Here is a 143,153-nt window from a genome sequence, read left to right as displayed (position 1 = left end):
GAATCATGATTCCTATATCATATAACCACGAGTTACGCTGGTCATGATACATAAAGCCTCATGAAAACGTCAACATCCGACTCACCCATGAGCAGAGACTCAATGCCCAGAGAATTAACGTTTTTCGGAAGACTCGAATCCCCACTATCTGAGAACGAGAAATGATTCTGAGTTTCATCCACATGCATGAGATACACAACTGATCATGTCTATTTTAGGTCGTGACTCGTTTTACTTGAGCCGCGTGAGTGATTCTAACAAGTTACATTCATTTGCGATCTTCTTGCTTGTCACTATTAATAAGCAAGAAATTGATGCTTAAACCCGTTCTCCTGGTCGCTTCACTTTAGAAAGAGAACACAAAAGCACTGTTGAATCATGTGTACAACATTTACTAGCTAAGCCCCACAACCAAACAAATGCGGGATTATTAGTTCAATCCAGTATACAATATCATAGAAAGTAAGAGGGTGTTTTTTTTTTGCTGACTCGGGTATGAATCTGACTCGGGACCTTACTCGGCTCGAGTTAGATGTCACATCATTTTTTTTTTTATTATTTTGAGTCAGATCTGATTCGCGATCTGACTCGGACCTAAATCCTGTCTCGGACCCATTTGAGTTAGGGAATAAAATTAATGTCCCTGATTCATGGGACCAGGTCACTGACTCAGATATATTTGAGTCAGTTGAGTCATATGTAAATCAAAAAAGAAATGTATCGAGTTAGATCTAGATGAGTCAGGTGATATTACTTAGATCCGGACGAATCAGATTCAGACGATTCAAATAAGTCAGTAAAAAACAAACAAGATGCAACGGAGGGAGCCCATTGTTCGACTTCCTTGCAAATCAATAACTGCCTCACAAAATTAAAATATAATTTTATTGGTAAATTTAATGATCCAAGATCCATCGGCCATGGTGGATAATAAAGATGACTATCTTTACAACTTATAATACTCAATTCACCCTCCCGCTCTCAATTTCTGCTCACCCAACAGACGTCACTTAGTGATAGTACTAGCGGATGTTACACTAATCCTAAAATAAAGACTCTGGCACTAACACCAATACAAAGTTTATCTGACAGGAAATATGATAATAATTAGCTAAGGGATGACCTTTACTACCTACCACTAACCACTTACGCATATAACAACATATCCTATTATGAACAGTTACCATTATAACCAAGACCCCCGTAGTAAAAACCATAATCATTTGTATGTTTCTTTTCAACTTTCAAATCATAACAATTTGGATTTGATACGTAAGTCTTGACATCTTCAAAGTCTTTGGCTTCATTATTTTCATTAATTACTTGAACATGACTAAAATAACTCGACTTTCCAATGCGAAGGACCGAAAAATTATGCCTAGCGAGCTTCAGCGTGCATGCCATAATTTCCCCTATGCGTCATGATGATGCTACTCACTGGGCCTTAAAGCTACGCAAATGCACATTTTCTTGCCCCTACAAGTATGCTTGTGGACCATGATGCATCTGACTTAACTTCCACATCGTTCCAACTTATCCTTGTTCTGTGAAGGGTTTAAAGCCATTGAGGCTATGGCCGATGCACCTTACATACATCACTGGATCTCGAGTTCTTTCTTAAGTATAGTACATTCCTTGAACTTGCGCTTATGCCATTGCAGAACTAATACCCCTCTTCACTTAGCTTAGGAATTGCTGAGAGAATACACTTGTCTTGCTCGTGCCAAGGGTGCATCAATCAGGATCATTCCATACTTTCCTTATGCTTATCCCAGCTCCGCTAACTTGCATATCGATGTAGCTTACTTTCGATATGACGGATCGAAAAATTACGCCTGGCGTGCCAGGGACGCAGGCCGTAACTCCCGTAATGCACCATGATGAAGCTACGATCCGGGTCTTAAAGCTAGGAAAATGCACGTCCATTTTCCCTTTCAAGCATGTACGTGGAGCATGACGCAGCTAATTTAGCTTCCACGATGTTCCAACTTACCATAGGACAAGGGTATAAAGCCTTGCCTCAATGTAGGAAATCTAGTTGAGTAACTGTTATACTGTCTCTTACCGTAGCTTAGGAATTGATGAGAGCATGCACTTGTCTTGCTTGTGCAAAGGGTTTATTTCCGTCTTTGGCCCATAGGCCACTCTAATTTCCAGCAGTGATGGATGTATATTTCCAAGGCCAGTCTTCTCTGGCCTGTTGCGACATTGGTCATAAGCTGATAACTTATGTAATACGTCATTGTGGCACTAATTTGTTCTAGGACATCTACCCAATTGGCCTAATGAATCCTTTGATGCGAGATTGGCCTTTGGCCAATATATCTTACAGCTTACACCCTCGTGGTTCCATATTGGGCTTGACCAATATATATGTCCACGCACTATGCCATTTTGGCAGCGTATTGGCCTAGGCGAATGTTCCTTTTACTACGCAGCGGAAACTTTGGATGAAGCCTCATCTCAGGTCATGCCGCACCTCTGAGCTTGTGCCATGCTAAAAAAATGAGGTGTTACATTCGAGGCCATGCCCAATGCGCCATTGGTACATGCCTAAGTTGAACGCCTTGATAGGAACTATGAGCATCTATTGAATGGAATGAAACTCGCCTCATCAAGTTTGGCCACAATAATCTCTTGTGTCGAGATACCGAGCCAGATGATACGAGAGGCCAGTATGCCGCGATCATCTCGCAATTAGATAATATGAGCGACAAAGTGATAGACCGGCAATGTTGCAACTCATTGCCACTGCCTTTGTACCCTTGCCTACTCTATAGCGATCAAGCACAGAGCATAGTTCATCCTCAAAGGGACAAAAACTCAAGTCAACTCGTTTGCAAGGCCGTGACATAGCAATAATGGTAATGGGCTAGTCCGTATAGGTCGTTCCATCAAAATTCACAAAGATTGTGCATTATCGAGTGAGAGACATGCATAGTGATTCCTACGCATCAAATGCCCTAGGCCCGCAGTCCCGAATATATTATTTTTCTTTATACTAATATTATTGTATTGTGTATTTTTCTTTATACTAATATCCTGTCATTTTTTTAACAATTTTTATGCAGTACGTTTTAAAAAATAAAACGTTTTTACTCCTATAAAATTTTCCATCAAATTAAATTTTTTGAATCTTACGCGACTATATATATGATATAATATTAACAGTTCTGCATATATAACATGCCGTGGGTTATTCTAAATATTATATGTGATAAATGTGATACATGTGATACATGTTTTAAATTTTATTTACATTTATTACATAATATATTTTTTTGTTATTACTGTTAGATACTACCATCAAATGATATCTATTTGAACAAATCGGCTTATTTGTTATCAAATTTGAAATACTAGCTTTTACAAAAAGATAATACCTTAATAGAAACAAATCGATACAAAAACCATTGCTTTAACCTATGTTTTCTTTTTTATCTATTAGAACAAATATCTTCTAATATATTTTTACATGTGTTAAGTTTTTCAATGCAATAATAGAAGAATAAATTTTCAACGAACTTTACTTCGCTACCGAGGTAGATACCAATTTACACACTCATAATTTTTGTGTTTTATTTATAAAGAGTTAAAGAGTTTTATGAAACAGGGTATTGCAAGGAATTTGACACTACATGCACAACTAGAACTAATAACAACGAGAAACTGCCATAGTAAGAGCATTTCCAATGGTTATTTGCATAGAGTTAAAGAGTTTTATGTAACAGGGTATTACAAGGAATTGGACATTGCATGTACGACTACAACTAATTAGAAACGGAAACTGCCAATAAAAACAAAGAGGAAGTTGTTTTATATTTATAGAGAGTTGAAAGGTTATACGAAATAGGGTAATTACAAGGAACTGGACATTGCCTGTACAACTAGAACTAACCAGAAAAGGAAACTGCCATAGAAAGTTCTATCCGGTAGTAGTAAGTAAAAGTATGTGTTTGAAATTTTGAATGTAAAAGTAAAAAGTACGTGTTTGAACTACGTTAAAACCGCTTTCGCCCAGTTTTAGAAAAAGTGATACTTTCACCATTTTAATAAAAAGTGATACTTCCCCGTTTCAAAAAAAAGTGATACTTTCGCCATGTTTCAGAAAAAGTGATATTTTTCCCTTGTTTCAGAAAAAATGATACTTTCCCCCATTTCAGAAATAGTGATATTTTCGCACAGTTTCAGGAAAAGTGATACTTTCGCTCCATAAGATAATGAAGGAAATGGTTTCCAAGTATAGCGGCATTTTCGGATTTTCAAGTGCATACCAAAGAGGAGTGACTACAAAAAAAAATCCAATCTTTTTGTGGAGATATTGAAATATATTTAGAGACTTGAAATATCTCTTCTTAGTCAATAAAGTGTTCTTCAAAATCTCAAACAATCTCTGTTATTGGATCGTGACTTTCTAAAAGTATTCAGAATTTCTTGTTATTGGATTTGGAATTCGAAATCAATGACTTATAGTTTTGAGAGACTTGTAGAGACTTTTATTACAAAACATACCATAATGACTAAAAAAAAATCTCTCCTAAGTAGGTGATATTTTGAGAGACTTTGTTCTTTCTCTGTTATTTAAAGATTAAATATCAAAATACTATTAAAAACAATAACCAAATAAGCTACAATTAAATTCGTAAAAAATGAAAAAAAAATTGTTGTCTTCTAAAACCTATTAAGTTTACTAGAGATTCAAATCCCTTTTATTCATTTCGTTTTGATTTTATTGGCAAAATGGTTACAACTTATGTTAGCCATGCATGGATTAATACATTTTCATTGAAATATTCATATATTCATTTTGTAAAATAAATAAATATAATGTTTGTCTCATGTGTATAAGCTGAAATTCATATATGTTTTATTGTCTCAATGAATCACCATAATTCCTTGAAAATCATTCAGAGAGTCTCTCAAAATCTTTAAACTCACGGAGAGTCACCCAAAATCTCTTGCATAAAAAGTCTCTGAATGTCTCTCCTAATCTCAATTGACTAACCCCCTGTTAGATTTTATAAAAAAAAGTGGTCATATAAGGTCCTCGCTCGCTTCGCTCGGTCGGCCTAATTATGGTAACTTAAAGCTAAATTTCACTAAGAGCATCTCCAATAGTGGGTGAATCTTTTTTTTCATGACACGTAGGATTTTAGACCCTAAATTAACATAAATCCATCTTCAATGGTTGGATCCTACAAACTAGGAGGGATGGGAAAATAAATATCATGGTGTTAAAAGAAAATCTTATTTACACCTTCACTTGCACCTCCACGTCATATTTTTAATTATTTTAGTTAAAGTAAAGATAAACGTTTAAGATTTTATCATATACAATATTCTAAGGATTAAACCCTTCACTATTGGAGATAGTTTTTTAATTATGGAGTCCTATATTTACTATATATGTAAAATCTCCTAAATAAAAGTCTTAATTATACTTCCACGTAAGATTTTTTACACCCATTGTTAGAGATGCTCTAATGCCATGGCCTCCGCACACCATTGATAATGATCTAAGGGAGCAGTTTTTAATTAAGAATTTAAAGTATAACTGGAAAGCAAACATATGTACTTCTTTTGCTGGTCGGAGCATATAGACATATGATATACAAGACCAAAATATAAGTTTAGAATCAAAATGACAAGAAAATATAGAAGGCGCAGTTGGGGGATACCTCCATAAATTGAGAGATACTCAAAATCAAATGAGGTTGTATTTTGGTTAAAGAGTCCTTTTCTTTAGGTGTGAAACAACCATATTATCCTTACCCTAATAAAAATTAAAAAGAAAAACTGAAAAAACCTAATTTTTTTTTAGTATTCCCCCTTTTCCATAAAAAAAAATCACACAAATTGAGATGAATGATTTTTGATTTAGGTTATCAAAAAAATCGTTTCGAGTAGCGACGAGCGATGCAAATTATGATAATCAAAATGATTTGAACCAAAACCATCTAGGTTATAAAAAAAAAGTCTAATTAAGCTGTATTTATATAAAAAAAAATCGTATTCGAATTTCAGTAGCAGGTTAATTTTCAGTATTGTTTTGTCGGACGAATACAATACGGAAAGTACTTTCGGTATTATTTTTTCAGATGAATACAATACGGAAAGTACTTTCGGTATTGTGTTTTGAGATGATTACAATACCCAAAGTAGCTCTGTAAATGCAAAATTTGATTTGACTTAGTGTTTGAGTTGGGCTTTGGTTTGGGGTTTTTTTCATAGATGAAAGTTTAATTGTCTAAAAAAGGTTGTAATTAGGAGTCGTTAAAATCAATTTAAGTACCTTCTCATATCTCACAAATCTTCCAAAATTCTTTTTCTTTTTCATCTAACCAAAATCATCTAACCAAAATATATATTATTTGAAGTATCCCCAAACACACTTGGATAAGGGGTACTTCAATTACTTCATAATGTTGTTTTTTTTAGTATCTCCCAATTTGTGGAGATATCCACCATTGTGCCTTCAAAATATCCTTTCTTTTAGTATCCTCCAATTTGTGGAGGCATGATGCAGCGGATATTAGAGAAACTAGAGAAAAGAGAAGTGTTGTTCAGACTTCAAATATTCCTAGGAATATCGACTATGAACGTTGATTAATATCTAGACTTCGGTTTCCCAAAACTTTAGATAAAAATCGATTAAACTTGAACAAAGTTTGATAAAGAAGATATATATTCCAAAAAAAAGTTGCCCTAAACAATTTATGATGGAATCTTTTATAGACTTGGGGAAAAACCCTAACTTGCTAGTCAAGAAAGGATGAAAAAACCCCCTAAACCGACTCAGACCCTAATTTGCTATTTTGGCAAATTTTGGTCGACCTAAAATAATGAAAGTACTCATAAAATAAAAAAATTCGCCTCAAACGGCGGCCCAAACAGACTCCTAACGAAAGAGTTATTAACAAAATAAAAACTTTCCTAAAATAGCAAAAACGTATGTTTGATGCCCTAAACGATGGAATTTGGCTAAATTCTGAAGACCAAGGCAATCGAAGATTCCTTGTCCTGTTCTTTGGCTTGTTTCCCATCGAAATGGACCCCTAAGGATCTAAATTACGACACTTGGATTTTTAGCCTCCAAATAGGCTATGGCCTGCTCATCTGCATCAAGGTATCAACCAATTGTGCCTTCAAAATATATCCGTGAGGCAAACAATTTGTCATTTGTTCTTTCTTGGCTCCGATTTATATAGAAACAGTAGAATTACTTGTTAACAAAAACACAATTCAAAAAATCATTTTCTCTTTCCGTCCATTTCACAATTAGAATCAGATTATATATAGTTTAACACCAATCTCCTCTGCGCAAAGTTGAATGATACATTTGGAGATGTATTTTTTTTTTAAGAAGACTTTATTAATCATCGTCAACAGAAAGAAGTTTACAAGCATTGGATGGAAGCCTGGCAACAAGTTGGGGTCCAGTCCCTTTTTGGATAACAATATCTATCCTATGAAAAAGAAAATCTCCAACAGTAACATTCTCATCATGACTAGACATATAATTCCAGCCTTTTTTTGGCAAAACTCACCGGGTGTTATAGGGCCTACGGTCCATGGGTGTGCGACCCAACTAGAAGCCTAAGAGTTTTTCTTTACATGTATATAAAGAATACTAATCCTATATAATGGGGTTCCTCTCTCTGGTTAATAGAAAGCTATTCTCTTTTTTTTTACTTTTCTCCTAAATTATCACTCCAAAACGTTATCGTGCACGAATTCTACCGTGAAGCTAAAGTTGGAATCGTTGATATTTTTTTTTCTTTACTTTGAACCCGTCATCATCACAAGGATCTTATTACCAACAAATACAATTGGGATCTCCATATTTGTTTGCTTTATTATCCGATCTAGGAAATCAATACATTTCACTACGGGAAAAATCATCATTGACGACACAAGATAAGAGTTGCAGTACCCCTACGACAACTCCATTTCATGCATTGTGGAACGGGGGTATTGTAGAAAGTCCAAGTTTTTCTACAATGGTTGAAAAGTGTTGTAAAGGGTGATGTGATTCATGGTTTGACAATAGTTTGTCAATGTTGTGATTCTCTTTCGATTTTTTTTGATAACCTAACACAACTCTTGCTTGTATTGTAGAACAATCGTGGACAACATAAGTAGCATATCGTAGAAACATATGCAACAACAATTACCAGTATTATGAATAATATTTGCACATCACTTGTATGAATTGTCGAACTATCTTGGACAACACAAACTTATGTTGTAAAGTAACTGTTTCGTAGTCGAAAACTGGAAGACAACATCGATTAGTATTGTGAATACTACTATCATTACACTTCCTAGATTTGTACAACTATACTGAACAACTCCTACTTATGTTGCAAGATTTGTTTTTACAATACCCTTAACAGTTGTAATATTTGAAGTAACAACTTCTGTTTTCTGTAAATGAATGTGTAACTACAACTTTTATTATAAGTTGTGTGCATAAAACTATTTTGAAAAAAAAAATTATAGCTGAAACTGGCGAAAGTATTTCACATTCACATTAACCTGCCAGTGCAATACACTTACATTCATTCAAGTTAACCTACTAGTGTTAACCACATACATTCAAAAAAATGGCAGTGATACAAAAGTTTAGTTTTCTAAACACACTCCAAAAAGATTATGAAGATGTATATGGGAACACTAATCGATCCTTGGGCCATGTAATAAAACTTCCGACAGCATTACTAACATACTTGAACTCTGAAGTTGGCATGTAGACATAAGCATCATACACATGAGCAGTAATCACACACTGTATGCCAGATCATAATGAATCTGGAAACCGCATCCCATTCAAGTTACTATCATTTGTGGGGGAACTGCCATTTCTATTTCGGTAGGAGCCATCATTGAAGGCCTGACGAAGTCTTCTTTAACCTTAGGTTGGTGGATGGTAACATCAGGCAATGGAGTCATTGGACCATTCTTTCCTTTAGGATCCTAATCCAACATGCCCTGCCATTTAAGCTTCATGTAAGCTGCATTATCTATCATCCGTTCCTCATCTCCACCAGTCTTCCTAAAACAAAACAGTAAAGGTCAAACACAGCTTCTTCACCCATACTGAAATAAGCACAACATCATTGCACAAAGCAATACTAGCTCCCTTAGAAGTATCATTGTCCTAGAAGTGGTTATGTAACTAAGTTTCATTGTTGCCGTAACTCTTGAGCATGTAAGATTGGCAGGAAGAATCAACTATAAGTTGAAATTAGTAATCTAAAGAACTAAGAGAAAGAGAGAGACAGAGTGAGTTACCTAAATTCCTTTTTCTTAACTGTCTTTGCCTCGCAATCATGTTTTCATGCGCCACAGCCTGAGAATTGGGAACTATATGTAGCCATGCAAAATCCTCTTATCTTCTCCTAAATTCTCAGATTACACATGATCAGTAACTCTAATTCCAAAACTTTGTACCTAAAAACATTTCCCAACATATCTGGTAAGTACTACGAAAGAGTAACACAAAAATATCAGAACATAACATATTTAATTCAGCTGTCTCACTATACTGAGTTGTAAGCTTCTATACTAGATGAAGGAGACAACTTACATGGTCTACCAAGATGGGAACTGCATCAGTTGGTTCCGAATAAAGCTCCTAAATCAAAGACCATTGGTTGCAGTGAGTAGAGAATACGATTCTCTTTAGCAGGCCCAAACCTGCACATTATAATCTACATTTTCTTGTTCTGCTGTATTTATCTCAATTGTTGATCTACAAAAGACATATCCATAAAACCATTAAAACACAACTATATGGTTCAGTGAAAGCCCAAATTTTTCTACATAACCCCTAATTTCACAACAACAAAGAAAAAATCCCATTGCCTGTTAATAACCAAAGAAAATAATAAATTCTAGCAGTTACATTGAGATACCTGTGCAGGGAATTGAGTTTTCTTGACCACCTTCACTCCATCCATATGGGTGGATATTTATTTCCCCATTGCTTGCAGCTTCATATATTCCATGGATTTTTCGATCAGAGTAATTGAACAAGAATATTGGCAAGCCAGGCTTGACGTAAAAGCATCAGTGGCACTGGTTTTGTCTTCTCTTGCTTATCTCGCAGCTGTAAAAGCATCCATTAATCCCGCGAAAAACTCTTCTAACTCTCGGTCAATATCCACCACTACTGCATCATGCCAATAATCACAGCAACATTCTCCTTTTCAGCTGCACATTATCCAACTTCCATTCTCAGTACCACCATTTCAGCATATAACCAGTACCACTGCCATCAACATTACATTCTTCCATGTCTTCTTGTTCATATCCTGCTGCTATAAACACTACATTACCATCATATTTCACAGCTTTAACCTTAATATCAACCTCTCTAGAGATTCTTGAACATAACCAAGCCCCTACTGCCTATTTCATATCCATCTCATTCTCTGCATCAAGTTAATATCCTGTAACAGCAACATTCCATTCCTGCACATATTTGACCATGGCTATCACTCAGCTCAAGTCCAGCACCAGACTCAGCTAACTCCATTATTTGTTTCAAACAACAACAACATGCCCTCAACATGCTCAAGTCGAACACCAGACTCAGCTAACTCCATTCACTTCTTCATTTCTTCATCACCAGTTCTGTCATTTACATCCTGAATCTCCAAAACTTGTTGTTTTTGTTCTCAACTGATGGCAACAGTTAACACCACCAGTTACATTCATCTATAGCAGCAGCAGTCTTCAAAACTTCAATATCAAACCGAAACCATGAATATCAACATTATACTTCTTCATCTGAACCCTAACAACAAGCACACAACCACACAATTACCACAAAACCCATCTTCTTATGATTGAAATCGAGCTCAGCTTCCCTTTTAATCAATTCAAATCTTCAAATCTATCACAGAATCATATATCCAACACAAACCCTAGCTCTGATTTTATCAATCCTCCAACACAATAGAACCCTAGTTCTTCATAAATCTGCTCATGTCTTCTATCTATCTGAGGGAATCAATCGAACCCATCTCTGTTTTCAGTTGAAGCTCAGAAACCCTCATTTCGATTTCCATCTCCTCCCTGAGTTCTTCATCTGCGTCTATGCTTGAATTAACTTCAAAAACTCTTGTCTTCTCTCAAACAGAACCTCACAGAACAATGGTACCATTTACTGCCAGAATTCATCCAAATCACCCATAGAATTTCACTATTTCGGTTGTCAACTCAGACTCTACCCAGCTAAAACATCAACCATTCAACCACAAACTCATCGTCCCCAATTGAGCTCAGAGATTTTGATTTTGATTTTGAAATCTAGGGTTTGTTTTTTTCATCTCAACATTGAGATTCGGGGGGTTTTTATTTTTGTTTTGAAATCTAGGATTCGGTTATGGGAATTGGGATGAGGTTCTAGATTGAGAAGAAGATTTTGATGAATCGAGAACTTCTAGAGATGGAAGAATTGATTTATGTGATGAAGATTTGAAGGAAACTTGAGTTAGGGCCGCCGTTGATTGTTACCGAGAAGAAATTTGGTTTTGTGTAACTTGAATCAGTGATGGGGTTGATTAGAATTTGGTTCAGATCTGGATTTGATGAGATGCTACTATTGACTGTTGCGGATGAGAGAAAGGGGGAGTTAAAGAGAGAGATTGAGAGAAGATGATGAAGAAGAGGGGTCGAGAGAAGAGCAGCGGTGGTGATGGAGCGCCGCCGTCATCTGTGGAGTAGAGGTGTTCTTCAGCGGTGGTGATTGAGAGAAAAACAGATAGGAATTGGGTTCGAGTGGTTGAAGGAGGGTTATGCTTCGAAAAAAAAAAGAAGAAAAAAGTGAATCCGAATGAAAATGATGGACGGTTGAGATTGTATTTGAGATACTCATACGTATTAAGAAAAGATCTTGACGGTTGAGATTGTATTTAGGATTCTCATGCGGATTGAGAAGTATGTGTTTCATTTTGTGCTAATACGAGCTCATGTATTCGGTTTGATTATCAACCTTCGACACGAAAAAAATCCAAAAAAAATATGAATAAATGTAGCACATTCTTATCGACATTTTGATATAAAAAAATCCAAAAAATGTATAAGAATAAAGTTGAAAAATAAGAAATCAATCCGATAATTGGTGTGTTTCTTTGTGCTTTTGTGCTTTCTCTTTGTGCTTCCGGTTTGAATTTCGACTAGTTACATAGGTCATGAAGTAATTTTGACTAGTCATACATGTCATGAAGTAGCTTTAGTTCACATTAATAGCATGATATATCATCGAAATCGATAAATATGAAGCTCAATGTCGATTCAAACTTCAAATGTGGTATAACGACATACAAACTATGAACCAAGAAGCTCTGAGAGGGTTCTGACTTCAAACTTAGCATGATACATCATCAAAATCGATAAATATAAAGCTCAATGTCGATTCGAACTTCAAACTTGGTATAATGGCCTATAATCTATGAACCACGAAGCTCTGAGAGGGTTCTGACTTCAAAATTAGCATGATACATCATCGAAATTGATGAATATGAAGCTCAGTGTCGATCCAAACTTCAAGTTCGGTATAACGACTTACAAACTATGAACAAGAAGTCTGAAAGTCCACAAAAACGATGAATCCAACCATTTACTGGTAAGATTCCATGGAAATATTCTACGAAACCTTAAACACACACAAAACTTGGTAAGAACGATGAATCCATCCATTTACAGGTAAGATTCCTTCGGAATATTCTACGAAACCTTAAACAAACCCTATTTATGCACATTGGATGCAAACCAGACTCCGAGATCGAAACCTGGCAGCGAGTGGACTACTCTAAGTCAGAAACTTGGTAAGAACGACGAATCCATCGATTTACAGGTAAGATTCCTTCGGAATATCCTAAGAAACCTTAAACAAACCTTATTTCTACATATTGTATGCATACAAGGCTCCAAGATCGAAACCTGGACGTGAGTTGACTACTCTAAGTCAGAAAATTGGTACGAACGACGAATCCATCCATTTACAGGTAAGATTCCTTCGGAATATTCTAAGAAACCTTAAACAAACCCTATTTCTGCATATTGTATGCAAACCAGGCTCCGAGATCAAAACCTGGCTGGGAGTGGACTACTCTGAGTCAGAAACTTGGTAAGAACGACGAATCCATCCATTTACAGGTAAGATTCCTTCGGAATATTCTACGAAACCTTATACAAACCCTATTTCTGCATATTAAATGCAAACCAAGCTCCGAGATCGAAACCTGGCCGCGAGTGGGCTATTCTAAGTCAGAAACTTGGTAAGAACGACGAATTCATCCATTTATAGGTAAGATTCCTTGGGAGTATTCTACGAAACCTTAAAAAAACCTTATTTCTCCATATTGTATGCAAACCAGGCTCTGAGATCGAAATCTGGCCGGGAGTGGACTACTATAAGTCAGAAACTTGGTAAGAACGACGAATCCATCCATTTACAGGTAAGATTCCTTCGGAATATTCTACGAAACCTTAAACAAACCCTATTTATGCATATTGGATGCAAACCAGGCTCCGAGATCGAAACCTGGCCGCGAGTGGGCTACTCTAAGTCAGAAACTTGGTAAGAACGACGAATCCATCCATTTACAGGTAAGATTCCTTGGATATTCTACGAAACCTTAAACAAACCCTATTTCTGCATATTGTATGCACCAGGATCCGAGATCGAAACCTGGCCGGAGTGACTACTATAAGTCAGAAACTTGGTAAGAACGACGAATCCATCCATTTACAGGTAAGATTCCTTCGGAATATTCTACGAAACCTTAAACAAACCTATTTCTGCATATTGTATGCAAACCAGGCTCCGAGATCGAAACCTGGCCGGAGTGACTACTATAAGTCAGAAACTTGGTAAGAACGACGAATCTCATTTACAGGTAATATTCCTTCGGAATATTCTACGAAACCTTAAACAAACCTATTTCTGCATATTGTATGCATACCAGGCTCCGAGATCGAAACCTGGCCGGAGTGGACTACTCTAAGTCAGAAACTTGGTACGAACGACCAATTCATTTACAGGTAATATTCTTCGGAATATTCTACGAAACCTTAAAAAAACCCTATTTATGATATTGCATGCAAACCGGCTCGAGATCGAAACCTGGCTGCGAGTTGACTACTCTAAGTCAGAAACTTGGTAAGAACGACGAATCCATCATTTACAGGTAAGATTCCTTCGGAATATTCTACGAAACCTTAAACAAACCCTATTTCTCCATACTGTATGCAAACCAGGCTCCGAGATCGAAACCTGGCCGTGAGTGGACTACTCTAAGTCGGAAACTTGGTAAGAACGACGAATCCATCCATTTACAAGTAAGATTCCTTCAGAATATTTTGCGGCTTAGTCACCTGAGCATTTTTTTTTTGTACATTGTTTTTTTTCACAACTCTTATAAAGGGTTGTCTTAAAATTAGTATATTGAAGAACCACAAACTTGACAGAACTTGTGATAGTGTAGGAATGGTTAGTGGTGTAGACTTTCATGCAGGAGGCTGAGGATCAAATCCCCCCATCCTCATTTCTGCCAACGTTCTATATTTTTACTTCAACAACACTTATAAGTGTTGTTATGCATTTTTATTAAGAAAAAAAAAACAACCAAAACTTGTGAACGGTAAGGATGGTTGATGAGCTAGACTTCCATGCAGTAGATTCATGTTCGAATCTCCCTTCTAATCTCATTTTTTCCAACATTCTATATTTTTACTTCAACAACACTTATAAGTGTTGTTATACGTTTTTATTAAAAAAAAAAGAAAAAAAAAAAAACTTGTGAACTATAAGGATGGTTGATGAGCCAGACTTCCATGCAGTAGGTTCATGTTCGAATCTCCCCTCTAACACTATTTTTCATCATCATATTTTGGTGTTATTCAACAACTCTTGTGAAAATTGTGATAGGCTTAGTCACTACCTTTATGGAACAGAGTTGTTATAGCTAAATGTCGTCACAACGTTTTTGCTTAAGGAGTTGTCGTTTGTTTTCTTAGCGCAACCCCTTGTTTCCTAAGGGTTGGCAGTGATGATATACGACAACTCTTCCTTTGAAACCAGTTGTAAAACATATGACTTTCTACGATGTTTAGCGAAGAGTTGTAAATCTCCAGTTGTAGATGTATATTTTTCCCGTAGTGAATTTCCTGAACAGAAAAAGCACGAACTGCCGTTAGCAATAATTTTGTTATCATCAAATCGATGTCCAGATACTCCGCCTCTGTCTGTTCTCTCATAAAAGATTGGTAGTACATCCGCAGAAATATCCATTTTTACTTCTATTGATTTATTTTTCACGACACTCAAAAAGCCCGACCAAATCAGGTCCTATCCTGTTCTGGCCCGTTTCAGCTGTGTTCCTATTTTCTGTTCCGGGATGGATGTGTGCGACCAAGGCCGTTCTGGTTCTGTAGGTATGTAACTAAAACGTGGTTTTTTTTACATGACTTGCTAGGCCTATCTATCTGTTTTTAAAATATGCCAAGTTTTGTTTATTTTTTCCTTAAAATAAGTCAATAACATATAAACGGTCAATTTAAATTAGTTTTATTGATCTCAATCATCAAGAATTTTTGTTTTAATGCTATTTGTTCTCTTGAATACGATATTGGCTATAGTTGAATGGTGTATTTTTATTAATTGGTTGTACCAACTCAATTCCAATGTATTTATTTGGGGTTTAGAAGTAATTGAGCACCATTATTGTGTACTTGATATTTTCTTCCCAAATTTGAAATGTTCTGTGGGATGCAATCCACTGGCTCGACTATTAAGAGTCGGTATTTTCAAAAGATACGTTGCAAATAAAATCACATGTGTTCCAAATTTTATGGAAGAACTCACAAAAGATGATATGAGTCATAAAATTTTCTACCTCATCCATGATACTAACGAACCAGTATATGTTGAAATATGACAAAAAGAGAACTATCTTTAGTAATCTACTCAACCTAAAGTAATTGGTTGACATGTGTAGTGAGATTCTCTTGGCTTATTGAGATAGAGAAATTTCTCAAATTAAGCTAAATGTAAAAAAAAAAAAATTAAAATGGAAAGAACCCCGAAGTAATAAGGGTTAGACGTAATGACTCATATAAAGCACGTGAAAACGGACATATATATCATGAGACAAATATTTATTTTTTCCCAGTAGTAATGACACCAAAGTACAGGTATCAGCTGAATATGGGATGAAGCTAAGATGTAATTCTAGCTCCCATCATAAATGAAAGAGTTGGAAATGCACCTGGTTATAGGTGCTGATATATATAATGTAATGTGTGTATCATAGTAGCAACCAATTTTCACTTCAACTTTAATGGAAACAAGAACTTTGCCAGGCCAATTGACTATCTTATTCAGTTGAACTAGATCCAATTTCTGCACTCATGGAATAAAACGTCAGACATAAATTCTCTAAAACAATTGAAATATATTGAGTGGAACGTAATATATATTCTGTCTAAAGTACGTGAGTTGAATCCAACTTTTATTACGTAATAAGCCCACACCACTTATTAAACTCTCAAGACCCAAACGTCTAACTCATAGTTGTTTTTTTCCACCTAGCTTAAGTAATTTAAACTAGTTGTTGAAATATTTCCTTATAATGTGACTACGAGGATTGGGTCATCGAGTACAACGCTGATTATAAAAAAATGTTTTCAAGATAGAACAAAACATCACAAAATCTCTATATGTACCGAGAAATAATCACACCTTGTTTAAATTTCAAAGAAACCCATACAAATGGATTCATGTGAATCCTGACTGTGATGATAATGTAATTGATTGCATCTTTTATAGTCACTAAAGTATTTGGAAGGAAGCATACTTTAGATAGACTAATGAGTCAATTTAGTGAAATGTAAATCACTATATTATTAATTTGGATTATTGAATTCATATTGACTCTGTAGATGATATGTTGGAAATTCACTCATACAGACTTTGACATAACCATAAAGGCACTTTGGTTGTGACATGATGTTTCGTTTTGAAAGGACTCATTTGTACATCACTATGTTTGAGTGGACGAGACAATAGAAAAAGATTGACAGAATGCGAAGTAACGGTATATCTCTCAATAAGTGTTCTCTAAAGTAGTAGATGCACCCCCCCCCCCCCCCCCCCATTATGCTTTTAGGTAAGAAAGCATATCAATCATTTTTACAAAGTCTTCAGTAAAACAGGATCAAGACCATCCTAAGATGCAAATGGTAAAAAACCCATATTCCAAAGAAAACAATGTGAAATTTAAAAAAATATTCATGCAGAATGCGGACCATTAAAGTGACTGATGGATCTGGTGAATGTTTTGACATTTTGGACTAGTTATAATTCCCAAGAAATTTGCGTTTGAAAACTCCTAGCACATATTACACAATGCAAAGTGCAAAGGCTAACCACCCATGTTATTGCTAGAGAATTTACATCAAAAGGACTTGATGAATATTTCATTTTTAATTAGGATCAAGATAGAGCATCTTATACTCAATGGTCTGGCAAAGGCTACCATCAAAGGTTACAGATGGTGTCTAAGGAATAGGTTATGCGTATCAACCTACCTTTTATTGCTTTGGGAACATGCAATATTACACTCATCTTTACTTAATTCGTTTTAGAACCCATTATTAGTCAACCTTTTCTGCGTACCAGTTGGTAACTGAATTTAATCCTGACATTTGTGTTCTTACGCATTTTTGATTGCACTATATATGTGCCATTACGAGTCCACATCGTACTATGATGGGTCACGAAAATGATTACGTAATTTTGTTGGATATTTACTCTCAACAATTATCCGCATTTTAAAACCTTTGGCAGGAGATCTCTTACTGCTAGATGGAGGTTGTCATTTTAGTGAGACATTATTCCCGTCGTTAGGGGAGATAAGAAGACGTATTTTCTAAGGGAACGACAAGAACTGTCGTGGTGTGTTCTCACTGTCTCATATTGATTCTTGTACTCCAAAATTGTAAATGTGAAGTGACAAAGAATAATCGATTTTCAGAATGTACACTGATGTCGCTAAAATGACAAGATCACACATACCAGCTGCAAATATTCCTGCAAGGTTAGAAATCCTCAGCATGGGGTACACCATAGACTAAGGTGTTGCAACTACACTTGTTGGAAGTGTACACTACAAGAAAATGGGTCTTTAGTGACAAATGTTTTCCCATCAAAGTTTTTTTAGTCATGAAACATATTCACTTGTGACGAATATCAAAATTGTTAGTATAAATATTCTTTTTGCGGTAAAAAAATATTTCATCTTTAAAATTGTCACCGAAACTATGAATGACAACAAAATCTTGTCGCGATTTTCTCTGTCGCCGGTAATTTGTTCAGCGAGAATTTTGCCGGTTACGAATTTTACTTATAATGACGATGATAGGTATCCGTTGCAAAAAAAATAATAATTTGTAACCACTATTTTGTTTTCTCGTTAAATATATATAGGGTGGCAATGGCCATCGGTCATTAATAACTTTTAACCGCGACAGGATGAGACTTTGTCGCCATAGTGTTTTGGCGTCTAAAATACTTCGCCACTATATAAATTTTAGGCGAGAAATAAAATATTAATGTTATCGGGATTTTTTTTTGCCGCTAACAAGAATAGTCCCTAGAAACATCATTTACAGTGACCAAATTTTAGACACAACAAAAAAATTCTGGTGTCTAAATAATCTATTGTTAGGATTACTTATACGTTAAAGATAAAAGAATAGTTGTCAGCAAAATATGGATGTACAACTACAAAATTTGGACATCAAAAGAAATATGGCCCAAACAAAAACTGGCCCTCCAGTAATTTGTACTTCGGCTGTCTGTAATTTCAGCCATGTGCATACATAGTCCAGATGTAATTTCATCCATGTGCATACACAAATATTGTCTGTTACTACTGCACATGTTTTATTCCTCCTCCAATGCACTTTTTTTTTATTCCTACTGCTGCCACGGTACGGCCAACCGAAAAAGTTGACAAAAAAATTAAATTTTGTACTTACAGTTTAATTCCTCCGTATAGCACAGAGTCAAATTTGTAAAACGAAATTATAAAGCAAAAAGATTTCCAAAAGGATCACAAATCGAAACACTTTCCACTGGTTCCACAGGAAACCAAAAAGCTCCCAGAGAGTCACTACCAGTTGACTGAATATTCTTCACAGTTTATGGAATATTCCGTCAGTCAGTGCGTCAACGGATGAGAAGTCAGCCGAGTTACCCAGTCTTATTCATTCTTACTGGGTCTTATTTGGTGAAGTGGATCGGTCATCGACTCACCTGACTTGGATCATCGCCGGTACTGAGTTGACTCACCAGAACCAGAGTCCGGACAAGTTTCAGCTGTTTACAGGACATTTCCGGCCATTCTTTCAGGCTTTCCTCAGCTCCATTTCTGCAATAGTTTCTATACATACATCTATGCTATTCAAGCCATTCTTTACTGCAGCAGAACTCACTGTTCTTCAATAGCATCATCTCATACTTGCATGTTCTTTTCAGTCAACAAATTTAGCCAAAACCACCAACAAAGACAAATGCAACTGGAGAATCTCATCCTCCTCAAAACCTAGGCGTGAAGTAGAATTACAAATCAGAAACTCTATACATTAACACGTAGACCTTCAACCAAAGTGACATAATTTTACAGCGTATAATCCATAAAAATAAGAAGGATGACTCACGCATGCTTTAGTTGAAGCCAGGAAGCAAAGGCTTCAAGAACCTACAAGCCAATGTAAATAGATTAACAAAAACGAAACCAGGTAGTCAGCAGGAATTGACAAAATTTGATCTTTGTTAAATCCAAAATATTTCACTACGAGGTAGTATCTGTATGAGAGATGTCTGGAGTTTAAAAAAATTTGCAGCTAAACCTATAGTACTACTGATACATGGTAAATGTACCGAAGAAGTTTGTAAATCAAAAGAATAAGATCGATCTTATAAAAAAACAAAAGAAGGTAAGCGTAATACAGTTTCTTTTATCTTGGAGATACAAATTTACATAAATAGAGAGCGCAAGTGATATATAACTTCAAAGCACTCACACCCACAAGCAGGTCTATATAAAATTCATAAAGATTAATTGGCTATTATGCTATGGAAAGAAACAAAAGAAGAATAGACTCAACCATAAAGTATGAAGATTTAGTTCATTTAGACTCAAACAAGTAGTCAAGACATTAAAAGCAACCTCAGCTGCAGAAATAAGTTCCTTCTCAAACTGATGCCGCCTTTCTGGACGAGCAGCTATCTTGTGGCTTAAAGCTTCCTGGATACAAAAACATTGAACGTGTGATAATCGATAACATGGAAAGTAGTAGAAAAAACAAGTTGAAAACCAACTCCCTTGGAAATCCAAGTTTTATTAAATTCTAAAGATGCAGATTATCTTGCTGATATGGTTTATATAAAATTGTTATCTGAGAAGTAATTTAGAACTAAGTTTCTTTGAACCATCATACCTGTGGTAAGACTGTCAGCAGCTCAAGAAAACTTGGGATGCATTCTGGATGCAAATTCATCTCATCTCTGAGCCAATTCACAATACTATCAACAAAGAAAAGCATAAATATTTTTCATGTTGGGCAATCCAATCATCCAGATCTATGCCGCGTGACCGTCCACGGATATTCCGTTTCCCCAACGCAGATCCTACAATTATAAAAACAACAATGAATATATTTTGAAATGGTTGCTGACATCTCAAAAGAAAAAGAAAGGCATCTCTCTATCAACTGTAATCGTTTGTCGAAACGATAAAAACTGACTTGAGACATACATGCTGACAAAGAAAAAGGGAAACGGATTTTCGAATTAGTAAACTATACCAGCATTATTTGGAGCACCCGAACGTTCCATTATGTCTTAGTAGTTTGTAAACCTAAGATTATTAAGGAGAAAAACAAGATCATAAGGACATATAAAAACATATGTATATATCCAAAGATGAGAATCAAACACAGAGAAACTATCGATGTACAAATTATTGAATCATTCACACTTCCATTAAGCTGTAAGAATTACACCTAACACAATCCTTTGTAACACCACATATTTCCGAAATCACTCCACAATCAGTGAAAGCAAGTACATGAGATCGAATATGAAAAAAAAGATCATTTTGACCAGTTTTTCAATATGCAAGGCCATCAAACAGGATTTAAAGAATGAACCCATTCATTAAACAACACAAAAAGGAGAAATAAAAAGATGCATTCGTTAAAAAAAGAAAAGTTTTCTCATTGAGATAAACAATCAAGCTTTAGAATCTACTAATGAATCGAGAAAAATAAAGAGAATTAAAAAATGTGAACCTTTCTTTGTAAACTCCCTAATTAACCTGACCACGTAAATCTCTCAAGGCAACAATCTTATTTTTTCCAAAACTGCAAGGTTCTTAGCAAAATATGTTCCAATCACTTCAAGGTTACTTGAATCCTGGGCATTCATAGATTTGTAAATTGCAAAATTGATCAGATAAGAGAGAACCATTTCAAAATATACCAATCAGATAAATACACAAACTGTGGAGGTTTTTTGCACTCAATTCCTAGACAAAGGTTCAACCACAGACTAATTCTGAATGCAATCATCTTAAGTAAAATGTGTACAACACAACCCTGATTCCTCAAATACTCAACTATAATAAAAAATGAAAACAATTGAAGAAATTAATATTAATATCATTCCAGTTATACGATTAATCAAAAAAGAGTTTCATAACTGAGTAAAAAGGGACAGTCCCAAGAAATAGGAAATGTAGCTGAGACAAATTAATATCGAGCTTTCAATAATTCCACTTTTGAACTGAATCGGAGATCAGAAATCTCTACTTACACGCAGATTTCGTAGTTCAAAGCAGAACCCCATCTTTTTCACCACGATAACTACTGTTGAGAAAGCAATCCATCACATTCCTTAAGTGAAACATTATCTCAAACAGGTAACACATCAAAATGATGAGTAAGATTAGCCCAAACAAGGGGGGAAAGAAAGGCAAGAAGAAAATTACCCCAAACTGGTGATTATTTCAGATGCTGATGGATACCTAAACATCCAAATCCTTCAAACGAACCAAAACGCATGCCTAATTGCAACAAAATAAAAACCCAACTAGCAAATCAATTTTTTTCTTTAGATCAACACAGGACTCGAATAGATTTCTGAGAAACTAATGAGAATCATAAGAAATTAGAAAAACAAAGATGGGAACCGCTACAAAAGATTCAAAAAATTGAATCCACATAAAACGTATTTAAAGTGAGTAGATAAACATATCGAACTTACTGGAATTCTATAGGTACAATCGGATTAGCTCTGATTTCCTGCATTAGATCGAAAATTGTAAATGATTTGAATCCGGAAACACTTTATGGGTAATTCAGATTACGACACACTGGGCATTAGTCTGAAGTCAGATTCCAAACCGGGTTAAAGATTTGACTGGGAATCAAATTCATTAATGGGTTTCTTTTATGGCTTTTTAATGGGAAGGATTTTGTTGCCATCGTTGTTGTTGATGATGATTTTTTTTGTCGAACAAAAGTCATTAAAGGTTCGAAGATGGGTTTCGGTTAGGGTAGATTAAAAACTAAGAGAGAAGTTTTGGGTTTTTGATTTTGGTGAAAGAAGTTATCTCCTTGTTTGATTATCTTTTGTGGGTGAATGGGAATGAGGTTCTGTATGTGGGAAGAACAAACATTAAAAGGCTAGGGTTCCAGTTCCAGGGGAGGGAAAATAATTTTGGTGAACAATTTGTCGAAATTTTCGCGGGGTTTAGTGCGCCAAAACTTAGTTATTCCCGCCAAATTACATTGCGAAATATCTTGACGAGTGCATACGGATCAATGTGTTGTCATGGTTTGCTGTCGTTAGATTTAGAAGAGGATGGAGCAGATGTAAAAATATGAGGAGGAGATTTGATATTTCGTGAAAAGAATTTAGTGGGAATTTAGAGCACCAGATTTTAGTGGATATCGGGAAAAAAAAAATCGCTTACACATATGATGCAAATAAAAATGTAAGAAAAGGATAAATTAATTTACGTGTATACACATTTCGATTTTATTTGTGTCCCGTGTTTATGGCTTGGTTAAAACAATTGTGTTATTTGTAATCAGTAAAATTCGGTTCCTTATAAAAAATGTAAGGTAGGGTCGTTATGCTACTGGATAAATTAAATGAAGTCGGTGAATATTAGCTAAAATTAATGGATAACAGGAAAAGTCAAAGGAATCTGAGTGAATCTGAGTGAAGTCGAGCAAAGTCGAGCGACATTGGATGAGTTTGATGAATAACCAAATAAATTGATGAAATTTAGGTGGAGTTAGTGAAATTAATCATTAAGATCGATGGACATTTGGTGAAATTGATGGATAGTCGAGGAAATGGATGGAATAGCAATGAAAACAAGTAAGGTCATGTGATACCACGTAAGCTTGATGGATAACATGTCGGTGAAACTGGTGGATAACCGAAGAAACCAATGACATATGAGTGTAATTCCTATGAATGATTCATCGAAGTATTCACCCGACTCAAGGAATTCGTTCGTTCTCATTTGATATATGCTCATAGGTTTTCATAAGTCGATTCCACAAACAAGATTTAATCCAAGGACGAAAATTCGCTAAACTATCCAAAAACGTATATAATTTGGGTTGGAATACTATTGGGTCTAATAGCTTATGAGTCACTATTTTGTCTTTTGAGAGAACCAACTGATGATGCACTCAACATTTTCCATACTTTGTGTCTAAATGATAAACACATTATAATATTCATGCTAGCATAATCACAATCAATTAGAAGATGCTGTAAAATTTTCTCTTGAGAAAGGTAGTGAGGGCAGTTGATTTCTATATGTCTTTTGTAATGACTTAACTTTTTCCTAGTATGGATTATTCCTTTTAAGGATTTTCAAATGAAAAGCTTAACTTTACGAAGAGCTTTTGATCTCCACAGCTGTTTCCAGACTGTTTCTGTTATATGTTGGAATTGATGATTTCTTATAGGGTTATTTTGTTTTTGGTACTCAGATTTTGTCCAACTTTTGAGTTTGGTCTAACATTTGTCCAGCTTGGCGTTTGGTACTTGGAAAAGACATTGACCCACGTTGACTCTTGACTTCCGTTTGGAATTTATTTAAAATTAATATAAAATCTAATAGTTAAACGAATTTACTATTTTGCCCCTAATTTTAAACCAAAAGGGAGTAAAGTTTGGCAACCGTTGAAAAACATGATATTTTTTCTCATGATTGGTCTTGACAGGATGTTTCCTCCACCTCTCTCCATCCCATCACCGCCACCACCACCACTTCTCTCCCTCTCACTATAACTACCGCCATCATCACCATCAAGGTATAATAAAACCCTCTAGCCATTCTGTTTCATGTTTTCATATAATTGATTTCCTGCTTCTATTTCTTCAATTTGCAAATCTTCTGCCAGCCTAGTTTTTAAGAAATTTGAGCACTTGCGGCAGGTCTTTCCAGCACCTGTACCAGATGGGGTGCCACCACATCCACCTCCACCACCACCATCGTCAGGCCAAATTGAGAATCTCCAAGGTCAAATTTCCAGTCTCAGAGAGGAGTTCAACAAATTCAAGACTACGGAGCAAGGCGGCTCAAGTGGTAATTAAATTTAACTTTATATAATTGAATGTTTTTGCTGTCCATAACTCAATACTGCAGTTGACACTGAATTTTAACTAGTTTGGTTACTAAACTTATAACTACTTCTTGTTGCTTAACAAAATTGGAATTGCATCAGCACAAGGTGTGGAAGAGGACCTACAAGCTATGTCCCATCAGTCTCAATTGTTGAAAGACCAAAATTCGAACCTGCTACAACTGAATTCCAGCATGCAAAATGAGATTTCCACCTTGAGGAAAGCGTCAGGGAAATGAAAGCCGAAGAAGAGAAATTTTGCAATCAGTTGCGAAACTTGCAGATTGAAGTAGATTCGTTGAGGAGCCAGAAAGATAATTTGGAACAGCAGTAAGATCCATTGCAACATCAACAAACCATTCTTCCCAACCTTGAGCATCAAACTCTACTGATTTAATCTTTGGCATCACCATCACAGTACTTCTCTTCTCAACGGTATTTGCTGTGTTAATTCAACTCAAACCATCCCCATGTCACATCACAGTCTCAGCTCATTTCACAACCATACAGTAACATATTCAACTTCAGTTCTTCTATAATTCCTCACTGCACCAGGAGTAACAGCATCAGTTCCACTTTCTTCTTCGATTCCAGCTTCAATTCCACAATTGCAACAACATCACAACTATCAATCTTCTTCTAATCTTCAAAGCCATTAACTTCTCGACAGCAAACACCAGTCCCTTGCAACTCAAGAACATTGATTATTGCCAGAAATCATCAGCGACCCCATCGAACATCACTAACAATCCAAACCCATCTCGTCATTTCAATAACAAACACCACCAATTCTCATGCTCTGAACATAATAAAATTCAGTTGCAATCTTTAATAGAACATTATCATCCATCTCATAATCGTTTCAGGAAATCGATTAACATATTCAAGATCCCCAAATCAAAAATCAAAACCTAAAATTTCAACTCCCAAAGCATAAAAATTCTGATTCGAGATCCAAATCAAATGATTTTAGACCAAAATTGAAACCCAATGAAACCCCTATTGCATAAATCCTGTCATGAACCAAAATTGAAACCCAAAGATGGACCGAAACCCTAATGTAATCAAAGCATCAAAACCCTAACTAAACACAAATTGTTCCATAACTGAACCAATTCGTCTCTGAAAGAAAATACAGCAGATTCTAAAGAATCGATGGCAGTAGAAGAGAGTTATAGTAGAGAGAGGAGAAGAATTCCTACCGGCGTTGTGAATAAGGTTATGCAGAGTTGTGGGTTTGTGGAGGCGGAATAAGTGAAGTAGAAAATGAATTTGGGAGTTGGAGAGACTTTTTTGGTAAAGTAAAAGGGCAAAACAGGAAACCAGAGTAGTAATTAGATTTTATTTAATTTTTATAATAATTATCAAACAGAAGTCAAGCTCTAGCTAAGTCAACGCGGGTCAACATTTTTTCCAGGTACCAAACGCCAAGCTGGACAAATGTTAGACCAAACTCAAAAGATGGACAAAACCTGAGTACCAAAAACAAAATAACCCTTTCTTATATGAGTGTTATAGTATAGAGCTTTATAAGTAGACTTAACTGAGATTTCTGTTATTATATTTGGTTCCCAGATTCATTTATCCTCACCATATTGCACTAGGTACATCTGAAGGATCCGATCAGCTATGTGATTGAGAAAAATCGCTTGAATTAGGGGAACATTCTATCTTTTTTGGGTTTTGAAACATGATATAAGGCAAAAAAATAATTCTAGTGCCATATCTCACATCCCATCAGTATTTTGGTGCCATATCTCACATCACATCTATGAAATTCTTTTAACATTTTCTAAACCTTGTTATATACCTTTCCAAATATAAGAGGAATTTTGATGTTTTTCGTGCAGGTGAATGAAATCACAATAAGGAAAGTACTTAGCTTTCATACTCTTAACCCATGGTTTCTCTAGTTCAATACACAATATTCAATCTAGCTTGGAATAAGAGCATTGTTTCGCTGTTCTAAATTCATAAAGGAAAGACCTCCATCTTCTTTGGGAACATACAAAGAATCCCAAGCTATGAAGTTTAAACCTCCTTTATCACCATGCCCCTACCAGAATCTTCTTTTTATGGTATCAAGATGCTTTAGAGTGTTCTTAGGCAATTTAAATTATGCATATAATGAGTAGGAATAAAGCTCAAGACAAAATTAACTAATGTAGTCCTTGCGGCTTGGGTAAGAGTTTTTGAACTCCATCCTTGAACTGAAATCACAACGTGCTTGAATTTCTGGCACACCACAACACAATACAACACGTGACTCCGTGAGATATTGAGCTGCAACCTACTGGCTACCGCATGTGCACATTGCATGAAAATAATAATAACTGGCTAATCATAACAAATAATCTCCACTCCTTTAAAATGCTAAGTGATATTAGCTCTCGCGCCGCACGATGAGTGTGACACTCCCCTCAAATTAAATTAGATCAAAGTTTTGGGCATTACTAAATCAGGAGAGGACACTTGGCGAGACTCTATTGGCTGAGACATTAATTCTTGGATTACACTTCGTTTACATCTCAACCGCTTAGTTAATTCTATTCATTTGTCTGGATCGTCCCTTATAATTGTGTTCTTTTGTGCTTATATGGACATATCAATGAATGGATTGATTTATCGATGGTTGTACAATATAATTAAGATGGCCACTCCTTGAGTTAAGTAAATAATATAGAGTTTCATCTATGGTTTGATATCAGAACATAGTGAGGCGAAGCTGAGCCATATCAGTGAAAAAATCCTAAGCGACGCGGCGATACGAAGCCGAGCCAAATCAAATAAAAAAATCTTATGCATGCATCGGGACGGGATGAGGCGAAGTCGAGCAACATAAAATAGAAAATCCTAAGCATGTATCGGGACGAGGCGAGGCAAAGCCGAGCTATAGCAAATCAAAAATCCATTGGGACGGGGAAAAGCAAAGTCGAGCCGCACCAGATCAAAAATCTTAAGCAAAGGCGCGAGGCGAAGCTGAGACATACCAATGAAAAAATCCTAAACGACGCGGCAAAGCGAAGACGAGCCACACCAAATATAAAAATCTTAAGCATTCATAGGGATGGGGTAAGCCGAAGCCGAGCCATATCAAATAAAAAATCCTAAACATGCATTGGGATGGGTCGAGGCGAAGCCGAGCTACACCAAATAAAAAACATGCATCAAGATATGACGAGTTTTTCATTTTTGCTAGCTCAATTGACTAGGGTCGAACTCTCGAGTTGTTAGGTCAGAGGTTCGAATCTCGCTGCGGATTGTGTCAAAAAAAATATAGGATGGGGCAAAGCGTATTTTGGATCCGCCCATTGCGTAGCACATGCACAAAATCTAGTTTAGATTAACGCATGGTAGGCAATTAACAAATCCATTAACAAGATACACAAATCTGGAGTTAATAGGTAATAATGATAGGTATTAAAAAATCGTGGAAATCTCCGAGGAACCCAGGTTTGTTTCCTCTCTCTTTCAGAAACCCATCATTAAATATGTAGCCCAAAAGACAAGATTTACGGTTAAGATTATTAGTTTTAGATCGACTTTATTAATTTACCTTTATCCAAACCATATTATTAACAAAAATAAAATAAATTATATTTAAAAAATATTCCAAAAGTAAACAATTACTTAGTCATGGACGTGGCCGCCTTCCTTTTTTTTTTAAGCATGTTTATCTTTCTTTTTTTGATTTTCACACCTCCTGTTTTCTCCTTTAATTAACTTCCAGCTATTTCATTCGCTTTTGGTAATTCTAGTGATACAGTAGTGACAATCATGTTAATTATTTGATTCTTTACCATTGATTTTTATTTACAATGAATTAATTAAATTGATCGTTTCGAGTTTCGTTTAACGTAATCACAACTGACACATATGATTACAATTTATCAGTGTGAAAGTTGGAATTTACAGTTATCACTAAATTGTGAAAGTTAGAATTTTCAATATGCCAAGAAAATTACAATTATCATTAAATAATGAAAGTTAAAAGTTTCACTATGCCATGAAAATTACAATTATCATTAAATTTTGAAAGTTGAAATTTTCAATATGTCATGAAAATTACGATCTTCACAAAATCGAAAATGAACTTTTCATCTCTTATTAAAATTGGAATTTTTTCTTAATTCTCCATGGTGATAATTAAGATTTTTTTTCCATGAATTTCTCATTGTGATAATTTAGCTAGTTCTTCTTTATTGGTCGTTGTATAGAATCATAAGATAAACAAAGAAATAAAGAAAGAGATAAATAAAGAAATAGAATCATAAGGTAAACATAGAAATAAAGAAAGAGATATTTTAGGGAGTTAGTTTAGGAAATCAAAAGTTATTTTGTAGAGTGTTTTTAGGAAATAAAATTAGTATTTTTTTTCACGTTTTTTTATTAGGATTCTCACGATTTTTTTTGTAGAAAATAATTATAATCAAATATATCTCTATTTAGATTCAAGGTTATTTATGTAAACAACTCTAATTATGAGTTTTTAAAATATACAATCTCAATGGTGAGTTTGTGATAAAAGAAAAAATCAAATCGGACAAGAAAAAAATTCCCTTAAAAGACTACTTTCCTTACAAATGTAGCACGATGATGGCACGAACTTGGTGAGTTAGTAGTAGCGGTTACACGTTAACTTTTTTCTTCTTTAATTTTGGTCAGACCGAAATCCTCTGCACCTTCCATATATTTTGCTTTCCATACCTGATTTGACTATAAGAAAGGTACACGTAGAATAGCCCTAAAATTTTATCATATATTTTTCTCTTTATCTTTCTTCCAGATCCCATGGAAATATCAGTAAACTTAGAGAAAGGTACACTTGTTCAACCCTTTTTATTGATTCAGATCAAAACATACATCATAGAAGGTACGGTCTTTCTCCCACTTTTTTTTTTTGTTGTTGTTTGATTTTATATTTTTTCTGCGATTTTCTTGTTCTTCATAACTTTTTAACTTTGAGGATTTTTTTTTGTTGATGTAATCAGGAGATAGAAAAGGGGACAGAATACTTCAGCCTTAAGAAGTTAAGGTAGATCTAATCCATGTTCAAATATGTGTTTCTACTATTATTTCTATTTGAATCTATTAAGATCATTACTTATATTGTTTGTACCTGATTCATTTTACAGGTAAGCAAGAAAACTATTCCACCTTTGAGATAAAGAAAAACATGCTCTCATTGTCCAAGTGCCAACATCAACTTAGAAAACCGATTCCAAATATGGAGCAACAACAGTTAGCATAAAGATTAGAATCAATTTTGTTGTCAAAATCTAATACTGTTTATGTATATATATATATTAATCATCTTTCAGGTACTAATTTTGATACTTCTCTTAAATTTCTGAGGTGTCGTGAGCGTCATGCGTTTTTAAGGCCTCAAGGGAATACATTGTCAGGTTCAAGGGACAGCAAAAGCTTCAAGGGAAAATGTTGCCAGTTTTACTAGAGGACAGAATCAAGCTAACGCAAATTTCAGGCACCATGCTTTCAATATGGTTCTTGATCCAGCGCTTGCTCTAACTAAAGAAGATCCGGAAGATGTTTAGCGCTTGGTTTTAGTTGAAGTTACATGAGTAACTCAATTAACAGTTCAAAAGTAGTTTAATTAGCGCCGATAAGTACAATTACTGCTTAAGATATATTGATGTAATATTTTGTTTAAATAGTTTTCCTCTCTAATATTATGTTCATATGTTACATATTTTATACGACGAATGGAAAAAGGAAATCGTCAAGTTTATCTCTCGATACAAAAACTAAAACAATATTCTTTCCTCACCTAAAAAGATTCTTTTGGAGACAATAAAATAATTTGTTTGCCTTCCTTTTTTGTCAAAGGCAAATATATTAGTCATCAAATTTAGTATTTGCATCACAAATATTTGTCTGTTTAATCTGTTTCATGGAAAAATGTAATAGTTTCTAAAATTAGTTACTGTCATTCAAAAAAATTTGTTAATGAAATAATTTTTGAATGCCAAATATATTGTCTCTAGAGGATAATTTTAAAGATGATATGTTTCGTCTCTAAAATATTTTTTCGACACAAAAGAAAATTGTGTATGAAATTTTTAATTATGAGACGAACAAATTTGTCTATAATTTTCTTTTAACGAAAAATATATCACACTTCAAAAAATAAATTTTGACACAATATTTTCCCTTCACTATAATTTTTTATTTCCAGACCAAATATCTTGTCTACAAAATGACTTTTTGGTGACTAAATACATTAGTTGATAAAACCTAATTTGGAGACCAGTTTCAATGGTCTATAAAATTCATTTTTAATGACTCGTTTATTTGTCACAATTTCTTTTTTTGAGGACGGCGGTAACGATCATTGAAAGCTCTCTGTGAGACAAAAATACTTGTTGGTAAAGTATGATTTAAAGACAAAATATTTTGTTGCGGGAACTCATTATTGGGACAAAAATAAATTGTCATGCAAAAGTTTAATGAGGAAAATCTTTTACCGTTGGAAATAATTTTGATGAGGGAATTTTTCGATGTTAATTTTGAACTTTGAAGACAGTTTACGGTAGTCATTGAAAGATATGTACAACGACATAAAGTTTGGTGTCACCAAAATTATCTCTTGTGACCATAAGAAGTTTCCACGACGATGATTAGACGATAATTTTTATTTTGTTCCAAATTTTATTTAGCGACTAAACAAGGTAGTTTTGTGACAAAACTGTTTGTCCCCAAATGTGATTTTTGTTGTGGTGGTAGTTGAGGCCGTGGCTCCAAAAAGGAAGATGGAGAGACCACCAGGTTCGTTCAATGCTCACCTAGAAAGGAAGTAGATGAGTAAGGCACAACCTAATTTGTACCATTAATGAAATCATATCATTTGATTGTCTCTGACTATGTCCATGAATCAATAATGGAGGACACTCCGAAGTTTAAAATGTTTCTAGAGAACAATGAAATCCTGACGGATTATGAGAATGCACATGAGTCAATGGAAGGATCATGTGTGCACAGTGATGATATAATCCATAAATAGTTGCTCCAGAAGTAGAGCACCATGAGATCGAACCATTCTTTATTTTGATTAATTTCAAATAAATAGCATATTTAGCCTACATAATCCAGGTAGAACTTAGTTCTTTGGCAGATATACGGGTATTTGGTGTGGTAGTGCTAACCAACGAAGTGTAAAGCCTATGGGACATACATGATTATTTGTCTTAGAGCATAGTGGGAAGAATGAAGTCTCAAAGTATCCAGACTCGTCTTGGGGCGCAAGGTTTCTCACAAAGCCCTTGAATTGTCCTCTTGTAATGAACGCTATAGCGTTCCGCTACTTAGTTAGCTTGGTAATTTCAAAAGAACTTTAAATGCAACATATGTATGTGGTTGTTACGTATCTCTGAAAGAATCAAGAGGTAGCAGATACTTACAAAAGTACTTGATAGACTTTTGTTTCCCAAATCAAGTGACTCTAAAACCACAGCGTACGTTTACAATTAGATATAACGCTCACTTATAGATTGAAGCAATCAGGCGGATGTGGTATACCCGTCTAAGTGACTATTTGATTTGGAGGGGATAGACAAGTAAGTTATTTTTTTTCTTGTGTATTCAGAAGAAAGTTCATGATTTGGAATTGTATCTATCTATGTTGATGGTACAGACATGATAGGTACTCTTGATGTAATAAGAGACCTTAAAAGCTATTTGAAATCCAAATTTGAGATGAAAAATCTGGGGAAATCTCAGCCGAATATTGAGGTTGTGGGATATTATTCCACCAGTTTTCATATGTCTAAAGTTGTCAGGAAATTTAACAAAGACATGCATACTGATAGCACTCCCATGATTAGTCGAGGTTCAAATAAGTAAGTGACCATTTCTTCTAAAGGAAGATGACGAAGATGTGTTGAGAGATGAAATTCTCATATCTATGTACCATGATGCATTGTTGTACTTAGTATAATAATGTACTCGAACAAATTTGCATCCTCAGGGAACTTGTTAGCTAGATATATCTCAGCGCCAACGCAACGTCATTGGAATGGTACAGTGAATGTAATCATGTACTTAAAAGTAACCATTGACATGAAATTTTTTTATCCCTGCAAAGACATAAAAAGGAATGTTAAAGGAACTGCAATCCAAAGGTTGTTGATTATGAAGGAAGAATAATCTCTTCTCCGACAAAATTAATCAGGGGGAGATATGATAGACTATTTTCTAAGTCATTACTGATATTCAGTTTCGAAAAGTACATGACTAAAGGAATTGTATGGAACAAACTCTGAAAGTAATCAGGGGCAGATGCCGACATCAGGGGGAGGATCTGAGGATATGATGTCGACATATTTTACTTCGAAATTGAAGATGTGTTGTACTCTTTTTGCCTTCGATCGAGAATAGTTTTTTTCCAAAATGGTTTTTTTACTCGACAAGGTTTTTAGCGAGACAACACTAAAAACTTCAAGTATGTTGGACGTTGAAGACATAAAGATCGCGTTGCTGAAAATATCTGAATCAAATAAATGAAACGCGATAGTCCGTTAAGCAACGTAACTTCCAGAATCAACAACAGAGTCTTAAAACATTCAAGTCACCAAAGTAATGTGTGATAAACTCCTTTTGACTGCATTAGATTAATGAAAATTGTCTGACATCAGGGGGAGCATCTAATGGTGTGTTGAACTCTTTTCCTTCACCGAAATTACTTTTTCCCACGGGGTTTTGTTGCTCGGCAAGGTTTTTAACGAGACAACAACAAACACCGGGAATTAACTTCCCAACTAAGGATATTTTCTTTCCCACATGGATTTATGCCTTAGAAGTTGTGATGCAACTAATCAGATTCAACAAAGCAAAGTGATCACTTGCAATAGATCACCTTTACTTGCATCTGTCATGTTGTGCTCTTTCCCCTTCGTCAAGGTTTTGTCCCAATGGGTTTCCTTGTCAAGGTTGTAATGAGGCAACATATTCGAGTCCAACTATATTCTAAGTTTGCTAAATATTGTACTATTTTTCTTTAGTTCAGGTTTTGTCCCTATAGGTTTTCCTGACGAAGTTTTTAACGATAAAATTAACTTAGACTCGTCGATCTTTGAAAATCGTATTGCATGTGATGAACTACATGTAATGTACGTGAAAACATGTGAAGTACTACATATGAAGAGTTTTACCAAGGTTTTATCCCACTGGGTTTTTTCCTTCTCAAAGTCTTAATGAGACGATTGATTTCGACACAAGTTATCAAGAAGAAGATGACATTTGAAGACCTACATCCGAAGTACTATACATGAAGTACTACAAACGGAGTTCTATTGGACCACACAAGGGGGAGTGTTGTAGGGCCTACGGCCCATGGGTGTGCGGCCCAATTAGAAACCTAAGGGTTTCTCTTTACATTATATAAAGAATACTAATCCTATGTAATGGGGTTCCTCTCTCTGGTTAATAGAAAGCTATTCTCTTTTCTTTTACTTTTCTCCTAAATTATCACTCCAAAACCGGCAGATTTTATTAAAAACCCAATAGAACAGAAGAGACGTACTAGGCTAAAACCTCAAGAGGAAGAAAAGGAAAATGAAAAGCTAACAAATTACAATTATCCAAAAGGGGAAGACAATTTTAGTTTACCACACGCGGCGCTCAACAAGAGAAGCCCAAATAATGATGTAAACGTGAGATGCAAATATGAGCTATCCTAATCGTTAGAGAAGACGCAAATATGAGCTATCCTATAGGTTACGGGTTCAATCCCGCGCTGATCGTGTCTTTAAAAAAATATTAAAAAATAATGAAAAAAATGGGCACTTTTATTAGCTGGATATTAGCTAACCAGTAAGAAAAAGAAAAATTTAGACGTTTGGCATATGTATTCTGCCGAAGCATATGTTTCAACAATAGAGATCAATCCAAATTTGCCACACATATTTACCTGCTTTCCAGAAACCGAGACAAAACAGTGCACCTGCATAACATACAAAATAACCCACGAAGAAAATGTAAATTGGGCAAATACGTCCCCTCAAGTAATAAAACGTTGTAGAATGGTGTACTCGACTTAGATAAACAGCTCCGTACCATATGGAATGCCTAGGAAAAAATGAGGAACTTTATCAACATTTTTCCAATCATCTGCTGATGATGAGGTTGCAAAAGTTTCCACAATAACCTTACCTTGATTTATATATATTTTCTATATCTTACCCAATTTATTTTAACGAAGTTGGGATCGATTCCATTTTGAATTTGTCTCTACTTCAAACTCTATTTCCTATATTGATTTTTCCTTTTTTGTAGTTCGGTAGCTTATATGCGATCACTTGGTTTTGTCCTGGATGACCCATCCAACCAACTGAATTTGGTTTTCAGCTCGGTGAAGAACTTGTGGTCGATACAACTAATAAAGGGAACAGAACACAGATGAGTCTGTAAGTTTAAAAACAGTGAAGCAAAATGTTCATCATAATTCTTTAGCTTTTCTGTGGGGTTTATGACCTTTTAAGATTGGTCGGACTATTAATAATATGTATTTCGGAGTGTTTATGTGCAAGTGCAACCTAAAATTAGGCATTTGTTTTCCCATTTCTATTCAAGTTTTAAATAGCAACGTTTTTCATCCTGCAGTGCATACCAAAATGTGATGTAAGGATCCTGGGTGTGGGAAGCCCCAGTGGATAACTCTGGAGGTTATCTATAATGAGCCAGCAGATATGACGTGGATTTAATCTTTTGCATTGTTCCTTTAAGAGGATTTGTCTCTTTGGTGTCTTCTACTCAACACCGACAGATAAGAAGATTTCAATCACTATCGGAACCAGCGCGCAAGAGTAATTCCCACCTGGAGTTTCTGTCGTTTAAGTTAGAAAATTTGAATGATTTAATACATCAGCTAACCTTATTTTGCATCTCTGCAGTTATAAACCAATATATATTCGAACAATAAAGAGGATATAATTATAGTTGAGCGACAGAGAATGGGCTTATACCTACCTTTGCTTATGGATGCTGCATCGAAAGCTCAACGTTCATCGATTAAAAGCATAGTAGTGAGCATATCTCCAGTGGTCGTAAAGCTCTGTACCTTGAATGGATGTCAAGGATATATGGATTTTTTTTCTTTTCTATCGAAGCCTTTACTGTCCAAAATGGTAAGCCACCATTTCATTGTATGATAACTATAAGTACAAAGCTTAAGTTGATTTGACACCTTAAGTTGATTTAACACAAGACCGTATCCATACTTCTGCATATAAGTTTATACTCATGGATTATGACTTGATAATGTAGTTGCGCCATTGATGATGGTGGCCTAATGAAATTAGCCAAAGCCAAGAGGGATCTGCAAAGGTTGAATTTGATTCAAAGTAATAATAAACTTCTACTCCGTATTTCAGAACTCAATAAGGGTATATTGTTGCCCTAGCTTGTAACCAATCTCAGGGTCACCAAAATGCTAAAAAACAGGACTCTGTTTCTTATCATTTAGGAAAAGCCATCCTGGGCGCTCGCCTAGGCGCTCAGTTTCCTAATTTTATATTTCTATGAAAATTTGTGTGGCAGAGATTCATGGACTTATAGATCTGAGCCATCATAGAACCTGCATGCATGCCATCTTATCATCGAGGAAAAGTCCCCAGAACACATTGTTCATTCATTCATAAACCTGAATGCGAAAGGAGGGATGCTGATCAGAATGAAAGAAAAAGAGATGAGAAAAATGCAGCTTCCAAGATTCAGTATATGCAATATTTACACCTGAATGCGGAAGGAGATATGCTAATCAGAATAAGATCAATATGCATGTAGGTAAACTTGATCATGACACCACTGAGGAACGATATATCAGCCGCATGATATAAATAGGAGAGATAAGAGAAACCTCTGCTAATAGCAAAGATAGTATCTTTACAACTTAAAATACTTACTCAACCCTATCTCAATTTCAGCTTACTCAACTGCTCGCTATTTGGTTCGATTAATACTAGTAGCGGCTGCTACACTAATCCTAAAATACAGACTCTGCCCCTAGCACAATCACAGAGCACATCTAAAAGGATATGGAATAACAATCTGTTAAGGGATGACTCTTCACTGTTGACATTTATCATTATAGCCAGAACCTCCATAGTAAAAACTATAACCATTGGTACGCTTCTCGTCAACTTTCAAATCGGATTCGATGTGTACAACTGCACATTTACAGGGTCGTCGATAACTTCGTTATTTTCAGTGGTTACTTGAACATGACTAAAATAACTGGATATTCCTAGACCTCCTTCGGAAGGGTAATGACCACTACCCATTTGAGTGGTGCGGATCCCCTGTCCCCAGCTCCGCTATCCCCTCATGTCCCACCCATTAAAATTCGACACGTGTTCCAAAAATATTAACCAAATTAATTCCGTTATGATCTTACAGCACGGAACTGTTATCTATAATTAGGGAAAGTATCCTGGTTTTATTTTACTTTTCCTCTAATCTTGTCTCTTGATTATGATTTTTATCAAAATTGAGAAATTGTATGAAAATATATCCGAAGATTATCAATTTTTAAGATATGGCGATATTATTGACAATAGGAATAGGGTAGTGATCCTTACACGGTCATTTCTTTCTCTCTGTCTTTCAACACTTTGAACTTGAGCAGCCTTGATCCATAGAATTGTTATTGCATATTGATCGATGTTCTTATTATCACCATTAAAGTCCTTTTTTTATATTTTTGTGCAATACCACCATTACAGTCCCTAACCAAGTCTATTGTACTAATATTACTTGTTTCTTCCTCCATGATATGATCGATAGCTGTATAAATTTGAGAAACTCTATTAAGGATCTAATTATAGTCATTGTAATCAAAGTCCTAATCAAAATGTTATTTTGGGGAGTCTGATTAAAGGTTGAACTCTATCTAATTTGATGATTCTTTTTTTCTCTCTTTATAAACCTTAAGAGTCTCCAGCATTTTATGATAATAAAGAAGAAAAAAAAGATCAAATCTAAATCTGTATAAAAATCTAAAGCTCAGGAAGACGATGGACACCGCTGCTTCAAAGTTAACGGCGTTAACTTGGTGGTGGTATGCTTGACACGTGGTCTATTGTGATTGGTGGGACATGAGGGGATAGGGGAACAGGGGACAGGGGATCCACGCCTTGTATGTTTAAACTTTATTGGACATTCAGATTTCATTCCAATTAATTAATTACTAAATCTTAATATATTTATAACAGATATCCAAAATAAAATATATTTACGATTTTTATGCATGCATGTATTTTAGGATTTCGTACTTCATTAATTAGGAAATCTTAGTATTATATGTTCATTGGGTTGCTCTTGCCCGGAATACAGTTTTAATTGATTTTCGTAATCATAAAGAAAGCTTAAATTGGCGCCTTCTAGAATCACCCCCTCCCATTCCGTTACAAACACAAAAAAGGAAACCGGTGCGACTCGTCCCATAAGCGTACCAAGCCAGCAAGTCAAGTATTGAGCACCTTTACTTCCATAAGAATGTGGCTTTACTTCCATAAGCGTCCAATGCTTGAAGGGAGGTCCGCGAATGATGATGCTTCGTCAATCTTTTGTAATTGCGCATCCCTCAAAGTATATCCACTCAATCTCATGTTGGCTACTAAAATATGTAAGTCTTTGAGTCCAGATCTATACAACTTCATACCAGGTTTTGGCACAACCTTCCCTACAAAAATTTAGTTAATTTTATTTCAGTGTAGCATTTATGCACTGCACAATCATCATGTCTGAAACACGATCATATATGGAAGCATAAACAATGTTACTTAAACACAATCATATATGGAAACATAAACACATTCATCAGTATTGGCCTTATGTACTGCATACCCAAGATCATTATCTCATAAACCAACATAATGATTTTATAGTACAAAAGCACTGTTATACCTCAGTACAACATATATGTACTGGTATGCAGTGAAAAGAAGAAAGAAAAAAAACACACCTCATGTCACTTTTGATTGTTATTCAACAGTTTTTGAGTTATGTGTACTGAAAAATCTACATGCAAGAAACACAAACAATCTTATATAGAAGCATAATCAATGTTACATAATCAGTACTGGCCTTATGTACTGCATACTCATATGCCTAAAACACCCAAAATCACATGTGAAAGCATAATAATGGTTACTATTCATTATGTGAGTTATGTACTTGATGTTCATAGGGCTTAAATCCAATAAAAGCATAAAAGACTTATTTCTTAAGTACTAGAGATATGTAATGGTGGATCATTATCTCATCAACCAAAAATAATAAACAACATATTGATTTTTTTTGAGTATATAAACAATATAGTGATTTTTTACCTCGGTATTGTATATATGTACTGGTGGATCTATGTGTCAGAAAACAATAAAAACACACCGCGTGTCACTTTGATTGTTATTCAATCAGTTTTTGGGTTATGTACCCACAAATCTATATGTCAGAAAACACAAACTACAAACACAAACACTAAACGCATGTCACTTACGATGATTTTCATCAGATTTTGAGTTATGGACCTCTGATTAAACAGTCAAAATCCAAAAAAAAAACATTTTATACGCAGTGATGTATCATATTGGTTAAAATAAATTAGGTTTTTCCCGTACATCATATATGTACTTCTGATTCATGCCTTTTTCTGCTACTGATTTCGATACTCTTTTTTTGTTTGTTTGTTTGTTTTTTGCTCGCTTATTTGGTCTTTTGTGTTGGTGATTCTTCATAATCATCTTCTTCTTATATAGGAGCAGTACTATCTTCGTAGATTTAGAAAAAAAATCTTGATTCAATATGGAAAATCGAAATCTAGGTTTAGAGTTTAGAGTTTTGGTTTCTCAAAGATCGGAATCTAGGTTTTTGGTTTGTGATTCCTTGATTGAATCACAAGAATTCTCTTAGAATAGAGAAGGGAAAGGAAAAACGAAGAGAGACGAAGATAGAAGGTGTTTTTGCTAACCAGTGGGTTCGAACTTCGAATAGAGAGAAGACGTTCACACATATCATGGAGGGGCAGCCATGTCTTTTCCATCTTGTGGACCTAAGAATAATATTAATTTTCGGTTGGACTCAGGAATAAATAACTATATGGGCCTAGGACCAAACAAGAAAATTCTCTTCTTTTTTTTGCCTTTTCACGGCTTGAATTTGAATTCTGAAGTTGTGACTGCTTGAATTCCAAATCAGTTTGGTTTCCTTTTTTATTTTCCTTATTTTTTCTAACCAATCATATGTTGCCAAGTGTCCTCACCAAAATTCTTGTTTCACAAAACTTAAAAAAGCCTTATATTGGTCAATAGGAAGCGAAGGTTTCCTCACCGTTCAATGTGGGAGTTTTTTTTCTCTAGGTCTTTAAGTCTTTAGATTTGTAGGTTTGATTTAGATGAAGAATGAATCGGCGAGTTCACCCAGGTACCGATTTATGGAGTGTGCAAGTTCATCTGCGTTGAAATTCAGGGTTTTAGGCTTTGGTGGTGGTGGGATGTCATGCTTCCTATGTGGATTTACATGGGAATAAGTTGGATGGTGAAGTTCTTAATTGGGTTGGTGAAATGAGTAGCTTACAGACTTTGGATCTCTTTGGGAATGCATTTACTGGAGGGATACCGGAGTCGATGGGAAAACTTTAGGTGGCCGAGACTTCAGTCCCTACGCCCACACACTGAGCTTGGGCATGGAGGGTTTCAGCTGTTTACAAGACTGTTCTCCCGGATGGACGCCCAGTTGCCATCAAGAAGCTAACTGATTCAAGCCTTGTGCAGTCCCAAGAAGATTTTGACAGGGGAAGCTGGGAAAAATCCGTCGTGAAAATCTTGTGGCACTTGAAGGGTATTACTGGACTCCCTCGCTGCAACTCCTTATTTCTGAGTTTGTCTCCGGAGGAAGTCTGTATAAGCAGCTTCGCAGAGGACCAGGAGGAAACAGTCTGTTGTGCCAAGACAGGTTTCCAATATGGTCAGGGAGGGCATATGGAGGATGATGTGGTGGTGCTCTGTGATATGGTCAGGGGTGCATTAGAACAAGGTAAGGTAGAGTAATGTGTTGACACAAGGTTCAATGGGAACTTCCTGGCAGAGGAGGCTATCCCTGTGATGAAACTAGGTCTCATATGTTCAAATACGCTTTTACTCCAGTGCTGCAGAACACAAGCTTCATACAAAAGTCCTGAACTTAGTGCCGTTGCATTTCTTTCTTTTGCATTTTGGTTTAGGGGTTCTGATCTCCCCCAACTCTGTACCTCTAGCATTAAATAATTTTGGCGAAACTAATATAGTAGAAACAATGTTGAGTAGGCAAACTTGAATGGAAAATGAAAGCAAGAAAAAGTAATACAAATACAAGGGGTCACTTTTATACATTTGCATTATCTCCTAATCACACTACATTTACGAACACCTACAGTAAAATGTCCACCTAATCAGTTTCCAGTCACCACAATCTGAATGCCATCTGTAAGAAAGGTTCTATTAATGTAGAAGATTAGCAAACTAGGTTGTTTCTCTTGGTATTTGCTGAACAAAATGATGAAAAATCATACCAGAACTGCTGCTGAGGAGGGGTTGGATTGTACCCAGTTCCAGTTCAGCCTTAACTGCAACATTTTAGCTGTTCACAGTAACTAGGTCAGTGGAGACTTCTGATGCTGAAAAACAGCAACACGCCAAACATTCTCCCATATGCTTCTGCCACCACCTATTATTTATGGCAGAAATCTGGTAAGGTACATGAGTAAAACATAACAATGGTGACAAAATATAAAGACATCATTTAGGGTAATAAATACATACCGACATCATACACGCCTCATCTGGTTTGGTTCCATCACTGCAAAACATTAAACATTATTCTGTTACAGGCTGCGAGAGCAAATTCTGACATTCCCCACTCAAGTGCATCCCTTAGAACTTTAGATGTTGATAATAAATGACAAACTTACATGAGAGAACCGTAAACAATTACCTGAGCACACAATTGCAATTATTTCGAATCTGTGAGAGGATGTTGAAATGAGGCCAAGGTTGGAATTGAAATATTCAAATCTGGCAGATTAGACGGTTGAACCGTTGGAACAAGACTAGGTTCAGTATTGCTGCCCTCAATAGATCCAAGTGGTCTAATCTCTTCTGCAGGGGCAACACATTTCACAACGCCCAATGACCTAGGGGACAATGTACTTAATGTGCTGTCCCAGCTTCTTTTTATCTGTTTTTTAGGGGTTACCTCTTCAAGGGTTTTAGTGAAACTTTTGAGGAGGTCATCTTTTCCAGGAGCATCAGGAATAGAGATGAATTGATCGGTTCCCTGATCAGTGCCACCCTCGCTGTCTTGACACTCTTCTTTGCATAAGAGTAGCTCATTTTTAAGAGGACTTGCTTTATCATTAGGAACTTCCAAGCCAGCTGTTGTTGTATCATCAGCAGATTTTCGAGGACTTTCATGAGAAGTATGTGATGACATCTTGGAATTCACTTGTGTAACTTCTTCTGTTAAAGGAGAACCCTGTTGGCAAGATGTTTTTCTTGGAGGAGATCCCTGGGCACTCTACAGTTAACAGGTGGAAATCAAGAACACGCACACTAAAAAAAAATACTAAAATGCTTAGCCATATTAAATACAACTATGAAAACCCAATCAGGAGTAAGTACCTTAGATGCACAAGGAAGATCAGTGGGACACGGCTTCCAGTGATCTCCAGTCCTTTCAGATGGATGCGGCTGTGAGCCGACCTCAACAGTGAAATTTCTGTCATCTTGTGAGCAACTTTTAACCTCAGAATCAAGGACCACAGAGGTGGCTATATTGGCCTCACAGACGGAGGCATTAGATTGTTCCTCTAAAACTTCTCTATCTAAAACTAGGTTGGGCTCACTGCAACAGATAACAGTAGAGGAACCAATCAACCAGACAGAAGAACGAAACTTAAACCATGCTTAAGTAAATACTTCCATGTAGAATTCCATGGTTTCAGAAACAATCAACCAAGACAGAAGAACAAACTTAAAACAGAAGTTGATCGACATACCTTATTGCTGCAAACTCGACACACACATCTTGTACACCATTAGAACATGGGTTAGAAAACATTTCCACCTCATGCTGATCACCTGCAGCAGCATGCCTTGTCGGTCCTTCAACATCTTCAGACTTATCTCCATTTTGAGCATCGTCTAGGTCTAACACGGAAGTATCATTCTCAAACATCCTAACGTTTTCATAAGTCATCCATTTAGCTCCTATAAAACGATTAGTACTTTCATCAAAATCTTCTTTTGGATGCCCAACTCTATGACTTTGTACCATGTCACAAGTTCTCATTTCAGAAATATGTATAGAAAGCTTACCACTCTTAGAAAATAAGTTGTCAATAGCCTCATTTCCTTTTCCCTCTTCATCAATAGTCTCTGTCTTCATGGGTTGAGAAAATGTACCTTTCCGCTTCCTCTTTCTCCCTCTCGAACATACCTTTACACAGCCGAAAACAAACAAAAAATCAAACACAACAAATACCTACAACCAAAATCCAAAAACAAAAAAATCGAATTATAATAGTTATAAGAGAGACAAAGTTTCAGGCACCTTTCTTCAAATGCAGCGACAATATCTAAACATTCTTGTAGATTCTCAATAGGTTCCCATGTATTATGCGACTCTGGCCAACCAAGCCTGATACAAGTACAAACAAAATCATCCATAATTTGGATAACTAAAAACAATAGCATCAAAGAAAAGAACAGAAAGAAAGTGATCAACAACTGTTGTCCGCTACATACCATTTTATAAGATATTGTGTTTGCCCCTTTATGTTCCCAACCAACCATGGAGAAATTCAACATCAGTTAAGAATTCCTAATTAGGGTTTAAACAAAATGAAAAGAGATGGTGATTGTTACCTTAGAAACCCTTTTCCTTCTCACATCTTCGACTTCATACAAACCTTCCTGTACTGCTTCCTTCTCTGACCTGATTGCTTCCTTTTCTGACCTAATTGCTTCCTTTTCTAACCGAATTGCTTCCTTTTCTAAGCTAATTGCTTCCCTTTCTAACCTAATTGACTCCCTTTCTAACATAATTGATTCCTTTTCAAACCTGATTTCTTCTTTATCTAACCTAATTAATTCTTTCTCCATCCTAATTGCTTCTTTCTCTTCAGAATCCTCATCTCCACCACTACAAGTGGAGTGCACCCTGTTACTTCTAATGGCAAATGTATCCATCTCTGCTGTTGTTTTGGATTCACAACAGCAACAAAACCAAATCAATCCAAATCCAAATGCAAATATCAAATTTGTAATCAATTTTGTATAATTAACAAGATCTCTTGTCGTCATTCAATAAGAAATTATCATTTTCAAACTTGATATCAAAAGAGAAATTAAACCTAAAAAAAAACAAACAAAGCAATAAATTGAAAACTTGATATCAGGGATTAGGGTTCGTACTTTTCACTGCTCCATCTGAGAATTTCAACGATAATTCTTCTCATGTCATCGTTTTGCTATACAGAGGAAGATTTTTTTGTTGGGAGCAGAGGGAAAGGATGGGATCGATCAGAACTGGAAAAATGAGGAAAAATTGGATGTGGGCCCACTGAAGTATTGCTTCTCAGTGGATATTTTCAATTTGTTGCTGGATCCTTTAGGTCCAACTTGCCAGATTGGCAAGTCATTAATTTTGCTGGTTTGCTGCCAATCGTGGCAAAGAGTGTCCCGCCGATGATAAAAATCAAGCCTCTACAAGCCAGTTGATCCACCAACTTGTGACTCGACGCGAGTGAGATGTCAAATCGTTTGATTATATTTTGAATCAGATCTGACTACCTGATTTAGGCCTAATCTGACTCGAACACATATGAATCGGGTAATAAAATGTTTTTCACTCATGAGATCAAGTCATTAATTCGTGTATTTTTGAGTCAGATGAGTCAGATCTAACCCAACAATAAATAAATAAGCCACAATGAGATGAGTCAACTCCATAAAAATCAAATAGTGTAGATGATTTGAAGTGTTCACCATCTAGTAGTTGAGGTTGTCGAGTTGAAGATTCCAGTACTCGTGCTGTCATGCCACGCCTTATTTCAAGGTATTGTTCTTTTCCGCATCATGTGCTGAAAGTCTAAAACCAACCATCAGTCAACTAGAAGCTGCGCAGTATTATTAATTGCACGTAAGCTCAAAAATACAATGACACTGAAAATCCCATTCAGAAATACGGTGAATGACATGTTCATCAAGGCTGAAACCGTTCAAGAAACCCTGTGATAATTCCCACACCGACTGCAGGTGTTGGCAGTGGTGGATTACGGATTGCAAATGCTAATACTGCTTGTCCACCAGCGCTACACTAATCATGACCGGTGGTTTTAGTTTTAGTCATTCTTGTAGTAGCTGAAAATCTCACTACTACACCCCTTAGATAATCTATAGAATGATCTATCAAATCATTACGAAGAACACTTGAAAGGATCTTATTAAGTTTAGAAATCAATACACAAATAAAATATGAAACCCTAACTTTGAAGAAAAACTTTCTATCTCTTAAAGTTCTACCTCAGCTCTCCAAAAGATCTCTCTCAACACAAGGGTGGTTGGTCCTATATGTAGGAATTTACATAGTGAACGACAACTAATAAAGTCCCTATTTTCGGATCTGACGTGTGATGATCTCGCACGCTTACATTTGGATCTTCTCGCACATGTTCCTGGAACTTCGTACTGGATTCACACTTTACTCGTGAGTTCATGACGTCATTGGTTCCGTCATCTTGGATATACTACGTGCGAGAGCCGTTCGCTCCTTTGTAGTGATACTACTTCGCCTAACAACTATGGGTGTGATATTTAACCCCTACATTTTGCCTCTTCTCTTAGCGATCTTTATTGTGGAAAGAGCGATGAGAGAACATGTTCTTAAACAATTCTTCGCTCCTCTACTTACTATTCGTCGCACTCTGGTAACCTTTCGTATCTTTTTGGACCGACAAGTTTCCGGATTTTCGGTGTAACCGTTCACACGTTCTCACTTTTTCATTTTTTACCGAAACGCCTCCTCTTCCACCTGGTACAGCCGGTCATCTTCTTTATTATTTAATCTTTTCAAGGGAGGTAGATTTTTCTTTCTTTAGTCTTTTCAAAAATCTTTTCGAATTTTCGTCTCCTCTGAATATTCATCTTCTCTTTTCCTGTTAGTGTTTTCACTCCATGGATTCCTCCCAAAGGTTTGTTTTATCTCTTCTATTATGCTATTTGTTGTGTACAATGTCTTTGTTGTTGTTGTTTGTAACTAGCCACTACCATTGTTATTCTGCTGCTACTATCGCCGTTTCCGCTGTTATTCGCCGTTATTGTTTTTCCGCTGTTATTGATACCTCCCATACGGGTATTGTTGCAGCAAAACTTCTTCCTCTGGAGATCGTTTCACCATTCCAAACCCTAATTCCTCTTCAAGGTCCAAAGATGACAAGTCTCTCAAGAGGAAGCATTCGCATGACAAGGTATTAAGAAATACCTTACTCCTTAAAAAAATATTGTTGCCTCTATTTCTTATATGCGTTGTTATTCGCAGGATGACGCGAGAGAGAAATAGAATAAGTATATAAGAAGCAAACAACCTCCTAATATTGATACTCACATGGCTCTTCCGAGTTTCAAAAAGAAACTTAGCTCCACACAACATGTGTCTTCCGGGCGAACTGACCTTATTACTCAAGTGAATGCGGCTGCTTCTGATCAAGCGAACATTACCACCTTATCCTTTCAGTTTCTCCGAATCTCTCTTCTTTTCCATAAATGACTTCCACATCCCAAGAATTGGGTGCTACTAATCAAGTTATCACCTTTTCTATTGAGGAAGTTATTGCATCATTGCAAGATATGCCCCTCTCTGTCTCTTCGACCATCCCCATATCTATGGTTTATTCTATCCCTTTTAATTCTAGAATTGCCCCAGCTGTTCCTTCCATGAGTACAATATTAACTACCTCTCCTCTTCGCACAACTGCTTCATCTCAGGCGAATATTACCACTTCTGAGGCAGGTTCCTTTGGCGTTATTGGTTCGAGTACGAGACTTCTTCTTGAGATCATACATCTCGCCCTTTCAGCTTCCAATGATCCCTCTCAACATCGCCTGTGAGAATCTCTAGTCAAGCTATTGAGCGATTCTCATCCAGATAAGCTAACCAGGAACAAGATCTTTACTCAACTGGACCCATAAGTCAATGCTTCTTTTGATTGCATGGAATCTCGGCGCGCGCTTTATTCAAGCTGAAGGTTTTTCAGAATCTAGTGCTACCATTCAAGAGCTTACTCTTCAGAATACCAAGTTGAAAGATGATATCCATGCTGGAGAGGTCTTAGCCGAGAAACTTCGCAGCAAGAATCAAGAGCTTAGAGGTATGTCATTTTTCTTCTCAATTGCTTTGTGATTTTACCCTTTTTCGTCCTCCTTTGAGTTCTGTTATATGTATCTCTTCGCATCTATTTTTCCTTCTTTGCCTTTGCTTGCTCGAATATAAAGATTTAAACCAAAAGCGAGTCATGGAAAGATTTGAGTATCAGTATTCTGCTGAGGATGCTTGTGTGAAGAGCAAAGAATTGCAACATCAATTATATGCTCAGCCTTGGGGATTGCACCTCCACCAGACCTTTCTTGTAAGATCTTGGCAGTGATTCCTGTAGTTCCTTGACTTAGTTGGCATTTTCTTTATCTGTCTGTATCCATTTGTGCTTCTTTATGGGAAGTACTGGTGGAAGTTTGAATGTTGTTTAGAACTTTCCATTTCTAGTCAAGGAACTTGCATGTTAAACGGAAACAAGCTACCGTGCTCAGTTGATAATTTGTCACAACTTTAGTTGCTTACTTTTGCACGTTGAGCCACTCGAGCTGATGCTGTTCTTGGCATGTGTTGAAGTCTAATTTTGCTAGCTCCAGATTAGTATTGTTACTCACATCTGATATCAGAAATTGTCGAGAGCAGCAATGTGATATTTCACTAAAATTTGGAAAACTTATGCATGTGTATACTTATAAATATCTTTAAAACAACACTTGATATTGTGATATTACTTGATATTGTGACTGAACCAAAAGTCTGAACTTGTTGTGATATTGTATTCCATAGTAGGATGTTGTGATATCTCTTACTTGATGTTGGTATTATGACTGAACTTTGAATCAAATCGTTCACTATTATGACTGAATCTAACAAGAGATAACTTGTATGCAGATTTATTTGGTGATCTTAGTACTTATTCCATCATCGTAGATGATGATTGAAGAACAAGGTCAATATGAAGAGCTTTTGGTGATGATACTGTTATATGAAGAATACAACTCTTTTCTTGAGAATACTTTTGTTTCTAAATTCATCGTTGGTCTATTAGCATCATTGCTGTGTTTCGCATGTCCATTGGTCTTCTTTACATGTTTATACTTGGGGTTGAGGCTCTGTTGAGATGGCAGGAGCAGGCTCTGTTGCTGTGTATTGCAGGTGATATAGACGGTTATACCGCCACCCTACCCTACCCGACCGCCCAGAGAATGGGTTGGGTAGGATCTTACCCGTTTAGTGGCGGGTAGGGTGGCGGGTAAAAATTTTCTTACCCCCAGTAAACTGGTAGGGTGGAGGGTATAGGCCATATCCTACCCACCCTACCCGTTGTGCAGCCCTACTCTCAACACAAGGGTGGTTGGTCCTATATATAGGAATTTACATAGTGGAGGACAGCTAATAAAGCCCCTATTTTCGGATCTGACGTGCGATGATCTCGCACGCTTACATTTGGATCTTCTCGCACATGTTCATGGAACTTCGCACTGGCTTCACACTTTACTCGTGAGTTCATGACGTCATTGGTTCCGTTATCTTGGACATACTACGTGCGAGAGCCGTTCGCTCCTTTGTAATGATACTACTTCGCCTGACAACTATGGGTGCGATATTTAACCCCTACAGTTCTGGTTCGCCTTCTGTTAAGATTCTTCACCTCCGTCCAATACTTTGGACTAGGCAATACTGTATGATCACCATTTAAGAAAAAATCTACCATGTCGATGTCATTATAGCACGATAGTAAAATTGGTGATGATACCAGTGATTCGAAACTTGCCGGCACCAAATTCTTTATCAATTTTTTTGAAATAGTTTTAAAGCAATATCCTGCTGGTGACCACTTATCGTTGACTGTAGTATATATTTCGCTATTCCGTGAGGGTGTTTTGTGGTTTGTGAAGAACTCAGTGACTATGTTAAGTGTGTTATTATGTTTTCATTTTTGTAATTTTTGAACAAGAACGAGTGAAATAAATCGCTTTTTTCTTTTAAAGTAAAGCTATTCCCGTTTTTGCTACTGGGATGAGCAAGGAATCGAGCTGAAAGTACCACTACCACTTGGAAATTGCGCTTTTGTCTATTTAGAAGAGACTAAATGGTATAAGAGACGATTGACATTGCTAAAATAACAGTTAATTATTGCATGCGACAGTGGTATTTCATAACAGGAATAATCCAATAGCCCATAGTTACAAAATAAATTCCATGATACTCATCTATGATTATAATAAGTAGCAGGGTTTCTTGATGATAAACATAACAGTTATTATAACCTACTAATGAGATAATAAGCTACTATTAATCACCGATTAAAAATTGATATTTGACCGATATGTAGCACCAGGTTTCCACCCTGCTGGAATAACATTTTGGGCAACAATCGTCTTCCCAGCTGCCTTGAGACGGAGAGAAAATGGACCTTTCATTGGAGTTGGTGAGTTCAACTTCCACTTAGCACTCATTAATCGCTGCATCGGTTTCCAATTAGAAGAGACTGATATATCTTGAAGATCAATGGAGGCGATATCGCTATCTGTGTTTTCATATTCAACCAGAGTAGAAAAATACTCGGGGTTTGAACCATTGTGCACCTTAAACACTATCTTGGTGCGGTAGTTGCATTTCACTCTGCAAGCGGGTCACATAAAAAAACACAGTCAATACCTTAATCAGGAGATGTTTGGAATAACAAGTAGGGTGCATGCATGCATAAAGGAAAAGAAATACTAACCGTTGATATTGTACCGCCACGCGGCCAGCATTCCTCAATTGTTGTTCTTGTCCGGGACGAGCCATGGCTCCAAAAGCAGTACCGCTCAAATCAAAATGGACTGAATCTTGAGCACAAGGACCACCTGGGCAAGAGTCTGTAATCACCACACGCACTGGTTTTCCTGAGCAAGATGGATGTGCCGTGCATTTCACTTCATAACAGTTACCGCACCCGTTGCCGTTCTTCAAAAGAGAAGGGCCACCAGCTGATATCATTGAAGCGAATGGTCGTTTCCCTACATCCGCCCCATAACCGCAAGCGCCACCTGGATATAAGTATGCATAAAATATTTTACTCTCATTTTAGATGTTTATGGATGATTTCCCAAGATGATCCCGTGACAAAATAAATAAATAATATAGGGCTAACATAATAAAAGATAATAATAGATACTTCTAATTTGACACAAGATTAGGAATATTCAAAATTAATAAATATAGGGTAAACATAATGAAAGGTCAAAATAGATAATCCTAATTTGAAGCCTTTACTGTCCAAAATGGTAAGCCACCATTTCATTGTATGATAACTATAAGTACAAAGCTTAAGTTGATTTGACACCTTAAGTTGATTTAACACAAGACCGTATCCATACTTCTGCATATAAGTTTATACTCATGGATTATGACTTGATAATGTAGTTGCGCCATTGATGATGGTGGCCTAATGAAATTAGCCAAAGCCAAGAGGGATCTGCAAAGGTTGAATTTGATTCAAAGTAATAATAAACTTCTACTCCGTATTTCAGAACTCAATAAGGGTATATTGTTGCCCTAGCTTGTAACCAATCTCAGGGTCACCAAAATGCTAAAAAACAGGACTCTGTTTCTTATCATTTAGGAAAAGCCATCCTGGGCGCTCGCCTAGGCGCTCAGTTTCCTAATTTTATATTTCTATGAAAATTTGTGTGGCAGAGATTCATGGACTTATAGATCTGAGCCATCATAGAACCTGCATGCATGCCATCTTATCATCGAGGAAAAGTCCCCAGAACACATTGTTCATTCATTCATAAACCTGAATGCGAAAGGAGGGATGCTGATCAGAATGAAAGAAAAAGAGATGAGAAAAATGCAGCTTCCAAGATTCAGTATATGCAATATTTACACCTGAATGCGGAAGGAGATATGCTAATCAGAATAAGATCAATATGCATGTAGGTAAACTTGATCATGACACCACTGAGGAACGATATATCAGCCGCATGATATAAATAGGAGAGATAAGAGAAACCTCTGCTAATAGCAAAGATAGTATCTTTACAACTTAAAATACTTACTCAACCCTATCTCAATTTCAGCTTACTCAACTGCTCGCTATTTGGTTCGATTAATACTAGTAGCGGCTGCTACACTAATCCTAAAATACAGACTCTGCCCCTAGCACAATCACAGAGCACATCTAAAAGGATATGGAATAACAATCTGTTAAGGGATGACTCTTCACTGTTGACATTTATCATTATAGCCAGAACCTCCATAGTAAAAACTATAACCATTGGTACGCTTCTCGTCAACTTTCAAATCGGATTCGATGTGTACAACTGCACATTTACAGGGTCGTCGATAACTTCGTTATTTTCAGTGGTTACTTGAACATGACTAAAATAACTGGATATTCCTAGACCTCCTTCGGAAGGGTAATGACCACTACCCATTTGAGTGGTGCGGATCCCCTGTCCCCAGCTCCGCTATCCCCTCATGTCCCACCCATTAAAATTCGACACGTGTTCCAAAAATATTAACCAAATTAATTCCGTTATGATCTTACAGCACGGAACTGTTATCTATAATTAGGGAAAGTATCCTGGTTTTATTTTACTTTTCCTCTAATCTTGTCTCTTGATTATGATTTTTATCAAAATTGAGAAATTGTATGAAAATATATCCGAAGATTATCAATTTTTAAGATATGGCGATATTATTGACAATAGGAATAGGGTAGTGATCCTTACACGGTCATTTCTTTCTCTCTGTCTTTCAACACTTTGAACTTGAGCAGCCTTGATCCATAGAATTGTTATTGCATATTGATCGATGTTCTTATTATCACCATTAAAGTCCTTTTTTTTATTTTTGTGCAATACCACCATTACAGTCCCTAACCAAGTCTATTGTACTAATATTACTTGTTTCTTCCTCCATGATATGATCGATAGCTGTATAAATTTGAGAAACTCTATTAAGGATCTAATTATAGTCATTGTAATCAAAGTCCTAATCAAAATGTTATTTTGGGGAGTCTGATTAAAGGTTGAACTCTATCTAATTTGATGATTCTTTTTTTCTCTCTTTATAAACCTTAAGAGTCTCCAGCATTTTATGATAATAAAGAAGAAAAAAAGATCAAATCTAAATCTGTATAAAATCTAAAGCTCAGGAAGACGATGGACACCGCTGCTTCAAAGTTAACGGCGTTAACTTGGTGGTGGTATGCTTGACACGTGGTCTATTGTGATTGGTGGGACATGAGGGGATAGGGGAACAGGGGACAGGGGATCCACGCCTTGTATGTTTAAACTTTATTGGACATTCAGATTTCATTCCAATTAATTAATTACTAAATCTTACTATATTTATAACAGATATCCAAAATAAAATAATTTACGATTTTTGCATGCATGTATTTTAGGATTTCGTACTTCATTAATTAGGAAATCTTAGTATTATATGTTCATTGGGTTGCTCTTGCCCAATACAGTTTTAATTGATTTTCGTAATCATAAAGAAAGCTTAAATTGGCGCCTTCTAGAATCACCCCCTCCCATTCCGTTACAAACACAAAAAAGGAAACCGGTGCGACTCGTCCCATAAGCGTACCAAGCCAGCAAGTCAAGTATTGAGCACCTTTACTTCCATAAGAATGTGGCTTTACTTCCATAAGCGTCCAATGCTTGAAGGGAGGTCCGCGAATGATGATGCTTCGTCAATCTTTTGTAATTGCGCATCCCTCAAAGTATATCCACTCAATCTCATGTTGGCTACTAAATATGTAAGTCTTTGAGTCCAGATCTATACACTTCATACCAGGTTTTGGCACAACCTTCCCTACAAAAATTTAGTTAATTTTATTTCAGTGTAGCATTTATGCACTGCACAATCATCATGTCTGAAACACGATCATATATGGAAGCATAAACAATGTTACTTAAACACAATCATATATGGAAACATAAACACATTCATCAGTATTGGCCTTATGTACTGCATACCCAAGATCATTATCTCATAAACCAACATAATGATTTTATAGTACAAAAGCACTGTTATACCTCAGTACAACATATATGTACTGGTATGCAGTGAAAAGAAGAAAGAAAAAAACACACCTCATGTCACTTTTGATTGTTATTCAACAGTTTTTGAGTTATGTGTACTGAAAAATCTACATGCAAGAAACACAAACAATCTTATATAGAAGCATAATCAATGTTACATAATCAGTACTGGCCTTATGTACTGCATACTCATATGCCTAAAACACCCAAAATCACATGTGAAAGCATAATAATGGTTACTATTCATTATGTGAGTTATGTACTTGATGTTCATAGGGCTTAAATCCAATAAAAGCATAAAAGACTTATTTCTTAAGTACTAGAGATATGTAATGGTGGATCATTATCTCATCAACCAAAAATAATAAACAACATATTGATTTTTTTTGAGTATATAAACAATATAGTGATTTTTTACCTCGGTATTGTATATATGTACTGGTGGATCTATGTGTCAGAAAACAATAAAACACACCGCGTGTCACTTTGATTGTTATTCAATCAGTTTTTGGGTTATGTACCCACAAATCTATATGTCAGAAAACACAAACTACAAACACAAACACTAAACGCATGTCACTTACGATGATTTTCATCAGATTTTGAGTTATGGACCTCTGATTAAACAGTCAAAATCCAAAAAAAAACATTTTATACGCAGTGATGTATCATATTGGTTAAAATAAATTAGGTTTTTCCCGTACATCATATATGTACTTCTGATTCATGCCTTTTTCTGCTACTGATTTCGATACTCTTTTTGTTTGTTTGTTTGTTTTTTGCTCGCTTATTTGGTCTTTTGTGTTGGTGATTCTTCATAATCATCTTCTTCTTATATAGGAGCAGTACTATCTTCGTAGATTTAGAAAAAAAATCTTGATTCAATATGGAAAATCGAAATCTAGGTTTAGAGTTTAGAGTTTTGGTTTCTCAAAGATCGGAATCTAGGTTTTTGGTTTGTGATTCCTTGATTGAATCACAAGAATTCTCTTAGAATAGAGAAGGGAAAGGAAAAACGAAGAGAGACGAAGATAGAAGGTGTTTTTGCTAACCAGTGGGTTCGAACTTCGAATAGAGAGAAGACGTTCACACATATCATGGAGGGGCAGCCATGTCTTTTCCATCTTGTGGACCTAAGAATAATATTAATTTTCGGTTGGACTCAGGAATAAATAACTATATGGGCCTAGGACCAAACAAGAAAATTCTCTTCTTTTTTTTGCCTTTTCACGGCTTGAATTTGAATTCTGAAGTTGTGACTGCTTGAATTCCAAATCAGTTTGGTTTCCTTTTTTATTTTCCTTATTTTTTCTAACCAATCATATGTTGCCAAGTGTCCTCACCAAAATTCTTGTTTCACAAAACTTAAAAAGCCTTATATTGGTCAATAGGAAGCGAAGGTTTCCTCACCGTTCAATGTGGGAGTTTTTTTTTTTCTAGGTCTTTAAGTCTTTAGATTTGTAGGTTTGATTTAGATGAAGAATGAATCGGCGAGTTCACCCAGGTACCGATTTATGGAGTGTGCACAGTTCATCTGCGTTGAAATTCAGGGTTTTAGGCTTTGGTGGTGGTGGATGTCATGCTTCCTATGTGGATTTACATGGGAATAAGTTGGATGGTGAAGTTCTAATTGGGTTGGTGAAATGAGTAGCTTACACGACTTTGGATCTCTTTGGGAATGCATTTACTGGAGGGATACCGGAGTCGATGGGAAAACTTTAGGTGGCCGAGACTTCAGTCCCTACGCCCACACACTGAGCTTGGGCATGGAGGGTTTCAGCTGTTTACAAGACTGTTCTCCCGGATGGACGCCCAGTTGCCATCAAGAAGCTAACTGATTCAAGCCTTGTGCAGTCCCAAGAAGATTTTGACAGGGGAAGCTGGGAAAAATCCGTCGTGAAAATCTTGTGGCACTTGAAGGGTATTACTGGACTCCCTCGCTGCAACTCCTTATTTCTGAGTTTGTCTCCGGAGGAAGTCTGTATAAGCAGCTTCGCAGAGGACCAGGAGGAAACAGTCTGTTGTGCCAAGACAGGTTTCCAATATGGTCAGGGAGGGCATATGGAGGATGATGTGGTGGTGCTCTGTGATATGGTCAGGGGTGCATTAGAACAAGGTAAGGTAGAGTAATGTGTTGACACAAGGTTCAATGGGAACTTCCTGGCAGAGGAGGCTATCCCTGTGATGAAACTAGGTCTCATATGTTCAAATACGCTTTTACTCCAGTGCTGCAGAACACAAGCTTCATACAAAAGTCCTGAACTTAGTGCCGTTGCATTTCTTTCTTTTGCATTTTGGTTTAGGGGTTCTGATCTCCCCCAACTCTGTACCTCTAGCATTAAATAATTTTGGCGAAACTAATATAGTAGAAACAATGTTGAGTAGGCAAACTTGAATGGAAAATGAAAGCAAGAAAAAGTAATACAAATACAAGGGGTCACTTTTATACATTTGCATTATCTCCTAATCACACTACATTTACGAACACCTACAGTAAAATGTCCACCTAATCAGTTTCCAGTCACCACAATCTGAATGCCATCTGTAAGAAAGGTTCTATTAATGTAGAAGATTAGCAAACTAGGTTGTTTCTCTTGGTATTTGCTGAACAAAATGATGAAAAATCATACCAGAACTGCTGCTGAGGAGGGGTTGGATTGTACCCAGTTCCAGTTCAGCCTTAACTGCAACATTTTAGCTGTTCACAGTAACTAGGTCAGTGGAGACTTCTGATGCTGAAAAACAGCAACACGCCAAACATTCTCCCATATGCTTCTGCCACCACCTATTATTTATGGCAGAAATCTGGTAAGGTACATGAGTAAAACATAACAATGGTGACAAAATATAAAGACATCATTTAGGGTAATAAATACATACCGACATCATACACGCCTCATCTGGTTTGGTTCCATCACTGCAAAACATTAAACATTATTCTGTTACAGGCTGCGAGAGCAAATTCTGACATTCCCCACTCAAGTGCATCCCTTAGAACTTTAGATGTTGATAATAAATGACAAACTTACATGAGAGAACCGTAAACAATTACCTGAGCACACAATTGCAATTATTTCGAATCTGTGAGAGGATGTTGAAATGAGGCCAAGGTTGGAATTGAAATATTCAAATCTGGCAGATTAGACGGTTGAACCGTTGGAACAAGACTAGGTTCAGTATTGCTGCCCTCAATAGATCCAAGTGGTCTAATCTCTTCTGCAGGGGCAACACATTTCACAACGCCCAATGACCTAGGGGACAATGTACTTAATGTGCTGTCCCAGCTTCTTTTTATCTGTTTTTTAGGGGTTACCTCTTCAAGGGTTTTAGTGAAACTTTTGAGGAGGTCATCTTTTCCAGGAGCATCAGGAATAGAGATGAATTGATCGGTTCCCTGATCAGTGCCACCCTCGCTGTCTTGACACTCTTCTTTGCATAAGAGTAGCTCATTTTTAAGAGGACTTGCTTTATCATTAGGAACTTCCAAGCCAGCTGTTGTTGTATCATCAGCAGATTTTCGAGGACTTTCATGAGAAGTATGTGATGACATCTTGGAATTCACTTGTGTAACTTCTTCTGTTAAAGGAGAACCCTGTTGGCAAGATGTTTTTCTTGGAGGAGATCCCTGGGCACTCTACAGTTAACAGGTGGAAATCAAGAACACGCACACTAAAAAAAAATACTAAAATGCTTAGCCATATTAAATACAACTATGAAAACCCAATCAGGAGTAAGTACCTTAGATGCACAAGGAAGATCAGTGGGACACGGCTTCCAGTGATCTCCAGTCCTTTCAGATGGATGCGGCTGTGAGCCGACCTCAACAGTGAAATTTCTGTCATCTTGTGAGCAACTTTTAACCTCAGAATCAAGGACCACAGAGGTGGCTATATTGGCCTCACAGACGGAGGCATTAGATTGTTCCTCTAAAACTTCTCTATCTAAAACTAGGTTGGGCTCACTGCAACAGATAACAGTAGAGGAACCAATCAACCAGACAGAAGAACGAAACTTAAACCATGCTTAAGTAAATACTTCCATGTAGAATTCCATGGTTTCAGAAACAATCAACCAAGACAGAAGAACAAAACTTAAAACAGAAGTTGATCGACATACCTTATTGCTGCAAACTCGACACACACATCTTGTACACCATTAGAACATGGGTTAGAAAACATTTCCACCTCATGCTGATCACCTGCAGCAGCATGCCTTGTCGGTCCTTCAACATCTTCAGACTTATCTCCATTTTGAGCATCGTCTAGGTCTAACACGGAAGTATCATTCTCAAACATCCTAACGTTTTCATAAGTCATCCATTTAGCTCCTATAAAACGATTAGTACTTTCATCAAAATCTTCTTTTGGATGCCCAACTCTATGACTTTGTACCATGTCACAAGTTCTCATTTCAGAAATATGTATAGAAAGCTTACCACTCTTAGAAAATAAGTTGTCAATAGCCTCATTTCCTTTTCCCTCTTCATCAATAGTCTCTGTCTTCATGGGTTGAGAAAATGTACCTTTCCGCTTCCTCTTTCTCCCTCTCGAACATAACCTTTACACAGCCGAAAACAAACAAAAAATCAAACACAAACAAATACCTACAACCAAAATCCAAAAACAAAAAATCGAATTATAATAGTTATAAGAGAGACAAAGTTTCAGGCACCTTTCTTCAAATGCAGCGACAATATCTAAACATTCTTGTAGATTCTCAATAGGTTCCCATGTATTATGCGACTCTGGCCAACCAAGCCTGATACAAGTACAAAAATCCCATAATTTGGATAACTAAAAACAATAGCATCAAAGAAAAGAACAGAAAGAAAGTGAATCAGAATCAACTGTTGTCCGCTACATACCATTTTATAAGATATTGTGTTTGCCCCTTTATGTTCCCAACCAACCATGGAGAAATTCAACATCAGTTAAGAATTCCTAATTAGGGTTTAAACAAAATGAAAAGAGATGGTGATTGTTACCTTAGAAACCCTTTTCCTTCTCACATCTTCGACTTCATACAAACCTTCCTGTACTGCTTCCTTCTCTGACCTGATTGCTTCCTTTTCTGACCTAATTGCTTCCTTTTCTAACCGAATTGCTTCCTTTTCTAAGCTAATTGCTTCCCTTTCTAACCTAATTGACTCCCTTTCTAACATAATTGATTCCTTTTCAAACCTGATTTCTTCTTTATCTAACCTAATTAATTCTTTCTCCATCCTAATTGCTTCTTTCTCTTCAGAATCCTCATCTCCACCACTACAAGTGGAGTGCACCCTGTTACTTCTAATGGCAAATGTATCCATCTCTGCTGTTGTTTTGGATTCACAACAGCAACAAAACCAAATCAATCCAAATCCAAATGCAAATATCAAATTTGTAATCAATTTTGTATAATTAACAAGATCTCTTGTCGTCATTCAATAAGAAATTATCATTTTCAAACTTGATATCAAAAGAGAAATTAAACCTAAAAAAAAACAAACAAAGCAATAAATTGAAAACTTGATATCAGGGATTAGGGTTCGTACTTTTCACTGCTCCATCTGAGAATTTCAACGATAATTCTTCTCATGTCATCGTTTTGCTATACAGAGGAAGATTTTTTTGTTGGGAGCAGAGGGAAAGGATGGGATCGATCAGAACTGGAAAAATGAGGAAAAATTGGATGTGGGCCCACTGAAGTATTGCTTCTCAGTGGATATTTTCAATTTGTTGCTGGATCCTTTAGGTCCAACTTGCCAGATTGGCAAGTCATTAATTTTGCTGGTTTGCTGCCAATCGTGGCAAAGAGTGTCCCGCCGATGATAAAAATCAAGCCTCTACAAGCCAGTTGATCCACCAACTTGTGACTCGACGCGAGTGAGATGTCAAATCGTTTGATTATATTTTGAATCAGATCTGACTACCTGATTTAGGCCTAATCTGACTCGAACACATATGAATCGGGTAATAAAATGTTTTTCACTCATGAGATCAAGTCATTAATTCGTGTATTTTTGAGTCAGATGAGTCAGATCTAACCCAACAATAAATAAATAAGCCACAATGAGATGAGTCAACTCCATAAAAATCAAATAGTGTAGATGATTTGAAGTGTTCACCATCTAGTAGTTGAGGTTGTCGAGTTGAAGATTCCAGTACTCGTGCTGTCATGCCACGCCTTATTTCAAGGTATTGTTCTTTTCCGCATCATGTGCTGAAAGTCTAAAACCAACCATCAGTCAACTAGAAGCTGCGCAGTATTATTAATTGCACGTAAGCTCAAAAATACAATGACACTGAAAATCCCATTCAGAAATACGGTGAATGACATGTTCATCAAGGCTGAAACCGTTCAAGAAACCCTGTGATAATTCCCACACCGACTGCAGGTGTTGGCAGTGGTGGATTACGGATTGCAAATGCTAATACTGCTTGTCCACCAGCGCTACACTAATCATGACCGGTGGTTTTAGTTTTAGTCATTCTTGTAGTAGCTGAAAATCTCACTACTACACCCCTTAGATAATCTATAGAATGATCTATCAAATCATTACGAAGAACACTTGAAAGGATCTTATTAAGTTTAGAAATCAATACACAAATAAAATATGAAACCCTAACTTTGAAGAAAAATAACTTTCTATCTCTTAAAGTTCTACCTCAGCTCTCCAAAAGATCTCTCTCAACACAAGGGTGGTTGGTCCTATATGTAGGAATTTACATAGTGAACGACAACTAATAAAGTCCCTATTTTCGGATCTGACGTGTGATGATCTCGCACGCTTACATTTGGATCTTCTCGCACATGTTCCTGGAACTTCGTACTGGATTCACACTTTACTCGTGAGTTCATGACGTCATTGGTTCCGTCATCTTGGATATACTACGTGCGAGAGCCGTTCGCTCCTTTGTAGTGATACTACTTCGCCTAACAACTATGGGTGTGATATTTAACCCCTACATTTTGCCTCTTCTCTTAGCGATCTTTATTGTGGAAAGAGCGATGAGAGAACATGTTCTTAAACAATTCTTCGCTCCTCTACTTACTATTCGTCGCACTCTGGTAACCTTTCGTATCTTTTTGGACCGACAAGTTTCCGGATTTTCGGTGTAACCGTTCACACGTTCTCACTTTTTCATTTTTTACCGAAACGCCTCCTCTTCCACCTGGTACAGCCGGTCATCTTCTTTATTATTTAATCTTTTCAAGGGAGGTAGATTTTTCTTTCTTTAGTCTTTTCAAAAATCTTTTCGAATTTTCGTCTCCTCTGAATATTCATCTTCTCTTTTCCTGTTAGTGTTTTCACTCCATGGATTCCTCCCAAAGGTTTGTTTTATCTCTTCTATTATGCTATTTGTTGTGTACAACTTGTCTTTGTTGTTGTTTGTAACTAGCCACTACCATTGTTATTCTGCTGCTACTGTGTTTCCTGTATCGCCGTTATTGTTTTTCCGCTGTTATTGATACCTCCCATACGGGTATTGTTGCAGCAAAACTTCTTCCTCTGGAGATCGTTTCACCATTCCAAACCCTAATTCCTCTTCAAGGTCCAAAGATGACAAGTCTCTCAAGAGGAAGCATTCGCATGACAAGGTATTAAGAAATACCTTACTCCTTAAAAAAATATTGTTGCCTCTATTTCTTATATGCGTTGTTATTCGCAGGATGACGCGAGAGAGAAATAGAATAAGTATATAAGAAGCAAACAACCTCCTAATATTGATACTCACATGGCTCTTCCGAGTTTCAAAAAGAAACTTAGCTCCACACAACATGTGTCTTCCGGGCGAACTGACCTTATTACTCAAGTGAATGCGGCTGCTTCTGATCAAGCGAACATTACCACCTTATCCTTTCAGTTTCTCCGAATCTCTCTTCTTTTCCATAAATGACTTCCACATCCCAAGAATTGGGTGCTACTAATCAAGTTATCACCTTTTCTATTGAGGAAGTTATTGCATCATTGCAAGATATGCCCCTCTCTGTCTCTTCGACCATCCCCATATCTATGGTTTATTCTATCCCTTTTAATTCTAGAATTGCCCCAGCTGTTCCTTCCATGAGTACAATATTAACTACCTCTCCTCTTCGCACAACTGCTTCATCTCAGGCGAATATTACCACTTCTGAGGCAGGTTCCTTTGGCGTTATTGGTTCGAGTACGAGACTTCTTCTTGAGATCATACATCTCGCCCTTTCAGCTTCCAATGATCCCTCTCAACATCGCCTGTGAGAATCTCTAGTCAAGCTATTGAGCGATTCTCATCCAGATAAGCTAACCAGGAACAAGATCTTTACTCAACTGGACCCATAAGTCAATGCTTCTTTTGATTGCATGGAATCTCGGCGCGCGCTTTATTCAAGCTGAAGGTTTTTCAGAATCTAGTGCTACCATTCAAGAGCTTACTCTTCAGAATACCAAGTTGAAAGATGATATCCATGCTGGAGAGGTCTTAGCCGAGAAACTTCGCAGCAAGAATCAAGAGCTTAGAGGTATGTCATTTTTCTTCTCAATTGCTTTGTGATTTTACCCTTTTTCGTCCTCCTTTGAGTTCTGTTATATGTATCTCTTCGCATCTATTTTTCCTTCTTTGCCTTTGCTTGCTCGAATATAAAGATTTAAACCAAAAGCGAGTCATGGAAAGATTTGAGTATCAGTATTCTGCTGAGGATGCTTGTGTGAAGAGCAAAGAATTGCAACATCAATTATATGCTCAGCCTTGGGGATTGCACCTCCACCAGACCTTTCTTGTAAGATCTTGGCAGTGATTCCTGTAGTTCCTTGACTTAGTTGGCATTTTCTTTATCTGTCTGTATCCATTTGTGCTTCTTTATGGGAAGTACTGGTGGAAGTTTGAATGTTGTTTAGAACTTTCCATTTCTAGTCAAGGAACTTGCATGTTAAACGGAAACAAGCTACCGTGCTCAGTTGATAATTTGTCACAACTTTAGTTGCTTACTTTTGCACGTTGAGCCACTCGAGCTGATGCTGTTCTTGGCATGTGTTGAAGTCTAATTTTGCTAGCTCCAGATTAGTATTGTTACTCACATCTGATATCAGAAATTGTCGAGAGCAGCAATGTGATATTTCACTAAAATTTGGAAAACTTATGCATGTGTATACTTATAAATATCTTTAAAACAACACTTGATATTGTGATATTACTTGATATTGTGACTGAACCAAAAGTCTGAACTTGTTGTGATATTGTATTCCATAGTAGGATGTTGTGATATCTCTTACTTGATGTTGGTATTATGACTGAACTTTGAATCAAATCGTTCACTATTATGACTGAATCTAACAAGAGATAACTTGTATGCAGATTTATTTGGTGATCTTAGTACTTATTCCATCATCGTAGATGATGATTGAAGAACAAGGTCAATATGAAGAGCTTTTGGTGATGATACTGTTATATGAAGAATACAACTCTTTTCTTGAGAATACTTTTGTTTCTAAATTCATCGTTGGTCTATTAGCATCATTGCTGTGTTTCGCATGTCCATTGGTCTTCTTTACATGTTTATACTTGGGGTTGAGGCTCTGTTGAGATGGCAGGAGCAGGCTCTGTTGCTGTGTATTGCAGGTGATATAGACGGTTATACCCGCCACCCTACCCTACCCGACCCGCCAGAGAATGGGTTGGGTAGGATCTTACCCGTTTAGTGGCGGGTAGGGTGGCGGGTAAAAATTTTCTTACCCGCCAGTAAACTGGTAGGGTGGAGGGTATAGGCCATATCCTACCCACCCTACCCGTTGTGCAGCCCTACTCTCAACACAAGGGTGGTTGGTCCTATATATAGGAATTTACATAGTGGAGGACAGCTAATAAAGCCCCTATTTTCGGATCTGACGTGCGATGATCTCGCACGCTTACATTTGGATCTTCTCGCACATGTTCATGGAACTTCGCACTGGCTTCACACTTTACTCGTGAGTTCATGACGTCATTGGTTCCGTTATCTTGGACATACTACGTGCGAGAGCCGTTCGCTCCTTTGTAATGATACTACTTCGCCTGACAACTATGGGTGCGATATTTAACCCCTACAGTTCTGGTTCGCCTTCTGTTAAGATTCTTCACCTCCGTCCAATACTTTGGACTAGGCAATACTGTATGATCACCATTTAAGAAAAAATCTACCATGTCGATGTCATTATAGCACGATAGTAAAATTGGTGATGATACCAGTGATTCGAAACTTGCCGGCACCAAATTCTTTATCAATTTTTTTGAAATAGTTTTAAAGCAATATCCTGCTGGTGACCACTTATCGTTGACTGTAGTATATATTTCGCTATTCCGTGAGGGTGTTTTGTGGTTTGTGAAGAACTCAGTGACTATGTTAAGTGTGTTATTATTGTTTTCATTTTTGTAATTTTTGAACAAGAACGAGTGAAATAAATCGCTTTTTTCTTTTAAAGTAAAGCTATTCCCGTTTTTGCTACTGGGATGAGCAAGGAATCGAGCTGAAAGTACCACTACCACTTGGAAATTGCGCTTTTGTCTATTTAGAAGAGACTAAATGGTATAAGAGACGATTGACATTGCTAAAATAACAGTTAATTATTGCATGCGACAGTGGTATTTCATAACAGGAATAATCCAATAGCCCATAGTTACAAAATAAATTCCATGATACTCATCTATGATTATAATAAGTAGCAGGGTTTCTTGATGATAAACATAACAGTTATTATAACCTACTAATGAGATAATAAGCTACTATTAATCACCGATTAAAAATTGATATTTGACCGATATGTAGCACCAGGTTTCCACCCTGCTGGAATAACATTTTGGGCAACAATCGTCTTCCCAGCTGCCTTGAGACGGAGAGAAAATGGACCTTTCATTGGAGTTGGTGAGTTCAACTTCCACTTAGCACTCATTAATCGCTGCATCGGTTTCCAATTAGAAGAGACTGATATATCTTGAAGATCAATGGAGGCGATATCGCTATCTGTGTTTTCATATTCAACCAGAGTAGAAAAATACTCGGGGTTTGAACCATTGTGCACCTTAAACACTATCTTGGTGCGGTAGTTGCATTTCACTCTGCAAGCGGGTCACATAAAAAAACACAGTCAATACCTTAATCAGGAGATGTTTGGAATAACAAGTAGGGTGCATGCATGCATAAAGGAAAAGAAATACTAACCGTTGATATTGTACCGCCACGCGGCCAGCATTCCTCAATTGTTGTTCTTGTCCGGGACGAGCCATGGCTCCAAAAGCAGTACCGCTCAAATCAAAATGGACTGAATCTTGAGCACAAGGACCACCTGGGCAAGAGTCTGTAATCACCACACGCACTGGTTTTCCTGAGCAAGATGGATGTGCCGTGCATTTCACTTCATAACAGTTACCGCACCCGTTGCCGTTCTTCAAAAGAGAAGGGCCACCAGCTGATATCATTGAAGCGAATGGTCGTTTCCCTACATCCGCCCCATAACCGCAAGCGCCACCTGGATATAAGTATGCATAAAATATTTTACTCTCATTTTAGATGTTTATGGATGATTTCCCAAGATGATCCCGTGACAAAATAAATAAATAATATAGGGCTAACATAATAAAAGATAATAATAGATACTTCTAATTTGACACAAGATTAGGAATATTCAAAATTAATAAATATAGGGTAAACATAATGAAAGGTCAAAATAGATAATCCTAATTTGACATAAGATTGCGAATATCCAAAAAAAAAATAATATAAGGCAAACATAATGAAAGATCAAAATAGATAATTCTAATTTGATACAAGATTACGAATGTCCAAAAAAATAATATAGTGCAAACATAATAAAAGATCAAACCATGCACGTAAACGGGTGTACACGCTCGCACTGATCTCTCATGACTTACCCTCACTACCATCAGCATTTGGCCCTCCGTACCATGTAGCTACAGCAGACATAGCAGCCAGCGACGAAGCATCTGAGAGTTTAGGATTGAAACATGAAATACCAATACGTTTGGAGAAACATCTTGAGAGAAGACATGAATAAGAACTTGCTACTGACAGAAATGAGAATTTTAACAAGTTTTTTATTCTTTTTGGGTATGAAAAGCTTTTGTGGAAGTGAATGAGAGATCACAAGTATTTATAGACAAATCGAGAGAAACATTTTTGCATAGAAAATATATCTTAATCAAATTGTTAAAGAAACAAAATCAATTTTCTTAATGACACAAATTTGGTAATGTTTTCAAGCCTTGCGTAGAGCAATCAGCTGTAATGGTATTACCAATATACTTGCTCCGTATAGTATAAGTATATATTGGAATTATATTATATATTCACCCGTTAGGTTTCCCTGCCATTAATGGTGGTTATTGGCCATTTACTCCAAATTTGATCATGCATGAAAATATCTTGAATTACGTACATCACTTCCTAATTAATTTTTTTTTTTTCAAATCCTCGACTGATAAATAATCTATGCATTAATTCTTGGTATTCAATTCTTTGCGCTATAGGACACCACAATCACGGCAGAATGTGGGTTGTGCAATGATGGCACACTTAAACTCCCATCCATTGTGAAATCTCACCAATTTATAAAGACGAAACAAAAGTCCTCTATTAGATAGTAAGGAATAATCCAAATAGTCCATACGATTTTAAGCTACCATGCGTGCATCAGTAAAGTTCCTTAATTGTTATTGTTAATTAGCATTCAACTTTGAATTTCTCAATTTTTAATTCCAAATTAAGTTAGCAGATCGATGAACTAAGCTAGCTAGATCTACCAGGTTAGATCGATGTCATACTTTTACTAGTAGATCGAGAAGCAAAGAATGAAGATATATGTAAAATAGAAAATTGCTTACCAATATCTCTGACAGGAGAAGTGCAATGAGAGTCCGTATTTATAATTAAGATCGTACTAATTGTTCTAATGTAATATTTTCTCTAGAATCTAGAAGGTAAAATGGAGTCAATAAACTGGACAACTAAACCGGTTGTGCAATCTAGATCGTACTAATTTTGCTTTACAAAAAGTTTACTTTTCGACTTCTAGAAATCATTCTGAAATTTGACAAACAAACTGACTTCTGACTTTTCAACTTTTAGAAATCAGAAAATAATTTCTAAATGTCCAAACACGCTATTAACCTTTTTACTTTTAAAAATCATTTTAAATCCAAACTGATTTCTTGTTTTTTTTTTGACTTCTATGAATCATTTTAAATCCACCTATGCGAAGAAACATAGGTGGTTGCACTTATTTACCACCTATGTTTTTCCTAAATTCCACCATAATAAAAAGGGCTTGCACTTTATAACCTTCTCGAATGTGAGCATCTAAAACCCACTTTAAAAATTACATACTTTCCATTCTCTGACATATTTCCACCCAACCGTAAACCCTAGACACCCTGCTGCCTCCATTACCCACCACCATCGGTCCATCACCTTAGGTTGATCGTACATACATCACACAATTCAATTCTTCGCATACTGTTACTTTTACCGGTGAAAAAAATCGAAATATTATGATTATATAAATTTATAGTTCATGAATGATGAACAGATGATCGAATGCATACATTTTCTGTGATGTGATCACTTAACTTGGATCCAATTTTTACCTTTACCAACAATTTGATCTTAATGATCTCTAAACATGGGTATGTAATTCAAGTTTACAGGGATAAAAGTAGAATCCCAATATAGATCCTTGAACGCTTGTATTGGGAATCAAGTACGAGACCTTTTCCATTTTATTCACATGGACTAATGATTATTCGCGGCTAATAGGAAAGGAAGAAGATAAATAAGTTGGTGATATGAATAGTTGGGAGGCTTAGGGTGGTTCTTTAATGGAGTACAAAGGAAGAAGATAATTAAGTTGGGTATCGTTACCCCGATTAAACTTGGTTCATAATTAAATGGAAATTGTAAAGTGGGCGGTATTTAGGGGAAGCATAGGTGGTAAATAGGTAAAATCTTTCTGGAATTGACTACAAAGATCGTCGAGACTCGAAAATACTTAAAAACATGGTGGTAAATGGATTAAATCTAACGGCCAAAAATCATTCAAACAACAATCTTACTCTCTAACCGTCCAATTAGATTAAACCCTAGAATATATACCTCCTCATCGTTTTACTGAAGAGAGAGAGAGAGAGAGAGAGAGAAAGAAGAAGAACACAGAGCAAAAAATTTGATTCGAGATTTGCTTGTTGAGAGAGGGAAATTCAATAACTGATTATGAGCATCTCCCTCATCTATGTCTAGAGGGATCCTTGTTTGGTTTATCTCAAGCAACCTGAGATTTTTAGACCTAGATGGAGGAGATTGTGATAATCAGTTGGGAGCTGTGGAGTATGTTGAGGAATATTTTGTACAGATACTACGATTGAATAGTAATACATACATGCATTCACTGAAATAATGAGATTATCGTGTCTAATTTTAAGATTTCATCATCCAAAAGTCAAAGCCTAGTTCGTGACTATTTGGGGATTCACAGCCTCAAATCAATGAGATCTGGTTCATTGAAGTTACTAGGCATGAGTTCTATGCCGATTGCTAGTGAATATGAAGAAATTTGGGCACCAGAGGTATGCATTTCACACCTGAACTCAAGATTTATTTATAGACTTTATAAGCTAAAAACCTAAAAATGATGATTAATTGGTGGACTGATAATTCATTTCTCCATCTGTGTTTTTGTGGCATTCCTTCTGAAATTGGAGAGGTGCAGTTGCTTTGAGGGAGTTGAGGTTGGAGAAGAATTTGTTGTTCTAGGTTGAGTATTTGGGGATTCACAGCCTCAGATCAATGAGATCTGGTTGATTGAAGTTACTAGGAAGGAGATTTATGCTCATTGCTAGTGAATATCAAGAAATTTGGGCACCAGGTATATATTTCACACCTGAACTCGGATTTATTTATAGACTTTATAGGCCAAAAGCCTAAAATGATGATTAATTGGTGGACACATAACTCATTTCTCCATCTGTGTTTTGTAGCATTTCTTCTGAAATTGGAGGTGCGGTTGCTTTGAGGGAGGTGAGGTTGGAGAAGAATTCGTTGTTCTGGAAAAAGTGTTCATCTTTAACCACCCTGTAAGTTCTCTCCCTTACTGTAGCAAACTGAGTAGCTTACTTACATTACTGCCGGTATCACCCTTTCAATTTTGGGACATTGATCTGCATCCTTCATAGGAAATTGATCTTCATAACATTCAACACTAGAATAATTTCAACAGGATTGTTGTTTACATGATAATTTTATAGAAATGTCTTAACTGATTTTTTCTTTGCTTGTGTTGATGGAATGTTGTTACATAGCAAACTTGAAGGTCTGATTCCTGCAACCATGGCTAACCTCACCAACATGCAGACTGTAGACTTATCATTAAACAGCCTAAAAGGAACCTTGCCGATCTTCCTCATCTCCTGATGACCTTCAATACCATTTTCCTTTCCTCCATGTCGGGTAATCCAGCCCTGTGCGACACTATAGCTAGCCGCTCTTGCCCTGCTGTCCTTCCAAAACCCGTTGTTCTTAATCCTAACTCTTCTTCTGATTCGGCTGAATTTTTTGATGTGAGCCGTTATTGATAGATGTACAAGTATGATCTAGGGTTAATCTTTCTGACTAAGTTTTTGATAGATTATTAGATTATACAGGTGAAATTTGGCAACGATGATCATTACCCAGCTTTATGCCAGTTCTGCTTCAGAAAATTCTTGATAGAGAGTGCTGAAATATATCTGAGCCACTTTTGTTTCATGATATTTGTTTTCTGTTTGTATGATTCTGTAAGATAATAGTTGCTAATAACTTTCTATTTGGATACTGGCTGATAGTTTAAGTTTTGCGTTGTTTTAATTTGTGAAGCCATTGATGATAGTACTTAATTTGACTGAGCTCCTGTTTACAGAGAGAACCCCTTAGAGAATTATGCATGTTTAGATTAGTTATAGAACATGGTCAATACTGCTTCACAATAATCTATAATTTCAAGAACCGGCAGACTCGGTGACAGTTTTTCTAAGTGATACATATCAAACCATCTCAAGGTTCCAGATGTTAAGTTTCTTAGGTTTAGTGAATGTTAGATATTATACTGAATTGGTTTATTATAGATTATGTGTAATGAAGAATTAGCTCTAAGTAATATGTTTCCTCCGTGTTCTCAATAAGGAGGTCAGTAAAGGCCAAGGCCAAGTTGCATTTTTCTTGGTACAAAGTTGATGTAGATGCAGGCAGCCCATTTTCTGTTTGTTCTTCAAATCAAATTAATATAACGTTCTTCAAATGTGGAATTGAGTCTAAAGATTGATTGTACATCTGAAATCTGAAATCCGAAGTGATTAAGTTGTTCAAATGATTTTGTTTGCTTTATGTTGTCTTATTTTTTCGATTTTTCTATGTTTGGTTGATATCATGACGTTGTGCTAGTTATGTGTTCATCTTTACTTTTTGAATCTTGTGTCTTTGGGTTAATGCTTGCCTATCATACTTATAAAATGCTAGCTAGTACCACCATCTGTGATGTTGTAGTTGTTGTTATGCTTCACTGACTGCTTCTTCATGATTTGTTCTTGTTTATTAACATGGTTGAAGTTTTTCTTAGTTATAAACTCTAATCCATGCTTTGTTTAATCCTTTTCTTATTGAGTATATACGGAATAGGAATGAATGATAAACGTGTATCTTGTACTAGTCTCACAAATAATCATCAATGTTTGTCATCCTTTATGTATTAACCTTTACTTATGTTTCCTTGGCAGTTTCGAGCATTGAATTCTCTGCTAAAGCACAAAGCAGGCCACCACTCAGTTCCGTGAACTGAGAGGCGCACCACCCGGTTCCGTGAACTGGGAGATGCAAAGGCAAGCCACTGCTCGGTTCTGTGAACTGAGCGGAGGGCAAATGCAATTGCATACAGGTATTGGCATAATGTTCGTTTCAAATAAAAAGGTAAATTTTTTTAACTCTAATATGCTCATTATGTTTTGCATAAAATTTGTTTCTAACTTGAGCGTCGGAGTATCTTTTCTGTTTTTTTGCAGGTCTTGCCTTTGTATTCCTATTACAAATTCAATTAGCAGAGTTGTTGAAATGGAATGCTGGTGCCTCGTGGAGATGTTATCTGTGTTATTTTTTACTATGTTTTGCATAAATTTGTTTCTAACTTGAGCGTCAGAGTGTCTTTTTTGTTTTTTGCAGATCTTGCCTACGACCAATTCAATTAGCTGAGTTGTTGAAACAGAACGCTTTTACTATTTGCATAGAATTGTTCTAACTTTAGCATCGGAGTATCTTTTTTGTTTTTTGCAGGTCCTGCCTTTGTATTCCAACTATGACCAATAGAGTTGTTGAAACAGAAGGCTGGTGCCTCATTGGGAATGCTATTATGTTTGGCTTTTGAATATGCATCAGTTTGCCTTTAGGGTATGTCTGACTTCTAAGGATACAAATGGAGACTGATCAGTCCTTTGAATTGTATACTGACGAGACCCTCCTTGCCCCTAATGGAGGCTACATTTTGACTTAAAAGGTGCACTCCCAACTCCAATCTTATTCAAAGTAAATCTTCTAACTCTACTTTTGTGTAAAGTCTTCCGGAGTAAATCTTCTGAATATCTTTTTCTGATTTTGCAAGTGTTGCCTGCTTATTTGGAGGCCACTCATTAGGGAGAATTTGTAAAGTGGAATGCTGGTGCCTGGTAGAGAATGCTTTCGTGCTTAAAAGTATACCAGTCTGTTGCCAGGGTATGTTCAGACCAAAGTAACTCATTTTGTTTGTGAACTAGACTATCAGTTATAATTTAGTTATATGTGCTTAATCTTGATTTGCCATAAGGGCTGTAGCCAAATTAATAAAACAAGAGGTTTACTGGCCGGTTGTTGTGAGGTTTCATCTCTTTAATCGACATACCTGCTTACCGAACTTCTCACAAACATTAGTCTTTAAAAAGTTTTTATTTGCAGCCTTCTTATATTTTTATTTTGGTGGATGGAGAAGGGAAGAAGAGAGGGATGGCATAGGTTTTAGCCATTTTAAGAGACCCTTCTCGAACAACAAATTCTAAAAATGGTTCTTTTTTAAAAGGTCATCTTCCAGGCAATCTGTTTAGGTTTCCAACAGATTGCATCTAATGGTGTCTACAGATTTCTTCAGTTCGTATTTATTGCTTTCTATTCATGGTTGTTCAGTCCAGGTTTGGGTTTTTCCTTTACAATAATGTCTGAAATGCAGCAATTTGTGGCTCTCAACACCTTTAATCTTGGTCTGGTTACACGTGGGGATTTTCTATAATTATAACCAAAAATATTTCGCCATTTTATTGTCTGCTGGAACTTGTGGCAATATTTCCTTTTCGTGGGGATTATAACCCATGCTTCTTAGAGTAATCTATTAGGCAACAAATGGTTAATGGTTAAATTTCTTGATAGGAGCCGTAATTGTTTGGAGATAATAGTACATTGTATCTTAAAGTTATATTCTTTTCTTTCAGATTTCAACTGATTTTGTTTTCCCACTTCGGCAGGGTCAAAGAGCTTAATATTATATTGAGTGTGAAGGATATGTATCCTTTCACTTGTGTACACTAACGATGCTACATGGAATCCCTTGCTGATAAACCAAACAAGGATCCCATTCTGGACATAGATGGAGGAGGAAATGCTGATAATCAGTTGGAAGTACATCGAAGAATCGTACAAATATTACAAGCCTTGCAGAGGTAATTCTCTTTAATTGTAGCTCAATTTTCACCTCATATAAATAATACATTCTCTTAAAATAATTATGTCTAATTTTAAGATCCCATCATGCACAAGTGAAGCCTAATTCACGACTATACGGGGAAACATAGGATGGTTTTTGTAGACTGGTTCACAGCATATTTGAACTCGCCCCTGAAACCCTTTTTCTTTCCACGCCCATTGTTGTAAAATAAGAGTTGCAGCAGTGTAGTTCACATATGGGCATGCGCTAAGCCGCTCATGCGGCATGGTGGGTGGTGCATGTGTAGAGTTTGGTGTGCTGGTATGCCATGACCAGTGGACCGACCATGAGCAGTTAATAGGCATCAGTTATCTGGTAGAAGTTCCATTTGAAATAATGATGAAATTGCTTACGTCCTAATGCAGGCTTGGAGTGACTTCATACAGAACTTATACCAGAGAACTTTTGTGACTAAGATTCTCATTATGTTTTTGACTTGCTATATGATGCAGAGAAGTTGGTAGGACCTCGACTCATCATAATACATGAATTGTCTGAATTATACTGTTGTCTTGTATCTTGACTCTTCAGTCCTTTGAATGAGCACATTGAATACTCGTCGTCCACTTTTCAGTAAACCCACTTGTCAGGCACAAAATATCTCTAGTCAATAGTCATACACTATGTTCTAGCTGTAAACATACTGTCTGATGTTGACAAAGCTATGCCCGACCCTTTGGCCAAGACACAGAGAGTTCACCCGGTTTCAGTATCAGCTCAGCCCGCCATCCCCTATAATAGGGGGTTGGGATTAATCTGTAGTTCCCTCCAAAGCGGTAAGAAAAACTCCATGCCAAGGAGATGTGCATCTCTGCAATATCATTTCTGAATATGGGCCTTTGGGCAAATAAAGTGTGTATATAAGTCCACCTGTGTATATTGTCTTTAACTAAAAACGTGAGGCTGCAGTCTAATGTGTCAGCTCAATTCACTTTCTGATAAGCAAAAGTAAATAAATAAAAGCTTAAATAATGGGCCGGTTTACATGCAATTTACACACAAATCAGCCTATTATTTTGAAACGGAAAAAATATTAGCATTTTCTTGTTGGTTTGTATTCAAGGACGGATCTACATATATGTAGTTGCAGGAAATTCTACAATACATCCCTTATGATAATTCACGATGATTAACACAAATTTCAAGATCAACACTTAGATTTTTATTAATTTGTTTATGAATTTCTTACAAGAATGAGAAGAAATCAAGGATATGGAAGTTACTCTAGACTTTCTCTCTCCTATTTGCTTTCTCCCAACTCGAAAAAGATCTCTCCTCCTTGAGCCTGCTCGGCTCCTTATATAAGGTATTACATAACTGATGATAGCTAAGCTACCCTTTAATTTCGGATCTGGCTTGCGACATTCTCGTAAGCTTACAAGGGTTATATTCGCGATCTTCATATTTTCTGATGTCACTTTTCACGTCACTTCTTCAAGCAGTTTGGGATATTCTAGCATACACTCTCGTTGATGATAATTTCGATGAAACATTATTGGTAGTTGGTAGTTGGTAGGACCTCGACTCATCATAATACATGAATAGTCTGAATTATTAACTCTTGTCTTGTATCTTGACTCTTTAGTCTATTGGATGAGCCCATTGAATATTCTTTGTCAACTTTTCATCAATTGAACGTCGTCCACATACATTTACCAGCCATCAGTAAGTAAACCCACTTGTCAGGTACAAAATATCTACAGTCACTATCTTGCAGTTTTGTCTCCCAGGTGTCAATGCATTATCTACAGTCACTATCAGTCACTATCCAATTAAATGTCACTGGCATTTTTTTAGTGTCATATAGGCAAAATGCCACAAGATGGGGTCGCCTTATCAAAATGTCCCGGTCATTTTGAAATTAGTACGTAGTAGTAATCAGGATTCCATAGTCTATAAATCAGCTCTTGACGAAAACAGGCTAATTACAACGCTCATTCAAACTTCTTTCTTTCTTCATCTTCATATCTGAGTTGTTTTGCTTCTCTAACTGAGCCTACAAAATGGTGGACGCCGTGGTTTCATTTGCGGTGGAGAAATTAGGTGATGCACTTATTCACGAAACATTTTTCTTACTAGGTGTGCGTGACCAAGTCCAAGAGTTGCGTGATGAACTAAGAAGAATGCAGTGCTTCTTAAAAGATGCAGATGCAAAGCAACAACAAGGAGATCACCGTGTTCGCAATTGGGTAGCCGATATCAGAAATGTCGCTTACGATGCCGAGGATGTTGTTGACACTTTTGTGCTTAAAATTGGCGCAACCCATAAATCTGGAGGAGTCCTAAGTTTGATTAAGAGGAAGGCTTTGATGGTCAAGAATTTGAGACATCTCCATAGGGTCGGGGAGGAGATCCAAGCCATCCGGGCTAAACTCAAAGCTATCTCTGCTAGTACAGTTACGTACGGAATAAAAGAATTACCGGACGACAAACCTTCAAGTTCTATAGCTCCATTGAGAAACTACTATGCACATGTGCAGGATGAAGACGTTACTGGTTTGGTGGAACAGACGAAGACGTTGCTGACTGAATTATCGAAAGATGAAGAACGGGTTTGCGTGGTATCTATCGTTGGCGTTGGAGGTCTTGGCAAAACCACTTTAGCCAAGAAGATATACCAACATGATGATGTTATGCGTCACTTCGATTGTCGGGCTTGGTGTTCTATATCTCAACAGCTTAACATGAGAGATGTCTTAAAAGAAATTATTAAAAAGTTTATGAATCCAAGTGAGACTGAGTTGAGCACGCCGAGCGATGGGAATCTTGTTGAAAAGCTGTCCGACTACCTCCAAGATAAGCAATACTTCGTTGTCGTGGATGACTTGTGGAGCTTCCAAGACTGGAGTATGCTAAGTCCTGCCTTTCCGAATGGGAAGCGAGGAAGTAAAATATTGCTAACCACTCGAAACAAAGAGGTTGCTTCACAAGCAGATCCATGGAGCCTTCAACTCGAACCTGAACTTTTAAACGAGGAAGAGAGTTGGGAATTACTTTGTAAAAAAGCATTTCCAAAGGCTACGAGAGACACTAATTCCTACCCTGCGAATCTGGAGAAGTTAGGAAGGGAAATGGTGCGTAAATGTGGTGGTCTGCCCTTGGCAATATGTGCTCTTGGAGGGATACTTGCAACAAAGAGGGAAGATATCAAGGAATGGAGATATGTACACAGAGACGTGGCCTCAAACATTAATGGAGGTGTGATGGGTATCCTCGCATTAAGTTACAATGATCTCCCAGTTCACTTGAAGCCATGCTTTCTCTATTTAAGTCTTTTTCCTGAAGATTATGCAATTCCAAGAAAGAAATTGATCCAATTATGGATCGCCGAGGGCTTCATACAACATACAAAAGAAGATGCACATGGGACACTGGAGGAAGCAGTGAAACGCCAATATTATGGTGAGTTGATCCAAAGGTGTATGATTCAAGCCGATAAAGATACTACTCCAGGGGAAGGCAAAACATGTCGGATGCATGATCTGATGCGAGATCTTTGTTTATCAAAAGGGAAGGAGTTGAACTTCCTTGATATTTATAACAATGAAGCAATTGATGGCACAACATTAAATTCCTCTAGTAGAAGATTGCGGAGGTATGCTATCAATCTTAATGGTCTACCGAGGTATGGCGTCGACTTTCATTTCAATAATTCAACTTCAACACTTCGTACTCTTCTTGTCCAATCCACATTATATAGAGTGCCATCAATCAAGTACCAACACATGAAACTGCTACGAGTCTTAGATCTTGGAGGTGTAGATCTACAGAAAAATGAAATAGAAGTAATTTTTGAATTAATTCACTTGAGGTATTTAGAAATAGAGAGTTCATATTTTCATAAATGGAATCTATTAAGTCAAAATAAATTTCCATCGTCCATAGGAAATTTACGAAATTTACAAACCCTAAAGCTAGATGCACGAATGTCAATTCGGACGATAGACTTACCTGAGACGATAGCAAATTTAGTAGAATTAAGACACCTCGAGGCAGCATATACCTGTAAAATCAGCGGTAATTTTCGAATTGAAAATTTGATAAACCTCCAGACTCTGGTTCGTGTTCAAGCTGGGAAATGGATAAGAAAGGGTTGTTTCGGAAAGTTGTCGAAACTCCAAAATTTGTCCGTGTTTAAAGCCTCGTTATCGCAAACTGATGTTCTTATTCATGAGATTTCTAATAACAAGACGAGTTCATCATCTTCATCGTTTGATGACCAGTATCAGAACCCCATTAGAGTTTTGGAAATATCAAGTGAGGATAATTTTGACAACAAAATATTTGATTCACTTTCTTGTTGCAATAATCTTCAACGGCTTCAGTTGGATGGTAGACTTGATGGTGGTCTTAACCTCCAGAAATACCCACCAAATCTCACCAAGTTAATACTGATGTACAGCAGGCTGGATAAAGACCCGATGGAAACTCTTCAATATCTTCCCAATCTTAAGTTATTAGAGTTGTTAAGACATTCATTCGAAGGGGAGGAAATGGTGTGCTCTACAAAGGGATTTCCTCAACTCCAAGTTTTACACATACGTTCGATTGATCAACTAAAGAAGTGGACAATTGATCAAGGTGGGATGCCATGTCTTAAGGAGTTGGAATTAACAAACTTAAAGGAATTGACTATGCTTCCCGAAGGTTTGAGGTTCATCACTACACTAAAGAAATTGACAATGAGTCGTAATATGGAAACGATCGCAAGAAGGATTGTAAGAGAAGTTGGAGAAGATTGGTATAAAGTCCAACATATACCCTCACTTACAGTTGTTCAGTATTACTTTTAGTCAAGTAATAATATTGTTGTTACTTGTATTGTAAAAGTATCTGTAAATACTCTCTCTAATACATGCAGTATAAGAGAAAATGGTTTGTTTGGTGTTCCATTTATAATGACACGAATAACCTTTATTTATTTATTTTGTGTTATCTTTATTTATTTTTTCCTAAAAGTTCTGTAAAGTTAACACAAAATCAGGGGCAAATAAACTCATTTTTCTTCTTCCGCGTTGAGATTCAATTTTAAGAAAACCAACCAGCAAAGATCCAAGGAGAATCACCACCACCCTTCTCCACCTCCCTGAGAATCATCACCACCACCATCCTCCTCTTTCTCTTTGAAATTCTCTTCAATCTTCACCAACTTGGCATAAAATTAAATCTGAAAAACCCAATCAATTCACCTCGAGTGTTCGACAACTTCTGATTGAAGGAGAATCACCACCACCATACTCCTCCACCTTCTTCAGTTACTGTTGAATCGTAGTCTCAATTCTCCTTTAACCTTCCAAGAATTCACAGTGAAATTTAATCAGCACCACCACCCACCTCCTCCTATCCGAAATTCACCTTGAAATTGAAGATGAACACCATCACCATCACCACCCACAAATCATAACTGAAATATTGGAATTACTTAGGACTGAAGTTTAATCCTCCACCTACTTCTACTGCAGGTACATTTTTTATATACCCATTTCGGTTTAAAGCATCTAAAATTTTCAACTTCAATTAGAGTTCTCTTACCTGTTTGTGAAAATTCCTAAGAGAATTTCAGCTCTGAGCTCATTTTTAATTTAAAATCTTCTCATTGATGAGTTTAATTTGTTGATACAAAATCAAAGTCAAAATAACCATTTAATATTGCTATGAGATTACCAACTTATCCATCCTGACTTGCACAATCACCTTAATTACTCTATATTAGAAATTGGGTAAATTGAGTTTGTGAACATTACATGCTAGTGTAGATGCGTAACAAAATATGATTACACACAATTTTAGTTTGTCAACTCATTTTTGATTCAAAATTATATGTTTAACAAAATATGATTACACACAATTAGGTAAATTGAGTTTGGGCAAAATGCTTTTTTTTTTTTTAAATTAGTCGAGATGACCCCTATTTTGGTGCACAGTAGTGTAATCAGGATTTCATAGCGTATAAATCAGTTCTTGGTGAAAACAGACCAACTAAAACACTTAACTCAAATTACTTGTTTTTCTTCATCTTCATATATATCTGAGTTGTTTAACTTCACAAAATGGTGGACGCTGTGGTTTCATTTGCCGTGGAGAAATTAGGTGATGCACTTATTCAGGAAACAAACTTGTTACTAGGTGTGCGCAACCAAGTTGAAGAGCTGCGTGATGAACTAAGAAGAATGTAGTGCTTTTTAAAAGATGCAGATGCTTTTTAAAAGATGCAGATGAGCGTGTTCGCAACTGGGTAGCCGATATCAGAAATGTGGCTTACGATGCCGAGGATGTTGTTGACACTTTTATGCTTAAAATTGGCGCAACCTCTGAATCTGGAGGAGTCCTAAGGTTGATTAGGAAGAAGGCTTTGATGGTCAAGAATTTGAGACATCTCCACACAGTTGGGAAGGAGATCCAAGCTATCCAGGATAAACTCAAAGTTATCTCTGATAGTACAGTCAGATATGGAATAAAAGAAGAATTACCAGACGACGAAACTTCAAGTTATATAGCTCCATTGAGAAATTACTATCCACATGTGCAGGATGAATTACTGGTTTGGAGAAACATACGAAGACGTTGCTGACTGAATTGTTGAAAGAGAAGAACAAGAGCCGGGGCTTGGAGATTTTGGCGTTTGAACTTAGGGTTTGCTTTCTTTTTCTTCATATAATTTTTCATGGATTTTAAGAAATCCATGAGTAGCTAAACACTCCATATTGGTTAAGAAGGTAGTCGGATATCATAAAAATGCTACTAAATTAATATATTTGTTTTGTTATCTCAATCAAATCATTATTGTCTGGTTCTACTATTTATTATCGCGCATGATTGTATGATTGTTTGTTTAGGTTTAACGCTTCTAAATGATCATGATTGCATATCTATAGCTAGACTAGGGTTTTGAGATACCTAATTGTTGATGAACCTTGTCATAAGTAACATATTGTGATTCCCAATTATATTCAAAACCTTTCTGTGATTGCAAGTAGAAGCTTTACTTATGTTAAATAGTTTACTCATAGTATTTCTATTGCATAGATTAGTTTAATTCATAGAACTTAAAGATCTTGGAGGATTAAACCTAATAGCATGTTGCATTAATTAGGTTGTTCACTGCGTAGTATTCACATATTCATCGTTATGGTATGTTATGATATAAGGAATTTACCGGGTTCCACTCTCGATGGGGTACTTTAGGACTCTTGATAATGAATGATTAAGAAAAAACTCTAATTATTAGTCAAAGTGCATGTCTTATGATTGATGATGAACCCTTAACCAGTATTCTCAACCTATTGATTCTATTTATTCATTCTTTGCTATTATTCTTAGTTTAATTACTTTAGACCTCAATCAAAAATCCCCGGTTTACTTAAATTCTGAAATACGAATAACAACCCATATCTCGCTGTGGAACGAATATGTTCCTATAGCTATATTATTATTTATAATTCATAATTTTGAAGTGAAAGAAGTTAAATTATCTTTGTTTGGCTGACAACCGACCATCAGTGATGACGCGTTGTACTTTTAATATTCGCCCTTGAAATAACTCCATCACGCTACTATGATATCTTCGCGTTTTCCCATCGGTCGAGCGATATTTCGTATCCGCTGATATATTAACTGCAGAAGTACTAGTTACTACTATAATCAAGTAAGTTGATGATTCCATATGCCACACCACACTTTATTTCAAGGTATTCTCATTCTTCTCCGCATTATCATTGCAAATCATATCTATGTTATGGGTTTTAATGAAAAATATAATATTGAATATCACGATGATGAATTTCTCAATCTTGCCCTAATTGATAATCAAATAAATATAGAGATAATACGTAATTAGAAAATGTAGGAAAAATAATTGTTGATAAACCATTTGATTAGAATGAAACTCGTATGTCCACCAGCACCAATCAAATCGATTCTGCAAAAAAGTAATTTGCATAGAAAGGTCCTTTGGAATGTAAAAATTACAATGTGAAGCTTCAAAAAATAAGGTGTCAACACTAAAATGTTCTAATCCTAAAAAAGGTATGCTAATGGTCATGTCTTCCGAAATGGTATCTTTATAGTAAACACGATATGATTCTAGAATCCTAAAAAATCAACTTACTCCCAGCAGATGGTAAATTGGTTCCATGAAAAAACAAAATCTTAATTGGGAGTGAACTGCTTCCATTGAAGACTACATTGATATTACATAAAATCGAAGAGATATTTTAAGAGTTTGTGACGGATTATGAGTTGTGTTCCTGCTATATTTCACTTTGTTTGATACTAAGAAGTTAGGAAGAGGAAAGCTTGTTGTTGTTGTTTAACTCGATGAATGAGTGCGACTGAATGTGTGTTTTAGATTTATAACGCAAATGATGGGATGTGTGTGGATTTAACATTTGCATGGAAGGAGATATGAGAAGCAAAAATCCAACTCAATAGCGTTCTCTCTGAAATCACCAGTTTGAGTGACAGGCACAAATGGTTCGTACAAAGGCCCGGATGAGTATTTTCTTCACAATACATTCAGCTTCTACCGACCTTGTTCTGTGCATCTCATCCATGGTTGAATTGGTTAGAGGAGTATTGAGAGATTAAGAGAGACATGACAGATTCAGTAACAGAGTAACGGGTTCGTAATTGAATTTGAAGTAACTGACCCAAAAGGAAGACCATGAACCCAAAGTTTAAATGAATGAATCTACTAACACAACCCACGATCTTAATTTTAATTTTTTGATTAAAATTGGATTTCTTGAGCTTCACCTTATCACGGCGAAAAGATCAAGATCGTAATTTTATCGCCTAATTAGGATCCGGGTAATTTAACATGCAGTTCATGCAAAGATTCGAAGACTAACTTTGACTGTTACACACCCTGGCCGTTAGTTGAATGATGTTAACCGCAAAAATGTTGTCAAAATCTACAACTATTTCGCCCTCCATCTTCTCAAATCGACTGATAAGTGATTGAAATAAATAACATTAGCAATTTCAAGCCTTCCGTTATTCTCTCGACCAAATTAATCAATTTAATTCGTTTATCATAACTAATAAAAGTAAATTGAATGGAAAATGACTGTTAGAATCATCGCAGGGAAACCAACAACTCCGCATATCAATAACAATACTTAAAAGAAATTATAGATAATAATCGCAATTTTCAATAAAACATAAAAAGAAATACCAAAAATGTGAGAAGAAAGTGAGCTTAGCCATCTATTGGACTCTATCATCACTTTTCTTTAATAAATTAACAAAACTACGCTAAAATCTGCGCTTATCAGAAAAAGATGAGTATGTTAGTTTTCATATAGCAGTAATGTTGGTGGCGAAACGGGAGGAGATGAAAGAAAATCCCGAACCATGGAAATTTCGTTTCTTGTTTTGGCGGGGTGAGAAATAGTTAGAACATATGATGTCACTTTTTATTTCATAAGGGTAGTTTGGGGAAACATTAAGATTGTCAAAGTTAGTCAACGACCTTTTTGGCATTAACTTAATATCTTCTAGGATCTTTTTTTTTTGGAATTAACTTAATATCTGAAGATCTGGGTGATAATAGTCTTGGTATCCAAAAAAAAATTATGATATAAATTTTTAGGTGTTGTGACAACTGGCAGCCTTTAATGCGTATTAATAGGAAAAGATCTTGTTTTAACTTCCAATATCTTAAAAAATAATAAGAATTAAATGTAAAATACTATAAATTGAAGCTCAGAATTGCACATAGTTATGTCCATCAAAGTTCTTTGTAGCTTAAAAATGGGTGTGATTTTTTTCATTTTTCTTCTATCAATTACACATGTTTCACTACTATCAAACTCGGTCAACGCGGTGTATCCAAAGAAAGGTTTTAGTCTGAAGTTGATTCATAGAGACTCCAAGGAATCACCTTTATATCAAGGTAACCAATTAACAAGAGAAGAAAGGCTCCAGAGACTCGTAGAACAATCCAAAGCCCAAGCACGTTACATCGAGTCACAAATATTACTTCATGACAATGCAACACTCTCCATGAATCCCGATGCTGTACGTTTGCCTGTAATTTACGAATCACTTAAGATTTACGTTGCAATGGTTGGTTTAGGTACATTTGATGGTAGCGGAGAACAATTCAAGAATTATTATTTGATGGTTGATACAGGTAGTGATAAAACTTGGCTTCAATGCGAAGGTGCCACTAAAGCTTTCTATCAGGATGAGCCACTTTATCCCTGGAGCTCGTCATCTACGTACCGTCCTGTTCCTTGTGATACTCATCCTTATTGCAAGGGAGATAGGTGCAATTCTGATGGTCAATGTATTTATAAAGTACGCTATGACAGTGGATATGTTTCATCTGGTATTTTAGCTGTAGAAAAATTTACTCTAGGCTCCGATTCTGGTGGTGTTGAAAATATTGATTTACAGATGGGTTGTGGATTTAAGCAAGATAATTTTGGACAATATATCGGTAGGAATCATTTATATGGAAAACGTGATGTTATTGCAGGAATACTCGGTTTAGGACCAGGAGAAATGTCTTTTCTAAATCAATTAGGTGCCGCTGGAGAAGGAAAATTTTCCTACTGTTTCGAGGCGCTTAAGAATCATATTGAGGGATCAGATACATATTTAAGGTTTGGTGCAGATGCAACAATTGGAAGCGCATATGAAGAAGTATATACAACTCCCATTGTTGTGTCTCCGTTTCGGGCTCATGAGTATTACTTAAATCTCGAAGATATTAGTGTAGGTGACAAAAGAATAAACTTTCCTAGAGGTACTTTTGAGATTAAATCCCGAAAAGAAGGCGGTGCTATCATAGATAGTGGTTCTCCAGTATCCACGATGTATAAAGATCATTTTGATTTAGTTGCCGATTTGGTGAAGGCACATTTCAAAAAGCTCGGGGTTGAATATATTGGTACCCGGGGATATTATGATGTTTGTTTCCGTCTACGTGGAAGATTTGATATTACTAACTATCCTTCCATAACACTTCATTTTCAACAGGCCGACTACGTTATTTCAGATTATAAAGCTAATTTTCTGATGATGGACATCGAAACTATCTGCCTAGGCTATTATCGGGATAACAGAAATATGCCATCTTTTATTTTAGGAGCAATGCAACAAGCTAATAAACGAATTTTGTATAATATTATGGATCAGTCACTCTCATTCGTTACAGAGTATTGCAGATCAGGTTCATGAAAGGACAATGCGTCTAGCTAGCCAATAATAAATTTACTTATTAGTTTGATCCCAAAGCATTATAATATTTTTCTTTCTTAATTTTTTTTTTCTTTTGGTCGCCTCATGTAACCATGAGTTTTGTTTTCAATATTATCGGTGGAAATTTAAAAATATGTTGTAGGCTTAGAACTTTGTCGACACTAATTGAGTGAAAAATCTCACGGCCCGCACACAATGATTAGACTATCCGGTGTGCGTTAGAAAAATACCGGGATTACAAATTCCACTGCATACTAATTTGAAATGACAAAATAACAAGTGCACTGCTTTACTTTTTGATATCAACCTATGCAGATAACCTTATCAAAACAGTATAAAAATAAATAAAATTATGTTAATCGGCCCAAAAATTATTTCGTAAAGGTGATCTTGGATATAATGTGTAGGGAAGAAAACTCTCATGGATTCGCACTTACCGTATGTCTGCAAATTTGTCTTTGCTTGTGATGTGGTATTGTTACTATCGTATAAGATCATATTAAACTCTTCCTTGGGCTCCTGTCTCTCAATTACTTGCGAATCTCTGGCCCAATATCCATATCTTAAACAAAAAGTTATCTCGGCAGAATACTAGAAGAGATGATGTAGGCATAAGCCGGAGTCGTTTCTGTCTGATCAGCTTTTTCTAATTGTTTAGTTAATCCGTTGAACTAGAATGTGTGGAGCGAGGTTACAAGCTGCTATAACCAGTACCAGTAGTCTTGTCACTTGTGACCATAATCTTATACTCTGGCATACATCTTTTCTCCTTGGACGCAAAAGCGGCTTTTCTACAAGAATAAACATTCATGAGGAGGCCTGGAAGTTGGAGGCCACAAATATTCAATTATAAAATCTCAAAAGTTAGAGGCTATATAGTATAAGCATTTCTAGTCTTTTAAAGGGAGATAGAATAGAAATTTAAGCTTTGGAGGAAGTTGCATGTGCCATACCTTTGTAGGTCTTAAAAGTTGAAAGAAGCTGGCCTAGCAAAAAGAACAGGAGCAGTCACCTGCCTTTCAAAATGCTTATGTTTTATCCAATGTGATATTTTCTCACTATAGAGATACCAGATTCAGTATGTTTCCGTTAACATGCAAACAATACCCACATTACGTAGAATTATTTCAAACATAAAACACAGATACTGATCAAAACAAGAGTACCTGAACTACAATTCATCATAATCAGGTGAGGGTGGTCCAATTTCCTTCAAGTGTGGCATACGATCCTCCTACCAAATAATATTTCTTAGCTCTTATGGAAAATCATCTCATCACCATCATCAGGGGCAATATTTTCTTCCTTCTTCTTAACTTCATGTCTCTTATTCCTTTTTCCCCTTTTAGCCACAGATGAATTAGAAGCCCATGAATATGACAATTTTACCAGGTTTTTGCATCTAACTTCCAAGACAAGAGGAATCACCGGGCATTCTTTATTAGAGCATAGACGTGCATCACCAAAGAGAGCTGGAACCATAATCGCATTACACTGGACATGCAAATCAGAAAGTTTATGTTTCTCAGCAAGTTCGACACCATCCTTTATTCCCATGAATACTTGATAACAAAAAGACATTCCATGTTTTGAGAACTTTGCTGAAGCAACTAATGGCTTAGCGAGCCCATTGCGTAAAATAACTTTGTATCCTCCATAGGTGTGTTCCTTATTGACATAAGCATACACATTGATCCAAGTCCAACGTGTTGCCCAATCTAACTGTTTTTGTGAACCAACCCATTCATCATCATTCCTTAGCCAATGTAGTCATCCAACCCATTCATCATCATTCCTTAGCCAATGTAGCCATTCATCGGGAGATACACGATGATTGACGGATATTGTTGTTTGTTAGAATAAGGACATCCAACTCATAACTAATTGGTAATGAGTAGATAGGTCCTAAGAGATTATAAACTGTACGATATTAAATAACCCGACAATGTGTTAACACACCCCCTCACGTGTATCCTCGTTGGATCTAACATGTGGACAATAAATCGGGTGACGCTGTCAGAATACGGGCATCCAATTCAAAATCAAATGGAAATGAGTGGAGAGGCCCTAAAAGATTATAAACTGCGGGATCTTAGATAACCCAAAAATGTGAGACTAATAGTCTTAACACGCCCCCTCACGTGTAGCCTCGTTGGGTTTAACACGTGCACAGTAAATCGGGTGACGCGGAGTAAAGGTGCGTTCAAGTGACTCGATACAAATAACCTGCTCTCGTACCATGTTGGAATATGGCCATCCAACTCATAACCAATTGGCAATGAGTGGAGAGGTCCTAAGAAATTATAATCTGTATGGTCTTAGATAAATCAAAAATGCGGGACTAATAATCTCAACATTGTTGAATTGGCAAATAAAGTTTGGCGAGTTTTTAGTAGGATTTGTTTGATATCTTCGATTGTTATTCGTGGATCGGAGACCGTAGTTACTTGTTTGTTGTTCTCTTCAATTGTTGTTTCCATATCTTGATTGCCGTCCTCATAATATTAATCTTGGTCGTTTTCATCTTCTTTGTCTTCGTTTTGATATTCTTCTTCTGTGTAAGCATATTCTATCGTACTCGTAGAAAGGGAGTCTTCTTTTGTTTCATGAAAATATGCACGAAGCATGCTCCAATCAATACTTCCAAATTACACAGCCTTTACAAATCTTTCTTCTCCGTAGTCCATAGATCTCAAAGATGCAGCAGGTATTTTGATCGGATATTTTCAACAAAGCTTATTAATATTGATGAATTGAATATATAGAGAATGTACTTGAGTCCTAAATAAGGAAACAATATAATACTCACCGGATCCTACGTTGGCGAGCTTTCTAAAACGAGTTCCTTTTTTTTTTTGAAAAGGAAAAGATATATTAAAAGAAGAAAAGATATGTACAAGCTATTTACAGGGTCAAGAGATCCATCACAAAGAGAAAATTGCTGTAACAACAAATTCACTGTATCCTCCCGCTGATGCATAATCTGAGATGCTGAAAAGTGTTTAAAAGCATTTGTAGTTGAGCTCCAAAGATGAATCCAGTGTTTTATAGCAATCTCTAGCTCATAATTTGATTTTTTCTCTGCCACCATGTACTCTTCTGTTTCGCTCGTTCCAAACTTCCCAACAGATCGTAAATGGCAGCAATTACCACACCGTCCTTATCAATGTAGAAACTCTTTCCATTCTCCAACCTAGCATCAACGTTTTAAACTGAAGTGACATCACCTAGTTAACCATCATAGATGCAATAAAATACTCCCAAAGTTTCGCAATCACCGTGCAATGTATGAGAAGATGTTCCATAGTTTCCACCTCCGTATTGCAAAATAGACCCAGATTTGTTTGGATTATTACCCACTTCTACTGCAACATGTATCTTGGTGGAATAGAGTTATGAAGAGATGCCCAGCATAAGAAGAGAACTTTGGGAGGCACATAATTATTCGACAAAATCTGATGACCTTCCCAATCCGGATCCCCGTCCGTCAACCTCATATAAATATCTTTAGCAGAATTATCTCCTTCCACGCTATCTTCTCCCTGAATCAATGCTACATGCCTGATGTCAAACTTCAACTCCAAAAGATCGATGCTTTCCGCAGGGTTCAAAGCTCTACTGAATTGAAAAATACTATTGTTATCACATAATTCACCCGCAGATGACAATTTTTGTGTACTGATCCTGTATAGTCTAGAATACTTTTCCTTGCCTCTTTTCTCACAAACAGTCCTGCCAGAACCTTACTGATAAGCCGTTTTTTACCTGTACATTCACAGAATCAATGAAAACTTTATTCTCTATCAGAATATCAAACCACATGCTTCTCCCAATCGGATATTTAACTTGTAAAGGATAATCTTCTTCAGATTTTGATTTTTCGCAGACAATTTTCCTCCATAATGCCGTCTTTTCCTTGCAGTATCTGATGTTCCACTTCGCTAACAAAGATTTATTCACCAATCTAAAGCTACGAATACCTAAACCTCCCTTCCTCTTTGGTTTGCAAACTCTCTTGAAAGAGACCCAACTCATCTTCTTCCTCTCCTCATCTTCAACCCATAGAAATCGTCTCATTATCGTATTCAATTTCTTTTCGACTGAGACAGGCATATGATGCAGAGACATGAAGTATACAGCTAAACTCTCCAGCGAACTTCTGATTAACGCAACCCTACAAGATTTATTCAAATACATTCTTTTCCACGGTGCACGCTTTTTCTACATCCTCTGATTGATGTTGGAACAATATTTATTAATTATTATTTTAAGGTTTTTATCTAAATAAAATTAATTTATTGTTTTGTTTGTGAATGAAACTTATTAGTCCCACATCGTGGAGTTTCTACTTTTTAGTTGTTTTAAGAGACTATATAAGCTTTCTAGTCTCACATCGGGGAATTCTTATTTTTAAGTTGTATTTGTCAATTATATAAACAAATTCACTACTTTTGTAAAATCTATGGGAAAGGGGTTGCTCTATATTTTAGAGGGACCCCTAATGGAAAATATTTTATAGCGTTGGCGATTTTCCTTAACGGTTTTTTCGGAGTTGCCAAGCTCAAGTTGAGCATCTACTACATATGCTAGTAGTAGGTGTAGTAGGGTGTTTTATCTTGGAGGTATCCGTCCTGTAAGAGCCATATCATCACTCTTGAGTGTAGCTGGGCGCTAATGTCTTAAGGGGAACGTGTTGAACACGTGACTCATCTGTTTTTCCAAAGTTTTGCCTTGTTGCTGTTGTGGAGATATGGGAAGCTCGTTCGTTTCGTCAATCGATCACTTCCATTATTAAGGATCTAAGTATCAATAACTTTTGCTTATTTGATTTTTTATTTATTTTGATTATTTCGCCAAACAATCTTAAGACATTAAAATTTGTAAATCATTGATGTTAAATGTGAAGTGAAAAACAAAAAACGAATTTTTGGTCAACTGTAGAGTTTCGAATTTATATCTTAACCTAAAAGTAATTTAAATGAACCCTTTTTACCTAATGTAGTAGACATCTTGATAGTGACCCACATAAAATTTCGGAATTTTTGGAGTTGTAAAAGTATTTTTTTGATATTTTACAAAACAAAAAAACGTCTCTGAAAAATTCTGACGAGCAGAAATTTGTTGTTAACTAAAGTAGTTTTTATGGGGTAACCATGAGTTTTTTGATATGGTGATTCAAACGAAGTTTGTACATATAGATGTTATATTCATAACTCATATTTTATTTTCCAATTCGGAACTAAGGTTTGTGAGATGTGGTGTATTAGGTGATTGGGAAATTGCCGTGTCCGTGGTCAAAGTATAAACGAAGATTATGACATGAAATTGGAAAGGGACATGGATACCAGGAGCCTGTGGAAGAACACAAGTCTTCCAAAGCTTACAAAGGCGAGAACATCAAAAAATTCTAAGCGTAGTCTTAATAAGAAAGGTATGTTTCGTAAAACTGAATCTGGCATTACTTTAATTAAGGGTGATTGTTATGTTTGTAAAATTCCTGGCCACGCGGCAGTAAATTGTAGGCAACATAAAAACCTTAATAAGTATAAAGTTAATGCTAATTTAGTTGAAACAAACTAGAAAGAGTTTATTGGCATGATGTCGGAAGTTATTTTAATAACCGATGTGAGAGACCAATAGGTGGACTCTGGAGCCACAAAGAATGTTTGTTGAAACAGAGACATGTTCACCTCCAATCAGAGGATAGGGGATGACTAACTCATCTGCAATAGAGGTTGCATAAAAGGAAAAGGCCGAGCAGAAGATCATATCTGTAATATTTTCACATTGAATGAAGTTTTCATGTTCCGAGCATATGCGAGAATATTGTATCATGTTCTGTTGTGGATGGAAAAAGATTTAAGATCTTAATTGAATCTGGAAAACTTGTTGTAAGTAGGCAGTGATTTTTTAAGAAAGATTTATAGGACTTTGGGTCTATATAAGCTTAACAGAAAAACTGATGATGTGAACATAGTTGATTCTTGTGCATTCTTTGTGTGATTGATTGTTTTACGTGGTAGACTTGGAACCGTAAACTTATAAGTCAATGCTTAACTTGCTAGCATAGGCTGCGTACCCAAATTGAGTTTGGGTTTTTGAACACAAAAGTGAAATCTGTGAAGAATTAAAATATGCTATAAAACCTTTTAGCACAAATGTTCAGAGTAATTCTATTCCTTTAGAATTAATTCAGTTAGGCCTAGTTGACATGAGTTCAACCCAAAACCACTGTGATAAAAGATGGTTTATAACATCCGTAGATGATTGTACGAGGTATTATCTTATATACTTTCTTAGGGATAAGGATGACGCCTTAGAATCCTTAAGATGTATAAACTTGAGGTTGGAAACCAATTAGAAGCCTTGAACATAACAACCGTATCCTTAAGGAGATGATAATTGCCATGTTGATTAGTTCAGGATTTCCTGCGGCCTTGTGGGGGGAGGCAGTCCTCTTAACTAGTATATCCTGCATAAAGTACCCTCTTAAGGATCAGATGAAACTCCATATGATTTATGGAAATGTAGATGACCTTCTTATGAATGCTTCAAAGTGTGGGGGTGTTTGACTAAGATTGTAATTCCTCTTCCTAAAAGAACTAGATTGAAACCAAAAATGTTGATTGTGTTTTCATATAGGGTATGCTGAGTATACTTCTATAAATAGATTTTTGGTTGTGTGTTCTGATTTTTTCTGACTTTGGTGTGAATATTACTACGGAATCTAGGAATAATGAGTTATTTGAACATGTTTATTCTAAACCTGTACCTCATTAGAGATGTGTTGTTGATCCCCTAGATTTATTTTCAAATAGTCAGAACTTATTTTAAAGGAAGATGAAGTTGATGTTGAGCCTAAGAGAAGTAAAATAATTAGACTTGAGACTTCTTATGAAACCGACTTCATAAAATGCCTAGCTTAGTCTGATCCCTAGACCTGTAAAGAAGCTTTGATATCTACTGAAACCCCATTCTGGTAAGAAGCTGCATTTAGTGAAATAAACTCAGTCCGTCGGAACCAGACTTGGAAGCTTGCTAGTTTACCTCCAGGGAGTAAGACCATGGGATGTAAATGAGTCTTTAAGAGGAAACGATAGGTAGATGGAACTGTGGAAAAATATTAAGCTAAGTTGGTAGCTAAAGGCTATAAAATAAAAGAAGGTGTAGATTTCCTTGATTCTTATTCACTTGTGACGAGAATTACTTCTGTTGAGATGCTAATTGATATCGTTGCCATAAACCAGGAGATACATCAGATGGATGTTAAGACAACTTTTCTAAAACCGTGAATTAGATAAAGAAATTTACATAGACCAACCTAAGGACTTTGTAGTGAAAGGTTATGAAGACAAAGTTTGTAAATTGAACGAATCTTTGTATGGTTTTAAATAAGCACGTAAACAATGACATGGAAAATTAAAAGGTTATGAGTGAGTTGGGTTCCTGCTATATTTCAGTTTGTTTGATACTAAGAAGTTAGGAAAGAGGAAAGCTTGTTGTTGTTGTTGTTTAACTCGATGAATGAGTGCGATTGAATGTGTGTTTTAGAGTTATAACGCGAATGATGGCCTGTGTGTGAATTTAACATTTGCATGGAAGGAGATCTGAGAAGCATAAATCCAACTCAATAGCATTCTCTCTGAAATCACCAGTTTGAGAGTCGGGCAAAAATTGTTCGTACAAAGGCCCTAATGATTATTTTCTTCACAATAAATTCAGCTGCTACCAATCTTGTTTTGTGCATCCCAGCCATGGTTGAATTGGTTAGAGGAGTATTCAGAGATTAAGAGAGACATCAAAGATTCAGTAACAAAGTAACAGGTTCGTAATTAAATTTGAAGTAATTGACCCAAAAGGAAGACCATGAACCCATGATTTTCTAAATACGTGGATTATGTTTTATTGTCATCTAGTCCAGCTGTGTTTTCCACGTAAGACAGGGAGGAAAAGGGGGAGGTATATAACATTCCAAACCAAGATATGATTTTTTATTGATATATTTTACAAAAAGGTCGTAATTTTATTGCCTAATTAGGATCTGGGTCGTTAAACATGCAATTGATGCAAAGATTCGAAGACTAACTTTGACTGTTACACACCCTGGCCGTTAGTTGAATGATGTTGACCGCTAAAATGTTGTCCAAATATACAACTATTTCTCCCTCCATCTTCCTGGAACTCAAATCGACTGATTAGTGATTGAAAGAAATAACATTAGAAATTTCAATCCTTCCATTATTCTCTCGACCAAATTAATCAATTTAATTCATTCACCATAACTAACAAGGGTAAATTAAATGGCAAATGACTGTTACAATCAACGCAGGGAAACCAACATCTCCGCAGATCAATAAAACTACTTAAAAGAAATTGCAGATGATAATCGTCAGAACTAACAATCTTCAATAAAACATAAAAAGAAATACCAAAACTGTGAGAAGAAAGTGAGCTTAGCCATCCATGTTTCATAACCTAATCCTCACAGGCTCTGAAATCCTTTATGGATCCGATTAATTATAATTGGACTCTATCATCACTTTTCTTTAATAAATTAACAACATTACACTAAAATCTACGCTTATCAGAAAAAGATGAATATGTTAGTTTTCAAAGAGCAGCGATGTTGGTGGCGAAACGGGGGGAGATGAAAGAAAAGGAATAGGGAGAAAATCCCGAACCCATGGAAATTTCGTTTCTTGTTTTGACGGGATGAGAAATAGTTAGGACATATGATGTCATTTTTTATTTCATAAGGGTAGTTTTGGGAAATATTAAGATGGTCAAAGTTAGTCGACCACCCTTTTGCATCAACGACATGTTCTAGGACCTTTTTTTGCATTAACTTAATATCCGAAGATCTGGGTGATAAGTCTTAAGAAATCTTGATATCCAAAGAAAGATTATGATATAAATTTTTATGTGTAGTGACAGCTGGCAGCTTTTAATGCGTTTTAATAGGAAAACTTCTTGTTTTAACTTCTAATATCCGAAGAAATAACAAGAATTAAATGTAAAATACCATAAATTGAAGCTCAGAATTGCACATACTTATGTCCATCAAAATTCTTCGTAGCTTAAAAACGGCGTTCTTCTGTATACCCTCAAAAATACTAGTGATACTCCCTTATCTACATACCCTCAACATTTATCTACCTACCCATCGGTCATAAATGTTATCTATACCTCTGAACAACGAATCAGAAATAGAAAAACCATTTGTTCTCCACTGTCGTAACAAATGAGTTTCTGTTCCTCCTCCCTCCATCTGTAAGGGCCTCATATTTTCATCTTTCTTTTGGGATTCGTTCACTTCCTGTCCACGAAGTATTGGAATGCCTAAAGCTAATGTAAGATCATAAAAAACCCAAATTTTGATTATTAATTTTTCTTGTTTGGGAATTTAACATTTCATCCAGTTAATTTCTTGTTTCTGTATTAGTGATGATGGATGAAGGGAAATTCCAGACGACTCGAGATTTGTCAAGAAAAGTGACAACATGATTGTGCACACTCTAGCTAGCTATGCTAAGTCTAACTCGACTGCTGGATTTATTTGGCCTCTCCCCATCCTTTTATTACTTAATTAGTTTAGTTTCTTGTGACTATGTAGTGATGGAGGTTCCGGATGTGGTGCCAGTTGCACCAGCTAAAAGAGGTAGAGGTAGACCAAGGAAAACAGTGGTGATCGATCTCGATCCTCCGGATGTAGTTGCAGTGCCTAAAAGACCACCAGGTAGGCCAAGGAAGAAAAAACCACCAGGTAGACCAAGAAAGGTAGTACCAACAAGTTGAAGAAGACAAGCTAGTATTCAGTCCACTTCTTACTTGTAGTATCTCACTTCTTACCTTCCTGCTGCTTTTGTTTTGTTAATTTGTCGTTGAATACATTAATATCCGCACCATTTGTTCCATGGAGTCATCTCAATTCATGAACTCCTCTTTATAGAGTTATCACGAGAAAATAAAAAAATCCTACAAAAAACTTAAGAAACTCCAGTTCTTGACTATTCGAAAATGAATCAAATGATACTATGATTGACAAAATCAGTTCCGAAAATCGGAAATTTAACCAAAAAAAGTGAGCTAAAGCACTCTAGATATCAGTACTGTAACACGGTCACTGGCTTCTAAAATCTGATAATGACTGTCTATCACTATCAGAGAATTGGTTAGCTGTCACTCGGGCGCTGCAGAACACAAGCTTCAGATCCATTACAGGAAATTTGCAAGTGAAGTCCTGTACTTAGTGCTGTTGCAGAGGCTTTTAGCTGGATAGAGTAATTGCTACACCACTACTAGGTAAAAGAGAATAGGAGGTATTCTTCTTCTCCGCATGCATGTTGTGATGAAAACCAATTACGAGTACTCAACTAGAAGCAGCTCAATGTCACTAATTGCATAACCTCAAAACACCATTATTTGTGGTCTTGTTTTTCAGTCTCGATCGAGCATTCATGATGATGGTAGTTTTTTCTATATTCATGATGGTATTTTGCCGCATTGTATTATTCCTAGTACAATATTGTTGGGTCACCACTCGTACCTCTGAGGTACGTAAGAAAATAAACACCATGTTGCTCTTCTATATGTCCCTACAGGGAATTTAAGGCCAGTTATCACAAGATAATGGAAAAGTCATGCAAAAATTTGAATTCTTCATTTGAACAAAAAGTGAACTAAAGGCCAGAGCACTCTAAATTTCAACAACTTTATTGTTGTATCCTTATATGGAACTTGATAATGGAAGTTTCATGGAGTTGTATCCGGGTTCTTCTTCTTCTTCTTCTTCTTCTTCTTCTTCTTCTTCTTCTTCTTCTTCTTCTTCTTCTTCTTCTTCTTCTTCTTCTTCTTCTTCTTCTTCTTCTTCTTCTTCTTCTTCTTCTTCTTCTTCTTCTTCTTCTTATTTTTCCTCTTTAGCATCACCAATAGAAGCCTATCCCTCTAGCTATGGAGATGAATGCAACATAGTAGTTCCCCCACCACCAAAGATAGAAGTTTATGGGAAGAATGGAAGGATAATTGATATCACTCATGAAATGAGATCGGATTTACCAATATTTGGTTCACCTGAAGGTGTGGGTCAGCTCTTGCGGCTTTCAGTAAGTATGAAAAATGGTTCTTTGTATAACATCTCTGAGTTGAAGTTGATTACCCATACCGGTACTCATGTTGATGCGCCTGGACACTTCTACGATCACTGTTTTGATGCTGGTTTTGATGTTAATTCACTCGATCTTGATCTTCTCAATGGTATGAATAATTATTTTTCCCGTTTGATTAGATAAATTTTGTATTGTTGTCAAAGACGAGCAAGGTGCCCGGAAAAGCTTAGGCTTTATAAATTAAGTGGGCGCCTCACCAATAATTTTTCGAGGCGACCGGCTTGGCGACTTGCCTCACGCCTCACACAACACTTATGTGACTACTTACCCGTGCAATGCTGTTGATTGTTGCAATAGGTCCTGTACTGTTAGTGGATGTTCCTAGAAATATGAATATTACTGGTAAGTAACTTCTGTTCTAACCTCATAATCAAATTTGGTATTTGCTGTTTTGGTGTCTTTGCTGCGTGTTTGTGGGCATCCGTTAATGATCACTTACGTTCTAACAGCTGAAGCTATGGAGTCCTTAAACATTCCAAGAGGAGTGCGTCGCGTGATATTCAGAACACTAAACACTGACAGGTATCTCATATGTGTATCATTTACTAGTTTTGCTGTTCCTCAGTCCTCATTAGCATGTGATTCAGTGGCTACCTTAATGATTTATTACAGGTTGCTTATGTACAAAAACCAGTTCGACACCAGTTTTGTTGGTTTTACGCAGGATGGAGCACAGTGGCTGAAAGACCACACTGATATCAAGATGGTTGGTAAGATACTCAGGTTCTTCATAGTATTGTTGACTCTTTTGTGTGTCTGGTTTTGTTACTGGCTCATTATTTTATCTCCAAAAAGTCACGAATATTTGTGCTTGTTGCTGTGACACCTGATGCAGGAATTGATTACTTATCCGTTGCTTCATGGGACGACAATGTTTCTGCTCATCTCGTCTTTCTTGAAGGCAGGGTAAAACATTCTCCTCTAAACTGATTTATTTCTCATCTGACATACCATTATCTATTGTTCTTGGCCTATCACCTTATATTTTGCACCCTAGTAATATCGTGTGATTTTGTAAATGCTGCCAGGACATCATTATTGTGGAAGGCCTGAAACTGGACGATATCGACGCTGGGTCGTATTCTTCGGTGCATTGCTTACCTCTGAGATTGGTTGGTGCGGAGGGATCTCCAATAAGATGCATTATGATAAAATGATAATAATTTCCTAAGTTCTTATAGTCGGACTGATATGCTGTTCATCTGTTATCTGGTTACGTTAATCCTCAAAACATCATTTTAGGCCATTAACAAAAACTTGCATGCGGATGTGAAGTTATAATTTGCTTAAATGTTAATCCTTAAATGTAAGTGCAACGACATCATCATTGTTATTTGCAAAAATTACTTGTACAACATTTACCAACCTCCATAATCAAGCAAATGGGGGTAAAAGTAGTAGGATCATTTATGGATTATTTTGTTAGACAGTAGCATTGCAGGACCAAAATTTTCTTTTTAATAGAATTGTAGCACGAAAACTGGAAAAGTGATACAAAAATTAATTCTGTGTTATGGTTTTTAATAATCAGACGAGACTATCATCTATGTCACGGTGCTTAATGAAAATACTATTATTGAATATCCATGGAACCCAATAAAGAAAAATAAAATCAAATATTACAACCTCGGTATTTTTAGATATTATTTTCAAAACAAAATCTTTTTATTTATATATTGTTAAAACATTACAATGGTAAAATCCTTTATTCTTGCCCTAATATATAAGCAAATAAATCCAGAGATATTAATTCGTATTAATAAGAAAAGAACTTGTTTTAACTTCAAAAATCTAAAAACAATACTAATATTTCATTTACAATACCATAAATGGAAGTTCAGGGTAGCATATCCTTAATTATACTCGTTCGGTATAATTGAATATCCATGGAACAGAATAAAATCAAATAGTACAACGGTAAAATCCTTAATTCTTGAACTAATAGCTAAGCAAATAAATCCAGAGATATAATACGTATTAATAATAAAATATCTTGTTTTAACTTCAAAAAAAGAAAAAAAAAAACAGTACTAATATTTCACTAATACACTACTATAAATTGAAGTTCAAGATTCAACATAGTTGTGTCCATCAAAAATTCGTCTTACTTTTTTCCCTTCCAATACAACCTTTTCTTCTCGAAAAAAAAAAAATCGTCTTACCACGAAAAATGGGGGAGATTTTTTTCATTTTTTTTCTATCAATTACTCATATTACACTATTATTAGACCCGGTTATTGCGGTGTATCCAAGAAAAGGATTTAGTATGAAGATGATTCATAGAGACTCCAAAGAATCATCTTTATATCCGGGTGACCATTTAACAAGAGAGGAAAGACTTCAAAGACTCTTAGAACAATCCAAAGCTAAAGCACGTTACATCGAGTCACAAATATTACTCCATGACAATGAAACACGCTTAATGAATCCCGATGCTGTACGTTTGCCTTTAGTTTACGAACCAGCTTCGTTTTACATTGCAACGGTTGGTTTAGGTACATTTGATGGTAGCCAACAACCATTCAAGAATTACTATTTGATGATTGATACTGGTAGTGATCAGACATGGCTTCAGTGCGAAGGTGCCACAAAAGTTTTCAATCAAGATATGCCCCTTTACCCTTGGAGATCGTCTTCCACGTATCGTCCGGTTCCTTGTAATACTCATCCTTTTTGCAAGGGAGATAAGTGCAATGCTGACGGAATATGCACTTATAAAGTACGCTATGCGAGCGGATCAGTTACATCTGGTATTGTAGCTGAAGAAAAATTTACTTTAGGCTCTAATACTGGTGATCCTGAAAGTATTAATATACACATGGGTTGTGGCTTTCGCCAGGACAATTTTGAAATCAATATCGGTAGAAATCATTTATATGGAAATCCTGATTTTATTGCAGGAATACTCGGCTTAGGACCAGGAGAATGGTCATTTCTAAATCAATTAGGTGATGTTGGAGAAGGAAAATTTTCTTATTGTTTGGAGTTGTTTAAAGATGGGATTGTGGGATCATATACATATTTAAGATTTGGTGCCGATGCAACAATTGGAGGCGTATTTCAGACAACTCCCATTGTGGTGCCTCCATTTCGGACGACGCTTCTGTATTACTTAAATCTACAAGATATTAGTGTTGGTAACAAAAGAGTACGCTTTCCTAGAGGTACTTTTAAAGTGAAATCCCGAAAAGAAGGTGGTACTATCATAGACTCCGGTGCTCCTTTTTCCACGATGTATAAAGATCATTTCGATAGAGTCGTAGATTTGATTAAGACACATTTTAGTGAGTTTGGAGTAGAATATATTGGCACCTATAACAGTTTTGATGCTTGTTTCCGCCTACCTGGAAGATTTGATATTGCGAACTATCCTTCAATAACACTTCATTTTCAACAAGCCGATTATGTCATTTCAGATTATAAAGCTAATTTTGTGATTATATCTGCGGAAATCGTCTGCTTAAGCTTTTACCGAATGGATAAAAATAGACCAGCTTTTATTTTAGGAGCAATGCAACAAGCCAATAAACGAATTTTGTATAATGTTATGGATCAGTCACTCTCGTTCGCTACAGAGTATTGCGAATTAGGGTCATAAAGGGACAATCCCGTGTAGCTAGCTAGTAATAAATTTGTTTCCTCTATAATTTAATAAATTATGAATTTGATTTTAAAGGTTTATATTTTTTATTTTGTATAGCATTATCAATCAACAACCTAAACACCTAACCACATTTCTCACACCACGTCGAGAGTTGGGCTAACCTCACCCTTCATTGGCCGGTTTACAAAACTTTTGCACATGATTGGCTGAAAGTTAGCCCCTTACATTTCGTGGCCGTTAATTTCTAATCTTATTTATTCGATCCGATGCTCCAAAATGGGCAACAACGGTTTTTTGTTTTGGGTGTCCAAGAAACCCTTTGTCCTGATCGGTCGAAATTTTAGTAGAATTTTATCACCGTGTCTACATGATTTTATAGAATCCGCACCGTAAAATTTAATAAAAATAAAATCTGGATTTTTTTAAACCATAAAATATGAAAATAAATAAATATACGTTTAATGCGTAAATTTTTATTAATATCCATACAAAAATGATTTTTGTGCGGGAAAATCTTTTTATTTCCCTATTTTGTTTTTTATGCCAATATCTTAACGTAAAAAAATATAACAAAACTAAAGAGAAAAAAATAACATAAACAAACAGAAATACTTTGTCATTGGTTTCCATATTTTACTAATTTTTATACCAAAATATTTTGGCTTTAATGCCGAGATATGAAAATAAAAGAAAAGGAAATGTATTATGTATACGGGAGAGTACTTTTAGTAATGAACTTTTCATGGTCTCGTTTTTGAGTCTCGAGTACTCATGATGGTAGTTTTTTCTATATTCATGATGGTATTTTGCTGCATAGTATTCACAATAATGTTGGCTCACCACTCGCACCTCTGAGGTATGTAAGAAAATTAACACCGTGTTGCTCTTCTATATGTCTCTACAGGGAGACACGAAAGAATTTAAGGCCAGTTATCACAAGAAAATGGAAGAATCTTGCAAAAAATCTTGAAAATTTCCAATTCTTGATTCAAAAATGATGAACAGAATCAGTACTGAAATTCAGAAATCAACCAATTAAAGGGAATTAAATTTCATTTGTTGGGTGCTCGAGCCCGTTTGTGTAAACTTTTATCGTGCACGTGTAATAGCTAATATCCACTCGTTTCATTAAGAAAGTTAGAGTTGCTTCACTGGACTGACAGAGAAGAACTGACGATAATGGAAGTTCCATGGAGTTTTATCCTTATATGCACCATTTTCATTCTGGGTTCTTCTTCTTCTTCCTTAGCATCATCACCAATAGAGGCGTATCCCTCTAGCTATGGAGATGACTGCAACATAGTGGTTCCCCCACCACCAAAGATAGAAGTTTATGGGAAGAATGGAAGGATAATTGATATCACTCATGAAATGAGATCGGATTTACCAATATTTGGTTCACCTGAAGGTGTGGGTCAGCTGTTGCGGCTTGCAGTAAGTATGAAAAATGGTTCTTTGTATAACATCTCTGAGTTGAAGTTGATTACCCATACCGGTACTCATGTTGATGCACCTGGACACTTCTACGATCACTATTTCGATGCTGGGTTTGATGTTAATTCACTCGATCTTGATCTTCTCAATGGTATATATACATTTTCTTTTCTTTCTATTTGATTACATAAATTTTGTAATGTTGTCAAAGGCAAACAAGGCGCCCACAAAAGCTTAATCTTCATAGATTAAGTGGGCGCCTCACCAGTAATTCGCCTCACACAACACTTTGTAATGTGTTGGATTATTTATGTGACTACTTACCCATGTAATGCTGTTGTTTGTCGTAAAAGGTCCTGTACTTCTAGTGGATGTTCCTAGAAATATGAACATTACTGGTAAGTAACTTCTGCTCTAACCTGATAATCAAATTTGGTATTTGCTGTATTGGTGTCTTTGCTGCGTATCTGTGGATATCCAACCGTTAATGATGGCTTACGTTATAACAGCTGAAGCTATGGAGTCTTTAAACATTCCAAGAGGAGTGCGTCGAGTGTTATTCAGAACATTAAACACTGACAAGTATCTTATGCTTATCATTTACTAGTTTACTATTCCTCTGTCATCATTATTATGTGATTCAGTGGCTACCTTAATGATTTATTACAGGTTGCTTATGTACAGAAACCAGTTCGACACCAGTTTTGTTGGTTTTACACAGGATGGAGCACAGTGGCTGAAAGATCACACTGATATCAAGATGGTTGGTAAGATACTCAGGTTCTTCAGAGTATTGTTGCCTCTTTTTGTGTCTGGTTTTTACTCGCTCATCTTTTTTATCTCCAAAAGTCACGATTATCCTGGGATGTCGCTGTGAAATTTGATATAGGAGTTGATTACTTATCCGTTGCTTCATGGGACGACAATGTTTCTGCTCATCTCGTGTTTCTTAAAGGCAGGGTAAACATTCTTATTTAATCTGATTTTATTTCTCATCTGACATACCAATATCTATTGTTCTTTTCCTATACATATGGTCACCTTATATTTTGCTCCCTAGTAATATCGTGTGATTTTGTAAATGCTGCCAGGACATCATTATTGTGGAAGGCCTGAAACCGGATGGTATCGACGCTGGGCTGTATTCTTCTGTGCATTGCTTACCTCTGAGATTGGTTGGTGCGGAGGGATCTCCAATAAGATGCATTCTGATAAAATGATAATAATTTCCGCGTAACCTCACAGTCTTACTACACTCTTGCGGTTAATAGACGAGCATTTTCAGTTCATTTCCATGATTGTTTATACTATTTTCTTGTTCTACTGCTAGTTGTTTCTGATGAGCCCAACGGTGTGCTAAATTCTCCACCATTTGTTAATCTTAATTTATTTTTGTTTTAGTCATGAGCTGTTGACCGTTGTCATTGCATTGAAAGCAAGGTTGCTTTGGAATGCAATAAATTATATTTTGAAAAAAAAAATTAGAAAAAAGAAAATATTTTGAAGCTTTGAAAAACAAGGTGCCATCACTAAAGTGTTCTAAGCCTAAACGAAATAGGTTACCTTAGGAAGGAAAAACGAAGAACCGATAGTGAGTGATATTATCGTTAATGGTTGTTGATGCCCAAATCATCTATTTTCCATCCTTAATAATAAAAATCAATGCCAAGATATGATAGTTATTTTTGCATTAACTTGATATCCAAAGAAAGATTTGATATAAATTTTGTGTGTTGTAACAGCTGGCAGCCTTTAATGCCTATTAATAACAAAAGGTTCTAAAATCAAATTTTCACTTTAGTAACTATAAATTGAAGTTCAGAATCGCACATATTTGTGTCCACCAGAATTTGTCTTAGCTAAAAAAATGGGGGAGACATTCACTACAAGAAAACTTGGCTTAAGCGACCAAAATCCCAGCAAGAGCCCATAATTTTAGTCACCTTAAGGGTTTAAGCATCCAAAGTTGTAACTGCCATAAAGTTTGGCGGCTATAAACCTGTGTCATCTAATATCTAGCCACGACCGAATGTGTTTGCTCGCTACATCACTCTTTCAAGTCATCTATAGCAGCTCGAAAAGTGCTCAGGTGGCTATTCACTTCTTGGCACCGACTCCTAGCAACTAAAAAATGAATCGGTTGGTACAACCTCTTTGAGCGACCAAGTTTAAGCGGCCACCACATGTTCAAAAAATTAGTCAGTTTTGGAAGTAGGCATTTGAAACCGATAATGATCTCATTTTAGTTTCTTATTGGTTAGATTAGTGTCATACAGATCATGGTTGTTATCTTAGTTTACTATAGGGGTGCACAATAGCCCGTCGGTCCTGTTTTTAGGCAAAACCATTGACCAAACCGCATACACCTTGGTTTTCGATTTCAAAACTGCCACTGAACTGTTGATGGATCGGTTGCGTTTGAAACCGATCCCAGTCCGCTCGGTCATTTTTCTGGCTACTACTGTCTTAACTGGTTCCAAATAAGAAAAAAAAAAAAAAACCAAAAAACTATCCTACAACATGAAATAGATCTTGGAGCTTTACCGAAACCTTGAAAATTTAAAACTATATCGATAATTCCTCCGGTCAAAAATCTGTGGAACTTGGTCAATTATGCCGTTTAGCGCATCAGTTCTCATCTCGGTGAAAAATAGAAATCAGCTTGGCCAAGATGAAATTTTTGGTCTCGGATAAATCAAGTGAACTAAATGGATATCTGAGCTGACTTAATAGTCAACCATATAAACACATGGAATCCAAGAAAAATCGAGTAACTATTGAATAAAATTGATTAATAACGGGTGAAATTCGTTTGAAATTAATAGGCTATAATAAAATTATACCCATGGAATCCAAGGAAAATCGTGTGGAGCGAGCGATGTTGGATAAGGTTAATATATAACATGTAAAATTGACTAAAGAATATGGACATTCGGCTAAAATTATCAATAACATGAGAAGCCGATGTAATACAAGAGAAAGTGGGTGAGGTCGACCGACATAAAGTAAAACTGACAGATAAAAAAAGAAATTAATTGTACTAAATGAAAATTCGATTTGATTTAATAGTTAACCATATAAACCCATTGACTCCAGGAGCAATCGAGTGATGTCGAGTGATATTGAATAAAATTGATTGATAACATGTGAAATTGACTATAGTCAATCGACGCATACGGTTAAAATGATGAATAATTAGAAGAAAATCGATATATCTGATTGAAAATGAATGCGGCAACCAAATTTGGTTGACCGGTAACAAATAAAATTAAATGAAGTGGATGGAAATTTGATTTGAATTAATTGGTAACCTTATAATTAAACCAATGGGAATCTAAGAGAAATTGAGTGAGGCCGAGAGAAATTGGATAACATTAATATATAACGGATAAAACCTTTTTCCGGCGACTTCGAAAAAGAAAGTGGATCCAAGGTCGAAACCTGGCCGGGAGTAGACTACTATAAATCTGAAACTATGTAAGAACGTACCAGTGTACAATATGCCAGAACATGATACTACTTCAAGACTACTTGACGATATGTATACACGGTATGCATAACCAACTGTTACCATTAGTATGCATGCCCTTTTTATCTGAGTTCGGGACTTACTAGCGATATATATATAAACGGCATGCATACTATTTTGATATGACTTCGCGAACTTTCAAGATCACGTACGCAGACAGGTATGTACACTTTTTGGATATGATTTCACAACTTTCAAAGGTACCCATACTCTGTACGCATACCTGGTTGATCTGACATAGTTCGGAAGCTTAAGTACAAAGGCAAAAGTACATGAAGTACCTAAGGTTAAGCATACTTGTTATGCAAACCTTGACCATGGCTATAGTTCACTTTTGTTATATTTCTCTCACACACTTCTAAGAAAAATTTCAAGTTCAAGCTTGTCTTGTTTAAACTCAGGAAATATATTCCGAAGGAATCTTATCTGATAAATGGATGAATTCATCGTTCGTACGAAGTAGATGGACTTATAGTAGTCCACTCATGTCCAGGTTACGATCTCGGAGCCAAGGTATGCGTACAATATGCCAGAACATGGTTAATTAACGTTTCAGGGTATATGCTGAAGGAATCTTACCTGTAAATGGATGAATTCATCGTTCGTACGAAGTAGATGGACTTATAGTAGTCCACTCACGGCCAGGTTACGATCTCGGAGCCAAGGTATGCGTACAATATGCAAGAACATGGTTTGTTTAACGTTTCAGGGTATATTCCGAAGGAATCTTATCTGTAAATGGATGAATTCATCGTTCGTACGAAGTAAATACACTTATAGTAGTCCACTCACGGCCAGGTTACGATCTTGGAGCCAAGGTATGCGTTCAATATGCCAGAACATGGTTTGTTTAACGTTTCAGGGTATATTCCGAAGGAATCTTATCTGTAAATGGATGAATTCATCGTTCGTACGAAGTAGATGCACTTATAGTAGTCCACACACAGCCAGGTTACGATCTCGAAGCTAAGGTATGCGTACAATATGCCAGAACATGGTTTGTTTAACGTTTCAGGGTATATTCCGAAGGAATCTTACCTGTAAATGGATGAATTCATCGTTCGTACGAAGTAGATGGACTTATAGTAGTCCACTCACGGCCAGGTTACGATCGTATGCGTACAATATGCCAGAACCTTGCCGAAGCTTCTTGGTTCACAGTTTGTATCCAGCTAAGTTTGAAGTCCGAACCATCATGAATTTCGTGGTCCATCTCTAGTAATCTTATAACCTGAGTTTACCAGTGTGAACTAAAGCTACTACATGACCTGTATGACTTGTAAAAATTACTTCATGACTAGTCGAAATTCAAACCCGAAGCACAAAAAAAAAGCACAAAAACACAAAGGGAAAGCACAAAGAAACACACCAATTATCGAACTCATTTTTCATTTTCCCGATTTATTCTTATACATTTTTTGGAATTTTTTATATCAGAATGTCGAAAACAATGTTCTGAATTTATTTATATTTTTTTTGGATTTTTTTTTCATGTTAAAGGTTGATAATTAAACCGAAACATGAGTTCGTATTAACACAAAAGAAACACAAATGTTTTTTAATCCGTATGAGCATCAAAAATACAATCTTAACCGTCAAGATCTTTTCTCAATCTGTATGAGTGAATCAAACGAAACAGAGTCCGTCGATCATTTTCATTCGGATCCACACTTTTTTTTGCGAGAAGCGTTTGTTTATTCACCAAACCCTCTCAATCACTCGAACTCTCTTTCTTCCTCTTCTCCCCCTTCCTCTCCTCCACAGATACCGCCGCTGTAATCTTTTGCCGAGAGAAAGAAAAAGATATCTAGAGAGAAAACAAGAGATCGAGGGAGAAAAAGATAGATAAAGTTTGATTCGAACCACTGATGGTGGTTGATTAGGGTTTTGGTTTAAATCTGGATCTATGTTCCAACCAAGAAGAAAAGGGGGATTTTGCTGTTTTAGATTGCGGAATACAACTGAATCAAAGATAGGGTGTTTACGAATTGGAAGAATAAACAATTAATTGAAGACGGTAATGAACCTGCTGCTGTTGAATAGAAGATGGGTATTTGTTAATTGAGGTTGGATGATGAATAGAGGGCCAGGGAAGAAGAGGATGCAGAAATTGATCTCTGTTGAGGTTGAAATAATGAGTTGGTCTTCTTGAGGATAAAAAGGTCTGATTCGAAATGGTTTTTTGGGTTGAATCTGGAAGAGGTAGCAGTGAGAGTTTGATGATGGGGATTTATGAGATTTCATTAAACACCGATTCAGGGTTTAATGGGTTTGAGAGATTCATGAAGTTTTCGGAGAAGCTGATTGTTGAAGATTGCTGGTGATTAGAACTGGATGAATTTGTGTTGCTCTGGAGCAGTATTGAGAAACCATTGCAGTTGTAGATGAAAATGATACTGCAGATTATGGATGGAATTGTAGGTGACTCAAAGACGCTGGTGGTTTGCAGTTGAGCATGGGAAAGCAACAGGAAGAATGGGATCTCGCTGCAATTGAAGATCGATGTGTTGCTTCTGCTAGAAAAAAGTTTGGTTTGGAGGAGAATAAGTTAGGTTTTTGATGAAATTGAATTCACAGAGAGGAGTTGATGGTTCGATATGTGATGGGTTTTGTTGATTTTTTGAAGATGAACTCGAGAATGAATTTGTGATGGGAAATAGGAATTAGGGTTCTGAACTGAGTTGATGTTGGAGCTGCTGGAGAAGGAAATTGGTATTGCAGAAATAGGAATTTGTGATGGATTCGGAGATGATGAGATTAAATGAAGAAGTTATGCTAGAAGAAACTCAAAGTTTCTATCCATGATTTGTAGAAGATGGGTTCGAATTAATAGAGGTTTTGAAGAAATGGTGGGCACCGTTCAACCAAGGAAAGAAATTGGTTGAGTCTCTAATGGGATTTGAACGGAGTTTCAGCGAGAAAAAGGATGTTATCTGCTGTAAATTATTAGGGGTTTTACTGAGAAGAACAAGATTGAGAGTTTGTGAGAAAATTGAGTACTAATCTTTGTTCGAGTTTTTCAGAAAAGTACTAAAGATGCAGAAGGTATAAGATATACTTTAATCTTTGTTCGAGTTTTTCAATTTCCAAACAATGCTTGAATTATCTTAACTAGATTGTGTATTTGCAGTAGAGAAGGGTGTTCCTGATTTTTGGCTCAATGCTGTGAAGACAAATGAAGTTTTAATGGAGGAGGTAAGTGATATTATTAGCCATTTTTCTCCTTGTTGGAATAAGATTCCATAATTGTCGGTTTAATTTACTCTTTCCGGAATGTAGATCACAGAGCGTGACGAAGGTGCTCTCAAGTATCTGAAAGATATCAATTGGTGCAGGATTGAAGAGCTCAAGGGATTCAATTCAAGTTTGTTTAGGTAATTGTGGTTTTTTTTTTGCCACTGATGATTATATCGTGTATTTCCGGTTAATATAGATTACTGTGGCTTTAAGAAGCCTCTTATCCACCATGGTTTGGGTTAGGACCGCATGCTTGATGATAGTTTATTGTTATGACAAGTTTATGCGTTCAGGATATGATTCTTTAGCTTCATATTGTGTATGTGCAAAGAGATTCGATTCTTGTTTTATTGTTCTGGTGTTTGTGGTGTGGAAAGTGATTAGTCAAGATTGCATGATGCTGTTTAGATATCTTGAACACCCATCAAAATGATTGTCGCTCACTAGGATTTCTATCGTATGCATGATAATATATAAAATGTCAAATATATCTCTTATATTTAGTTCTTATTGCTGACTATGTGTACTTCTCAGATATTGATCTTAGATGCTCCTCCAGCTCTTCAGAAGCTAAGAGAGAACTTTCCTAGGTAAAATTTAGTCACTTGTTTTATGTGTTACTGTAATTCTGCGTAATTCTCTTCCTTCCAGACTGAATAAATGTTTTTATTCATGAAATTTTTAAGCTTTATGTGTACACTGGGACAATCGACCCCACGGTAAATGAGAAGAGGTAATTTTCTCACTGGGAATATACAATAATTGAAGAATAAATGATCATTGGCTTAAACCTTCTAAAATTCGAGATGACGTCTTCTATTTTGCAGGTTTATAATTCCTAGATTCGGAGAGCAGGAGACCGTAGATTTGGAACATAAAACAGTTGTAGAAGTAGGTTTTTTCTTCTAAGCTGTAGTAGTTCTATTATCAGTTTTGAAAGATATTCATATTGATCCAGAGAACCAACTGATATTCATTTAGTTTATTTTGATTGAGATTTTCCATTCCAGTTTCAATGAACATAAAGTATGGGGTTAGATTGTAATCCAATTAAACTAGTACTTTTGCATATAGGGTTACAGAGTGATTTTGGTGAATGGAAATAGTTATCACTTTACACAACATGGTCTTGACTACCTACTACATGGTTTTCTGATTTCTCAAAAATGATTATCAAAAACATCTGTTACAAAAAAAACTGTCCTGTATATATAATGAAAATCCGTACAGTTTGTCTGAATTACTATTGATTCCATTTGAGATTTTTTTCCCATGTGCTTGTGAATGAATTTAATGGTGATTTTTGATGTTTTATTGAATACATGTTGATGCAGATGAGACGAGAGTGCAAATTGAAAGGGCACAATTATGCCTTTTTCGGTGTTGCAGAATGGTTAGTATGGCCTCTAAAATGCTACTAGACAGTATATTGGGTATTTTTATAGCGAGTCTGTCTCCCGTGTTTGTTGTTCCTTATTGGACATGTAGTCATTTGACCCTTACATTTTAAGTTGTTACTCATTTCAGATTTAGACATCTTGCGGTCTTAGGTTGTTTTGTATGTTGGCTTAATTGATAATGATCCTTAAACTTTGCAGTTTCAACCTAACAATGAAAAGTTTCTCAAACCTATATGTAAGAACTACCTGTGCATTTCGCTTTTTGTTATTCTGGTTCATTTTTTTTTCTGCAGTTTGTTAAGTTCATAGTATCAATCTCATCTCTTTGTGTTTCTCGTGAAAACTAACTTGCTTGAATATCTTGGCATTTCCATAGGTGTTAATTACCAAGTATCCTCTAACTGCATCTATGATCAGAGAGGAACTTAAACACAAAAATGATGGCAGTATGAATCTCTTATTATGAGCTTGGTGCTACAAAGTCGAAGGAGTGTTCATCTTTTGTTTCAAAATTAAGGAAATTGTAATCATCATTTTTTTAAGAAATGATTAGTTTGTATTTTTAATCTTTTTGTTCCTGTAAAGATTGTCTTTTTTAAAGAAATGATGTAAATTGATCTATGTGATATAATAAAACTTGATTTAGTTTTTAATTTGGTTCATAATTTGTTTTAGTATCAATTTTAATTTTAATTTCAATTTGATTATCAAAATTGAAATCGGCCAGATACTCCCGGCACCAGAACAACAGATGTAGCGGGCAAAAAGTTTGGTAGCTCAAAAATGTAAGCAACCAACTTCGGTAGCTCAAAAATGTAAGCAACCAACTTCAGGGCAAAAATATTTGGTAGCTCAACAATGTAAGCAACTAACTTCAGGCATTTCACTTGCTCTATTATGGTTGATCTATCTATGAAGCGATCGGCGTTACTTGCTCTATTATCGTTGGTTTATCTATGAAGTGATCAGCGTTTTACTTGCTGTATTTTGGTTGGTCTAGCTTTAAAGCGATCACTATTTTGCTTGCTCTAGGAAGGTCGGTCTAGCCATGAAGCAATTAAGAAAAAAGACGCTACATGATAGTTGCTTGATTACTAAAGCGATTGCCTAGCTGCTATAGACTTGTACAAATCCCACCTTTTGCAACTCGAGAGCGAGAGCCAAATTAAGTCGCTTTAAGGGTTAGAGCGACTCAATATGGGCTTTTCCAACCAAAAATGCGTGGTCGCTTAATCCAACTTTTCTTGTAGTGATTTATCATTATTTTCCTATCAATTACTCATGTTTCACTGCTGTTAAATTCAGTCATCGCGGTGTATCCAAAGAAAGGGTTTAGTGTGAAGATAATTCATAGAGACTCCAAAGAATCGCCTTTATATTCTGGTGACCATTTAACAAGAGACAAAAGGCTTCAGAGACTCGTAGAACAATCCAAAGCTTAAGCACGTTACATCGAGTCACAGATATTACTCCATGACGATGCAACACGCTCCATAAATCCGGATGTTGTACGTTTGCCAGTAGTTTACGAACCAAGTACGTATTATGTTGCGATGGTTGGTTTAGGTACATTTCATGGTAGCCAACAACAAGTCAAGAATTACTACTTGATGATTGATTCACGTAGTGATGAGACGTGGCTTCAATGTGAAGGTGCGACTGAAGCTTTCAATCAAAATATGCCACTTTATCCTTGGAGCTCGTCAACTACATATCATCCCGTTCCTTGTATTACTCATCCTATTTGCAAGGGAAATAAGTGCAATACCGATGGGCAATGCACTTATAAAACACGCTATGCGAGTGGATCAATTACATCTGGTATTATAGCTGAAGAAAAATTTACTCTTGGCACCGATGCTGGTGGCCTTGAAAGTATTGGTTTACATATAGGTTGTGGTTTTCACCAAGAAAATTTTGAAAAATTTATCGGTAAGAATCATTTACGTGGCAAACGTGATTTTATTGCGGGAATACTTGGCTTAGGATCTGGACAATGATCTTTTGTAAACCAATTAGGTGTTGTTGGAGAAGGAAAATTTTCTTATTGTTTGGAGACATTTAACAATAAAATTGAGGGATCCGATACATATTCAAGGTTTGGTGCAGATGCAACAATTGGAGATGCATCTCAAGTAATACGTATAGCTCCCATTATTGTGCCTCAGTTTCGAGCGTATCAGTATTACTTAAATCTAGAAGATATTAGTGTAGGTAATAAAAGAGTAGGATTTCCTAGAGGTACTTTTGAGCTTAAGTCCCAAAAAGAAGGTGGTACTATCATAGATACCGGTGTTCAAATATCCATGATGTATAAAGATCATTTTGATAGAGTTGTGGATTTGGTGAAGGCACATTTTAAAGGGCTTGGAGTTGAATATACTGGTACCCAGAAAAATTTTGATGTTTGTTTTCGTGTATGTGGAAGATTTGATATTACTAACTATCCTTCCATAACACTTCATTTACAACAGGCCGATTACGTTATTACAGATTATAAAGCTAATTTTGTGATGATATCCCTTCAAATTATATGCTTGGGCTTTTCTCGGAGGGACCAAAATAGGCCGGCTTTTATTTTAAGAGCAATGCGACAAGCAAATAAACGGATTTTATATAATGTTATGGATCGGTCACTCTCATTCGCCACAGAGTATTGCGAATTAGATTCTTGAAGAGACAATACCGCCTAGCTGGGAACTAGCCAATAATAAAATTTACTTCATCTGAAATTTAATAAATTATTAATTTGATTTTAAAGGCCTACAATTTTTATTTATTAAGTTATCAGTTTTATTTAGTTATTATTTCTTTTGATTCTACGTGATCATATGTTTTTTTTCCTGACATGGAATATAAACCGCCCACCCTTGAATGAACACACTCCTTTGCTTCTTTCAAAATTTCAAACCCAATCTGAAAACTAAGCAATGCTTGCCCCATACAAAGTCCAAGTCCGCTTTTTGTTTCTTTCCCATGGTGTTTTTCCAAACGGAAAATGGGTCATTTGTCCAAATATTTTTAAAACATGGTTCAAATGGACGAGTAAAAATTATTATCGGTGAAATGGACACCAAAAAAATAGCAAGGATGAAACTGGATTCATCCTGACTTAAACTTAGAAAATAGCAAGGATGAAACTGGATGCATCCTGATGTAAATTAAAAATAAGAAAAAATATTTAAAAATGGGTAGGGTGAAACTGTTTATATCCTGGCTATTTTTACATTTTTGTCCATTTAAACAGCATCAAAATCTAAATGTCCATTTCACCCGAGAATTGTTGATTTTGGTCTTTTTAACCAATTTTGTGTTTTCCAAATCCTAGCTCTACAACTACACGTCAATATCGCTATTTTACAAGAGGTGTATCTGCATTTTCGGAACATGTAATTATAATATATACTCCCTATATTTTTGTGAAAATGTTACTTTCACTTTTTCAATTCGCTCTAAAAGTAGGATAAATTGGAAAATTGAATGTAACACTTTTTCAGAAACGGAGGTGGTAGCAGTTGGTTATGACAACCTATATACGAAGATAAAATAACATTTAGCGATCCCAAACAACGTATAAAACCACATTGATTTTGGTTGCTTTCTATACCCTTTCTTTTGGATTGTGTCTATCTGTCCCAAACAAAAAAAGTTCCTCATGTTCTTACTTAATTACTTAACAACATCCATTTATTACTACAAAAATATTATTCCATGTGTCCTACTTTACTTGCCAGAATAGAATTGTGCAAAATCTTGAAAGAAATTCAAATTATTCCAAAATATACCTTGATAGACCATCAATTTTCCAAATTACTTGTTTAATATACCTAGTTTTTATATTTTTCTTGATAATTACATATATTTTTTGCTACACTTAAAAAAACACTTAAAAAAAAGAAGAGACCTTAGAAAAACTTTTTCACTAGGTGTTCTTGAATATAATCTATAACCACTTCATGGAATAGATTATATATGAATAAAAAAGAAAAAGAAGAGAACTTTCATGGCTTCATACTTACTGTATCTAAAACTATCTAGTAACTGAATTCTATCCATATTACAAGAAGAAGAAAAAATCCAATATAACTGAACTCTGCTATTTTTCCCACTATGTTGAGTTCTCATTCAACCGAACTTTTCCCACTCTGTTCGGTTGGTTCGCAAAAAATTCTAAAACTAGTTAATAACCGAACTCTACCCATAATACAAAAAAAAAAACCAATGTAACCGAACTGTGTTATTTTTCCCACTATGTTGAGTTATGATTTAACCGAACTTGTCCCATTATGTTCGGTTTGTTTGCAAAAAAATTTGACAAACCGAACTCTTCACTAATTGCATACATGTGGAGTTCGGTTAGATATGTTGTTACGTTAAAGTTTTCGAACCGACCGAACATGACTCTGTAAATCCTATAAACAAAGTTCGGTAACATGTCTGTTAACCGGACGACTAAAAACCTCCATTAAAGAGCGAGTTCGGTAACCTGCGTGTTTGGAAAAAGTAACTGAACTATACTTTCAGATGAGTTCGGTAACCTGTTCTTCACATAAGGTAACCGAACAAGCCCAAATCTACTCTAAAAATTTACATTTTTTTGAAAATTTGGAGCAATTCAACCAACATTATCTAAGTTTGAAGCATACTTGGGTACCCAAATACTCTTCCTACGATTGTGGTTGGTAAAATCCATCGTTTTTCATGTTTTCCTTTTTCATCTTCTTTAACTTTACTCTCTCAATAATTCTATTTCTTTTAAGAAAAATCCATCTGATTTTTTAATGTCAGTAATTATCTTTAACTTAATCATTACACTAACTATTATTAACACTAACTAATCGTTACCTAAAATTAATTAGGAGGGTAATTTAAGTATTAATATAAATATTTAGATAAGGGGTGACCTAGATTTACTTCTAATGTCTTACCCAAAATAAAAAAAATGGTCCCCACAAAAAAACCATGATCCCAAAAAATCGTTCATATCTTTAACTAACAAGGACTAGCTACTCCCTATTAACTACAAGACCCGGGATATAATGTAGATTCTCAAAAGTAATGCCTCCAAAAGACGAGAGAATATTTGATGGGGGCGTTTTCTTTAAGGAGCATGGGGGACAAATGATACGTTGTCACGTGTCTTTGATATTAATTAATTTTCATAAATTATGTTTCCAATAATATAAAAGAAATGTATTTTTGAAGAGGAAATTGGATAATCTTAATTGGTGTTCTAATAGCCCTATATAATCTGCTGGTGTCACTGTAGTACAGTGGTAAAGTCTCTGGGTGGTGATATCAGGGACCCGAATTCGAAACTCGCCAGCATCGAATTCTTTACCGATCAAAAAAAAAATAACCCTATATGGGCTATCAGGTAAACAAAAAATTATGGAAAATTGTTGGTTCGCAGTCTTGCGATTGCAGCAGCATAGTCCTACATGGGCAATCATTAGCGTCAAACAAACAAAGAGCCTTAATCTTCATAATCAAGTTTTCTTGCAAATATTCCGAGTCTTGAGAAATGCATTTATATCTTTGTTTCCACACTCCCCAAACGAAGTAGTAGTGGTGTTAAATGCAAACAAGATATAAAACGACATACTTTCATTGGTTTCAATATCGTTCCTTTCAGACTTTCTGCAACGGTGGTGCAAAACAAACTTAATTTCCTCTTCTCTTAGTTTTTTCTTAATTATTTCCCCAAAATCAATATTTACTACAAAAGTACTACGTACGAGGATTCAGAATGATGTGCTGAACAAAAACCAACCTCGCCAGTCGACTAGAAGCAGCTCATTAATCATTATCATTAAGCTGCTCAAAACACCATCAATTATGGTCTCGTTTCTGAGCCTCGAGTATTCCAAAATCTGCTTCTGGTCTTGTCAACAGCAGTTTCTATTTCTAGTATATGCACAAGGTATGCTGTTGCATTGTATTAACCATGATATTAGTATAAATTTTTCTTACTCTTCTTAGATATGTAAGAAGAAAAAAATAGCTCGTTGCACTTTTATTTGTCTAAACTATGAGAAGTTTCAGTTCTTGATTTGAAAAAAGAAACAAAACCAATCAAAAGAGAAAAATGAAATAAAATGGGAAACAAATTGATCCATAACATTAGCAACCTATATCTGTGTATACATATATCTCACCATCAGACACGTGTATATAGAAAAATACGTGGAAAGCAGGCAGGCCAAGACATCAAAATACGATGTACTACGGAACACCAAATAAACCCCAAGGAGTTACTTTATCTCATCCCAAAAGAAGCTAAGATCAACGGCGGAGAGAAAGTTAGCTGACACGGACGTGACAGGGGCAGAAGACACTTGTCTGACACGAGCAGGCATCTCAATCACCCTCATTAAACACTCTGAGCAGTATACGTGTCGATCAATCTGTGGGACGAGCGAGGATGTCTCTGCGTGATCAAGTGGCAAACGCAGACATCTGCGTGATGGACACAAGACACTAGAAGATAAGGTTCCAACGGCCTTCAGAGATGGGTCCCACACTCTAACCCTATAAATACCCCTTCTCCACCCAGAGGAAAGGGGATCGGAAAAGAAACAGGAAAGAAAGGGGAGAGAAAGATTACGAGTGTAAGTTAATCCTTTAAAAGGGAAAATACATGTAAACCCAAAAGTCATTCGACTACTCTTGTAACCGTGAAGAACATAGTGAAACAACAAACCCCGTGGACGTAGGCCTTAGTGCTGAACCACGTAAACCTCGATCTTGTTTACATTTCAGCACTTTATATCTGTCTAACCCCGTGGATCTTTACTTGTACGTTTTGTTTTCTTTGTGTTTATCTATATCCCGTGCGCAAACACCCTGCATGGAGTTGTTGGATGAGGCTGTGATAAACCCGAAGGTTTTGAGCCAAGGAATCAACACTAAGATATCATCATCACAAATTATTCTATATTATGATGATTGGTTGGGAGCATTCTGATGCCTTCGTGATCAGTGTGTTCACAATATCAAAAACAATATCTATTTCTAGTATATTCATAACTCTGAAATGCTATATATGGTTTTTACGTATGTTATATACTCTTCTTGTAAGAGTTGGAGTTTTAAGCCTAGAGGGTTTATGGAGTTCTGGGGAGTTGATTAGAGAGAGTTTGAGAAAATCTAGGGAGATGAACAACCCAATCTTATCTAATCTTTTTGATTAAATCTATTAACGGAATTAAATTTCTTCCACTATGATCGGATCCCAAAAAAAAATAAAAGAAAAAGATCGTCTTTATTGGCTCTATAAGCATTTGCTTTCTTCTACCTAATTGTGAACCATTCAAATCTTCAAACTTTACCGTAAACACATTTCCTTTCCCTTTTGATGTTAGGCTTCTTAACTATTCCCTTGTTATGATTTCATGGTTTTGAACATCAACGGGTACAGTAGGTTTTGAGGAGTTTTGCTATTGGTTTTTTTTTCTTCAGATAGTCTCTCCCTAACTCTGTGCCAAACTCTCTCCTTTTTTGAGAGATTTCAATCAAGGGAAAAATACATATGAAATACCCCAGAAATCTCTAGAAACCTAAACTCCCCAAAAGTCTAGGGGATTTTCCACTAACAGAGATTTTAAGGGTGTTGTGAAAAATCCCCACGATAAACGGGGTTTTTGAGAAAGTTTGAGAGACTTCCCAAGACATTCCCACGACTAACCGAGATTATAAGAGATTCTTTCGAACTCCCCACCACTAATAGGAGATTCAAAATTCTCTAGAAATACATTACAATCTCTTCAAATCTCTCACGACTAATCCCCCGTAAATGCACGTCCCACCTGCATATGCTTTTGGTCTTATACTCTCAACTTTATGCTCACTAGTAACTAATCTCCCAAATCGTACTTAACTTCAAACTAATCCGTATTTTAGACACCATGAGATTAATTAGTAGCTCGAGGAGTCATCATTGGACCGACCAACCAAATGGCTCGAAGGAGGCTTTTCTTTTATGACCATTTTTTGTAAATTATAGAGTAACATAAATGTACAATTTAATAAAATATTTTAACCGTGACATAAAACCTAAATCGACCCTATATTTTAGTCCAGTTATTATAACTCTTATGTGTCATATTTCTTCTGGGTATAATTGACAAGTAAACTAGAATATAACAAATCTAAAAATCAGTGCCTAGGAATTTTACAGATTTTATCTCGTTATAAAGATTTTAAATAGATCTGCACAATGAGTACAAACAACAATATCAAATTTAGAGTTTTTACGAACAAATCAGAGGTGTTGATCTTTTAGGCACAATTAAAACGACGTATATGCTTCGATAATAACATTCCAACAAAAAAAAGGATGCGTAACATGTTATATAATCATTGTTGGTTTGTTTTTCTTCGGTCGGTCATCCTTATCGTGGCATCGGTGTTTAATATATAGATGCATGCCGTGTTTATGCCCTTATGTAAGCACTTTATTCATTTTTGAGCAACAAATCCATATCGCTATTGTTGGAAATATTAATACAAAATACTTTGTATTATACATTTATACTCTGTTCATTAATTTGTTAATATAAAATGTTTGAATAAATCCTACTCTAGTATTTAGGATTAGAATTACACGGTTGAATCGGAGAGTAATGGCTATAATCTAAGAATTTAATGTAAATGAATTAGTGAGTGGGTTAGTGATTCTGTTTTATGTAGATCCTATCTAAGGCAGGCTTTAATGGATGAAAATATACGGAAAGATTATCAATGTAGATCTTGTTTTACTGAATGGGATGATCGGGAAAACTCGCTACTTTTAATCTACTGATGAATATTTCGTCTTTGTTTCTCATTTCGGTTGTCTACGAGTACAATTTGGTCTCATTTTTCTTGGTCAAAAATGCATTAATCCTTTTGTCTCCTATCAATTGGCCACTACCTAACTATGGTCCTCTATGACCTGACAACTTTCCTCGTATTACTGCTATTTTATTGCTTGCATTATTTGACGTTTGAAAACTCACAAACAATGGATATAATATCCCAACAGTGCTCAAAGCTTTCCCAGTCCAGTCCTGTCTAGAAAATAAGTTTTTGGGGGAAGGAATTTTTTTTTGAAACAACCCTAGAAATCGAGATGGTCAGAGTGGTCAATGATTAGTAAGAAATACAGGTACCCGTATGAAATTAAGGGAAATTGGTTTCTTAATAATAAAAATCAATATCATTTATGATACCAAGATATGATTGTTTTTTTTACATTAACTTGATATCTGTAGATATTCAGAAGAAAGATTTGATAGATATTTTGTGTGGTGTAATAGTTGGCAGCTTTTAATGCGTATTAATAAGAAAATATCCGGACGTCTTAACTTTTTAAAATCTAAAAATTTATTTAGATTTCAATTTACGGTACTCTAAATTGAGGTTCAGATTTCAGAATTGCACACGATTGTGTCCATCCGAATTCATCTTAGATCAAATATATGGAGGGGAAATTTTTCATTTTTCTCCTATCAATTACTCATATATCATTAATTTTAAACTCCGTCACCGCAATGTTTGCAAAGAAAGGGTTTAGTATGAAGATGATTCATGGAGACTCCAAAGAATCGCCTTTATATCTAGGTGACCATTTAACAAGAGGCGAGAGGCTTCAGAGATTCGTAGAACAATCCAAAGCTCAAGCACGTTACATCGAGTCACGGATACTATTCCATGACAATGCTACACACTCCGTTAATCCCGATGTTGTACGTTTGCCTGTAGTTTACGAACCGAGTACGTTTTACGTTGCAATGGTTGGTTTAGGTACATTTCCGGGTGGCCGACCTCCATTCAAGAATTACTATTTGATGATTGATACAGGTAGTGATCAGACGTGGCTTCAATGTGAAGGTGCCACTAAAGCTTTCAATCAAGATATGCCACTTTATCCTTGGAACTTGTCAGCTACATACCGTCCCATTCCTTGTAATACCCATCCTCTTTGCAGGGGAGATAAGTGCAACGTTGATGGCCAATGCACTTATAAAGCAAACTATGCGAGTTCATCAGTTGCATTTGGTATTGTAGCCGAAGAAAGATTTACTCTAGGCTCCAGCACTAGTGGTCGTCTTGAAAGAATTGATTTACACATGGGTTGTGGTTTTCGCCAAGATAATTTTGAAAACTTTTTCGGTAAAAATCATTTACATGGCGAACCTGATCTTATTGCAGGAATACTCGGGTTAGGAGTAGGACAATGGTCTTTTGTAAATCAATTAGGTGCTGTTGGAGAAGGAAAGTTTTCCTACTGTTTCGAGACATTTAATGATAATATTGAGGGATCAGATACATATTTAAGGTTTGGTGCAGATGCAACAATTGGAGGCATATTTCAAAAAGTACGTACAACTCCCATTGTTGCGCCTCCTTTTAAGACGTATCAATATTACTTAAATCTAGAAGATATTAGTGTAGGCAACAAAAGAGTAGGCTTTCCTATAGGTACTTTTAAGCTTAACTCTCAAAAAAAAGGTGGTGCCATCATAGATTCTGGTACTCCAATATCCATGATATATAGAGATCATTTTAATAGAGTTGCAGATTTGGTGAAGGCACATTTTAGAGAACTTGGAATTGAATATATTGGTACCAAGAATGGTTTTGATGTTTGTTTCCGTCTACTTGGAAGATTTGATATTACTAATTATCCTTCAATAACACTTCATTTTCAACAGGCCAATTATGATATTCTGGATTACAAAGCTAATTTTGTGATGATATCTAATGAAACCGTCTGCTTTGGGTTTATCGGGGAGGATAAAAATAGACCGGCTTTTATTTTAGGAGCAATGCAACAAGCTAACAAACGAATTTTGTATAATATCATGGATCAGTCACTCTCATTCGCTACAGAATATTGTGAATTAGGTTCTTGAAGGGACAATGTCGCCTAGCAAGCCAATGATAAATTTACATCATTCGGAATTTAATAAATTATTACTTGATCTTAAAACCTTTTGTTATTTTTGTTAAATTATTATTTTTTGTAAATTCTTCTGGTCTCACGTAAACATGTGTTTCTTTCGAATACTTTCAGCGAATATTTAAGAAAATGTACTAGGTTTAGAACTTTGTTGTGATACGGACATCTCGTAAAATCTAACGCAACAGACACAACGCCTAGACTACCCATTGCACCGAGCGAAATATCGGGATGTAAAATTCCTCTTCATATGAGTTTGAAATAACGAGGGTACCAAATACACCACGATTTTTTCGATATCAATTTATGCAGACACACACCTATTGTACAAACTTTTCAAAAAAACATTCACCAATAAATTATTTTGACAAGATGTTCTTGGATCGCAAAATGGGTCATTTGACCAAAACCAATAAAGTGTGGGAGTGATAGACATGTAAAATATAGGTCTGGGTGAAAAAGACACAAGAAAATTTGATCATATCTTTTATTTTAAACTTTAATATTCTTTATCATATCTTTTTCTGTTTTATGGGGAGGAACCGGTCAGTACCGAACCAGATGTACCGGTTAATAACAACCGTGGATATAAAACTTCCGGAATATTGATATTTCCGGCAATGGAATATGTGAGAAGTGCAACAGATGTCAAAAAAATTCAAACTCTTATAAGCTATTATAGATAACAAACATGACCTTAGATTGAAATGAGAAAGATTCTTACAGACCCACATATAACATTTCCCAATATGTTAATCAAACCAAAGCAAAATTTCGGAACCATGAAATCATATGAGACAGCCCAAAATGACATCAACTAAATTGAATTAAAGCTCATCAAAAATAAAAATTGAACTGAGATCATAAAAAGCTTATCGGCATCAATCAATTAATAACCCCTTAATAAATGTTATACGATATAGAAAGATCAAACTAAGAAGAAAAAAAAAATGAAAGAGATGATGAATCAATCAGAAATTCAAGAATACAGAGTAGGATTGATACTTATTTCAAAAAAAAAATGAAAGAGATGGAATATTGATCTTAAAGAAGCGGCAAGTATCTTGATAGGATACTTTTTGATGCTTGTTTGTTTATTTGATTTGATCGAATCATGCATATATGTTGATGTTTTGTTAGTTTGGTACTACTATATCTCCTTCTTCTAATAAGCCCAACCAGACGATTTTAGCAGTTGAAGAAAACAATTAATTATCCACTTCTTATGTAACATTCTCATGATGCCCAACCCAACATCAATCAACCAAAAATTTTCTCTACCTGGCTCTGTTAATCTTTTTTACTAAAAGAGATGGAATAGTCATGAGCTGTTGTTGTTTAACTATCTGATCAGCTTTTTGATCGTTTAATATAATCCTACTATTGATCGATGGACCTTTTCTCCTAGCACGCTACAAAAGCGGCTTGTGGTTCTATTTTCTGCAAGAATACACATTTAGGCCTATTAATATCTGTCTGATATCCGGAATCCGTTTTCGATTATTCGAGATCCCATAGGATTTTATCCGTTTTATCGGATATTGGATATAATATATTATCGGATATTTCTTTCTTACCATGTCGGAGTCGGATTAGCCTATATCTGTTTGTTTAGATATCCGATATGCTAAGGAGTAAGGACGTACTTGTAATTTTCTCCTACCCTAGTTATTTCACTCCACTAGACACTCGAAGTCATTTTTTTTTTCATTTTTTCTTCTCTTCTTAGTTTCTCAGTCGACAGTCGCCTCTCCTGCTCTCCACCCTCGTCGCTCTCGAGTCTCCACTCTGTCTCTGCCTCTCTAGATCAATCAATCACTCAGTTGTTTATCAATCACTCACCCGCTCAATCAGGTACTGATTCTCTTCTATTTTCTATGTTCGATTTTTGTGTTCGATTCATCGATTCACATGAAAATAGGGTTTCTGTCTTGCAATCAAAAATTAAGGTTTGATATGACTTACATGTATGGATGAAATTAGAGAAAGATTTGAGATGGGTTTAACTTAAATATTGATATAGTTTTAGGGTTTGATTGGATTGATCTATTTTTGAGATGGTTTTGTATTCAATGATTTTTCGACCAACGGGTTTTGTATTTGGTAATTCAACTGCCTCTATGACTATAACTACCTATTCTCGTCAATTTATGCTTGGACTACATAGGGTTCTTCTGTTATGAATCTATTTTTTTTTACAATTTCTTTGCTAGGGTTTGAATTTGGCATGTTGCGTTACTTCATGATACAGTAAATTTGGGTTTGATATGAAAATTGGTTGGACTGGAATACACAGGCTACACAGCAAGCACTTGCGAAAATGTTAAAAAACCAGCCAAGGGCAAGACAGTTGCAACCTCAAAGTCAACCCCTTTGCCTCAATCTCAATCTCAATCTCAATCAAATGCTATCGTTTCTAGGGGTGGTTCACAATCACAAAGTGTTCAAGCTTCAGCAATTGGCTCAACACCGGGTACTAGTGACACTAGGAGATTACCAGAACCAGAAGAGAACCTAGCTGATGATAACATGCCAGGCTCTCATACAGATGATGAAGATGGAGAAGCTGGTGAGGATCCACTGATAACTGCTCTGAAGAAAAAGCTTAGAGCAATAAGGTCACCAGTGTGGGATGAATTTGAAAGGGATTGTAAAGTTAGACATAAGAAGAAAACACACGTGAGGGAAGCTGTTGTACTAGGTACATGCCATCATTGCAAGAAGGTAGTTGATGCTGATAGTGTCAGTGGTACTACAAGATTGCGTAATCATCTAAAGATTTGCCAAAAGAGACCACAAAACAAGGATGGACAACAACAGATTTCTACTTCACTGAAAACAGCAGGTAACAAAGATTTAAAATTATCTAATTGGCAGTATGATCCTGCATTTTCTAGGGAATATATGGTTAAAATGATTGCTAAGCATGATTACCCTCTCAACATGGCTCAACATTTTTACTTTAGAATGTTTTGCAAGTCTTTGAACCCTGTTGTTAATATCATGAGTAGAAACACAACCAGAAGTGATGTGATGAAGTTTTTTCATGAACAGAAACTAGAATTGCAAGTAGAATTGGATAATCTGACCTCTAGATGTTGTCTTACAACTGATATGTGGACTGTTAAGCATACTAAAGATGGGTATTGTTGTGTAACATGACACTACATAGATGATGAATGGAATTTGGTTAAGAAAACATTAACTTATATTTTAGTGCCAGCACCACACACAGGAGATGTTCTCACAGAATGTATCAAAACTTGCACTATTGAATGGAGCATAGATATGAAATTCCTTTCTTTAACTGTTGATAATGCTGCTGCTAATGGTGTGATGATGAGAAATTTGATTAAGTGGCTAAATAATAAGGATTGTCTAGTTCTTGATGGGGAATTGTTTCACATGAGGTGTGCCAACCACATTCTTCATTTGGTTGTCCTAGATGGTATGAAAGTTGCTGCTAAGTTTGTGCAATCAATTAGAGATTGCGTTAAGTATGTTAAAGCTTCACAAGCTAGGAAAGAGAGGTTTGAAACGGCACTGTCACAATGTAGGTTGTCTGGAAAGGCAGTTAGTCTTGACGTGGACACTCGATTGAACTCAGTTTTTCTTATGCTTAAAAATGCAATTGAGTTGAAAAAAGGGTTTCAAAGATTTGTTGTCCTTGATCCTGAATTCGATTGTATACCAAGTGAAAACGAGTGGAAACAAGGGGTAGTTATTTGCAAGTGTTTAGAGGTGTTTAATGATGTTTCAACCAGGTTTGCAGGGATGAAGTATCCAACTGCAAATCTGTACTACAATGGGGTCTATGAAGTTAACAAGTGCATCAAACAATGGGAAGACAGTGAGTATGCGTATATCAGAGAAATGGGATTGAAGATGAGGGAGAAGTTCGATGTGTATTGGATTGAAAGTAATTTGGTTATGGGCATCGGAGTTGTGTTAGATCCTAGATAAAAAGCCAGATGGGTAGAGTTTCGTTATAAGAAGTTGTATGGAACTGGCTATGCAGTGGAGTATAACAAATTCAAAACAAAATTGACAACTATTTTTTATGAGTATGATTCACAAAACTCAAATGCAGATGAACACTATTTTGGCGCCCGCAGCTCTGTCTCTAGCTCAAGTATGATGGATTCAGACAATCCAGATGAAGCACATGATCTTGAATATGCTGAGTTTATGATGGAGAACATTGAATTTGAGGTGCAGAAGTCTGAGTTGGACAAGTATTTAGAAGAACCAATGCTTAACAAAGGCTCACCAAAATATGAGTATTTGTTTGAAATCTTAAGTTGGTGGAAGCTAAGTGCACCTAAGTACCCAACTCTTGCAAAGATGGCAAGATATGTCTTGGCTGTCCCAGTCACCAGTGTGGCATCCGAATCAATGTTCAGTGCAGGTGGTAGAGTGCTTACAACACACAGAGCTTCATTAGATCCAGAGCTTGTTGAAGCATTGTTGTGCTTAAGCGATTGGTTGCTAGATTTCATTTGTGAAGGTAAAATTTTTTTTTTCTTTTTTTTTTGCTTAAACTCAGTGCATAGATCCATCTGTAATATGTTATTCTTCTTAGTTCCTATTGAAATATGTTATGACTACATAAGAGAAAAGCATACCGGATGCTGGTTTTGACCAGTATATTTTGATTTAGAGAGCAATGAGCAGTACAAAACAAACTATCTACTTAGATGTTTTTTCTGAAATACTACTAATCTCTATTTATTGTTACTTGTTAGCACTTCAATTTGGATCTAATCTATGTGTGTTTTTCTGGATGCAGATATGGAAAATTTGGAAATCAACGACGAATGAAGTCAAGACTCAAGAGGGTCAGAGGCTGGAGCCTGGAGAGGAGAGTGACAGATACTTATCTTACTTTCTATAGCATTTGTTTGTGTTTCTTTTCATGTATGTGTGTGTAAGAGACTTACTTAGAGACATAACTACTTAAGAGTAATGTTTTAAGACTTTTTGAAGACAATTTGGATGGTATGTATGAGAAATTTAACTTAAATATCACCTTTGCTGCTCTGCATATGGTATTACAGACAATAGTTGGTTTTCTTGTCAGAATCGAATATTATCGGATAAATATCCGATATCCGATAGCTTAACCTATCGGAATCGATATCTGATTTTGATATCCTATAGGATATTATCGGATATCGAATATCAGATAATGCTTAACCTGTCGGATATCGGAATTCTAAATATCCGACGGATATTCTTCCATTAACAGGCCTATACACATTTATGAGACCAAGGGGGTCTTGGCGGAAACTCAAAGACAGATAGAGTGATAGTAGTACTTGATGGTGATGATATTCCTCAGTATAGGTAGGAGCCACTCGCATAAACAACTCTCTGGAAGACAAAATACATGCTTCAGCAGAATGCTTTTGTTTTTATACTCTCAATCCCACCACCCTCACCAATACTAATCTCCCAAATCGTACTCAAATTCATATTAATCCGTACTTCAATGTTTCCACTGCGATATATATGGTGCACTGCACACCGTGTTCATGCCTTTACGTCATCACCTTACTCATCTTTGAGCAGGAAACTCATATGGCTATCATATATGCAATTTAATCTAGGAAACTCGCTTGCATGTGCCCAAATCTACCTATAAAAAAAATCACCCCGAGGTGCATTTTCACATATACCTGTATTCTCTTTGATTACCAATTCAGTTGCTTCCTAGCACAATTTGGTCCCACTACCATTTTTTCTCTCATGACAATTGCATGCATTAATCCTTTCCTCCTATTAATTGGCAACCATGAACCACCTATGGTCCTATATACCCTAGCAACTTTAATTTACTAAAGAATAGGAGGTTGGTTCCCCTTCTCTCATTAAATTCTACTATGAAATGAAAATAACATACCCTTGTAGTACTACTACAATTGTTTGTTTCTCCTTCTTTAACATTTTTTTTTTTCTTCGCAAAATTGGTCAATTAACCCAATAACCATAATTTTTGGATGAAAAAGATATGTAAAATTTGATATTGTTTAAAGGGCAAAGCTATGGTATATTAGTTATTCCGTAAAAAGGTCCGAGAACAGTTGGACTCTTTAAAAACCAAACAACCATGTGCGCGGACGAGTGAGTTATTCCTATTTTTACCAATTTAACCTCCTGGTCGCGTTAGGTAGAGTTACTGGGGTTAGGTTGGTTGGTTATATCTCGACAAACAGGTTCTAAGAAATTGGATTAAAAAAGGGAAGAAGAGAAATAGATGAAGAACATACCAACTTTGCTCAATCGGTTGAGTTGCTTCCATTGATTGGATTTTCTGTGACCATGAATACAACAAGTAGCATCAAGGTATGTGTCAACTTTGAATGAGAAAACAGTGATCAACATTAGGTTGTTGTCGGTGATATAAGGAGTGAACGGAGATGATTGGGAGTGGTTTTTGGTTGCCATTAGAACATGTTTTCGAAGAAGTGAATTGGATCCGTACAATTTGTGGAGACTAATGATGCGTTTTTAGAGGTTGATGTGTTCTGCAGAAAAAGGGCTTCACTCAGGCAGTCTCCAAAGTGCAGCTGGTATACGTATCCCCTTCAGTTGCCAGATGCACATTTAATTCTTGGCCTGAACCACCAGATTTTCCATGTTTGCGGGCTGATTGGTAACTATTTTAGAGTTTGGGATTAGGAAAAATGGGGTTGTGAGGAATTAGAATTTGAAGCCCGTGAAGACAGAGGAAATAATGAAGTTTACAGCCAAGAAATTGATAAAGCTTATAAGGTAAGGAGATCTTCAACACCTTCTACATGGAATATTCTCAAGCCGTATGTAATGCGCAAAAAAATACCTGTATGCGTGGTTCTTCGATTCGGTTTTAATATGCCTTGTAGCAGAAAGAACAGGAAACAATACATGAATGATCATGTTTATTAGAGTGAGCCAACTGCACCACATAAGCATGGCCAGCACAATTTTTTTTATCGCCCATACATTTCAAATGGCAGTCAGTGGTTTTGCAACTTGGCTTACATTATTTTTAAATTGGCAGAGATTTGGTGTACAATTTCCCGAGCGTTCAAGAGAAGCAGTTCGCTACGCCTTTAGTGCTGAGACATTCTCAGTTTGGCTATGGAGTGCCAAGTGATACTTCACAGAGACTTGACGAAGTTACTGCATCAGAAACGGAAAACTTTAGGTGAGACTTATAATGGGCGGGATTAGTTATTTGTTGGCAATTCCTGTTATTTATTATTGTATTAATCGTTATAACAACCACGGTTTGAGGTTTTCTGAAGTCTTCTTTGACTAGCCTTTTCTGTAAAATCTCATTTTGTTTATTTCAGTTTGTCAAATTTGCGGAGTGTTCTGGAGCTCTTAATTGACATGCTACAAGCTGTGAACCAAATTGACTGTGAGGTAAGTAGTTTGCAAGAGATTATTAAAATTGTGAGGAAGAAGGTGTGTTTCTTTTTGCAAAAATATCTGAACACATCTTTAAACATGCAAGGCCAGGTACCAAGGTGAGATGTATCTTGGATATCTTTGTTTGGAAATGAGAAAATGTATGATCAGTGGATACTGCTCTCTTTTGTAGAGTGCTTGAATTATGATCAAGGCCATGAATGCTTTTGTAGGTTATTAAAGATGAAGTGATAGTTGATTTAGTTGGCCAGTGCCGCTCCAACCAGAGAAAGCTTATTTTGTCACTAGTCGTGTTTCTTTCTTGGTCGGCCCACACTGCTGTAGCAGTCATCTAGTCTACTTATATCCGTACGGAGTGTTATGTTTAATGAATTTTCTGTTGAGTTAACTCTTTTTTACGCCTTGCCATCTAATAATGGACGGGTAAAAGGATTATGCATAGATCGCTGTGCAAGCTTCGTAGTTAAATGCTTTCCCTTGTTTCAACATTTAGGATTAATTTCTCCCGTACTAGGCCATACCACGTGAGTTATATGTCTATAAGCTAATGAGGCATTTCTTTTCCAACCCTGAGAACAAAAAGTTGCACACCCTTCTGTTGGGGGAAACTTGCAAAATCGGAGCCGCTATGTGCAGTATGAAAACAACACAAGCAATGAAACACAATGCGAGAATAATACAACTATGACGATATAAGAAGCAATCATGCAACACCGGCAATTGCGTGGAAAAGCCCCTCCAATGTGAAGGGTAAAAAACCACGGAAAATCTTCCACTATAATCAAACAATGGGTTGCACAAAGTTCTCCCAATTTAGGGATACAATCTTCTTCAAGGTGCATATAGCACTTGATAACAATTTGCCTAAATTACACTCACCCCAAAGAATGGATCAACAATTCATTCATCGATAAGATGAGATTCACAACAATTAATCAAGAACAAAAGTAGAAGTACTCGCAACTAAGGTTTGAACAAACCCTAAAAATCTCCAAACTTGAATAGAAGAATAGGTGCACCAAATCGATGGAAAATGCTCACCAAGACCTGGCAAACACACCCTTCGCAAAAGCCCCTTCTTCCCTCAAACTTCTCCACCGATCTCTCCCTTTTTTCTCTCTTCTCTTACAGCCGCCACAAAACTCAGGGCCTGTTTGGTAGTGTTTTTCAAAACAGTTTTCAAAAATAGTTTTCTACTGTTTTTAAAACAGACCTTTTTTCATTGTTTTCATTTTCTAAAAGCTGTTTGGTATGGCTGTTTTCAAAAACATATTTTTCAAAACATATTTTTCAAAATTAGTTATATGTTAAAACTAATAATTCAAAAAGTAGTTATGAGCTTGCACAAATATTTTACACATAACAACAATTTTACATATTTGTATAAGCTAAAGGTGTTGGTGGTGATGTCGGCGTTGATGATAAATCCACATTGTCCCTGCTATGTCATCTCTAACATTATTCATCAGCTCAATATTCGCTGCGCTTACATCAATGTCAATTGATGTGCTTTCTTGACCAGTACTTGAACTTTCTTCATCTGCCACTAGAAGATCTTCTGCCATGAACTGACTAAACAGTTCGTCATTCCTTGAATTTAAGCGAATGAAGTTGTGTAAAGTACAACATGCAACGGGAATGAGTCTTTGTCTGCGAAGTGGATAATTTGGCATGCATTTCAATATTGGAAACCTACTTTTCCACACTCCAAAACAACGTTCAATAACATTACGTAAAGAGGAGTGCCTATGATTGAATAATTCCATAGGACCCTTTGCTTGTCGACTTCTTCCCCTAAAATCACGCAAGTGATACCGTTCTCCACGATAGGGTGTCAGAAACCCAGGCATGTTTGTGTAAGCGGAGTCAACAACATAGTACCTTCCTACATTCAAATTACCAGTTGCTAACTTCATCAATTCAACAGACAGTTGGAACATGAACATTTATCATCTTAAACACTATCTCAAGGTACAACAATTCAGATATTGCATGGACAGATTGATCTATTAAAGTATTAAATGTAAGCTAACAAGAATTAAAGTAATATGTATTCAATACCTTCTCTGGGCATTGGGAATTTGTTTTCTTCGTTCGATATGGCATCCATGAGTACTCTTGCATCATTGGCAGTTCCTTCCCATCCCGTATATACAAATGTGAACAACATATCAAACGAGCAAGCACACATAATGTTCTGCGTGATTTGAGCTTTTCTGCCTCGAAATGGAATTTGTTTAGAAGCAGGTACACAAGCACTAATATGAGTTCCATCAATAGCACCAACACAATCCTGTTTTGAATTATCAATTGTAAAGGCTAAGCTAAAGATGCTAAAACCAAGATGAATATCAACTGTAAAGAAACAAACATGCATATAAGATACATTAACAAGTAATATGGGAATGAGAGCCATACCACAAACCATGGATAGAATTTAGGATTTGTCATAATCTCTGGAGGTACCTCATCCATATTGGGAGGTTTAATTATGAGGCATCCAAGGCGACATAATGCTTTTAAAACCTTCTTAAAGTGCCTGTATACGGTCTCATTCGAATGTTGAAACATCTCTGCAACCACTCTATTGCGCATTGATTGACTAACAGTAGCCAAAAATATTCCAACTGCCTCTTCGACACTTACTGATCTATCATCTTGTAAGAAGTCATTGGTCCTTAAAGTTGAACATAACAGCATAAATGTAGAAGGATCCATTCTCATCAAGTTGTACATTCGTCTTGGATGTCCATTCAGTAACTCAAAAATAAACTCTCTCCCACTAAGCACTGATGTCATCATTGGTATCTTAATATAACGCTTATGCAACTCCTTAACCATAAGCAATTCCATAAACGAGTCTTCCGAGTCTGAGGATGAGTCACTTGATGAACTTGTATCCCTGGATTCCATTTTAATACTCTGGTAAAACACAAGAGTATTACTGCCTGATGCAAAAGATAAATGATTATAAGAAGAAAGGTCGACGCATCATGACCAATCCTAAAAATACTAACATGCAACAGATAAGTACTAATAAGAAGACAACTAAAACTATTAGTAATGCTAGTGTTATGATACAGAACTAGAAGACTGAGGAGGAAGCGTAGGAAGGCTTGAAAGATTTAGAGCATTAGCGAACTTATAATATGAGATTTAGAGAAATCACTTCATAGATAATCCAGAACACAAATTTATAAATAAGAAAAACTTGTTCCCTCATTCGCATTGTCTTGATGATGTGCAGTGGCGAATGACGAATGTTCTATTCATAGATTTAAGCTGGAAACAATGGAAAAGTAAAGCTACATACCTGGACTTTTGATATGCCAGTTAACAACCAAATCTCTTCCAAATACTCCCTTTGGTACAGTGCCTACACAAAGAAAATACATATTGTTATTACAAGCACAATGAATAACAATAAAAAATAAACTTTTACTGAATCAACATAAACCTATTACTAATTACTATCAAAAAAAGCAAATCACACAAAACCAAGCTCACATTAACATAAATATTGTGTCACAGTGTAACTTCAAGTTCTAAATCACAACACTCAACAACCCTTAACCGAGTTCAGTTTCTTAAAAAAAAAAACATATTACAAACTCTTAAGCCACATAATTCTCCTTGATTCTTTCATTTTCTTAAAAATTCTCCTATAGTCAGGGTTTCTGAACTTGTCAATGGCTTTGAGATATACATCATCTTCCACTCCTTCCATGTTGTCCAATATATCCATACAATCTTCAATAGATGATATCTCGGTGCTGGTACAAAGAGGAGATGTTACTTCCTTATCCTTCTTACGTTCAGCCTTCGCTTTTGTTACTTCAGCTTTAACTTTGAGATTTTCAGTCCATGCTACAAGTGCATCATCAAACCTTGATGATTTAGTCGCCTTTCGCTGAGGGAGATCAATAGGAAGATCTAAAGCACGTCGCTGTATGTTTGACTGTGTGTGTGATGAAGGGTGACTCGTGTCTCCAGAGCTAGCGGGTTCTACATGTACCCCTTTGCCAAGGAATTCTGTTTCCAAGTCTCTTTCGGTGTCTGAGTCAGGAGGAGACCGTGTTGATGCATTAGACATGCTTCCAGATGCTGTTGTGCTATTAAATATCTCCCCAAGCATATAATAATTGTCTAACCCCTTTTTACGGAAGGATTTTGCACCAGGATATTTCTGCATTTGGGAGTGTTACACATGCATTATACTCTTGAACTACATTATGTACCTATATTATGTACAAGTAATATCTTAGTGTAAACATTTATGCGCATACCTTCAAGTAACGCTTCCAAGCATCATCACTTGCAGTGACAGTGTTTGCAACTGGATCCCAACCCATACCGGTATCACTCACTAACCTTGCAAATTCCCTATGCTCTATACGTAGTCGATTGAATTTAGCTTTCAACTTAGGAATGCTGTATCTCTTACCAAACTTAGCAAAGAGAGCATTATCTATTTTCCCCATTTCTTTCTTCCCAATGTAGTGGTTTGTAACCCTTTTTGGCTTCTCATGCAACCATTGAACAAAGTAATCCACAATATACTGTGGCCATGTGCGGATATCATCTACATTATCATCACTTGATAGAGAAGCCATCTTTTTTTCTACAGAATACTTACTGTATAAAACTTAAAGAAAAATTCAGTGGAGTCCACCACATGGTACTTACGTAAGAAAAAAAAAAGAATTGTAATAACAATATCCAGTAAGGATCCCTAGTTTTAGTTAATAAACTAGTTGTTAATAAACTAAACTATGTAAATAAATAAAGCAGAAGAACTACCAAGTACTAACCTCGATGAAATTTGTGTATTTAGGATCCCTATTAACCACCAAACGATGAACCTGTAAAGTGAAATCAGGCTCAAAATTCTAAACTTCATTTCAACAAACACAATCGGAGTTTGAATAACTGAAATCTAAAGGAAAAAGAAAACAAACATCACCAAATCTAGATAATAAAGAAATACAGAGATTCAAAATTGGTTAAAAAGAACCAATTTTTCCAAGAGAGTGAAATAAAATTATACCAAATTGACAAACCCAGAAACCAAATTAGCAGAACCCTAACCTGATTCTCAACAGAAATAGAAACACAAATCAAACAGAACCTATTACAGCAGATCCTCAAGATTTCCCCAATTGCAAACTCTTACACCGCCAAAAAAAAATCGAACAACAACCAGGATATTAAATTCCTTAAAAGAAATAAAATTTCATACAAAACCCACTTCATAGAACTTCAATTTCCCTATTAATCAACATTCACATCGAAATCAAAAAGCACAATCCAAACATATTGAAACCAACCTTATAAACCAGAGAGAAATTAAAAAGCCCTAATTTCTCTCCTTTAGGTCCTGGATTTGAATCAGAGAAGATAAGAGTTATTTTACTAAGAAATCAGAAGAGAAAGAGAGAATATTTCTGAAATTGAGTTAGGGTTTGAAGGATGGGGTGTTATGTTTCAGAAGATTGAGCAGTAAAGAGTTTCAGGGAGAGCAGTATACCAAATCAATCAGTACATTTATTTCAAATCATATACCCATTATTCCAAAAAGGGATTAGCTAATAACCGTAGAGAAATCGAAAAGAAAATCATACATGCAACCCAGAAATTGTAATAGATATTCATACCTAAAAAGTGCTGCAAACCCTAGAACTTGATACCAAATCAATCAACCCATCTGCTTCAAATCAAACACCCGATTAGTCCAAAGGGAGATTCACTGATAGCCTAAAAGAAATCGAAACAAAATCATGAAAACGATCATGAAAACAAAATCAACCCACCTCCTTTGGGAACTGCTCGTTTCTGAAGGAGAAGAAGGAAAAAAATGAAAACGATGAAAACGATGAAATGTTGTTTTCGTTTTAGGTGTTTTCAAAAACAAAAAACGGGTAAAAAACGTTTTTAGAAAAACTGCTACCAAACACGTTTTCCCATCGTTTTCTGTTTTCCCTGTTTTTGAAAAGTGAAAACTGTTTTGAAAAACACTACCAAACAGGCCCTCACTCTCTGTTTTGTTTCCGGGACTTCACTCGCTGAGAAGAAGAAGGACCCACGTCACCCACAGTACAATCCTAGTCAGATTCTATTTAATCGCCACGTGAAATAAGCCATAAAGTTATTTTCTTTCTAGCTCCTACACCTGATGTCGCTGTATTTTTATTCCCATTTGCTTTCCAGTAGAGAGAGACCAGACGAGAGAGATTCAGACAGTAGAGAGAGACTAGTGGGGAAGGAGTTAAATTCAAAGCTCACACTTTAATGGTGTTCAACCCCTCATTCAATTTTTCACCTCAAAGTTCCTGATTTCATCAACTAATCTTCCATTTTCAGTCATATCCCGGTAACATCCCGGCCAAAAAAAACTTCAAAGTCAGTCAAATCTCCTTCCTTTCTGTCTAGGAATGAAACCCTAAGCATTTTCAGTGAGAACGAGAAAGTGGGTCATTCTATTTCACTTTCAGGTCCTGGTCTTCTCAGATTACAGTTCTTCTGGTGGGTGTGCTTTGTTGAAATTGATTGATTTCAGCGAGAAATTGTTGATTGGGGGAATGCCGGATTCAATGAAGTGTTCATCTGTTACCTTCCTGTAAGTTATCTCCCTTGCTGTCAATTTCGAAACATTGATCTTCATAACATTCAACACTAGTATAATTTCAATGCTAGTTGTTTACATGATAATTTTATCGACTAATTCTATGGAAATGATGATTTCAATGGTAGTTGTTTACATCCTTGGCTAGTTTTCTTTGGTTTTAATCATACATTCTCTTAATTGGCTAGTTCAAATTGAACAAACACACAGGACCAAAGAGGATTAATGTTACATGTATTGATACATTTTTTAAGAAGAAACATACTTTGCCAATGAGAAAGAGTAGATTGTTGAACTGTTACTCGGGTTATCTGTTTCAAAGATAACATGAGTCCACCCATTTACTGCAGCCATTTGCATTGACTTTAACATTGCCCAAGCTTCAGCTTGTTGGACATTTATGGATTTTCTTATGGTCCCCCTTCCCATAACATATGCTCCTATAGAAGTTCTTGTTATAATCCCAATACCAGCTAATAAGGAATTATGATTAAACGAAGCATCAATGTTAATCTTCAGAAACTGTAAAGGAGGTGGTTTCCAAGTAAGATTCAAATTGATAATATTTCTAGCGGAGATATTGATGCAGTGCGGAAGCGTTGAATAGGATTACTATCTAAAACTCATGTTTCCAAGATACCACTCTCAAGGAAAAACACTACTTTTTCATTAATAAAAATCTTCTCCTCTAATATGAAAACATGGAGTTCTTTATATAAATAACTCATTTTCAAATAATCAAATATTTCCTAAATAAATTATCAAAAATACTTATTACCAAAATTAAGAGATATTTCTAACTAATATAAAATCCCTAACTAAATTATCATATTTCTAGAATATACTTAATAAATGAAAATAACTTAATTATTTATAATATATTATGCTACATTTATTAAAATAAATTATTAAAGAATAGTAGAAATATGCAAGCATATTTTGTTTCCATGAATACTCCACCGTTCTCCCCTTTTCAGGAAAAATTCGTCCTCGAATTTTGCTGGTATAATTGCTTGCATTCATGGTTCTTTGAGGAAACTTCTTATAATTCTTCGGCAAATGCAACCTTTCCAAAATTGTTACCGGAGATAATGACATTTGCATTCGACTAACAATACATGTTCCTTCAAGAAAATAAGGATCAATGCATTTGGAACATACTGAAACCTTATCGTCAGGGTAAACATCATAGATTGGTGGTGAATCCCAATCCACGATGACTTGATATTTTTTAGTTACAGAACAAGAAAAAATATCATCAAACCTTTGGATTTCAAGTTTTAACCCGGACTCTAACGAATCTCGCGGATCATGGTGGAGTATTTAGGAAAATAAAATATGCTTGCATATTTTTATAATTATTTAATATATTATAATTTATCAAGTATATTATAATATTAATTAGGTGAGTTTCTCTTTTATTATTTAGGAAGTATATTTTATGCTTAGGTAATAGTATCTTGATACAGTAGAAAATCAATTATTATTTGTTATGGAGTTATCTATCTAAAGAGCTCTATGTTTTTATATTAGACAGTCTTGGATGAATTAAAAAGTATTGTGTTTTCCTCGAGAGTGATATCTCGGAAACATGTGGTTTTAGTATTATTTTTATTCAACGCTTCCGCACTGTATCAGATATGATGATTATCAGATGTATGACCTAAATGATGATATGCAATATAAGATCTTACTTGGTGAATGATAGAGTTATGATTGAGTGTTATATTACTAAAGATAGTTCTACATCTATGTTTCCAGATAAGATGCATAATGCAGGCTGCTAAGTGAGTCGAATTTTGAGTCATGTGAATAGATATATCAACCTCCTTGTCTAGCCAGCTGTGAATCCAAGAAAGGATTGTAGTATGCTGCATAACAGAAGAAAATTGATGAGGAAAAAACATCTGCCAAACTATTTGAGAGAAAGAACAGTGAAGCAACATGTGATTCAAGTCTTCAACTTGGTTCAAATTGCAAAGCACACAGTGTTGATCAACAACATTCATGTGTTTAAAAATCCTAGCTTTGACAGGAACAACATCATGGATAACTTTCCACATAAAAATTTGATACTTGTATGGCATTTTTATCTTCCAGAAGGTTAACCAAAAACTAGGAGATAATCCCATAGACATATCCGATTTCATATCCTTTTCAGTAAGCATTTTATAGGTTGAAGCAGTGGTAAAAATACCAGTTTTTGTAAAAGGCGACACTAATTTATCTTCTTCTTCTAACTGAATAGGGATAGTTAGGATCGAATTTACCTGAGCTGGAGAGAAAAGCTGTCTAAGAAATAGAACATTCCACTGACCAGAGTCGATATCAATAAGTTCTGAAACCCATTGGGAATCGTGAACATTCAAGTCATCCCATTGTTGAATTGAAGATTCCAAAAAAGAAATCCAATTAGCTGTCCATATGTTGATGTGATTTCCTTTACCAACCTGCCATTTAGCATGCTGCATAATGATTTGAATTCCAAAACAAATGCTCTGCCATATTCAACTGGAGTTAGTGTGTGCTGGTGGAGGGAAAAAACTGAGATCATTATGAGGAAAATGGTTACCTTTTAGAAATTTTGCCCATAAATCCTCTTGATTGTGCAGTAATTGCCAAGCCAATTTCTCCAAAAAAGCTAAATTGTAATTAGTCAAATTTTTAAGACCTAAGCCACCAAGTCTTTTAAGCAGATGTAACTTATCCCAGAAGATGAAATGTTGTGTATAACTGTTGTTGAAATTTTTCCACCAATAGCTTCTATGAATCTTGTCCATTTGTTGGATAGTCGAATCTGGTAACTTAAACTTGTATTTGGTACATTCCCATTGAACTGAGAACAGCATTTACCTGAGTGGTTCTGCCTTGATTGGTGATTTTACTCTGCCAACCTTGTAACCTGTTGTTCATGTTATCCATAATGCCTTGACAATTCTTTTGTCTTGATCTATGTAATAAAAGAGGTATTCTCAGATATTTTTCACCAAGACCCATAACTTTCATGTTAAGTATACCAGAACTAGACTTTTGATTATTTGAAGTATGCTTACCAAAAAATATGGTTGACTTATGCATATTGATAACCTGACCTGAAGCTTGACCAAATGTATGAAGTAAATGTTAAAGATACACCATATGAGAAGAAGTAGCTTGAAAGAACAATAAACAATCGTCTGCAAAAAACAAATGATTGATATATGGACAATGTTGGTTAATTTTTATACCCTTAAGATGACCTGAATCAACATTATGCTGTAAAATTCTTGAAAAGGCTTCCATGATGAACAAAAATAAATAAGGAGACAAAGGGTCTCCCTGACGAACGCCACGAGTCGGAGAAAAAGTCGAACTAGGACTACCATTGATAAGAATCAAAATATTAGTTGTAGAAATACACTGATCAATCATAGTAATCCAGTCATTATGAAAACCTAATTGCCTAAAAATAGAAAGAAGAAAAGACCATTCAACCCTGTCGAAAGCTTTCGACATGTCTAATTTCAAACCTACAAGAGCCTGATTAATCTTTTTAAGCTTCATACTGTGCAAAATTTCATGAGCAATAATGATATTTTCATGGATGTGTCCACCAGAAACAAAGGCTGTTTGAGTAGGTGAAATAAGAGCAGACAGGAGAGGTTTCAAACGGTTAGCTAAAATTTTTGAAATTATTTTATAACTAACATTAGAAAGGATAATAGGTCGATCATCTGCAGGAGTTTGAGGATATTGAATTTTGGGAATTAACACTTGATATGTATAGTTTATGGCTTTGAGCATATGTTTGTGGGTAAAAAAATGTCTAACCATAGAAATTACCTAATCGCCAACAATATCCCAACATTACTGATAAAAAGCTGCTTGAAATCCATCATTTCCTGGAGATACCCAAGGTCTGATCTGGAAAACTGCATCCTTCATTTCTTGAGCATCTGGTATCTGGATAAGAGAATCATTATGAGCTGGAGAAATAGATGGAGAAAATAGCTGCAAAATATCCTGGCTAGGTTGAGGGTTAGAAGTATTAGATGTATCCACAAAGTGCTTAAGAAAAATATCTTCAATAACATGTCTGCTCTCATACCATATACCCAAAGGACCTTCAAATTGCACCAATATGAGATCTTTTCTTATTAAAATTTGTTATAGAATTAAAATAAGCAGTATTTCGGTCAGCTTCTAGAAATTTGTCACCTACCTGTTGCATATAAAATTCTTTTTGGATAGAAAGCCATTGTTATAAAAAAAATACTTAACTGCTTGACTGTAGGATGAGAAGGAAGTAAATTATTGTCATAGCACTGTTGAAGATGAGTCTGAATATTGTGCAGATTAGCTTCAATGTTTCCAAAATGATACCTCTTCCAGAGTTGCAGTTGTGTCTTGGTGAATTTTAACTTACTAGAGAACTGATAAGATGGAGATCCAAAAAACTGTTGCTGCCAGCTTTGACTGATGGTGGTAGTGCAAGAATCCAATTGAAACCAGCATTTGTAAAGCTTAAAAGGTGAATTTTTACTAGAACTAGGTATAGTATGCAACAAAATGGGACTATGATCTGAGGCAATAGGAATTAAGTGTTGAAGATGAGCATGAATATAATGATCTATACAGATTTTGTTCACTAATGCTCTATCTAGCCTAACAGATACAAGATCATCACCAGAACGATGATTGAAGCAAGTTGTGTCAGCACCTGAATATCCTAAATCAATAAGACCAATTTGTTGAACAATGTTTATAATATGTCTAGCATGATGAGGATGACAGGTACTGCGCGTATGAGTCTCTAAGTCATGCATTGTAAAATTTAAATCCCCTATTAACACCCAAGGAAGATCAACAGAAGTATGCATATCAATAAGATACTACCACTGATTCTGATTAGCTATAACATTGTGAGCACCATACATAAAAGTAATCAAAAAATCCTGATTGTTATCATAAGTATGAATAATGGCATGAATAGTATCAGAAGTAGTGTGCATAATTTCAACATCAATTCCTTGTTTCCAAGTAATAGCAATTCCACCAGATAAGCCTAAAGAAGGATCAAACCAGTAATTAGGGTATTTAGTTCGAGAAAGGTAAAGTCTCATATTATTGGCCTGAGCTTTTGTTTCACACAAGAAAAAAACATCTGGATCATTATTGGTCAAACAAAAACTAAGATATTCTCTAGTATGAGGGTTTCATATACCTTGACAGTTCCAAGACAAGATTTTCATGTTATAAATAATGAAAAAGATATATAAAAAAATATTGAAAAAACAACAAAGAGTTAGAAAGAAGGGAAAACTCGATAAATAAAAATGAGTTGAGAAAAACACCTGTTGCCATGCATCAGTGTTGTATTGAGCATTAATCGCATGTGCAACAGCAATGTCCCAAAAATTAGTGTCTTCTACAGCAGGAGTATCATCTTGAACTGAAGTTGCTTCTCCAATAATAATAATTTTTCTGTCAAAATCAGCATCTTCAAGTTGATTCTCAAAAGTTATAACCAAAGTTGGTGTTCGACGTTATCGCTTTTTAATACCACTAGTACTAGCACCATCACTTGTCAGTGTAGAATTTGGCCTTATGGAAGAGGGAAGATGTGATTGACTCTTGGAGGATGATGAGGCTGCAGCATCAGAATCAGTAGCTGAGAAGATGGATAATTGCATTCCATCAAAAGGCCGAGGCTGGTCCACAACAATGGGTTGACGCAGTCTATTTCTCCGTTGAGTACCATGTTGTAAAAAGAGTTGAGCTTCTTGCTGAGGATTTCTTTGAGGAGGTAAAATCAGTTCAGCAAAACCAAATCCTCGAACAGTCTCTTCCGCTTCACGTCTTCGGTTAGTCATATCAGCATAGTCGTTTTATTCATGATTAGGTACCTTACACTCACAGCAAAGATTGTAAGGTTGTTTTTCATAAAAAAAAATATAAAAAAAATCCATCTAGTGACACCAGCAGCATTAGCAGTAGTAATACCAGTAATAAGTGCTGTGTTGACATTAATAGGAACTAAAGATCTGTATTTTGAGGAAATTGGAGGATTAATACCATCGGGTTCAACAACTCTAACCTCTCCAACTATATTACCCATCATTTGCAAGATATCAGCATAAGTGAATTCAGGTAAGAGATATTTATATTCTAACCAGTAGGGAGAAGCCGAGAAATCTAATAGATGATAGCCCATAGTTAAATTCCAATCTTTTAAAACTATCAAATAACTATCGACAAGATCCACCAAACAAAATTACTTCTTTATCATCATTAACTTGGAATTTGATAACGAAAATATTGGGTTCCAAACTACGCACCTGAACCATCCATTGATTGTGTCTCCTTAGAGGAGGCCAAATGAATATAGCATCCCTTTCAGCATCCTGCCAGATCATAACACCAGGGGCATAAAGTTTACCAGCAAGACAATACCTCCAATCTCGAATTCCAGTCAGAATTTGAGTGCATAACAACCCTCCTTCTAATAGGTTCTTCACTATTCATAGATGTTCTAGCCATAAAGGTGAAGAAAAGAAAGACGGTGTAATAACAGAGAAGGTGATAATGAAATTGAACTCGGTTGGTGTAACATTTATAATGCAAATCTATAGGAGGTGTCGAATTGGTAGTTGGATAAGTAAGGGTGAGGGGTTTAGTAAAATCAAAAAACAGATAAGCTTTTGAAGACATCAAAGCTCCTGAAGAAGTAAAGATAACATCAAGAACACTTTACCATAAAAGTGAAGCAGGAGAATCATTATAAAAAACTCAATTTAGATAAGCTTGAAAGAAACTGACAAGGATGAAAATCAGATGCACCATTGCAATAAAAAGCCAACTTTTATTATGCCAACATGGAAACTGCCAACTTTGATTATACCTCATGATGCGATGGGACATTAATGCAACACCGATGCGTGGTAACAAGCAGGAAGGATTGTAAGTTGCCATTAAAGGATAAACAAACCAATTAGAACCAAAGATTGAGAAATAAAAAAGAGAAAAAGAAAAATTGAAAATTAGGACAAAATAATGAAAGAGGAGACATATAAAACCATCAAAATTAAAACAAAAACTAAGCTACAAACGATAGACACGGAGGAACAACACAAGGGATTGAAAGGAAAAATACAAATCAAATCAAAAAAGTGGATCAAAATCAAGGTTTGACTAGGATTGACTTTAGGGTTGACTTTGGCTCTTTTTCTCTTGACCAAATCCCCTCGGGCAATTCTCTAGGCCTAGCAGTTGAAGCCGAAGAAAACAAGTATCCAAGTCCAACTTCCTACAACAAATAATCAACCAAACTAAACATTCTCCACCTTATGTTTCTTAATCTTAACCTATTGATTATTTTTTTTACTGGGTAGTGGGTACCGAAAAGAGATGGGATAGACATGAGCTGTTGTCGTTTTACTGTCTGATCAGCTTTTTGATTAATCCTCGTAGAATGTGAGTGAGAAGAACAAGGCTGGTTGGTGGTCACCTCCCTCCAGTCCACTGGTATAGCACTTGTCAGTCAGTCACTCTGTTCATGATCAGTTGAACCTAACAATACTGCTATTAGGTACTAGTGTATGTTCATGCGACGGGACAGACTTCTTTGTTATTTGGGTTCTTTATTTCAATGCACCTCAAATGTTTGATAGAGTTATAAACACCATCCCAAAGAGCACCAAATTTTCGTCATTTTACCTTAAAACTATCCAGATTATGGTGTCGATGAATTTTGATTAATGAGTATACTCTTTGCTAATTTTACTGATGCACCTGGAATTTACTGGTCCTAAGTAGTTTGTTGTATTTTGTATTTCTTACTGATCTGGTGCTAGTAGTCCCCTCCTGGCCACCGGCCTAATACAAACAACATACAAAACGACATTGACTTCCGTTGCTTTCTATACCGTTCCTTTTGGACTCTCTGCCTCTTTGTCTGCCCTCCTGTAACAAAACAATATTAGTTATATTCTTACTTAATTAGTTGCCCAAAATCTGATACTAAGTACAAAAATAATTAAATTCCTCCTTATACATGTGATGATCTAAGTTGACGATTCCAGGACTCGTGCCACACCTTATTCCAAGGTACTGAAGTATTCTTCTTCTCCGCATCATGTGCTGAACAAAAAAACCAACCTCATGAGTTCAGTCAACTTGAAGCAGCTCAGAATCATTAATTGCATAAACTCAAAACACCATTGATTACGGTCTCGGTTTTGAGCCTCGAGCATTCCAAAATGTGCTTCTGGTCTTCTCATGAGCAGTTTCTATTTCTAGTATATTCACAATTAATGGTATTTTATTATTAATCATGATGGAGTACGCTATAACGTTGGCTCATATACATCTAAGGTATATGCAAGAAAATAAACAGACTGCTGCCCTTTTATGTCAGAAAAGGGAGATAACAGTGTAGTCAATTTCGGCTGAGATGGAGGAAATTTGCTTAATTCCGCTGAGACGGAATTTGGGCGGAACTAGCGGGTACTGGCCGGGATTGGCCGGAATTTTTAAGGCCTGAATCATAAGAACATCAGCTATCATGAGCAAACGGGAAGATCTCGAGGAACAAATTCAACTTGTGGGAACTCTCAATTTTGTATTTGAAAAAAAGGAACAAAATCGACCAAAACATAAAAAATGATAAATAAAGTGACCCATAATATTTGCAACCTATATCAAGCGATTTAAGCAAAGATGGTGAACTAGGATATTCTGCTGGAATACTGTGAATCCATTGACACAAAGATGCAAATAATGGGATCTACCACTTCAACTGGTAAATGCATGTGGTGACTGGTGAGGCACACGAGCTGCTAACTTCCCAACACAAAATTTGAAATTAGAGTTAGGCCTGGTCATACCACTGCAAAATTGTATATTTTTGTGATGTGTACTTTACAGGCTGCTACAGTAGTAGACTTGTGACCCTAATCCTATATAGACTATTGATCGATGGACCTTTTCTGCTTGGAAGCTTGTCGCAAAAGCGGCTTGTGGGTCTTTTCCGCAAGAAAACAATCCATGAGGGCGCTTGAATAAGCAGCTGAGAGGCGGTCTCAGATACTCAAGACAGACAAAGTGAAATGCATCTGTTGATGATGATGATATTCCACAGCGTTGGGTGGAGCCACTCGCATAACAACTCTCTGTAAGACAAAATACATGTTTCAGCTGCCTGTTTTTGGTCTTATACTCTCAACCTCATCCTCACTCACTAGTACTAATCACACTCTAAAATCGTACTTCGATTCTTATTAATGTGTACTTAAAGCATAGACTTCCATAAATTTTGTAGCTCAGATAGGTGCCCTGAGGTACGCGGTGTATGCATGCATATCTATGCTTTTATGTGGACACCCTACGTATTTTGAGCGGAAGACAAACTCTACGTTTCTCTAAATATACTGATATTTTTTTCTTTTTCTTACCGGATGTGCATTTTCACATATACCAAGTATTCTCCTTGATTACCATTTCCGTTGCTTCCTGGCACAATTTGGTCCCAGTACCATTTTTTCTGTTATGTCAATTGCATGCATTAATCCTTTGCTCTTAATTGGCAACTACCTATGGTCCTATATATACCCTAGCAACTTTCTATCCCTTCCCTTAGATTCATCCATAAACATCAGTTATAAATACCACGAACCTACCCACCATCAAAAATGGGTGTACTAGTAAGTAGTAAGCAGTAAGCACACTACTACTGCCTGCTTTAGTTGACAGAAGTTTGAAAACTCACAATGGCCCAACAGTCGACACTGATCTCCAGTCTTGTACTCAAAAAGAAGAAGTTTTGGTGGGAAGTTTAAAGGATTTGAATTACCCTAGAAATTAAGGGATAGGTGGTGGTCCATGGACCATAATTAGAAGAAATACAGGTAAATTTAAAATTGAAGATAAGAGACTGTGGAGGGAAGAGGTGTTCTTTCTACAATTCAATTCTATGTGCATTAAAGACTAGAAGGTTGGTTCCCCTTCCCTCATTAAATTCTTTTCCTCGAAATGAAAATGACATACCCTTGCAGTACTACCACTGTTTGTTTCTCCTTCTTATTACTGTTTGGTCACAACTGAAATTAATATGCATGTCAACTTAACACAAACACAGTCTCACACTGTTGTATATTCATTACAGTCCTGGAAGGGTGCACGCTCCCACCGGATACACAGAAACTGGAAAAGTAAAAGTGTTAAAACATACCACATTGCCACTAGTGACCAAGCGATGGTCAAGTAGCATATTTCCTATCGTTTTTGTTTAAGCTAAGAAAATGTGTGTTGTGCGCTTATATTTTGGATATTGCACCCTTTGATTGCATGATCTTGGTGCATATAAATTGTGGTACATTACTGTTACATCTAGTTATATCTAAAATGCAATTAGACTTATAAAATATGCATGATAAGGGAATTAAAAAAGTGAGTTCCCCTTGTTCCGGATCTCAAATGATTGTGCTTTCTGCCGCATGCCATGCAGTGGTATGGTCGAGCACACTAGAAATAATCAAATCAATTAACCATTGCTTTATTTCATCTTTAGAGTTGTTTAGGGCACCCCACAAGCCACAATTTCACAACTTTCTTATAATTTCTCTAACCATCTTTAGTCTTCTGCATTCTTATTTATTTTCTTCTCTTTGTCCCTACCCGAAATAAAAACCAAATTGAACATCTGGGGCTTACTAAAAAAAACATCCG

General features: G+C 36.1%; 13 protein-coding genes, 6 long non-coding RNA genes and 2 other non-coding genes across 26 annotated transcripts; 13 read left to right on the top strand and 8 right to left on the bottom strand.

The window, feature by feature from the left end:
- Positions 1-20,188: 20,188 nt before the first annotated feature.
- Positions 20,189-22,692, bottom strand: LOC113361825. Its single transcript, XR_003365350.1, has 6 exons — positions 22,343-22,692; positions 22,068-22,142; positions 21,893-21,945; positions 20,884-20,936; positions 20,518-20,707; positions 20,189-20,324 (listed from the first exon to the last, which is right to left on the bottom strand). It is a non-coding gene; the product is annotated as an uncharacterized LOC113361825 (long non-coding RNA).
- A 6,775-nt stretch (positions 22,693-29,467) lies between these two features.
- On the top strand, positions 29,468-30,452 carry LOC113361824. Its single transcript, XR_003365349.1, has 3 exons — positions 29,468-29,602; positions 29,721-29,764; positions 30,085-30,452. It is a non-coding gene; the product is annotated as an uncharacterized LOC113361824 (long non-coding RNA).
- A 10,506-nt stretch (positions 30,453-40,958) lies between these two features.
- Positions 40,959-43,215, bottom strand: LOC113357874. The gene is made up of 6 exons (XM_026601359.1): positions 43,095-43,215; positions 42,776-42,986; positions 42,399-42,621; positions 41,713-42,294; positions 41,541-41,577; positions 40,959-41,445 (listed from the first exon to the last, which is right to left on the bottom strand). The coding sequence occupies exons 1-4, from the start codon at positions 43,162-43,164 to the stop codon at positions 41,731-41,733; spliced, it is 1,068 nt and encodes a 355-aa protein (XP_026457144.1). The 5' UTR covers positions 43,165-43,215; the 3' UTR covers positions 40,959-41,445; positions 41,541-41,577; positions 41,713-41,730.
- A 6,179-nt stretch (positions 43,216-49,394) lies between these two features.
- LOC113360263 (expansin-B18-like) lies at positions 49,395-50,508 on the bottom strand. Its single transcript, XM_026603792.1, has 3 exons — positions 50,454-50,508; positions 49,817-50,123; positions 49,395-49,713 (listed from the first exon to the last, which is right to left on the bottom strand). The coding sequence occupies exons 1-3, from the start codon at positions 50,506-50,508 to the stop codon at positions 49,395-49,397; spliced, it is 681 nt and encodes a 226-aa protein (XP_026459577.1).
- Positions 50,509-55,427: 4,919 nt separating this feature from the next.
- LOC113357873 lies at positions 55,428-58,829 on the bottom strand. Of its 2 annotated transcripts, none has more exons than XM_026601357.1 (10): positions 58,669-58,829; positions 58,120-58,448; positions 58,000-58,025; positions 57,807-57,893; positions 57,571-57,692; positions 57,252-57,462; positions 56,874-57,096; positions 56,188-56,769; positions 56,016-56,052; positions 55,428-55,920 (listed from the first exon to the last, which is right to left on the bottom strand). In XM_026601357.1, the coding sequence occupies exons 2-8, from the start codon at positions 58,441-58,443 to the stop codon at positions 56,206-56,208; spliced, it is 1,557 nt and encodes a 518-aa protein (XP_026457142.1). In that variant the 5' UTR covers positions 58,444-58,448; positions 58,669-58,829; the 3' UTR covers positions 55,428-55,920; positions 56,016-56,052; positions 56,188-56,205. The 2 variants fall into 2 exon arrangements, with proteins under 2 accessions (XP_026457142.1, XP_026457143.1); XM_026601358.1 differs by having other exon boundaries at positions 58,120-58,445; positions 58,669-58,828.
- Positions 58,830-63,867: 5,038 nt separating this feature from the next.
- On the bottom strand, positions 63,868-67,243 carry LOC113360262 (expansin-B5-like). Its single transcript, XM_026603791.1, has 4 exons — positions 67,236-67,243; positions 65,000-65,121; positions 64,290-64,596; positions 63,868-64,186 (listed from the first exon to the last, which is right to left on the bottom strand). The coding sequence occupies exons 1-4, from the start codon at positions 67,241-67,243 to the stop codon at positions 63,868-63,870; spliced, it is 756 nt and encodes a 251-aa protein (XP_026459576.1).
- A 43-nt stretch (positions 67,244-67,286) lies between these two features.
- On the top strand, positions 67,287-72,857 carry LOC113357871. Of its 4 annotated transcripts, none has more exons than XR_003363973.1 (7): positions 67,287-67,705; positions 67,849-68,004; positions 68,117-68,212; positions 69,887-70,656; positions 70,762-70,871; positions 71,651-71,845; positions 72,342-72,857. It is a non-coding gene; the product is annotated as an uncharacterized LOC113357871 (long non-coding RNA). The 4 variants fall into 4 exon arrangements; XR_003363974.1 differs by having other exon boundaries at positions 72,255-72,857; XR_003363971.1 differs by having other exon boundaries at positions 71,651-72,857.
- LOC113362469 lies at positions 68,785-68,874 on the top strand. Its single transcript, XR_003365725.1, has one exon. It is a non-coding gene; the product is annotated as a small nucleolar RNA Z223 (small nucleolar RNA).
- LOC113362512 lies at positions 70,962-71,061 on the top strand. The gene has a single exon (XR_003365763.1). It is a non-coding gene; the product is annotated as a small nucleolar RNA snoR109 (small nucleolar RNA).
- A 922-nt stretch (positions 72,858-73,779) lies between the features above and the next one.
- LOC113357870 (probable disease resistance protein At1g58602) lies at positions 73,780-76,829 on the top strand. The gene has a single exon (XM_026601356.1). The coding sequence runs from the start codon at positions 73,893-73,895 to the stop codon at positions 76,680-76,682; it is 2,790 nt and encodes a 929-aa protein (XP_026457141.1). The 5' UTR covers positions 73,780-73,892; the 3' UTR covers positions 76,683-76,829.
- A 4,813-nt stretch (positions 76,830-81,642) lies between these two features.
- On the top strand, positions 81,643-83,076 carry LOC113360261 (aspartic proteinase CDR1-like). The gene has a single exon (XM_026603790.1). The coding sequence runs from the start codon at positions 81,643-81,645 to the stop codon at positions 83,074-83,076; it is 1,434 nt and encodes a 477-aa protein (XP_026459575.1).
- A 9,636-nt stretch (positions 83,077-92,712) lies between these two features.
- Positions 92,713-96,685, top strand: LOC113360260 (cyclase-like protein 1). The gene is made up of 8 exons (XM_026603789.1): positions 92,713-92,860; positions 94,018-94,350; positions 94,560-94,604; positions 94,712-94,784; positions 94,875-94,972; positions 95,098-95,168; positions 95,291-95,388; positions 96,643-96,685. The coding sequence occupies exons 1-8, from the start codon at positions 92,713-92,715 to the stop codon at positions 96,683-96,685; spliced, it is 909 nt and encodes a 302-aa protein (XP_026459574.1).
- LOC113360259 (aspartyl protease AED1-like) lies at positions 96,685-97,860 on the top strand. Its single transcript, XM_026603788.1, has one exon. It carries the CDS (start codon positions 96,685-96,687, stop codon positions 97,858-97,860), a length of 1,176 nt encoding a protein of 391 aa, XP_026459573.1.
- Positions 97,861-98,940: 1,080 nt separating this feature from the next.
- On the top strand, positions 98,941-100,589 carry LOC113361823 (cyclase-like protein 1). Of its 2 annotated transcripts, none has more exons than XM_026604927.1 (6): positions 98,941-99,451; positions 99,654-99,698; positions 99,810-99,882; positions 99,970-100,067; positions 100,190-100,260; positions 100,392-100,589. In XM_026604927.1, the coding sequence occupies exons 1-6, from the start codon at positions 99,046-99,048 to the stop codon at positions 100,518-100,520; spliced, it is 822 nt and encodes a 273-aa protein (XP_026460712.1). In that variant the 5' UTR covers positions 98,941-99,045; the 3' UTR covers positions 100,521-100,589. The 2 variants fall into 2 exon arrangements, with proteins under 2 accessions (XP_026460712.1, XP_026460713.1); XM_026604928.1 differs by having other exon boundaries at positions 99,970-100,063; positions 100,392-100,537.
- A 5,171-nt stretch (positions 100,590-105,760) lies between these two features.
- LOC113361822 lies at positions 105,761-106,194 on the top strand. Its single transcript, XR_003365348.1, has 3 exons — positions 105,761-105,874; positions 105,960-106,024; positions 106,109-106,194. It is a non-coding gene; the product is annotated as an uncharacterized LOC113361822 (long non-coding RNA).
- A 414-nt stretch (positions 106,195-106,608) lies between these two features.
- LOC113361821 lies at positions 106,609-108,111 on the top strand. The gene is made up of 2 exons (XR_003365347.1): positions 106,609-106,656; positions 107,401-108,111. It is a non-coding gene; the product is annotated as an uncharacterized LOC113361821 (long non-coding RNA).
- Positions 108,112-109,019: 908 nt separating this feature from the next.
- On the top strand, positions 109,020-110,141 carry LOC113360258 (aspartyl protease AED1-like). The gene is made up of 2 exons (XM_026603787.1): positions 109,020-109,398; positions 109,486-110,141. The coding sequence occupies exons 1-2, from the start codon at positions 109,020-109,022 to the stop codon at positions 110,139-110,141; spliced, it is 1,035 nt and encodes a 344-aa protein (XP_026459572.1).
- Positions 110,142-116,900: 6,759 nt separating this feature from the next.
- LOC113361820 (aspartic proteinase CDR1-like) lies at positions 116,901-118,381 on the top strand. Its single transcript, XM_026604926.1, has 2 exons — positions 116,901-117,827; positions 118,164-118,381. The coding sequence occupies exons 1-2, from the start codon at positions 116,928-116,930 to the stop codon at positions 118,362-118,364; spliced, it is 1,101 nt and encodes a 366-aa protein (XP_026460711.1). The 5' UTR covers positions 116,901-116,927; the 3' UTR covers positions 118,365-118,381.
- Positions 118,382-127,186: 8,805 nt separating this feature from the next.
- LOC113357868 lies at positions 127,187-129,154 on the bottom strand. The gene is made up of 4 exons (XM_026601355.1): positions 129,141-129,154; positions 128,246-128,771; positions 127,889-128,120; positions 127,187-127,712 (listed from the first exon to the last, which is right to left on the bottom strand). Exons 2-4 carry the CDS (start codon positions 128,738-128,740, stop codon positions 127,216-127,218), a joined length of 1,224 nt encoding a protein of 407 aa, XP_026457140.1. The 5' UTR covers positions 128,741-128,771; positions 129,141-129,154; the 3' UTR covers positions 127,187-127,215.
- Positions 129,155-129,314: 160 nt separating this feature from the next.
- LOC113360257 (L10-interacting MYB domain-containing protein-like) lies at positions 129,315-130,308 on the bottom strand. Its single transcript, XM_026603785.1, has 2 exons — positions 130,114-130,308; positions 129,315-130,013 (listed from the first exon to the last, which is right to left on the bottom strand). Exons 1-2 carry the CDS (start codon positions 130,306-130,308, stop codon positions 129,432-129,434), a joined length of 777 nt encoding a protein of 258 aa, XP_026459570.1. The 3' UTR covers positions 129,315-129,431.
- A 53-nt stretch (positions 130,309-130,361) lies between these two features.
- On the bottom strand, positions 130,362-131,849 carry LOC113357869. The gene is made up of 4 exons (XR_003363970.1): positions 131,638-131,849; positions 131,482-131,531; positions 130,639-130,689; positions 130,362-130,462 (listed from the first exon to the last, which is right to left on the bottom strand). It is a non-coding gene; the product is annotated as an uncharacterized LOC113357869 (long non-coding RNA).
- Between the last annotated feature and the right edge of the window lie 11,304 nt (positions 131,850-143,153).

Source organism: Papaver somniferum, chromosome 3, assembly GCF_003573695.1.
Source record: "Papaver somniferum cultivar HN1 chromosome 3, ASM357369v1, whole genome shotgun sequence".
Taxonomy (NCBI): domain Eukaryota; kingdom Viridiplantae; phylum Streptophyta; class Magnoliopsida; order Ranunculales; family Papaveraceae; genus Papaver; species Papaver somniferum.
This window is presented reverse-complemented; position numbering and strand designations above follow the sequence as displayed.

What these genes read in the sequence shown, in the direction of transcription:
- LOC113360257 (XM_026603785.1), bottom strand. Translation starts at nt 130,308, where the DNA reads ATGGGGAAAATAGATAATGCTCTCTTTGCTAAGTTTGGTAAGAGATAC. An exon ending in CTTGGAAGCGTTACTTGAAG is followed by an intron (nt 130,014 to 130,113) that starts GTATGCGCATAA and finishes TCCCAAATGCAG; the next exon opens with AAATATCCTGGTGCAAAATC.
- LOC113360262 (XM_026603791.1), bottom strand. An exon ending in AAATGCTGATGGTAGTGAGG is followed by an intron (nt 64,597 to 64,999) that starts GTAAGTCATGAG and finishes ACTTATATCCAG; the next exon opens with GTGGCGCTTGCGGTTATGGG. An exon ending in GTGGCGGTACAATATCAACG is followed by an intron (nt 64,187 to 64,289) that starts GTTAGTATTTCT and finishes ACCCGCTTGCAG; the next exon opens with AGTGAAATGCAACTACCGCA.
- LOC113360261 (XM_026603790.1), top strand. Translation starts at nt 81,643, where the DNA reads ATGGGTGTGATTTTTTTCATTTTTCTTCTATCAATTACACATGTTTCA.
- LOC113357870 (XM_026601356.1), top strand. Translation starts at nt 73,893, where the DNA reads ATGGTGGACGCCGTGGTTTCATTTGCGGTGGAGAAATTAGGTGATGCA.
- LOC113361823 (XM_026604927.1), top strand. Translation starts at nt 99,046, where the DNA reads ATGGAAGTTCCATGGAGTTTTATCCTTATATGCACCATTTTCATTCTG. An exon ending in TAGAAATATGAACATTACTG is followed by an intron (nt 99,699 to 99,809) that starts GTAAGTAACTTC and finishes ACGTTATAACAG; the next exon opens with CTGAAGCTATGGAGTCTTTA. An exon ending in AGAACATTAAACACTGACAA is followed by an intron (nt 99,883 to 99,969) that starts GTATCTTATGCT and finishes GATTTATTACAG; the next exon opens with GTTGCTTATGTACAGAAACC.
- LOC113360259 (XM_026603788.1), top strand. Translation starts at nt 96,685, where the DNA reads ATGAATCCCGATGCTGTACGTTTGCCTTTAGTTTACGAACCAGCTTCG.
- LOC113360260 (XM_026603789.1), top strand. Translation starts at nt 92,713, where the DNA reads ATGGAGGTTCCGGATGTGGTGCCAGTTGCACCAGCTAAAAGAGGTAGA. An exon ending in CACTGATATCAAGATGGTTG is followed by an intron (nt 94,973 to 95,097) that starts GTAAGATACTCA and finishes CACCTGATGCAG; the next exon opens with GAATTGATTACTTATCCGTT. An exon ending in TCGTCTTTCTTGAAGGCAGG is followed by an intron (nt 95,169 to 95,290) that starts GTAAAACATTCT and finishes AAATGCTGCCAG; the next exon opens with GACATCATTATTGTGGAAGG.
- LOC113361820 (XM_026604926.1), top strand. Translation starts at nt 116,928, where the DNA reads ATGGAGGGGAAATTTTTCATTTTTCTCCTATCAATTACTCATATATCA. An exon ending in TTGGAGGCATATTTCAAAAA is followed by an intron (nt 117,828 to 118,163) that starts GTACGTACAACT and finishes CATTTTCAACAG; the next exon opens with GCCAATTATGATATTCTGGA.
- LOC113360263 (XM_026603792.1), bottom strand. Translation starts at nt 50,508, where the DNA reads ATGGCGCAACTACATTATCAAGTCATAATCCATGAGTATAAACTTATA. An exon ending in GTATAAACTTATATGCAGAA is followed by an intron (nt 50,124 to 50,453) that starts GTATGGATACGG and finishes ACTTATATCCAG; the next exon opens with GTGGCGCTTGCGGTTATGGG. An exon ending in GTGGCGGTACAATATCAACG is followed by an intron (nt 49,714 to 49,816) that starts GTTAGTATTTCT and finishes ACCCGCTTGCAG; the next exon opens with AGTGAAATGCAACTACCGCA.
- LOC113360258 (XM_026603787.1), top strand. Translation starts at nt 109,020, where the DNA reads ATGGTTGGTTTAGGTACATTTCATGGTAGCCAACAACAAGTCAAGAAT. An exon ending in AAATTTTGAAAAATTTATCG is followed by an intron (nt 109,399 to 109,485) that starts GTAAGAATCATT and finishes TAAACCAATTAG; the next exon opens with GTGTTGTTGGAGAAGGAAAA.
- LOC113357873 (XM_026601357.1), bottom strand. Translation starts at nt 58,443, where the DNA reads ATGGATACATTTGCCATTAGAAGTAACAGGGTGCACTCCACTTGTAGT. An exon ending in ACACAATATCTTATAAAATG is followed by an intron (nt 57,894 to 57,999) that starts GTATGTAGCGGA and finishes TACTTGTATCAG; the next exon opens with GCTTGGTTGGCCAGAGTCGC. An exon ending in GTCGAGTTTGCAGCAATAAG is followed by an intron (nt 57,097 to 57,251) that starts GTATGTCGATCA and finishes TATCTGTTGCAG; the next exon opens with TGAGCCCAACCTAGTTTTAG.
- LOC113357874 (XM_026601359.1), bottom strand. Translation starts at nt 43,164, where the DNA reads ATGAAGACAGAGACTATTGATGAAGAGGGAAAAGGAAATGAGGCTATT. An exon ending in GTCGAGTTTGCAGCAATAAG is followed by an intron (nt 42,622 to 42,775) that starts GTATGTCGATCA and finishes TATCTGTTGCAG; the next exon opens with TGAGCCCAACCTAGTTTTAG. An exon ending in ATCTTCCTTGTGCATCTAAG is followed by an intron (nt 42,295 to 42,398) that starts GTACTTACTCCT and finishes TGTTAACTGTAG; the next exon opens with AGTGCCCAGGGATCTCCTCC.
- LOC113357868 (XM_026601355.1), bottom strand. Translation starts at nt 128,740, where the DNA reads ATGGAATCCAGGGATACAAGTTCATCAAGTGACTCATCCTCAGACTCG. An exon ending in AATTCTATCCATGGTTTGTG is followed by an intron (nt 128,121 to 128,245) that starts GTATGGCTCTCA and finishes AATTCAAAACAG; the next exon opens with GATTGTGTTGGTGCTATTGA. An exon ending in ATTCCCAATGCCCAGAGAAG is followed by an intron (nt 127,713 to 127,888) that starts GTATTGAATACA and finishes ATTTGAATGTAG; the next exon opens with GAAGGTACTATGTTGTTGAC.